This window comes from Stomoxys calcitrans, chromosome 1 (genome assembly GCF_963082655.1).
Source record: "Stomoxys calcitrans chromosome 1, idStoCalc2.1, whole genome shotgun sequence".
In the NCBI taxonomy this organism is placed as follows: Eukaryota; Metazoa; Arthropoda; class Insecta; order Diptera; family Muscidae; genus Stomoxys; species Stomoxys calcitrans.
Window position 1 is genome coordinate 237,375,342 of NC_081552.1, and position 144,179 is coordinate 237,519,520.

A 144,179-nucleotide genomic window follows, 5' to 3' on the forward strand; every position below is an offset into this window, starting at 1 on the left:
ACTGTCCTGCATGAGGTTGAGCATAAAAAAGAAGAATCCTTCGATGCCAAAACGTAAACACTGGCGGTATGCATTGATACCGAGGGGGCTTCTAAGAATGTGCGGACCGATATACTGATCCAATTCTTAGACCAGTATCCAGTGGACCGGGTCCCTAGAGACTGGATAAACCAGATGGTATGGAACAATTGGATAAATTATGTGTCCCTTGACATAAATATAAGGAAGAAAGTGGCACAAGGCACGCCACAAAGGGGCATTTTATCGCCACTCCTTTGAGTGACAACCATAAATAACCTATTACGGATGGTGACTGAGGAGCGATTTGAACCCGTCTACTACGCAGACGCGGTTAGCATATCCGCCTATGACTCTGAACGCCTGGGTTCGAATCCTGGCGAGACCATCTGAAAAAAATTTTCAGCGGTGGTTTTCCCCTCCCAATGCTGGCAACATTTGTGAGGTACGATGCCATGTAAAACTTCTCTTCAAAGAGGTGTCGGACTCGCCGTTCGGACTCGGCTAAAAAAAAGGAGGCCCCTTCTCATTGAGCTTAAACTTGAATCGGACTGCACTCATTGATATGGGAGAAGTTGGCCCCTGTTCCTTAGTGGAATGCTCACGGGCAAAATTTGCATATGCTACGCAGACGATGGTATAATACTTCTGAGGGCTAAGGATCCGAACCACCTATGCAGAAGGGCCGAAAAAGTCTTGCATATGACTGGGCTAGACGCAAAGGTCTCAATGTTTACCCAGAGAAGGCTGAAGTATGCCTATTCACGAGGAAGACGAAGGTGGGCCAAGTTAACGTACCATGTTTCCTCAACGAAAAAATTTTGATATCTGACAAGGTCAAATACTTAGGTGTGATCTTGGACAGGAAACTTAATTGGAAATGTCATATTCAAGAGCGTACTGAGGGGCTCACAGATATTGGGCACTATGTAGACGGGCCATAGGGTCGAAATGGGGCCTGAATCCTAGGATAGTCCACTGGCCCTACAGAAGCGTGTTTAGACCAATACTTACATACGCCTCAGTAGTTTGGTGGAGAAAGGTGCAACACAAGAACCATACAACAGGTTCAGAGAACATTTTGTTTTGGCATAGGCGGAGCGATGAGGGCCACGCCCACTAGAGCACTGGAGACGTTCTCAGATATCCGACCCTTTGACATACAGATTAAGTGTGAGGCAGCCACTGCCGTTATGAGACTTAAGGCGGTGGGAGAATGGATTGAGGTTGGGAGCAGCTCACACCATCACGGTATAATCGAGGCGACGATAGGAAACCTTGAAGGAATCCTCTGATGAACCTCGGATATCTGAGATGAACCTTGAGGTCGTATGCGAGGCACTATTGCCAGCCGCACACTCTTGAATTGACGGAATTAGGCTTATAAAAGCCACATTTATTATCCGATTTTGCCAAAATTAGGGACAGTGAGTTGTCTTAGGCCCTTCAACATCCTTCTTCAATTTGGCACAGATCAGTCGGGATTTGGATATAGCTGCCATATAAACCGATCCGCCGATTTAGGGTCTTAGGCCAATATGAGCCAAATTTATTATCCGATTTTGTTGAAATTGTGGACAGTGAGTTACGCTAGGGCCTTCGACATCCTTCATCAAATTGGCTCAGATCGATTCAGATTTGGATATAGCTGCCATATAGACCGATCTCTCGGTTTTAGGTTTTGGGGCCATAAAAGATACATTTATTATCCGATTTTGCTGAAATTTTGGACAGTGCGTTATGTTAGGTCAGTCGATATCCCAGTTCAGTTTGGCTCAGATCGGTCCAGATTTGGATATAGCTGCCATATAGACCGATCTCTCGATTAAAGGTCTTGGGCCCATAAAATGCGCTCTTATGGTCCGATGTCGCCTAAATTTGGGACAGTGAGTTGTGTAAGGCCCTTCGATATCCTTCTTCAATTTGGCCCAGATCGGTCCAGATTAGGATATAGCTGCCATATAGACCGACCTCTCGATTTAAGGTTTTGCGCCCATAAAAGGCGCATTTATTGTCCGATTTTCCTGAAATTTGGGACAGTATGTTACGTTAGGCCCTCGGATTTCCTTCTTCAATTTGACCCAGATCGGTCCAGATTTGGATATAGCTGCCATATAGACCGATCTCTCGATTAAAGGTCTTGAGCCCATAAAATGCGCACTTATGGTCCGATGTCGCCTAAATTTGGAACAGTGAGTTGTGTAAGGCCCTTCGATATCCTTGATCAATTTGGCCCAGATCGGTTCAGATTTGGATATAGCTGCCATATAGACCGATCCTCCGATTTAGGGTCTTAGGCCCATAAAAGCAACATTTATTATCCGATTTTGCTGAAATTTGAGACAGTGTGTTACGTTAGGCCCTTCGATATCCTTGATCAATTTGGCCCAGATCGGTTCAGATTTGGATATAGCTGCCATATTGACCGATCCACCGATTTATGGTCTTATGCCAATAAAAGGCAAATTTATTATCCGCTTTCGCTGAAATTCGGGACAGTGAGTTGTCTTAGACCCTTCGACATCCATCATGAAATTGGCCCAGATCGGTTCTGATTTGCATATATCTGCCATACAGACCGATCCACCGATTTAGGGTCTTAGGCCCATAAAAGATACATTTATAATCCGATTTTGCTGAAATTTTGGACAGTGCGTTATGTTAGGTCAGTCGACGTCCCAGTTCAGTTTGGCTCAGATCGATCCAAATTTGGATATAGCTGCCATATAGACCAATCCACCGATTTAGGGTCTTAGGCCCATAAAAGCCACATTTATTATCCGATTTTACTGAAATTTTGGACAGTGCGTTATGTTAGGTCAGTCGACATCCCAGTTTAGTTTGGCTCAGATCGGTCCAGATTTGGATATAGCTGTCATTTAGACCGATCTCTCGATTTAAGGTCTTGCGCCCATAAAAGGCGCATTTATTGTCCGATGTCGCCGAAATTCGGGACAGTGAGTTGTGTTAGGCTCTTCGATATCCTTCTTCAATTTGGCCCAGATCGGTCCAGATTTGGATGTAGCTGCCGAAATTTGGCATAGTGAGTTATGGTAGGTCAGTCGGCATCCCAGTTCAGTTTGGCTTAGATGGGTTCAGATTTGGATATAGCTGCCATATAGACCGATATCTCGATTTAAGGTCTTGCGCCCATAAAAGGCGCATTTATTGTCCGATTTTGCCAAAATTTAGGACAGTGAGTTGTGTTAGGCCCTTCGATATCCTTCGTCAGTTTGGCCCAGATCGGCTCAGATTTGAATATAGCTGCCGTATAGACCAATCCTCCGATTTAGGGTCTTAGGCCCATAAAAGCCACATTTATTATCCGATTTTTTTGAAATTTGGGACAGTGCGTTATGTTAGGTCAGTCGACATCCCAGTTCAATTTGGCTCAGATAGGTCCAGATTTGTATATAGCTGCCATATAGACCGATCTCTCGATTTAAGGTCTTGCGCCCATAAAAGGCGCATTTAATGTCCTATGTCGCCGAAATTCGGGACAGTGAGTTGTGTTAGGCTCTTCGATATCCTTCTTCAATTTGGCCCAGATCGGTCCAGATTTGGATGTAGCTGCCATATAGACCGGTCTTTTGATTTAAGGTTTTGGGCCCATAAAAGGCGCATTTATTGGGTATCCATAGTATGGCCCGGCCGAACTGTTACTTGTCAATACATACCCGTCTAGTTCCGATTTGATGATGTGATTTGATGATTGAAACTCTTGGAATGTGTGTGGTTTTGTTTTAAACTTTTTAATTTTTATTGATCAGTTTAAGGATACAACTAATAATAATTTTATATATATATATATTTTTTTGTGGTTTGGATTTTTTTTTTGTTTTCTTGTTGTTGTTGTTGTTTGTTATCATCAATATACCTTAAAACTTATAAATTTATAAGAAAATGTTTATGTCCTTTTGGTTTTTTGTTAATTAATTTGATTTTTTTCGTGTTTTGGTTGGGAGTTTAATTCGGATCTTACATAAATCAATAATAATATTAATTTTTTTTTTTTTTAATTTAATTTTATTTGTTTTATATGTGGTTTGTATGTTCATTTATTTGTTTTTGTTTTATGTATTTTTAATGATGTTCATCTTCATTTATTAATTGTCATGTCTTTATTTTCATGTTGTTCTTGTTGTTGTTGGTTTTTGTTGTTCTGGGATAGGGTTTAAATTGATCATGTTATTTGTTCGTTCTTTTGTTTTTTTTTTTTGTAGTTTATTTTGCTCATACGCTTTTAATTTTGTGGTTTGTTCGTTTTAATTTTAATTTGTAATTAATAAATTACCATAATTTTGTTGTTATGTATATATTTTTTATTTTAATTTGTTTTTGGTTTTTGCTGTTGTTTTAATTCGTTTCTCTAGGCCACCTCGAGTGTGTGGTCTGCATGAAATATTGATGAGCTGTGTGGTCTGATTGGTTTTATGAAGTAATTTTTTATGATTTTTTTTTTTTTTTTTTGGTTAGTAAGAATGTAGTGGGGAAAATATGATTTGTATTATAATGGTATTTTGTTTTTATTGTTGTTGTTGTTGTGTATGGTATATCTTGGGAAATGTCCAGCTATTTTCACCTTAAACATTCCCATTTTAAGAATTTTTGTTTTGTATCATTTGAATATAGGTTAGGCTATTTCCGTTTCCGGTTTGAAGTTGTTGACCAGCAAATGCTTGCATTTCAGTGTATGTATGTCAAACTGTATAACTATGGCTGAGTGTGTATGTATGTGTGACATGTATTTTTTTTTATGGTATTAGTATGTTTGTTGTTGTTGTTGTTTTGTTGTTGTTTATTTATTTTAGTAATCAGTTGAGCTTGTTAAAAAGTTTTTGTTTGCTTTATTTTATGATTGGATTTTTGTTTTTTTTTTTTTTCTCATTTCTCATTTCTTTCTTCTGTTTTGATTTTAAGGACATAGGAGGATTTACGAGGGGAGATTTTCATTATGATTTGGTTAAAATTAGTTTACCATTTAAAATTCTGTAATTTTGGGGGCACCATTGGGTTTGGCTTTTGTATTTGGAAAATGTTTTGCAATGTTTTGCCATATCAAGTTTCTCGCATGTTTTTTTGTTTTTTTTTTTTTTGTGGGCTGGGGTATGAAATATTTTTTGTTTTTTTTTTTTTTTAGTTTTCATATTTTCGATTATATTATCAATAATACAAATAAAATATTAAAACTATACTTCATTTTGTGGGGAGGAAGGGGTTTCATGTTTCTTTCCATTTTGAAGTTTTCTTAGGGTATCCTTCTCTTTTGTGTTTGAGTAATTATTACATCAACTATTTTTGTTTTGGTTTATTTGTGTGTTTTTTTTTTTTTTTTGAAATTGTTTTAATTCTGGCTGTGGCTTCTGTCTGTGTTTAGAAGGAGCAAGAAGGAGTGGACTTTTGGTTTATTTCTCTTTTTGGATAGTGGTAGGGAGGGATTGATTTTTGAATCTCCTTAGCTTTTCCTCATCTCTTCTTATGTTTATTATTAATAAATTTTCTTCTGGGGAAGGGGGGGGGGGATGTTTGGTTTTCTGCGAATTCTTTGTTTGTTTATTTCATAATTATAATTGTTTTTTTTTTCTTAGATTATTTAAGGTTGTGTGTTTTTTGTTTTTGTTTTTGCTCTTCTTTGCTGTCTTCTCATATTTTTAAAACAAAAATATGTCGCTGGGAGTCTTGTTGTGAGTTAAGACTTGGAAAGAAAATTAAGCACGTCCTTTGCGGGCACCTGAAAATGCAAAAAAAAAGAGGATTTAGGTTTATAAAAATAATAACGCTTTTAATAGCCAGTAAAGAATGTCAAAAGACGGGCAGTGCCGTATGTATAAAACCCTACATCTACCCTATAAGCACAATAAGAGAGCTATATCGTATTCTGAACCGATATTGATGGATCTCGCCGGATGTTTTCAGATGGGTTATTAAACAATCCATATCAAAATACAAGCAAATATGTTCAAACTGTAAAAACTATGAGTGACATATGACAACATTATGGCAAATTACCCAAAATCTGACGACCACATATATGGGAGCCATATATAATTCTGAACCGATTTCGAGCAAACTTCTCAGATAATGTGGTAGTCGTCGAGGAAAGCGTTGTACAAAATTTTGGTAAGATTGGTCAAACAATGCACTTGCAGTGGCTCTTAAAGTGAAAATCGGGCGATATACATATATGACAGCTATATCTAAATCTGAACCGATTCTTATGAAATTCAACAGTAAAATTGAGAGTCATAAGAAAATCCTTCCTGCCAAATTTCGAGAGAATCGAATAATAAATGATCACTCTTTTGCAATATTTCTCAAAATCGGACGAACAAATATATGAGAGCTATATCTAAATCTGAAGCGATTTCCATGAAATTCATCAGTAATATTGACAGTCAAGAGAAAATCCCTCTTGCCGAATTTCAATAAAATTGGTCAACAAAAGACCATTTTATTGCATTATTACTGCAAATCGGACGAACATATATAGGGGAGCTATATCTAAATCTGAACCGATTTCGAGCAAACTTCTCAGATAATGTGGTAGTCGTCGAGGAAAGCGTTGTGCAAAATTTTGGCAAAATTGATCAATAAATAGGCTTGAAATGGCTCTATAAATGAAAATCGGGCGATATATATGTATGAGAGCTATATCTAAATCTGAACCGATTTACATGAAATTCACCAGTAATATTGAGAGTCATAAGAAAATACTTGCTATCGAATTTCGACAGAAACGGTTTACAAATGACCACATTATTGCAAAATTAGTCCAAATCGGACGAACATATATAGGGGAGCTATATCTAAATCTGAACCGATTTCGAGCAAACTTCTCAGATAATGTGGTAGTCGTCGAGGAAAGCGTTGTGCAAAATTTTGGCAAGATTGATCAATAAATAGGCTTGCAATGGCTCTATAAGTGAAAATCGGCCGATATATATGTATGAGAGCTATATCTAAATCTGAACCGATTTACATGAAATTCACCAGTAATATTGAGAGTCATAAGAAAATACTTCCTATCGAATTTCGACAGAAACGGTTTACGAATGACCACATTATTGCAAAATTAGTCCAAATCGGACGAATATATATGGGGGAGCTATATCTAAATCTGAACCGATTTAGACCAAACTCTACGTGTATTATGGTAGTCGTCGCGAAAAGCGTTGTAAACAGTTTTAGCTAGATTGGTCAATAAATGCGCTTGCAATGGCTCTAGAAGTTAAAATCGGGCTATATATATGTATGAGAGCTATATCTAAATCTGAACCGATTTCCATGAAATTCACCAGTAATATTGAGAGTCATAAGAAAATCCTTCCTGCAAAATTTCGACAGAATCGGATAATAAATGATCACTTTTTTGCAGTATTTCTCAAAATCGGACGAACATATATATGAGAGCTATATCTAAATCTGACCCGATTGCTATGAAATTCACCAGTAATATTGACAGTCAAAAGAAAATCCCTCTTGCCGAATTTCAATAAAATCGGTCAACAAAAGACCATTTTATTGCAATATTACTGCAAATCGGCCGAACATATATATGGGAGCTATATCTAAATCTGAACCGATTTTAACCAAACTCTACGTTTATTGTGGTTGTTGTCGAGGAAAGCGTTGTGCAAAGTTTTGGCAAGATTGGTCAATAAATGGGCTTGCAATGGCTCTAGAAGTGAAAATCGGGCGATATACATATATGGCAGCTATATCTAAATCTGAACCGATTTCGATGAAATTCGCCAGTACTGTCGAGAGTTATAAGAAAATCTTTCCAGCCAAATTTCAGGAGAATCGGTTAACAAATGACCATTTTATTGCAATATTTCTCAAAATCGGGCGAACATATATATGGAAGCTATATCTAAATCTGAACCGATTTCCAACAAAGCAAACAAAGTTTTGGGCAGATTGGTCAACAAATGCGCTTGCAGTGGCATATATATATATATATATATATATGCCATATATATATATATATATATGTATATATATATATATATATATATATATATATATATATATATATACATATATATATATATATATATATATATATATATATATACATATATATATATATATATATAAATCTGAACCGATTTCGAAAGAAAGTCAAAAGAAAGTCTTTCCTGCCAAATTTTGGTAGAATCGCTTAATATATGACCACATTATTGCAATATTGGTCCAAATCGGACGAAGATATATATGGAAGCTACTACTTGAACCGGGCCCGCTTCGCTGCGCCTTCTTTAACTCTCTAATAGCTTTTTAGGATGGGGACACTTCGCCCCGAATGCGGATATCGAATTCCTACCATTGTAGCTTATGATGCTGAACGCATTTGAATCCTGGCGAGAACATCGCACAGAGCGGTGTTTATCATGCATGCATGGTCATTTAAAAAATGTTTCCCAAAGAGGTGTCGCACTGCGGGACGACGTTCGGACTCGACTATGAAAAAAGGTCCCTTATCATTGAGTTTAAACTTGAATCGGAAAGCACTCATTGATGTGTGCGAAGTTAGCCCCTGCTCGGGTCCTGGTGGTAATGTTCTTCGTTAGCTTTATGTATTACCTGATTTCGCTGAAATTTGAAACAGTTACTTTAAGCCTCCCGACATCTGACCGAAATATAGTTCAGATCGGAATATATTTAGATATAGCTGCCATATAGACCGATCTCCCGATAAGGGTCTGAAGGCCACAATAGCTTTAATTCTTATCCGATTTCGCTGAAATTTGGAATGGTGCGCAGTTCTAAGCCTAATAACATCCACCGTAAATATGGTTCAGATCGGACTGTATTTAGACATAGCTGTCGTATAAACCGATCTCCAGATAAAGGGTCTGAAGCCCATAAAAACTGTAATAATTACCCGATTTTGCTGAAATTAAAAACAGTGGGTTACTTTAAGCCTCCCGACATCTGAACTAAATATGGTTCAGATTCGAATTTATTTAGATATAGCTGCCATATAGACCGAACTCCCGATAAAGGGTCTGAGGGCCATAAAAGCTTTAATTTTTATCCGATTTCGCTGAAATTTTCGGATATAGACCGATCACCCGATAAAGGGTCTGAAGCCCATAAAAACTCTATTTATTACCAGATTTCGGTGAAATTCGCAACAGTGGGTTATTTTAAGCCTGCCGACATCTGACCTAAATTTGGTTCAGATCGGATTTTTGTTATATATAGCTGCCATGTAGACCGATCTCCCGATAAAGGGTCCGAAGCCCATAAAAACTTTATTTATTACCCGATTTCTTTGAAATTCGCAATAGTGGGTTATTTTAAGCCTGCGGACATCTGACTTTAATATGGTGCAGATCGGACTTTAGTTGTATATAGCTGACATATGTACCGATCTGCCGATAAAGGGTCTGAAGCCCATAAAAACTTTATTTATTACCCGATTTCGGTGAAATTTTAAACAGTGGGTTATTTTACGCCTACCTACATCTGACCTAAATATAGTTTAGATCGGACTTTAGTTATATATAGCTGCCATATAGACCGTTCTCCCGATAATGGATCTGAGGGCCATAAAAGCTTTAATTTTTATCCGATATCGCTGAAATTTGGAATAGTGCGCAGTTTTAAGCCTCCCAATATCCGACTTTAATATGGTGCAGATCGGACTATATTTAGATATAGCTGTCATATAGACCTATATATGGTTTCGATCGGACTATATGTAGATAAAGCTGCCATTTAGACCGATCTGCCGATAAGGGGACTGAAGCCCATAAAAGCTTTATTTATTACCCGATGTCGCTGAAATTTGAATCAGTGAATTTTTCTGAGCCTCCCGATATCCGACCTTAATATGGTTCACATTGGTGTATATTTGGATATAGCTGCCAAAAAGTCCAATATTTTGTTCCACAAAATTGAATAGTGTTTTATAGATATTAGACCACTCAATGTCCGTGCCGAATTTGGGTGCTTAAGTTATCCAATTTTCACCGGATTGTAACGAAAGGGGGTTTACCCATATACCCAAAGTTCGGCTTGGCCGAACTTAACTCCTTTCTGCTTGATTTTCTGTTGGTCTCTTCAGGATTAGAACTCAAGGGTTTAGCGTCATAGTCCGTCATAGTCCACAAGCTAACATAAGCGCTAGGGAGGCCTCTGCTCATTTTTACCAAACCATTTAATTTCAACTGTCTCCGTTCGCTGTAAAAGTGGATATTCGTACTATTTAATACTTTTTGGTACCAACATGAACGATTTGTGAACAAATCATTTAGTCACCTAGCAATATTTCTTAGTTGAACCTACATGGAAAGATATCTGAACTATAGCTCAATCGGTAAAGAAAGTACGAAATGGCACCAAATGCGGTACTAAACGTAAGTTTTCTGCCGTGTTGCATTTCTTATGCCTGCTTAGCATGCAATGGTGAGTTAAGTACGTCCTACACACCCTTCTCCAAGATCCACATGTTATTTGCATAATTCTCGGAGAGGTTCCTTAAACTATTCAAAAAATTTATTTTTCTACCTTATTAAATAAAAACCCCCTTACAAATCATCCATTATTTTGTTCTTTGAATGAAGTTCTTTCTCTCTCTCTCCCTAATATCTGTCATTCTTTGGCAGTTTCAAGCATTCGCTTTCAATGGAAAACAATGGAGAATGAATCATTGGAGTTGAAGTCATTAGCTCGTGCTGTCGTTAATCAATTATGATGTCCTTTATATCGAGCAAGTTCTGCTTCATTAGCCACTTTATTTGCAGACAACAAAGGACTTTGCATTGAATGACTCTGGACCTTTCTTCCCTCCCACTCGCACACACACACACAACGAGAGTGCGCATATCTTGCAATGGAAACTCATTCATTATCGAATAACTTAAGGTTGTCGTTGTTGCTGTCATTCCCATTCACTTCCATTGATTTGGTAGCAAATGCAGCTGCCAATGCAATCGTAATTTACTCTTTGTTCACTCAGGTGTGTGTGTGTGTGTGTGGGAGATTTTTATGCGAATTCTCCGAAGTTGTATAAAAACAGCGAACGAGCATTCAATAATTGAGTTTTTATAAATGAGGTCAAGAAGAGTTTTAATTATAAGGAAAAAAAAAAATAGAGTTGTTGATTTAAAGATGGTAATGACAGCTGTCCGTGGGAAATGTAAAAATAACTTTAGAAATTATTGGAAAATTTAATTAAAATTTTAAAATTAGTCTGAAAAAATTGGGAAATAAAACAAATCGCTGGATTCATTTAGACTGTGTTTGATATGGCCAGCCTTGCCGTAGGGAAATTTTAAAAGGCGTTAATAAAAAAAATAAACAAGTAACAAGTAAAAGCGTGCTAAGTTCGGCCGGGCCGAATCTTATACACCCTCCACCATTGATCGCATTTGTCGAGTTCTATGCGCGGTATCTCTTTTTATACAAACATAGAATATTGAATAATAACTGTTATGCTATTGGAGATATATCATGTTATAGTCCGATTCGGACCATACATGAATGCTGAACATTGTAGAAGTCATTGTGTAATATTTCGGTTCATTCGGATAAGAATTGCGCCTAGTAGGGGCTCAAGAAGCAAAATCGGGAGATAGGTTTATATGGGTGCTGTAGCAAGCTATTGATCGATTCAGACTATATTAGACACGTATATTGAAGGTCATGAAAGAAGCTGTTGTACAAAATTTCATTCCAATCGGATAAGAATTGCGCCCTCTAGAGGCTCAAGAAGTCAAGACCCAAGGTTGGTTTATATAGCAGCTATATCAGGTTATGGACCGATTTGAACCATACTTGGTACAGTTGTTGGATATCATAACAAAACACGTCGTGCAAAATTTCATTCCAATCGGATAAGAATTGCGCCCTCTAGAGGCTCAAGAAGTCAAGACCCAAGATCGGTTTATATAGCATCTATATCAAAACATGGACCGATTTCAACCATACTTAGCGTAGTTGTTGGAAGTGATACCAATACACTATGTGCAAAATTTCAATAAAGTCGGATAAGAATTGCGCCTTCTAGAGGCTCAAGAAGTCAAGATCCCAGATCGGTTTATATGGCAGCTATATCAAGTTATGTATCGATTTGAACCTTAATCAGCACAGTTGTTAGACATTGTAGCAAAACACGTTACGTAAAATTTCAATCCAATCGGATAAGAATTGCGCCCTTTAGAGGCTCAAGAAGTCTAGACCCAAGGTTGGTTTATATAGCAGCTATATCAGGTTAAGGACCGATTTGAACCATACTTGGCACAGTCGTTGGATATCATAACAAAACACGTTGTGCAAAATTTCAGCCTAATCGGATTAGAATTGCGCTCTCTAGAGGCTCAAGAAGTCAAGACCCAAGATTGGTTTATATAGCAGCTATATCAAAACATAGACCGATATGGCCCATTTACAATCCGAACCGACCTACACTAATAAGAAGTATTTGTGCAAAATTTCAAGCGGCTAGCTTTACTCCTTCGAAAGTTAGCGTGCTTTCGACAGACAGACGGACGGACGGACAGGCGGACGGACGGACAGACGGACGGACATGGCTAGATCGACATAAAATGTCAAGACGATCAAGATTATATAAGCTTTATGGGGTCTCAGATGAATATTTCGAGTAGTTACAAACAGAATGACGAAATTAGTATACCCCCATCCTATAGCGGAGGTTATAAAAAGGCATGAAGTTCGGCCGGGCCATAGCCCACTGTAGCAAATTTCAGCGAAATCGGGTAACAAATAAAGCTATTATGGGCTTCAGACCCTTTATCGGCAGATCGGTCTGTATGGCAGCTATATCTACATATAGTCCGATCTAAACCATATTTAGGTCTTGTAGTGGTAGGCCTAAAACTACTCACTGTCGTAAATTTCAGCGAAAGCGGGCAATAAATAAAGCTTTTATGGGATTCAGACCCTTTATCGGGAGATCGGTCTATATGGCAGCTATATCTAAATATAGTCCGATATGTCACGAGGATTGAAATCACCCACTATTTTAAATTTCAGCGAAATCGGTTAATAAATAAAGCTTTTATGGGCTTCAGACCCTTTATCGCCAAATCGGTCTATATGACAGCTATATCCAAATATAGTCCGATCTAAACCATATTTGGGTCGGATGTCGAGAGGCCTAAAACTACTCACTGTTTCAAATTTCGGCGAAGTCGGGTAATAAATAAAGCTTTTATGGGCTTCAGACCCTTTATCGGGAGATCGGTCTATATGGCAGCTATATCTAAATATAGTCCGATATGAACCATATTTAGACCAGATGTTTTAAATTTCAGCAGAATCGGGTAATAAACAAAGCCTTTATCGGAAGATCAGTCTATATGACAGCTATATCAAAATATAGTCCGATCTGAACCTTATTTGGTTCCTATAATGGGAGGAATAAAGCTACTCACTGTCGTAAATTTCAGCGAAAGCAGGCAATAAATGAAGCTTTTATGGGCTTCAGACCCTTTATCGGGAAGTCGGTCTATATGGCAGCTATATCTAAATATAGTCCGATCTGAACTATATACGACACGCATGTCGAAGGGCCTATCTCAACTCAATGTCCCAAATTTCGGTGAAATCGGACAATAATTGAGCTTTTATGGGCCCAAAACCTTAAATCGAGATATCGGTCTATATGGCAGCTATATCCAAATCTGGACCGATCTGAGCCAAATTACAGAAAGATGTCGAAGGGCCTAACACAACTCACTGTCCCAAATTTTGGCGACAATAAATTCGCCTTTTATGGGGCAAAACTTTAAATTGAGAGATCGGTCTATATGGCAGCTATATCCAAATCTGGACCGATCTGGGCAAAATTGCAGGAAGATTTCAAAGAGCCTAAGCTTACTCACAGTCCTAAATTTCGGCTAAATCGGGCAATAAATGCGCCTTTTAATGGGCCCAGACTTTAAATCGAGAGATCGGACTATATGGCAGCTATATCCAAATCTGGACCCTTCTGAGCCAACTTGCAGAAATATTTCGAAGAGGTTAAAAAATCTCACTGTCCCAATTGTTGGCGACATCGGACAATAAATGGGCCTTTTATGGGCCCAAAACCTTAAATCGAGAGATCGCTCTGTATGGCAGCTACATCCAAATCTGGACCGATCTGGGCCGAATTGATGAAAGATGTCGAAGAGCCTTGAGCAACTCACTGTCCCTAATTTTGGAAAAATCGGACAATAAATGTGCCTTTAATAGGCCCAAAACCCAAATTTCAGCAAAATCGGATAATAAATGTGGCTTTTATGGGCCTAAGACCCTAGATCGGCGGATCGGTCTATATGGGGGCTATATCAAGATATAGTCCGATGTAGCCCATCTTCGAATTTAACCTGCTTATGGACAAAAGAAAGAATCAGTGCAAAGTTTCAGCTCAATATCTCTATTTTAAATAACTGTAGCGTGATTTCAATGGACAGGCGGACGGACGGACGGACAGACGGACAGACGGACAGACGGACGGACGGATGGACGGATGGACGGACAGACGGACAGACGGACGGACGGACAGACAGACGGACGGATGGACAGACGGACGGACAGATGGACGTAAGGACGGACGGACGGACATACGGACGGACATGACTAGATCGTCAAAGATTTTTATGCTGATCAAGAATATGTACACTTTATAGGGTCGGTAATGGATATTTCGATGTGTTGCAAACGAAATGACAAAATGAATATACCCCCATCCTTCGGTGGTGGGTGTAAAAAAATTGGAATTCAAATTAAATTGAATCTCATCAACATTTGAAACGACCACGACACATTTAGATTTCCCACTAGGATTATTGAATTACTTTTCGGCTTTGGACATCCAATCCAATTTCCCCCTTTTGAGTTTACATTCTAATTGACATGAAATAAACCGATTATGGCAGGAGAGTCAAATTAAAATGAAATTGAAATTAATATTGTCATTTTGTCTCTCTCTGCAAGGCCGAGGGAGAGTGAAGTTGCAAAAACATAAATGGCCTTCATTCGGTCGGCTTGTATTGATTTCGCTTCAACGAGAACTTGGTATGCCAAAAAGAAAAGGCAAATGTTCAGCATATAACCTGGCCTTGCCACATCATAATTTCCTTAATTTCACAAACATCCTTTTTGCAAAGCAAGGACATCTTCATTGTCCTCTGGCATAACCATTACGTTCTTAACATAATTAACTGTTACTGGCGAATATGGCCAAGCAAGCAAGCAACCAGCCAGCCAGCCAGCCAGCAAGTATAATGTCAAAGATGGCTGGCGTCAATGTCATTTAGTTTTAGTAGTCGCATTAGCATTAGCATTAGCCATGGCCATCAGCTTACCTTTATCTTTATTTTTGCGCTGTTCCTTGGCAGTCTTATCCTTGGATTTGCCAGGTTTGCAATTCTTCTTAATGACACGTGTTGCTTCGCAGGATGGATCGCTTGTTGCTTTCAATTTGTCGGCGCGTGTCATTTGACCGGTGGCACATTCGGACCAGGATCCTTTCTCATAGCGGCAAGCTGTAAAAACACACAGAGAAAAAACAAACACCAGCAAGGACGAGTTTTAATACAAAGAAAATACAAAAAAACAAATCCAGAGTAAATTAAATGTGTCCATTAATATTAGAGCAGAGTATTAGATTATTAAGCAGGGTATTAGTTGTTAATGCCTGCGTCTCTGACTCGTCGAATGGCAGGAGAGCCCTAAGAGTTTAATGTCCTAACATGGAGGCAGCATGAGAGCCAACAAAAAGAAAATATAAACAAGGGGCCACCAATAGTATAAGGATTTAAATGCGATTGGGGACAACAATATTGCTACATACACACGCAGACACTCACCTACACACACACAAAGTTGATTAAAAACGAAAGGATTAGTGCGCATTAAATGTCTCGCTAGAAAGCATGCAAAGGTTGTCACTTTTGTATTCAATTATTATGGCATTAATGTGAAGCATGAGCACAATTCTAATAAAGTCTAGAGGACTTTTTTTTCGCAACGTTGACATTGTGGCAAGGGAAATGTTTAATTGATTTTTGCATTTACAATTACTGAAGAACTTAGTGAGAAAACGCATAAACTTTAATGTGACACTGAAACACATGGTGACCATTTCTCGTAAAAGCCATAAAAGCAAAACAGCTATAGGAAGAAAATTTAGTGTATTAAAAGACCAAGGACCAACAGGTCTTAAAAAGACAACCAGTGGTTTTTATAAGTGGATTTGTAAGGCCACCAGTAGTCTTTATAAGACCATTCATGGTCTTTATAAGACCACTCATGGTCTTTATAAGACCACTCATGGTCTTTATAAGGCCAACAGTGGTCTATAAGACCACATGTAATCTTTATAAGATCACCAGTGCTCTTTTTAAGACCACCAGTGGCCTTTTTAAGGCCACCAGTGGTCTATTTAATACCACCAGTGGTCTTTTTAATACCACCAGCGGTGTTTAAAAACCACCAGTGGAATTTTTAAGACCACCAGCGGTCTTTAAAAACCAACAGTTGTCTATAAGACCACAAGTAATCTTTATGAGACCACCAGCGGTCTTCATAATACAGCCGTAGATCTTTATAAGACCACCAGTGGTCTTTATAAGACCACTGTTGGTCTTTATAAAACAACCTGTGGCCTTTATAAGACCACAAGTAATCTTTATAAGATCACCAGCGGTCTTTAAAAAACCAACAGTGATCTTTATAAGACTGCCAGCGGTCTGTATAAGACCACCAGTGATCTCTATAGGACCACCAGTGATCTTTATAAGATCACCTGTGGATTTTATAAGACCAACAGTGGTTTTTATAAGACCAACAGTGGTCTTTATAAGACCAACAGTGGCCATTATAAGACCACAAGTATCGTCTATGCCACACCCAGTGGTCTTTATAAAACCAACAGTGGTTGTTATGAGACCAACAGTGGTCTTTATAAGACCAACAGTGGTCTTTATAAGATCAACAGTGGTCTTTATAAGACCACCAGGTCTTTATAAGACCACCATGCCTTTATAAGACCACCATGCCTTTATAAGAGCACCAAGTTTTTATAAGACCACCAGGTTTTTATAAGATTACCAGGTCTTTATAAGACCACCAGGTCTTTATAAAACCACCAGGTCTTAATGAGACTACCAGGTCTTAATGAGACCACCAGGTCTTTATAAGACCACCAGGTCTTTATAAAACAACTATATCTTTATAAGACCACCAAGTCTTTATAAGACCACTAGGTCTTTATAAGATCACCTGGTATTTATAAGACCACCAGGTCTGTATAAGACTCGGTGATCTTTATAAGACCACCGAGTCTTTACAAGTCCTCCGGGTGTATATAGGTGGTCTTATAAACACCCGGAGGACTTATAAAGACACCCGGAGGTCTTTATAAGGCCACCAGGTCTTTATAAGACCACCAGGTCTTTATAGGGCCACCAGGTCTTTATAGGGCCGCCAGTTGTCTATAGGGGCACCAAGTCTTTATAGGACCACCAATTCTTTACAAGATTACCAAGTCGGTATAATTGCAAGACCACCAGGTGTTTATAACACCACCTGGTCTTGTAAGACCATCAAGTCTTTATAAGACCACCAGGTCTTTATAAGACCATCTGGTCTTTAGAAGATCACCAGGTTTTTATAGGACCACCAGGTCTTTGTATAAGACCTCCAGGTCTTTATAAGACCTCCAGGTCTTTATAAGACCTCCAGGTCTTTATAAGACCTCCAGGTCTTTATAAGACCTCCAGGTCTTTATAAGACCTCCAGGTCTTTATAAGACCTCCAGGTCTTTATAAGACCTCCAGGTCCTTATAAGACCTCCAGGTCCTTATAAGACCTCCAGGTCTTTATAAGACCTCCAGGTCTTTATAAGACCTCCAGGTCTTTATAAGACCTCCAGGTCTTTATAAGACCTCCAGGTCTTTATAAGACCACCAGGTCTTTATAAGACCACCAGGTCTTTATAAGACCACCAGGTCTTTATAAGACCACCAGGTCTTTATAAGACCATCTGGTCTTTAGAAGACCACCAGGTCTTTGTATTAGACCTCCAGGTCTTTATAAGACCTCCAGGTCTTTATAAGACCTCCAGGTCTTTATAAGACCCCCAGGTCTTTATAAGACCACCAGGTCTTTATAAGACCACCAAGTCTTTATAAGACCACCAGGTCATTATAAGACCACCAGGTATTTATAAGACCACCAGGTCTTTATAAGACCACCAGGTCTTTATAAGACCACCAGGTCTTTATAAGACCACCTAGTATTTATAAGACCACCAGTTTACCATCAGGCTCCAAGTCTTTAGAAGATCAGCGGGACTTTAGAAGACCACCAGGTCTTTATAAGACATTTAGGTCTTTATAAAACCTCCAGGTCTTTATAAGACCTCCAGGTCTTTATAAGACCTCCAGGTCTTTATAAGACCTCCATGTCTTTATAAGACCTCCAGGTCTTTATAAGACCGCCAGGTTTTTATAAGACCTCCAGGTCTTTATAAGACCACCACTTCTTTATTAGATCGTTATAATACCTCCATGTCGTTATAGACCACTTCAGACCTTTATAGGGCCATGAGAGGTGTTTATGAGATTACGAGAGATTTTTTCAAAACTTTCTAAGACATTTACAAGGCCGCCTGAAGTCTTTGTATTTAAGACCACTTAAAACTGTAGAAAATCACCAGAGGTCTCGATGGTACCTATTTGAGCAAATTTGCCAAAAATGTTTATGGTTTAAAAATGTCATACAAATTTGTATGAATTTTAACTGCATTCTATTTGCTGCTGGTATTTGTCTAACCTTAGACAAGGTATAATCCAAAGGATTTGGCACTCAACGACAATCGTGACCTCCCTTTCTAGCTCAATGAAATCCCGGCACATAGAGTTTAAACATTTTATTCATCAACACACACACACACGCACACTCAAAGACTAAACCTATATTCAATTTGGGCTCTGCTTCCGATTCATAAAACTTAACAAATGCGATTTATTTAAACTGACATCATGACTTTGCAGATAATCGAAGCGCGCTATTTTGCCAATCCCTATTTGGTTGAGGCAAATGTAACAAATTTTGGATATGTGTACAAAATGGAAATTTTCAACTATTTATTCAGCACTGCAGGAAATCGTAATCAGCATAAGGCTTTGTCACCACATTGGCCCACTTTCCCACTGTAAGGCACTAAAAGCTATCATTGAAAAATGTTGTCTCCACTGAACAATGGCGTTTTTAAGCCAATTTGCATTTAACAACATTTTTTGGCTTATCGCAATTTCAATGCGAATGATTGCAAACAATGCAAGGGATATCACCATGTATCCGGTGTGCATGTGTGTGTGTGTGTGTGTTTATGGATTATGTTATAGGGATACCGAACTAACGATTGCTGTTGAGATGGGGAGAATAATTGTTGCAGAATAATTTTATGCAGTCCTCAGAGACAAATACATGTGCCTTAGTGGCATGTAATTGTAAAATCAGTAACAGACATTGTGGGAAATAACAAAAATGCTGGTTCACAATTTTTTGGTTTTTGATCATTAAATCCAGAAATATTTACCACGGGAAAATTTTATTCTTAAATTAAGACATATTTGAATGGAGGTGGGAATACTTCATTTGAGAACAGCTCTCCCATATCAAAGGGCTAAAGTGTTTACTTTTTATAACTGCCGGATGTTTTGGCATAGTTTTGGGGATTAGAGTAAGAATTGGTTGCCTTAATCTATCTCGGACTAGCCGTCTAATTCGACTATGTATGGTACTATCCGAACCGGGCCCGCTACGCTGAGCCTTCTTTAACTCTTTTATATCTTTTTAGGATGGGGACACTTCGCCCTGAGTGCGGATATCGAATTCATGCCATTGTAGCCTATGACGCTGAACGCGTTCGAATCCTGGCGAGAACATCGGACAAAGCGGTGTTTATCCCCTCTTAATGTTGGCGACATTTGCGAGGTACAATGCCATGCATGGTCATTTAAGAAGTTTTCCCCAAAGAGGTGTCGCACTGCGGGATGCCGTTCGGACTCGGCTATAAAAAAGGTCCCATATCATTGAGTTTAAACTTCGGAATCGAAAAACACTCATTAATGTGTCAGAATTTGTCCCCTCTCGGTTCCCGGTTCCGGTGGTAATGTTCTTCTTTAGGGGAGGGATGGCATCTCAGACATTTCGACTCAAATATGGATATTCGTGGTGCACTTCGAAATCCCTTTAACTAAAACCCCATATTGCAATGGCCGGTAAATATGAACCGTTTGGAGGGTGTTTTGGGAATGGGGCGGCCACCGGCACTTTTTACTGAAATAGATATCAAATTCGTTCTTTATTCCCAACGGAAATGAAGTTCAGTTTACGGGGGTGCTTAAGGGCGTACCCCAAAACACTTGGCTCCAAAATTATATATCAAATTCGTTTTCTACTCTCAAATACCTTTCATTTGAGTCCCATATTGCCATAACGGGTCGAATAATCCATTTGACGTATCTTTAGGAGGAAAAGCGCCACCTAGACTTAAACGGAAATTTTAATGTCATATTCGCAATCTACTCCCTAATAGCTTTCATTTGAGTCCCATATAACCATGGTCGGCTAATATTCCCACTTGAGGGTATTTGGGGGTGGGCGACCTCGCATTACATGGACCTAATGTTTAATGCCATGTATGTAATCTACTGTCTAATACTTTTCATTTGAGTCCCATATTGACATGAACTTCGCATATATCTCTTTAGAGGAGCTTTGGGGTTTGGGGATGGTCCGCTGGGTACGTGGACCTAAATTTTGGGGCCCGATGGGTACTTTGACTCAAATTTTAATACCATATTCGCATTCTACTCTCCAATACCTTTCATTTGATATTAGTATTGTCCCAATCGCTCCACTTTTGATTTTGGATGATGTTTTTGGCATAAGGGGGAGGGTCCGTCCCCCTTCTGATACTGAAAAATTATAAAGCCTTTGTGTCCTTCCAGACCAACCTATACAATATGCGAAATTTTCGAGAATGTTTTTGGGGAGAGGCGGCCCCCAAACACTTGGTCCCATATTTAAATATCAGATTCGAATACTACACTCAAAAACTTTTTATTTAAGCCTCATATTCCCAAGGTCAGTAAATAAGTCCTGTGTGGGGGGTGTTTTGGGGAAGGGGTGGACCCCCAGAAACGTGGTCCCACATTTGGATATCACATTCGTATTCTACTCACAAATACCTTTCATTTAAATCCCATATTGCCGTGGTCGGTAAATGTGTCCGATTTAGGGGCGTTTTGGGGGTTGGGGTGGTCCCCCTAACACTCGGTCCGACAGTTGGATATCAGATATGTTTTCTTATCCTAAATACCTTTCATTTGAGTTCCATATCGTCGTGGTTGGCCTAAATATATGTTTGGTAGGTTTTATGGTGGGGCAGCCCCCCTAGGTACCCCATCCGAAATTTGGATACCAAATTTTTATTTTTAGGGTACTATATGACAGCACACAAAATTACGCTTAAATCGCACCACCCATCTCCGAGATCTGGCGTTTCCAAACATTAGGGTAAGGGGGAGGGTCCGCCCTCCCTTCAGATATCAAAAAACGTAGTAACCTTTTTTCACCACAGGATCATTATGCTCAATCTGTGAAAATGTCAAGAAAATCGGTTCAGCTGTTATTGAGTCTATAAGGAATACACAAACAAACACAAATTGATTTTAATACCCTCCACCGTAGGATGGCGGTATATTCATTTTGTCATTCCGCTTGCAACACATCGAAATATCTATTTCTGACCCTATAAAGTATAAACATTCTTGATCAGCGTAAAAATCTAAGACGATCTAGAAATGTCCGTCCGTCTGTCCTCTCTGTCTGTTGAAATTACACTACAGTCCTAAAAAATAGAGATATTGAGCTGAAATTTTGCACAAATTCTGTTGTTGTCCATAAGCAGGATAAGTTCGAAGATGGGCTATATCGAACTATATCTTGATATGGCCCCCATATAGACCTATGGGCCGATTTTGGGTCTTAGGCCTATAAAAGGCACATTTATTATCCGATTTTGCTGAAATTTGGGACAGTGAGTTGTATTAGACCTTTCGACATTCTTCGTCAATTTGGCTCAGATCGGTTCAGATTTGAATATAGTTGGCATATAGACCGACCCTCCGATTTAGGGTCATAGGCCCATAAAAGCCATATTTATTATCTTATTTTGCTGAAATTTAGGACAATGAGTTGTGTCGGGCTCTTCGACATCCTTCTTTAATTTGGCTCAAATCGGTGCAGATTTGGATATAGCTGCCATATAGACCGATCCCATGATTTAGGGTTATTGGCCCATAAAAACCACATTTATTTACCGATTTTGCTGAAATTTGGGACAGTGAGTTGTCTTAAGCCTTTCGACATCCTTTGTCAATTTGGTTCAGATCGGTCAAGATTTGGATATAGCTGCCATATAGACCGATTTCTCGATTTAAGGTCTTAGGCCCATAAAAGCCATATTTATTATCCGATTTTGCTGAAATTTGGCTGAGTGAGTTTTCTTAGGCCCTTCGACATCCTTTGTCAATTTGGCCCAGATCGGTACAGATTTAGATATAGCTGTTATATATACCGATCTCTCGATTTTGGGTCTTAGGCCTATAAAAGCCACATTTATTATCCGATTTTGCTGAAATTTGGGACAGTAAGTTGTGTTAGGCCCTTCGCCATCCATCGTCAATTTGGCCCAGATCGGTCCAGATTTGGATATAGCTGCCATATGGACCGATCCGCCGATTTAGGGTCTTAGGCCCATAACAGCCACATTTATTATCCGATTTTGCTGAAATTTGAGGCAGTGAGTTGTCTTAGGCCTTTCGACATCCTTTGTGAATTTGGCCCAGATCGGTCAAGATTTGGATATAGCTGCCATATGGACCTATCTTCCGATTTAGGGTCATAGGCCCATAAAAGCCAAATTTGTTATCCGATTTTGCTAAAATTTGGGATAGTGAGTTGTGTTAGGCCCTTCGACATTCTTCGTCAATTTGGCTCAGATCGGTTTAGATTTGGATATAGCTGGCATATAGACCGATTTCTCGATTTAAGGTCTTAGGCCCATAACAGCCACATTTATTATCCGATTTTGCTGAAATTTGAGGCAGTGAGTTGTCTTAGGCCTTTCGACATCCTTTGTCAATTTGGCCCAGATCGGTCAAGATTTGGATATAGCTGTCATATAGACCGATTTCTCGATTTAAGGTCTTAGGCCCATAACAGCCACATTTATTATCCGATTTTGCTAAAATTTGGGATAGTGGGTTGCGATAGGACCTTCGGCATCCTTTGTAAATTTGACTCAAATCGGTTCAGATTTGGATATAGCTGCCATATATACCGATCCGCCGATTTAGGGTCTTAGGCCCATAACAGCCACATTTATTATCCGATTTTGCTGAAATTTGAGACAGTGAGTTGTGTTAGGCTTTTCGACATCCCTTGTCAATTTGGCCCAGATCGGTCAAGATTTGGATATAGCTGCCATATAGACCGATATCTCGTTTTAAGGTTTTGGGCCCATAAAAGCCACATTTATTATCCGATTTTGCTGAAATTTATGACAGTGAGTTGTCTTAGGCCTTTCGACATCCTTTGTCAATTTGGCCCAGATCGGTCCAGATTTGGTTATAGCTGCCATATATACCGATCCGCTGATTTAGGGTCTTAGGCACATAACAGCCACATTTATTATCCGATTTTGCTGAAATTTGGTACAATGAGTTGCGTTAGGTCTTTCGACATCCTTCTTCAATTTGGCAGTGATCGGTTTAGATTTGGATATAGCTGCCATATATACCGATTTCTTGTTTTAAGGTTTTGGGCCCATAAAAGGCGCATTTATTTTTCGATGTCGCCGAAATTTGGTACAGTGAGTTAAGTTAAGCCCCTCGACGTACTTCTGCAATATCGCTCAGACCGGTCCACACTTGGATCTAGCCATATTTTTTTTGCGACTCCTCTTAATGACCTTAGTTTGAAGTCTAGAACAACAAAAGTTTTCCTTTAAGGAATGCATTCCCTGCCATGCTTGAAGAACTTTATGTTAATTTATTATATTTTCCACCCTCTTACCTAGCCAACTGGGCTGACGCATAATTTTGTGTTCTATTCGACGATATAGAAATGTCCTATCATTTTAGTATTTTTCTTTTCGTATATGCGTTCTCATGTGGAAAATTTTATGTTAATGTATGCGGCTTCGATAAGCCATTCCGCTCCTTTGGGGACTTGCCAATAGACGCAAATGGGGAGAGAGACAGAGAGAGAGAGAGAGGGAGAGAAATTCTTTGGATATTTGTTGTCATCATGGAAAACATGAATAATATATACATTAGTCCTTGCTTTAATGGTTATCCTTTTCAGTTTCAAAATCATTGAAATGTAATTTTTGGAAAAGTTTTTCGGGGATGTTACCACAATTCGTTCATTCGTTTCCTTTTTTTGTTCGGTTTTGGTTTGGTTGGGTTTGTTTTAAGGGCCAATGCAAATTACAATATGATTTTTTTTTCGTCGTGTTCTTTACTCTTTTGTTTTGTATTTTGTGGAGTGCTAATGGGGTTTTAGTTTCATATTTTTTTTGCTTTTGTGTTTTTCTTCGATGTCCATAAAGGATTCACATGTAACTCGGTTATCCTCGAATGCTCTGCCATGTGCATGTGTCCATGACTTGGTATGCCTCCATATGTTGGCATTGTGGTTTTTGGTCATTTGGTTATGTGTTTTAGGGCTTGTAGCGTAGCAATGGCTGGTTTGGTTTTTGTTTTTGGCATGAAATATGAATGTTTGTAGTTTTTTTTCGATTTTTCTTCTCTATAACTTTTAGCATAAATTACAAACAAACAAAAAATGGTTGTTGTGGTTGGGGCAGGGCTTTTGTCCTCCCTGGGGGCTTTTGACCCCATAACATGGCATGGCAATGCTGCTATTTGTCAAATGTCTTTAAAAGTTTTGGTTGAAAGAATTTCAAAACTAGAATTGAATTTAACCGAACTGATTTGAAGTTTTCTTTTAATGTTGTTAAGCATTGCTTTGGCATTCTTTTCTGCGTTGGTTTTTCGTTTTGGGATATTTGATTAACAAGTAATTTTAATGAGTTCAGCAATGTCTATCAAAAATCCTTTTTTTATTAGAGTCTCCAAATTTCCTGCTATGTGAATAGAATGGAAAGTTTAAGAAGTAAACGACACGGATGTGGAAAATCCTAACATGTGTTGTTGTTGTTGTAGCAGTTTATTGTGTTCTATCTTTCGCCTTCTTGATTCTGTTGAGTGTCAAGACCCAGGAACTCTGCGACTAAGATTGGGTGCGTCCACAGGGATCTGGGTCTGAGTCGAGTGGGTCTAGCCGGGCAATTAAACAGGTGACGTGTATCGTGCGCTCCCTGGTTACAATCGGGACATACATCTTGCCCGTCGGCATCAATCCTTGCTCTGTAGGAGTTGAGGTGGCTGCATCTGCCGGAACGAATTGAGTCAGAACTACTCTGGTTTGCGGGGGAGGTCGATTTCTTCAGGTGCAATGGGAGGCGGTCGTTCTCCAAGGACTACATTCGCCCGGTAGCCAATCACCGCATCTGCTACAGTATTCCACTGCGTGTCACAAATTTGAAGAGACCACACTGGCGCCGCATAACACAGAGCACAGACCGGCCAATTGCTTTGTACGTGGTCAACAAGGTTTCTTTGTCTGCACCCCAAAGTGCTGCCAGCAAGTGACTTGAGGACCTTATTTCTACTTTTGACGCAGATTGCTGTGGCATGCGGGGAGAATGTGTTAGAGTTGTCAAATGTGACGCCAAGTATTTTGGGAAACTTGATGGTCGAAATCATTTCTCCATTGACCATCACAGTCAGCTCAGTATTCACCTCATGCGTATTTGTAGTGAACAATGTGGCTGAAGATTTGGTGGCGAATATCTTCAGATTTCTTGCAGCGAAATATGAGGCAAGTTTGTCAGATGTCAACAATGGGTGGGGGGGCTGATGCCGTGATCGTACAACCGCCCGCATATGATACGATCTCTATGCCATCTGGAGGGGGTGGAATGGAGGATAGTTAGAGGTTGAACAGTGCCGGAGATATCACCCCACCTTGGGGAACTCCCTGTTTCCCTCTACGGTGCTTCGACTTCTTATCCCTTAATTCCACAAATGGCTGGCAATCACACAAGTAATTCTCGACCCATCGTTTCAGGCCTGGCTGGAGGGACGCCTGGCGATGTCCTCAAATAATTTGGCATGGCTGACCGTGTCGAATGCCTTCGATAGGTCCAATGCCACGAGGACCATCCTATCACATGGGCTGGGCTGATTAAAGCCACGGCAAAAGTGTGCGGTGATGGCATGCAAAGCTGTTGTTGTGCTATGCAGTCTTCGAAATCCATGTTGAAGCTCGGCGAATGGAAATTCTCCTATGTGACTCTGGAGGAGTAATGCCTCAACCGTCTTTGCTATGGGTGAGAAAAGGAAGATTGGTCTGTACGACTCCCTCAAACTCGGGTCCTTTCCAGGCTTCAGAAGCGGGATCACTCTGTCCATTTTCCAGACATCGGGAACTATAAGAGTGTTCAAAGACTGGTTGAGGACAGTTTTAAGGTACTCAACTCCAGGTGAATCCAGATTCTTCAACATCAATGCAGAGATTCCATCGGGGCCCAACGCCTTGGATCATTTGGCGCCACAGATGACATTCGTAACTTCGCCCACGGTAAATTATGATGGCTGTTCATCGGCTCGGAGACCACGAATACGGCGAATGGCTCTCCTCCTTGCCCTGTCTCTCTCGGGATGCACAATAAATTGACGGTTGAACAACCTGGCGCATCTCTTCGGATCAGTCACGGTTATTTCGCCAAAAAAGTGACTGAGGTCCTGTCATCCCGTCTACCGGGGTTCGAGAGTGACTTTACAGTAGACCACCATGTGCCTACACCGGTGCCTAAATTACATTGCTCCAGCCACAAATTCCGCTTATGTTCGTTGACTACCCAGTTTATTTCAAGATTCAGCTCGCTGATTCTGGGGTTAGCGGGGTCAATAGTACGAATCCCATGACGCTCGTCTGCGAGTACCACTGCTTGTGCCGGGAAATTGGGCCGAACTTGGGGTATTCGAGCGGCTGCTGCGTTAATGATGTCTCGGAATTTCTTCTCGGCCACAAGCACATCAGAGTGTGGTGGCAATTCACTGAAGCGGCGATTGGTATACTCTCTGAAGCCAGTTCAATCGGCCTTCTTGTAGTTGATAGACGTCCGGCGCTCAGAGGTTATGAAGTCGGGTGGTCGATGGTCGATGGTGAGAATTATGGGGAGGTTGTCTGACCCCAAAGAGATGACGGCTTGCCAGAATACGTCACTCAGAGATCCGGGGATGCAATGAAAATGTCGGACGAGCTGCTGCACCTCCTCGTAATCCTAGTAATCCTAGGGCATCCTCATTCACCTTGCAAAACGTGGAGCTTTCAATCTGCTCTGCCAAAGCTATGCCACGCTGGTCGTTACCTAGGGAAGAATGCCATGACGTGTGATGCGCATTAAAGTCCCCTAGAACCAGACGATTATGGCCAGATAGGAACCCACTTATGTCGGGGTTGTAAGCCTGGCCATTAATCGGGACACTGCTACCAACCTGACTGCTATCCCCATGCGTTTCCATTTTGCACTGAATGGTGTATCACGAAGGCCAGTCCCCCACCTCCATTCCTTGAGCGATCCTTACATAGCACATTGTAACCGTGACAACTGTGCAAGCTGCAGGTGTTGGTCAGCTTTGTCTCCAGGAGCGCTGCGACCAATATGCTCTTCCGACTCATAAAGTCCACAATCTCATCGATCTTGCCACGAAGTCCGTTGCAGTTTAACTGTTCCAAATTTCAGCACAATCAGATAATACATGGGGTTTTTATGAGCTTAAGACCTTAAATCGGCAGATAGGTGTATATGGCAGCTTTATATCTAACTCTGGAACGATTTGGGTAAAATTAAAGAAGGATGTCTAACACTTCTCGGTGTCGCAAATTTCGGCGAAATTGGTCAATAAATGCCCCTTTGGGTCAAATTTCAACCAGATCAGATGAAAATTTAGGCTTCCAGGGGCTCAAGAAGGCAAAATCGGGGATCGGTTTATATGGGGGCTATATCTGCTTATAGACCGACTAGGATCATACTTTGCTTGGATGTTGGAAGTCATAACTCCAGTCGTTATTTCCAATTTCAGCCAAATCGGATGAAATTTGAGACTTTTAGGGGCTTGAGAAGTCAAATCCGCGAAATGGTTTACATGGGGGCTATGCCTGTTTGAGGACATACTAGAATCGTACTTGGCATGGATGTTGGAAGTCATAACTCCAGTCGTTGTTTCCAATTTCAGACAAATCGTTTTCACCCTTCAGGGGGCTTAAGAAATCAAATCCGGGGATCGGTTTATATGGGGGCTATATCTGCTTTTAGATCGATTTGGATCATATTTGGCATGGATGTTGGAAATCAAGTCTTTGTTCTAAATTTCAGCGGAATGAAAGATGAGGCTTCTAGGGGCTTAAAAAACAAATCAGGGGTTCGGTTTATATCTGCTTATAGACCGATTCGGATTATAACTGACATGGAGGTTGCAAGTGAGTCTTTGTTCCAAATCGGATGCACATTGATTCTTCTAGGGCCTTAAGAAATCAAAATGGGGGGATTGATTTATATGGGGGCTATATCTATATTTGATATGACCCATTTGCAATCTTTAACGACCTACATCAATAAGAAGTATCTGTGCACAATTTCAAGCGGCTAGCTATACGTGATTCGATAGCCAGACGGACGGACATGTCTAGACCGATATATAGACCGATGGGGGCCAAATTGAATGCGAATGTCGTATGGCCTAACACAGCTCACTGTGTCACATTTGAGCGAAATCAGGTAATAAACGCTGCCATAAAATGGTGCCAAAGACAATTAAAGACGTGAGATCGGCACATATATGGCAGATATATTCAACTATAGACCATAAACATAGGTTCTTGTGCCAAATTTCAGCGAAATCGGGTAACAACTGCGCTTTTAAGGGGCCCAAGACCCTAAATCGGGAGATCACTGTATATAGCAGCTAAAGGGTGATTTTTTAGTTTAGTTTTTTGTTTTGTTTCACTGTCAAACATCTTCAGTTTGGTCTATAATTTAATCATGAATCGTCTTGAAAACGTACAGAGCTTGCAAATTATTGAATTTCATTATCAAAATGCCTGCTCTGTTAAGAAAGTCCATGACGCGCTTCTTTCATTCCATCGACGAAGCTCATGTTTGGCTCAATGGGTATGTTAGTAAGCAAAATTGTCGATGTTGGAGTGAAAATCAATCAATGCATCAATCACAGTTTGGTGCGGCGGTTTATGGGCTGGTGGCATCATTGGACCGTACTTCTTCAAAGATGATGTGAATCGTAACGTAACTGTGAATGGTGAGCGCTACCGTGAGATGAAATCCAACGTTTTTTTTTTTGCCCAAAATGCAAGAACTTGACTTGCATGGCATGTGGTTTCAACCAGACCGTGCCACATGCCACACAGCACGCGTAACAATAGGCTTTTTGGGAGGCGAGTTCGGTGAACATTTTATTTCACATTGGCCACCTTTGTCGTGCGGTTTAACACCTCTGCGCCACTGTAGCACTGAGGTTAGCATGCCCGTCTATGAACCCGAGGTGATCACTCCAGTTATAACTGATTAAAATTTTTTAATTTTATTAAGACTGGCAATACATGTTCAAATCTAGATTGGATAGATGCCTGTTTCAAAGACATTCGCCAGAGCCTCGTCGCACAATAGAAAAAGTGTAGAACATCAAAAAGGTTGCCCCTTTACAAAGTTTTCGGTAACATTTTATGTTATCCTTTTTTGTTTGTTTCCATTTGGAAGATCCTTTAACTTTTTGATGTTTTCTCACCTCGAATATCATTTCATTTTTGTTTCTGTTGACGTGTTAAATTTTGATAGCACTCCTGGCTGGCATGGCAAAATGTTCGACAAGCCATTTTCTAGTTTTGTGGAATATTTAACATAGTCAGCAAATACAGGTGCAAGGCAAACAAAAACTTTTTGTAAAACGTATTCACGTTTAAATAAAAGTTATAACAACCACACCAGGCAACAAAATTGTAGGAAACAAAACACACACACACACACAATTGGGCAACGTGAGAAGAAATCTTAGCAAAAATAATGCAACAATATGAGCTACAATATTCTAGAGTGTTCATGCTTGTAAAAACTGTTGTAGTGTGGCGCTTGCAACATTGTGGTCCATGGAATCACATGCCAGTGTAGTAAGTTTAGCTGCACCACACCACACTACACAACACCACTACCTCTGTTTAAGTAATCCTGCAAATTGCTCATGTTGTGGTCTAACCACACCTATTCAGGAAGTCCGTGTACAAGGAATGAGAACGAGAAAGACATGACCATACATATTTCCACTGCTTTGTCGCACTTCCGCTACCTCATCCGCTCTGGCTTTTCACGGTACATTTGCTGTGAAATTGCTTAGCGCTTAGTGAAATTTGAAATTTGTATTTATTACGGGGTACAGCAAAAGTAAATTCGATTTCAAACGTGCTTTGGTTGTGGAACTTTCAACTGCCGTAAGGCTACATTTTTGGCTTCCTTTGATAAGCTACAATACACAAAGTTTTACAATAGTTTAAAATTGAATGCTAAAAATGCCTTTGAATAAAGGCAGGAAGCGGATAAGCGAAATTAATGCGAAAACTTTCACACAAAAGCCATTTGAGTCAATAGGCTGCAAAAACAGCCAGTTCTTTTGTATGAAGCTGGAGAGGTGTGTTTGAGGAAATTATTTCAACAAGTTAGGCGATATAAAGGGTGATTGTTTTAAGAGCTATAGGAAAGTTTAAAACAAAAACAAGAAGCAAAATCGGGAGATCGGTTTATATAGGAGCTGTATCAGGTTACGTACCGATTTGGACCATACTTCGCACAAAACGCACTAAATACCACGTGCAAAATTACAGCCAAATCGTATAAGAATTGCGCCCTTTAGAGGCTCAAAAAGTCAAGACCCAAGATCGGTTTATATGGCAGCCTTATCAGGTCATTAACCGGTTAACACCATTCTTAGCACAGTTCTTGGAAATTAAAACAAAACACGTCGTGCAAAATTTCAGTCAAATCGGACGAGAAATGCGCATTCTAGAGGTAGATATATAAGATTATGAACCGATTTGGACCATACTTAGCACAAATGTTGCAAGTGATACCAAAACACCACGTGCAAAATTACAGCCAAATCGGATAAGAATGGCGCCTTCTAAAAGCTCAAGAAGTCAAGACCCAAGATCGGTTTATGTGGCAGCTATATAAGGCTATAACCCGATTTGAGCCATACTTCGCGTAGTTGTTGTAAGTGATACCAAAACACCACGTGCAAAATTTCAGTCAAATCGGACGAGAATTGCGCCCTCTAGAGGCTCAAGAAGTCAAGACCCCAGATCGGTTTATGTGGCAGCTATATCAAGACATGGACCGACTTAAACCATACTTAGCATAGTTGTTGGAAGTGATACCAAAACACCACGTGCAAAATTACAGCCAAATCGGATAAAAATTGCGCCTTCTAAAAGCTCAAGAAATCAAGACCCAAGATCGGTTTATATGGCAGCTATATCAGGCTAAAAGCCGATTTGAGCCATACTTAACTCAGCTGTTGGAAGTGATATCAAAACACTACGTGCAAAATTTCAATGACATTGGGCGAGAATTGCGCCCTCTAGAGGCTCAAGAAGTCAAGACCCAAGATCGGTTTATATGTCAGCTATATCAAAACATGGACCGACTTAAACCATACTCAGCATAGTTGTTGGAAAAGCTACCAAAACACTACGTGCAAAATTTCAACGAAATCGGACGAGAATTGCGCCCTCTAGAGGCTCAAGAAGTCAAGACCCAAGATCGGTTTATATGGCAGCTATACCAGATTATGAGCCGATTTGAGCCATACTTAGCGTAGTTGTTGTAAGTACTACCAAAACACCACGTGCAAAAGTTCAGTCAAATTGGACGAGAATTGCCCCCTCTAGAGGCGCTAGAAGTCAAGACCCAAGATCAGTTTATATGGCAGCTATATCAAAACATGGACCGGTTTAAACCATTTTGAGCGCAGTTGTTGGAAGTGAGAACTGCGCCATCTAGATCGCTAGATCGACTTAAAACGTCACGACGATCAAGAATTTGTATACCTAATGAGGTCTCAGACGCACATTTCGAGGTGTTACAAGCAGAATGACGAAATTAGTATACCCCCATCCTATGGTGGAGAGTTTATAAATCGATCTAGCCTTGTCCGTCCGTCTGTCTGTTGAAATCACGCTACAGTCTTTAAAAATAGAGACATTGAGCTGAAACTTTGCACAGATTCGTTTTTTGTCCATAAGCAGGTTAAGTTCGAATTTGGGCTATATCGGACTATATCTTGATGTAGCCCCCATATAGACCGATCGGCCGATTTAAGGTCTTAGGCCCATAAAAGCCACATTTATTATCCGATTTTGCTGAAATTTGGGACAGTGAGTTGTGTTAGGGCTCTCCTCAATTTAGCCGTGATCAGCCAAGATTTGGATACAGCTGCCATATAGACCGATCTGCCGATTTAGGGTCTTAGGCCTATTTAAGCCACATTTATTATCCGATTTTGCTGAAATTTGGGACAATGATTTGTCTTAGGCCCTTCAATATCCTTCTTTAATTTGGCTCAGATCGGTTTAGATTTGGATATAGCTGTCATATAGACTGATCCACCGATTAAGGGTCTTAGGTCCATTTAAGCCACATTTATTATCCGATTTTGCTGAAAGTTGGGACCGTGAGATGTGTTAGGCCCTTCGACATCTTTTTTTAAGTTTGGTCCAGATCGGTCGAGATTTGGATATAGCTGTAATATAGACCGATCCGCCGATTTAGGGTCTAGGCCCATGAAAGCCACATTTATTATCCGATTTTGCTGAAATTGGGAACTGTGATCCCTTCAACATCCCTCTTCAATTTGGCGCAGATCGGTTCAGATAAATGCCCCCATAAAAGGCGCATTTATTGTCCGATGTGTTATGTTAAGCCCCTCGCCATACTTCTGCAATATAGCACAGATCGATCCAGATTTGGATATAGCTGCCATATAGACCGATATCTAGATTTAAGGTTTTGGTCCCATAAAAGGCGCATTTATTGTCCAATTTCGCCGAAATTTGGGACGGCGAGTTGTGTTAGGCTCTTCGAAATTTTCCTGCATCTTGGCCTAAAATGGTCCAGATTTGGATATAGCTGTCATATAGACCGATATCGCGATTTAAAGTCTTGGCCACATAGAAGGCGCCTTTTTACTTGTTACTCCTGCAGGAGGATGTTGGGTAGGAAGCGGGGTGGGGCTTCCCAAGATGATTTATTGGATGTATACGGCCATTGTTAAACCCGTACTGCCCTATGGAGCACTGGTATGGTGGGACACCGTAGGAATTCGCGTGCGAAGGAGTTCAAGAAAGTCCATAGACTGGCCTTCGTCGGGATCACAGGGGCGCTGAGATCGCACATCAGGCAGGCCTGGAGGCGATGCTGGATATGCAGCCCTTTGGGGCCTATATTTGGAACTTCGCCTCCATTGTCGCGCTTAGGCTGAGAGCGCTTGGCATGCTGAAGGAGGATGGTTGCGGCCACAGTTCGATTCTGGGTGTTATGGATACGGAGGGTAGACTGAAGACGATCTCCGACTACCTGGCACCAGTGGCGACTGGAGTGAGGGCATTCGGATATGCAGACCATTGGGGCCTATATTGCGGAACTGCGGCGCCATTGTCGCGCTTAGGCTGAGAGAGCTCGGCATGCTGAAGGAGGTTGGTTGCGGCCACAGTTCGATTCTGGGTGTTATGGATACCGAGGGTAGACTGAGGAGAATCTCCGACTATCAGGCACCAGTGCCGACTGGAGTGAGGGCATTCGCGATTCGTTTTCCTGAGAGGGACGAATGGAGGGCGGATGGTGCACTTGAGGAGGATGAGACCACGATCTACACAGATGGCTCCAAGATGGAGCCAGGGACTGGATTGGGGGTCTACACTGATGCACTCAATATTAGTATTGAGTCTCTGAGACTGTCGGACGGTCTTTCAGGCAGAGGTCTATGCCATTGCAGTAGCCGCAAGAGAAATTCTGGCAAGGGGTTTACCGCCCTCGAAACTCAGAATTTATGTGGACAGTATGACGGCTCTCAGGGCCTTGGGGTCGAGATGCGTGGTGGACTGTTTGAAATCCCTGGATAGGTTACGGGCCCACGATATGACGCTGACATGGGTTCCTGGGGATGAGGAGATTCCAGGAAATGAGAGGGCGGACGAGTGCGCCAGAAGGGGTTCGTCTGCACCAGGCGGATCAGTCATCGGTCTTGTCTGCGTGGCATTTGTCGAGCTACTGAACACAGTATAGGGAGATGTCCAGCGCGGCGTCGGTGGCAAGGTGGGACACTATAGATGGTTGCCGAACTGCGAAGGCCTTCATCGACCGTAGTAAGACGAGGGAATTGCTGGCGTTCGATAAGAGGTCGATGAGTACTTTGACAGGGGTCATAACCGGAAAATGGAAATAGGCCGCATTTCAGCGTGCATAGGGATACGGCACAGTGACTTCTGTAGGAGTTGCCTCGATGAGGATAAGGAGGAGACTATTGAGCACTTGCTTTGTGCCTGTCCGGGTCTGCAGAGACGTAGGCTCTCCTTTCTGGGGAGCCGTTTCTTCTGTGATCTGAGTGAACTTGTGAACGTACCTCTGGTATCTCTCCTAGGGTTTGATGAGGCAACAGGATAGTTCCGACGGGGGGTGACACAGGCTCCAGCGTAGGTAGGTCCGTGCTTGCGTAGGGAAGGCCGGTTCTTCACTTCCCGCTCGGGTTTCTCCCACCTCCTGTCTTTTTCTTTTCATTCGTGTATAACCTCAAATACGAGGTCTCACATTTTCCATGTTCTTCCCCTTTCACTCTCTAGGGTATCACAATGGGCCTAACTGGCCTCCGAATGAACTCACCTTTGGTGGGCGACCCATTCAACCTAACCTATGCCACGTTAGAACTTCTGCCCAAAGAGGTGTAGCACTTTCCCACGCCGTTCGGACTCGACTCTAGAAAGGTGGTCCCTTATTATTGAGCTTAAATGTTAATCGGACAGTTTTCATTGATATGTGAGAGGTTGGCCCATGGTCCCTTATGGTTAATTTTTGACCGGACTAAATGTGGTTAAGATAAAAACCCGTATTACCATTACCACCATAGGCTTTATTGCTATGAGAATGGGTGTTGCTCAGAGTCCATTATGAAAGGGAAGTTTCATATCATTAAACATTAACTTAAACCGGACAGTTCTCCTTTTGATGTGAAAGAAAGTCTCCTAGCTATTCCTTCAATTTTGAACTAACCTAGCATGGGGTTATAAAAATAATATCTCTTCCTCTCCCACTTTTAAGTACAGCAACTACCATTTAACATAACAACGGAGTAGGCTATAAAAATAAATAATTTCACAAGGCAAGCGGAAGTGAAAGAAAAATAAAAAAAAAAAATCTGGCAAATGAGCGGACCATAATACAAGTGATGCGTTTTAATGGCCAAATTATGTTGAAGTTCTTTTCTGAAGGAGAAATGTTAACAGGAAAATGGCATCAAAAAGAGAAGAATACAAATACTCAGACAAAGATTTATGTCTGTGTGTGTGTGTGTGTGTGGTTTTCTACTGACAAATGAAATTGCATTGCTTCCTTGTACTGACCATGGGTTTGCCGTTGAAATTGAAGTGTCTGTGTGTGAATAAGAATGAAAAGGCAAAATATGCCGGAAGTACCTCATAATAGACTTAAATGTTATTACATATAATTATGGCTCTTTTTCTTCAGAGAATGCCGCTTTTAATAAAAAAAAGCTGCTGCAACAGCATTGTCGGCGGATGCTTTCAAAGAAGCAACGAAAAAAAAGCGAGTGTTAAAAATGATTTTAATGGCTTTTGCCTTCACGTTTATTATGCCCGCGGAAACGGAAGTGCAAATGATTGCAATGACATAAAGTTAAATGGGATGTATGTTGCGGACGGGCATATCCTTTCTTATTTATTCTTCGATACCAGAGATTTCAATCAATTGAATAGGAGTACTGAGGGAAACATTTAAAATCACACTGGGGAGTTTTTGTTGACAAAGATAAATTGATAAATGAAATGATTCAGGGAAAAAAGAGTATTTTAAAAGAATCAAAGAACATTGGAAGACTTCTCTCATATCAGTTAGTGTTGTGCTATTCAATATTTAACTAAGTGATAAGGTAACTCCTTTTCATAGTCAAACAGTGTGCCGTGGTCCAACACTTTCACGTAGAGATGTTTAAATGTGGCTAGACACCTTACAAATGTGGCAGGTGTGTTAGGTTAGATTAGGCTGAAAAGAGGGTGCAGATATTAGTCCGCCCCATGCCACTATGGACATACACCCAAGCCAGTAATCGGATTGTTGTATGCTCTAAAAACTAAAAGTAACCTCTAACAAAGTAAAAAGGCGTTAAGTTCGGCCAGGCCGAACTTTGGATACCCCAAAACCCGGTGAAAAATGCATACCTTATGCCCCCATAGCAGCTATATCGAAAATCTTTTTAGTAGCTCTATCTAAAAATATACTAATCTGAACCATATTCGACACGGATGTCGAAAAGCCTAACAATAGTCACTGTATCAAATTTCAGTGAAATCGGATTATAAATGGGCCTTTTATGGGAACAAAGCCTCAAATCGAGAGATCGGTCTATATGGCAGCTATATCCAAGTGTGGACCGATCTGCGCCATATTGCAGAAATATGTCGAGGGGCTTTACTTAACTCAGTGTCCCAAATTTCGACGACATCGGACAATAAATGTGCCTTTTATGGGACCAAAACTTTAAGCCGAGAGATCGGTCCATATGGCAGCTATATCCAAATCTGAACCGATCTGTGCCATATTGCAGAATTATGTCGAGGTGCCTAATACAACTCAGTGTCCCAAATTTCGGCGAAATCGGACAATAGGCGCCTTTTATGGGACCAAAACCTTAAATCGTCGGATCGGTCTATATGGCAGGTATATCTAAATCTAGGCCGATCTGGGCCAAATTGAAGAACGATATCGAGGGACCTAACATAACTCACTGTCCAAAATTTCAGCAAAATCGGTTAAAAAATTTGGCTTTGACCAAAGACCGCAAATCGGAGGATCGGTATATATGGCAGCTAAATCCAAATCTGGACCGATCTTGGCCAAATTGAAGAGGGATGTCGAAGGCCCTAACACAAATCACTGTCAAAAATGTCAGCAAAATCGTATAATAAATGTGGCTTTTATTCGTCTAAGACCCTAAATCGGCTGATCGGTCTATATGGCGGCTATATCCAAATCTGGACCTACCAGGGCCAAATTACTGTCCTAAATTTCAGCAAAATTGGATAATAAGTGTTATGGGCCTAAGACCCCAAATCGGCCGAACGGTCCGTATGGGGGCTGTAGGAAGGTTTAGTCCGATATAGCTCATCTTCGAACTTAATCTGCTTAGGGACAAAAAAAAAAAAAAAAAAGAATCTGTGCAAAATTTCAGCTGAATATCTCTATTTTTAAAGACTGTGTCTCCACCTATGTACCGGTATCTGTTGGATGCGAAAGCCGCGCAATATCAATGGAAATGCTCCAACGTCTCATCATCTTCCCGCATCCCCTACACATGCTATCACTTGCCGCACCGATTTCAGGATCCCCCCCATAGGATTTTCGCCGTCCTACCCCGACCGTTTCGCTGTTCCTCAATGTGTCATGCGCATTTGTCGCCCACTCCCTTAACTTGACTGCGTTGACCCGAAAGGCTTCGGGTTAACCATGTTTTGTGACGGCAGTCCGCACCGATTTTAAGAGAGCTCGTAGTCCTATGTGTCTCGTTATGATACCAATAGCTGACAAATACTGACCTCCTTCTTGCTTGCTTTCAGTAATAGCCTTGTCTTTTCACGATCTGGATCTTGATCCCCCCATAGGATTTTCGCCGTCCTACCGACCGTTTCTCTGTTCCACAATATTGCATGCGTATTGGTTGCCCACTCCCTTAACTTGGACTGCATCGACCCGAAAGGCTTCGGGTTAACCAAGTTTTGTGACGGCAGTCCGCACCGATTTTAAGTGAGCTCGTAGTCCTATGTGTCCCGTTATGATACCAGTAGCTATACTGACTTCCTTTTTGCTTCCTTTCAGTAATAGCCTCGTCTTCTCACAATCGGGATCCCCCCATAGGATTTTCGCCGTCCTACCCCGACCGTTACGGCGTTCCACAATGTTGCATGTGCATTTGTCGCCCACTCCCTTAACTTAGACTGCGTCAACCCGAAAGGCTTCGGGTTAACCAAGTTTTATAACGGCAGTCCTCTGGCCTTCACCGCCAAATCGTCTGCCCTTTCATTTCCCTCCGTTATGGCCCGGCGACCAGACGATGCGGATTTTGCTATCCTCAGAGAAGGCGTTAATCGCCTTCTTAGACTGCAAGACTGTACCGTCCTGGTTGTTATTGCCTTTATGGCCATATTACTGCCCGTAAAGATGTTCACATTTGACGGCCTCGCTTTAGCACCACACCACTTCACGCATTCCGTGATCGCTCGGATCTCCGCCTGCAGGACCGTATTATGGTCAGGCAGTTTAAAACAGATCTCAGTCACTGGGTTCTCAATGTAAGCCCCCAGGCCCACTCTGTCTAACCTTGGCTCCATTAGGCCTCCCATAACTAAAATACCACAATATGATATCGAACACATGAATCACGGCCTTATTCACCAAACTTTATGCAGCCTTAAAATTGGTTTATTTGACAGTTCTATAAAGGGAATTTGTCAAATATTTCATATCTCCATTAAGTTTTCTTTAGCCTTTTATGTTTGGTATTAGTTTACCTTCACTAACCTTACAAATAGCCACCATTGCGTATACGTAACATGTGATGCTGGCCACATTACACATACGCACCATGTACCTTAGAAATAGTTGCACAAGTTAAAAGTTGTTTATTTTCACTTACCTTTCTTGCATTTCTTCTGAATAGTTCGTGTTTGATCGCAGGCTGGATCTCCCTTCTTCAATGTCAACGTTCTTGAGCGTGTATTGGTCTTTGTATCACATTCAGTCCATGGATTTTTGCCATAACGACAGGATAATCCTAATTTAGCAGCCAATGCAATCAAAATGGATGAAAATAAAAAAACAAAAACAAACAACATGAAAAAGTAGCATTAGTATAAAAAGACCTTTCATAAGTAAGAAGAATTAATGCTAGGGAAAAATTATTGTACAATTTTTATATAGCTATCGTAAATTTTATGACCGTTTCGAAAGCACATTTAATGACCTAAAATTAAGCAGGGGTGTATCAATTTATGACCAGCTCTTATGAATAAGGCAAGCATTTTTATGTCTTAGACATTTTGGCAAATTTTTTTTATAGAATTTTTAACATGTAGCTGTGCAATTTATTAGCTCCAATAACTTTAAATGTCGTTTTTTTTTTGTTTTATTTTTTTAAGTATTTTTATAGAGTGTTTTTTTCAGGAGTTCGTTATAAAACCATGTTTGCCCGTTTCCTCTTCCACACAATTGCCAGTAATTAAGATGGCTGTGAGTATGATTGGGTGGGTAAGAATCATACTTTGTTGATAGCATAGGCTACTTAAATGACAGGCTTTGGATAATTTTTGAGGTTTTCTTTTTAAAAATTTTTTAGAGCCCCTTTTGTAATGATTCTCTTTTATCGTTTTTTTTATTGAATGATAATAAATGTGTACAAATTTAAGACAGCCCACTGAATGTAAAAGAATTTTCGCAAATAATCAATTGAGATTAAATTTGTAATAACATTGCTTTTTATTCCATTATATCAGTGCTGGGCAAACTAACACCATTCCCAAGGCCAAATATAGTGCTATCAAAATCACACTTCGCATAGATGGCTAGAGGTTTGAGCGAAAAAATCTGGTGATTTTTATACATAGCAGCTTTATTCAAATATATTCGAATCTTCACCATGTTTGTTACTGATATGGGCGGGACAAACACAACTCACTGCTTAAAATTTTAGCAAAATTAGGTAACAAATGTCACTTTATTGAGCCCAAAGCCTTAAATCGGTAGATCGTTGTATACGGCAACCACATCGACCACATCGGCCACCGTAGCGCAGAGGTTAGCATGTCCGCCTATGACGCTGAACGCCTGGTTTCGAATCCTGGCGAGACCATCAGAAAATATTTTCAGCGGTGGTTTTCGCCTCCTAATGCTGGCAACATTTGTGAGGTACTTTGCCATGTAAAACTTCTCTCCAAAGAGATGTCGCACTGCGGCACGCCGTTCGGACTCGGCTATAAAAAGGAGGCCCCTTATCATTGAGCTTAAACTTGAATCGGACTGCACTCATTGACATGTGAAAAGTTTTCCCCTGTTCCTTAGTGGAATGTGCATGAGCAAAATTTGCTAATTTTATATCGATATATATTTCTATCTGGAACATATTCGATACGGCGGTGGAAGTTCCTAACACAACTCACTATGCCAAATTTCATCGAAATTGATTAATAAATGGGGTGTTTATGGGCCCAAGACCCCAAATCGGGAGATCGGGCAATATGGCAGCCATATATAAATATGCAAAGACTTCTTCCTCGCGACTTCCATCCCAGAAAATGTGTGGAGCTATAAACTACCTTTTCCGGGAAAATTCGCAGAAGGCCACATTTCCCTATTATACCCACCACCTTAGGACAGGGAGTATATTCATGTAGTCATTCCGTTTGCAACACATCGAAATATCAATTTCCGACCCTACAAAGTATATATATTTCGGATGGTCGTAAAATTCTAAGACGATTTAACGATGTCCGTGTGTCTATCCCTCTGTCCGTCCATCCGTCTGTCCGTCCGTCGGTTGTAATCATTCTAGAGCCTTCAAAAATTGAGAAATTAAAATGAAATTCGGCACAGATACGTCTTTTTGATCCACGCTGGTCAAGTTCTTGAACGGGCCAAAGCGGACCATATTTAGATATAGCTGCTATATAGACCGATCTGCCGACAAAGGGTCTAATGCCCATAAAAACTTTATTTTTAATCCGATTTTGCTGAAATTTGAGACAGTGAGTGGTTTAAGGCTTCCCGATAACTGACCCAGACGTGGTTCAGATCGGATTATGTTTAGATATAGCTACCATATAGACCGATCTGCCGATAAAGGGTCTGAAGGCCATAAAAGCTTTATTTTTTAACCGATTTCGCTAAAAATAGCAACAGTGGGTTATTTAAAGCCTCTTGATATCTAACCTAAATATGGTTCAGATCAGACTATATTTACATATAGCTGCCATATAGACCAATCTCCCAATAGAGGGGTCTGAAGACCATAAAAGCTTTATTTATTACCAGATTTTGCTGAAATTTGCAACATAGGATTATTTTAAACCTCCCGACAACTGACCCAAATATGGTACAAATCGGACTATATATGGATATAGCTGCCATATAGACCGATCTCCCGGTAAAGGGTCTGAAGACCATAAAATCTTCATTTATTACCCGATTTCGCTGAAATTTAAAACGGAGGGTTATTTTAAGCCTCCCAATATAAGACGCAAATATGGTTTAAATCGGACTATATATGGTTATAGCTGCCATATAGACCGATCTCTCGGTAAAGGGTCTGAAGACCATAAAATCTTCATTTATTACCCGATTTTGCTGAAATTTAAAACAGTGGGTTATTTTAAGCCTCCCAACATAGGACCCAAATATGGACTATATTTAGATATAGCTGCCATACAGACCGATCTCCCGGTAAAGGGTCTGAAGACCATAAAATCTTCATTTATAACCCGATTTTGCTGAAATTTAAAACAGTGAGTTATTTTAAACCTCCCGACAACTGACTCAAATATAGTACAGGTCGGACTATATTTAGATATAACTGTCATATAGACCCATCTCCCGATAAAAGGTCTGAAGCCCATCAAATCTTTATTTTTTAACCGAATTCCCTGAAATTTGGAACAGTTATTAGATTAAGGCCTCCAAACATCCGACCTTAATATGGTTCTGATCGGACTATGTTTAGATATAGCTACCATAAAGACCGATCTGCCGATAAGGAGGCTAAAGCCCATAAAATCTTTATTTATTCCTTAATATGGTTCAGAACGGCCTATAATTGGATACATCTGCCAAAGAGACCAATATTTTGTTGTACAAAATTGAATAGTGTCATTTATATTAGACTCCTCAATGTCAGTGCGGAATTTAGGTGCTTAAGTTGTCCAATTTTCACCGGATTGTGACGAAAAGGGATATGTAAACCCCTTTTCGTACTCGAGATGGTAGGTATCCAAATTTCGGCCCGCCCGCACTTGATACCTTTTTATTTGTTTTTTATTACTTTACTAGCTGAACAGGGCTGCACCTTCTTTCATTCTCTTATATTATCTGCGCTCTACTCTCAAATTCCTTTTCTATGAGGCCCAATTGCGATTGGTTAAGTGTGGGTGTATGGGGTGAGACCATTTCCAAACACTTGGCCTCAAAATTTGATATCAAATTCGTTTTCTACTACAAAATACCTATTATTTGAGCCTTTTATTATAAAACCTTCATCGTTTGGATGCCGGTCATAATGGAGTAAGGGGAAATGAAATGGCAATGGCAGACGATTTGGCAGTGAAGGCCAGAGAACCGCCTTCAATAAACTTGGTTAAACCGAAGCCTTTCGGCTCGACGCAGTCCGAGTTAAGGGAACATCGAAGTGGGGCGATCCAGGTCGTGAAAAGACGAGGCTATTACTGAAAGGAAATAAGATGGAGGTCAGTATAGCTATTGGTATCATGACGGTACACAAGGGACAAGTGATAGCATGTGCAGGGCATGGGGGGAAGATGATGAGACGTTGGAGCATTTCCTTTGTTATTGTTCGGCTTTCGGCTCTAACAGATACCGGCACTTAGTTGGGGACACAATACCAGACATGAACCAACTTAGGGGAGTGGCATTAAAAACAATTAAAGATTTTGTAAGTAGCACGGAATTCCTAACCTAGATTTTCTCCCAACCCGAAAAACTTGTATTAAGACCTTTCTAGACCTCATTTGGTGTAAGAATTGGAGATCAGAAGTGTACTTCACAAATATGTATGAGGTTACATATTTGCCATTAATGTTTCAAATCATAATGGAGCTTTTAAAGTCAAATTTTAACAAAATCGGATTAGGTCTCTATGCGAGTAAGGTGTCATATCAGAAGATTGTTTTTTTGGCGGCCATATTATGATAAAAGTCTTAAAGAACTAAGCAAATGCGATCCATGGTGGAGGGTATATAAGATTTGTCCCGCCGAAATTATCGCGCTTTTACTTGTCATTACTACAGAGACATTTGGGGTCAATCATTTGAAGAATAGTCGTATTTCCAATGCACTCCATTTAAAATTATGAAGAAAGACTTCTTTCATTAAAAAGTGGTGCCCTTTAATATTAATGTCCTATTTGCATTTTACTTCAAAATCACTTCCTCATAGCATCATGTTGAACATTCCTCGCTTTTTTCTGTCTAAAATCTGCGACAATTTTAATCTATTTTAAGGCAACTACACAAATGTAGGCTTTGCTGGAAACCCCAAGAGGTTTATCCACCTTTTATCAAGTGCCAATTACAATATTTATACGCTTTATAATCTATTCGCTTTTCTCCACTTGGCTATGTGTACCAAGTGTTGGTTTATTGTGATACTTTAACGATGAGATAGGTAGGATGGTATCCTTTTCCTACGATTTTAACCTTTGCTTTGTAAATATTTAAATTTTTATTTTCTCGTTTCGTTTTCTTTCCTTCTTTCGTTCATATGTTTTGCTATTGGCTGTGGTGTTGTTTTTTTTTTGCTCGCTTTTGAATAATCCTCGAAAATGTACTTGTCAAACGCAAACATTGACTATATCGTCGTAATCAAGAACAGCAGCTAGTCACTCAAAGAGATGGGAGGGACTATCTATTGTGGTTGTCAACTTAAAGTTGCACAGTGTTTCAGTTTTAAATAACGATTCACAAATCTAAGGGAACTAGTACTAAGGGGGACGGCCTCACAAAAATTCTGCCAAATGGGCATGCATGCAGGCCGCCGTATCGCAGAGGTTAGCATGTCCGCTTTGACGCTAAACGCCTGGTTTCAAATCCTGGCGAGACCATCAGAAAAAATTTTCAGCGGTGGTTTTCCCCTTCTAATGCTGGCAACATTTGTGAGGTACTATGCCATGTAGATCTTCTCTCCAAAGAGGTGTCGCACTGCGGCACCTCCTTCGGACTTGGCTATAAAAAGGAGGTCGCTTATCATTAAGCTTAAAACTTAAATCGGACTGCACTCATTGATGGGTGAGAAGTTTGCCCCTATTCCTTAGTGGAATGTTCATGGGCGGAATTTGCATTTTGATGGGCATGCACCTTTCGTTGCTGTTGTCGCCACATTGGAGGAGGCGATACTCGTCAAGCTTTTGTAGGTGGGCAAGCTCGTTCTGGTCCAAAGGACCGTTCGCCGCGGGAACAAGGTGTCCATTGTCTATTTTATGGGGCCAATAACTCGCATTGCCATATCAATCATTCATAGGCACTCAGTATTTGTGCAAGAACCGGTGACGCTTGGACTTTCACTGAGACTCTCCGCTAGATACCGCTGATTGTCTGCTGCTGCTTTTATTTTATTTTATTTTATTATACCCTCCACCATAAGATGGGGGGTATACTAATTTCGTCATTCTATTTGTAACTACTCGAAATATTCGTCTGAGACCCCATAAAGTATATATAGTCCTGATCGTCGTGACATTTTATGTCGATCTAGCCATGTCCGTACGTTAGTCCGTCCGTCCGTCCGTGCGTCTGTCTGTCGAAAGAGTAAAGCTAGCCGCTTGAAATTTTGCACAAATACTTCTTATTAGTGTAGGTCGGTTGGTATTGTAAATGGGCCATATCGGTCCATGCTTTGATATAGCTGTCATATAAACCGATCTTGGGTCTTGACTTCTTGAGCCTCTAGAGGGCGCAATTCTTATCCGATTTGAATGAGTTTTGGCACGACGTATTTTGTTATAATATCCAACGTTTGCGCCAAGTATGGTTCAAATCGGTCCATAACCTGATATAGCTGCCATATAAACCGATCTTGGGTCTTGATTTCTTGAGCCTCTGGAGTGTGCAATTCTTGTCCGATTGGAATGAAATTTCGCACGACGTGTTTTGTTATAATATCCAACGTTTGTGCCAAGTATGGTTCAAATCGGTTCATAACCTAATATAGTTGCCATATAAACCGATCTTGGGTCTTGACTTCTTGAGCCTCTAGAGGGCGCAATTCTTATCCGATTGGAATGAATTTTGGCACGACGTGTTTTGTTATAATATCCAACAACTGTGCCAAGTATGGTTCAAATCGGTTCGTAACCTGATAAAGCTGTCATATAAACCGATCTGGGATCTTGACTTCTTGAGCCTGTAGAGGTCACAATTATTATCCGATTTGCCTGAAATTTTGTACGACAGATTCTCTCATGACCATCAACACACGTGTTTTTTTATGGTCTGAATCGGTCTATAGCCCGATACAGCTCCCATATAAATCGATGTCTCTATTTTACTTCTTGAGCCCGCAAAGGTCGCAATTCTTATTCGAATTGGCTGACATTTTACACAGGTCTCCAACATATAATTTAATTGTGGTCCAAACCGGACCATATCTAGATATCGCTCTAATAGCAGAGCAAATCTTTTCTTATATCCTGTTTTGCCTAAGAAGAGATGCCGGGAAAAGAACTCGACAAATGCGATCCATGGTGGAGGGTATGTAAGATTCGGCCCGGCCGAACTTAGCACACTTTTACTTTTTTTATATTATTTTTTTTTTATTTTATTTTATTTTATTCTATTTTTATTTTATTTTTATTTTATTTTATTTTATTTTATTTTATTTTATTTTATTTTATTTTATTTTATTTTATTTTATTTTATTTTATTTTATTTTATTTTATTTTATTTTATTTTATTTTATTTTATTTTATTTTATTTTATTTTATTTTATTTTATTTTATTTTATTTTATTTTATTTTATTTTATTTTATTTTATTTTATTTTATTTTATTTTATTTTATTTTATTTTATTTTATTTTATTTTATTTTATTTTATTTTATTTTATTTTATTTTATTTTATTTTATTTTAAATTATTTTATTTATATAATCTTTGGTTTTGTTTAATTTGATTTTAACATTTAAAGTTTTCATTTATTTTTATTAATTATTTATTATTTCATTTCCATATTTTGAACACAGTGCCCCATCAAGCATTGCTTATTTACGGGCGGCTTACGATTATTTATTTATTCACTCGTTCGCAATAGCAACGAAGCTTGGTGGTCGTTCGCTTTGCATGCATTGGGCCTGTGGGGCCTAGAGCAAGTGGATTTAAGAACTCGAATGTGAGGTTTCGCTTGGCTGCACTTCAATTTTCACATCTTACCAAGGGTTGGAGGGTGGGGGGGAGTTGCATGTATATGCTTCCAAGATAGCATGCCACCAGGGCTTAGGGGAGCTGTAGGGAAAAGTTGGTGTGTGTGTGTGTGGTACTTACCATCGTTCTTTGTGCCTCGCTCGTTGCGTATTAAAATCTCGTGATCATCTTCCTCCCAGATTTCACCCTGTGATGCTGTTGTCGGCTGTGTCTGTTCACCAACTGGCAAAGCCAATGGTGTCTCTTGTACTTCTGTTGTGCCATATGCCAGATGTGGCAGCATTGACAATGAGGCCAATGCCACCACCACTATTGTGCATACCGATGATGAGACAACTTGATTATGGTGGCGGTAATGTTTCATTTTGTTCTCTGTTTTCTTTCGCTGTATATGTGGGCGTTTGTGTGGGTGCGAAGAATCTCTTTCAGTGCTCTATGCTCTGTAAATGTATGAGGCGACAACAGCAATGATGACTTTCACGCTGAGGACAACGATGCTAATGGTGAAAATGTCGTTTGATGATTATGAGCCGATGTGGTGGTTTGCGAAGCAATGGCAATGGTGCGGTGTATGTGTGAGAACTGGCAGTTGTGTGAGCTTCTGTCTGGCTGCGAGCGCCTTTCAATGAACCCAAATGTTGTGCACTCTGTTGAAGAAGTGTTGCTGTCTGCCAGACGCTGTTGTGCCCTTTGTAGGTGCGCGATTTGCCTTGGTGTATGAGCGCGCGTGAGTGTGTGTGTGTGAGTGTGCGTATTGTGTTGGTGGGTGGGTATTTGCTGCAGCCGGTTTTAATTTGGCTTGTGCTGCTTGATGATGGCGGTGGTTGGGGTTTGGCTTATTTTTCTTGTGCCAAAATATTAATTGAATCTTGTGAGAGAGTATGCCTGCAAGCAAAAGAACAAACAAATAAACATACAAATGGTGAATCCTTGAGGTTTTGGATATGGAAACGAAATAATTATTGAAATTAAATTGAAATTCCTGCCAAACCGAAAGCAAACAGAAAACTTGAATTCAAATTAGAAATGTGGGGGAACAGTTGCCAAAGGTCTCAAAAGCATTTGCATTTGTAAGGCCTTGCTTTGTTGTGAAAGGGATGTAAGTTTGTGTGTGTGTGCGTGTGTAGGAGTGTGTTCGTTTAAAGTTTATACAACAATTAATTAATTATGAATTTTTAAGTGATGCCATCCAAGTTTTAGTGATTTCTTGTTAAAATCCTAAAATGCTCGGGGTCTTTGCAATTATTTCTAACTGTAGGCGGAAATGGAAAGCCATTAAACTTTTAATTGTTAGCATCTGGAAATAGTGACTGTGGAGATATGCCATCCATTAGCCTTAAGCTAAGGTATTTATTTTAGGCTCCTATCCATTACTTGAAACAATTCTAATGATAAATGTTTCCATTCAAAAGTTCTGTTGAAAACTTTCACGTGTGTTGAAGTTCTAGAAAGAGAAGCTTAAGGCTTTAACTAAAATATCATAAAATTTTTCTAGAGCGACCATGACTACACCTTGTGGTTACTCTGGGCTTCAAGAGTAAGAGATAAGATTGCAGTTTGAAAAATTTGTATTTCAACCAAACTCTTGGATACAGGGGGGGATGAGGTACACAAAGTAATGGTCTTGAGTGTCAATCGTTCCTCTTATCAAGTGTGACCTCTGACCTCCCCTTGGTGTCACCTGAGGTAGATGGCTTTAACACCCGTTTAAGGAAGTGAGGAAACAATATGGGAGCTACTTCAAGTTAAAGACCGATTTGGACCGTACTTGGCTCCGCTGTTGGGAGTCATAACAGAGTACTATGTGCAAAATTTAATCGGATGAAAATTGAGGTTTCAAGAGACTCCAGAAGTCAAATCGAAGTTAACTTCTTGCGGCCCTGGAAGCCGTAGTTTTCATCCGATTTGGCTGAAATTTCACATGCAGTATTTTGTTATGACTTCCAACAACTGTACTAAGTACAGTCTAAATAGGTCTATAACCTGATATAGCCTCCATATAAACCGATCGTCCGACTTGACTTCTTAAACCGTAACAAGCCGCAATTTTTGTTCGATTTGGCTGATATTTTGCATATAGTGTTCTGTTATGACTGCCACCAACTGTGTTAAGTACAGTCCGAATCGGTCGATAACCTGATATAGCCCCCATATGAACCGATCGCCCAATTTGACTTCTTGAGCCCTTACACCCCGCAATTTTTGTCCGATTTGGCTGAAATTTTGGATGCAGTGTTCTGTTATGAATTCCAACATCTGCGTCAAATACGGTCTAAATCGGTATATAACTTGGTGTAGCCCCCATATAAACTGATGGCCCGATTTGAATTCTTGAGCCCTTACAAGCCACAATTTTTCTCCGATTTGGCTGAAATTTTGCATGCGGCGTTCTGCTATGACCTCCAACAGCTGTGCCAAACATGGTCTAAATTGGTCTATAACCTGATATAGCCCCCATATAAACCGATTTCCCGATTTGACTTCTTGAGCCCTTACAAGCTTCAATTTTTGTCCGATTTGACTGCAATTTTGCATGTAATGTTATGCTATCACTTTCAATAACTGTGCCAAGTACGATCTAAATCGGTCTATAATCTGATATAGCTCCCATATAAACCGATCTCCCGATTTGGCTTCTTGAGCCGTAACAAGCCGCAATTTGCGTCCTATTTGGCTGAAATTTTGCACGCTGCAGTCTATAACCAGATATAGCTCCCATGCAAATCGGTCTCTCGATCATCCTTGTTCGGTACCTAGAAGATTTATTTTTTGCTGGTTTGACAGAAGTTTGTTAATTGTTTCCAATATTCGGCCCGGCCGAACTTACCACGCTTTTACTTATTTTGCTATATATTAATCCCTCATAAATATTTATTAATATTTTCTACGTTTGTTAATTTTATTGTTTTTGTCTTTAAAAATTTAGCTGTGGCCCCAAAGGCAGTCTAGAATAATTCCTATATTGTATTGTAACTAAACAACAATTCAATATTCTATGATCCATAAAAATGCTTGACAATATTTTGAAAATTTTTCGCCAGTCTGTGCTTCAAACACCATCGTTATTGAGTGCTTGAACCTTAACCGCAGCAACATATAATGAATTTAACATTACACACACACACACACACATATGAAATTTCAAAGGAAATTTTCTAAAACCAAAATTATTGTTTACCACTTTTTTTTGAGGTGTGAAATTTAAGGGTAAACCACAGGAAAAACAAACGACACACCAAATCATGCTGCAATTAAATTATGCAGCCTATCAAGGACTAATATAATTAAGACCATAATTATTTTACGCAAAACCAACCAACAACACAGAATAACAAATCTGTGGAAAAAAAAAGCCATACAAATTTCTTGATTTATATTCGAAGTTCACCGTGGCGTATGAGTGTGTTTTTCTAATGACTTGGTTAGCATAACTCATACGCAGTGGTGTACGGCGTTTATAGCCTTCTGAAGGCTTTGAACGTTTGAAAAAAGAATTTTAATAGGCAATGTCGATGATGTTATTTAATTTCTACATTAAAGAGTTTTTTAATACCAACTTTTGTGTGCTTAATTACAATTTTTTAAAACTCTTTTCATGACTTTTCTAGTCATTTGAAGGGTTTTTTTATGACACCGAAGAATTTTTAAATGAAAAAAAGGGAAATTAAATAGAAAAAAAACAAAACTCAGCAACGAAGGGCCGTAAAGCTGATGCATAAAATATGAGGTAAATATTTCACTACATGCCTTTTGAATTGCGTTATAAAAGGATGTCTTTTATTGTCACTGAAATGAGAGACATTCTGGCTTTATTCGTTTATGGGAAATTCTTGTGAAAGAATTTTAGGGTTTCACCCGCCTTAGGACGAGCATGTAGAAGTCGGTGCAACATTTGAATATAAAGTCAAACTAAAAAAAGTTAAAAACCAGTAAGGAAAGGCAAAAGTCGGGCGGTGCCGACTATATAATACCCTACACCTATCGAGATATCGGTCTATATAGCAACTTTTTGAAAATCTTGATCAATCTAGACCAAATTGCTTAACTTAACTCTCTGTCCCAAATTTAGGCAACATCGGACCATAAATGAGCCTTTTATGGGCCTAAGACCCTCAATCCGAGGATAGGTCTATATAGCAGCTATATCTAAATCTAGACCGATCTGAGCCAAATTGACGAAGAATGTCGAAGGGCCTAACACAACTCACTGCCCCAAATTTCAGCAAAATCGGATAATAAATGTGACTTTTATGGGCCTAAGACCCTAAATCGGAGGATCAGTCTATATGGCAGCTATATTCAAACCTGGACCGATCTAGACCAAATCGAAGAAGGATACCGAAGGGCCTAACATATCTCACTGTCCCCAAATTTCAGCAAAATCGGATAATAAATGTGACTTTTATGGGCCTAAGACCCTAAATCGGAGGATCGGTGGCAGCTATATCTAAGTCTGGACCGATCTGGGCCAAATTAACGAAGGATGTCGAGTGGCCTAACACAACCCGGTGTCCCAAATTTCAGCAAAATCGGACAATAAATAAGGCTTTTATTGGGCCTAAGAGCCTAAATCGGCGGATCGGTCTATATGGGGGCTTTATCAAGATATAGTCCGATATAGCCCATCTTCGAACTCAACCTGCTTATGGACAAAAAAAGAATCTGTGCAAAGTTGCAGCTCCATATTTCTATTTTTGAAGACTGTAGTGTGATTTCAACAGACAGACGGACGGACATTGTCTTAGATTTTTACGCTGATCATGAATGTATATACTATATAGGGTCGCAAATGGATAATTCAATGTGTTGCAAACGGAATGACAAAATGAATATACCCCCATCCTTCGGAGGTGGGTATAAAAAGTGGGCTATATAAAATTCTGAACCAATTTTGATGGACCTCGGCGGATGTATTCAGATAGGTTATTAGGTTATGTAATAACTACGGTTGACAAATGACAAAAAAATTACTCAATATCTGACGAACGTATATATGGAACTATATGTAATTCTGAACCGATTTCGAGCAAACTTCTAAGATAATGTGGTAGTCGTCGAGGAAAGCGTTGTACAAAATTTTGAGAAGATTGGTCAATAAGAGCGCTTGCAGTGGCTCTAGTAGTGAGAATCGGGCGATATATATATATATATATATATATATATATATATATATATATATATATATATATATATATATATGTGGGAGCTATATCCAAATCTGAACCGATTTCTATGAAATTCGCCAGTAACATCGAGAGTCATAAAAAAATCCTTTCTGCCGAACTTCGAGAGAATCGGTTAACAAGAATCGGTTATTGCTGAATTACTGCAAATCGGAGGAACATATACATGGGAGCTATATCCAAATCTGAACCGATTTTTATGAAATTCACCAGTATCATCGAGAGTCATAAGAAAACCCTTCTTGCCGAAGTTAGAGAGAATCGGTCAACAAATGACCATTTTATTGCTGTATTACTGCAAATCGAACAAACATATATATGGGAGCTATATCCAAATCTGAACCGACTTTTATGAAATTAACCAGTAATGTTGAGATGCATAAGAAAACCATTTTTGCCGAAGTTTGGGAGAATCGGTTAACAAATGACCATTTTATTGCTGTATTACTCCAAATCGGACGAACATATATATGGGAGCTATATCCAAATCTAAACCGATTTCTATGAAATTAACCAGTAACATCGAGAGTCATAAGAAAACCCTTCTTGCCGAAGTTAGAGAGAATCGGTCAACAAATGACCATTTTATTGCTGTTTTAATGCAAATCGAACAAACATATATATGGGAGCTATATTCAAATCTGAACCGACTTTTATTAAATTAACCAGTAATGTTGAGATGCATAAGAAAACCATTTTTGCCGAAGTTCGAGAGAATCGGTTAGCAAATGACCATTTTATTGCTGTATCACTGCAAATCGGACGAACATATATATGGGAGCTATATCCAAATCTGAACCGATTTCTATGAAATTCATCAGTATCATCGAGAGTCATAAGAAAATCCTTCTTGCTGAAGTTTGAGAGAATCGGTTAACAAATGACCATTTTATTGCTGTATAACTGCAAATCGGACGAACATATATATTGGAGCTATATCCAAATCTAAACCGATTTATATGAAATTAACCAGTAAAATCGAGAGTCATAAGAAAACCCTTCTTGCCGAAGTTAAAGAGAATCGGTCAACAAATGACCATTTTATTGCTGTCTTACTCAAAATCGGATGAATATATATATGGGAGCTATATCCAAATCTGAACCGATTTTTATGAAATTAACCAGTAACATCGAGAGTCATAAGAAACTCCTTTCTGCAAAGTTAGAGAGAATCGGTTAACAAATGACCATTTTATTGCTGTCTTACTCAAAATCGGATGAATATATATATGGGAGCTATATCCAAATCTGAACCGATTTTTATGAAATTAACCAGTAATATTGGGAGTCATAAGAAAACCCTTCCCGCCGAAGTTGGAGAGAATCGTTTAACAAATGACCATTTTATTGCTGTCTTACTCAAAATCGGATGAATATATATATGGGAGCTATATCCAAATCTGAACCGATTTTTATGAAATTAACCAGTAACATCGAGAGTCATAAGAAACTCCTTTCTGCAAAGTTAGAGAGAATCGGTTAACAAATGACCATTTTATTGCTGTCTTACTCAAAATCGGATGAATATATATATGGGAGCTATATCCAAATCTGAACCGATTTTTTCCAATTTCAATAGGCTGCGTCTCTAGGCCGAAAAACATTCCTGTATCAAGTTTGAAGACGATCGGATGAAAATTGCGACCTGTAGTTTTTATACAAATTAACATGGACAGACAGGCGGACGGACAGACGGACGGACAGACGGACGGACAGACAGACAGACGGACATAGCTAAATCGAATCAGAAAGTGATTCTGAGTTGATCGGTATACTTATCAGTGGGTCTATCTCTCTTCCTTCTGGGTGTTACAAACAAATGCACTAACGTATAATACCCTGTACCACAGTAGTGGTGTAGGGTATAAACAAAAATAACCTGTTCCTTAATAGTGGTGTACGTTGTAAACTACAAGCCATTTAGGCGTCGGGCATAATTCTAACTTTGTTTTTCCAAATACTTTTCTAATTCACACGAAACTCTGACTGTTGTATTCGAAAGGCCTGCCTTCATTTAAGATTTTAATTTGTAAACCATTAACCATTAAAACCATTATCATTGCTAACTTCTTTTGCGCAACCATCTCCTCTACTTTGCTTTAGAAATAAGTAAATATGTTAAATAACACATTTACTTTGTTTATCCTTTAAAAACTCTTAACTGAAGCATAAGAAGTTTCCTCGCACAGTGCACACCAACGATATTCGTTCATAAGCTTTAGTTACAATAATTTGCAAAGTGGAAAAGTGAATAGCAAACAAGAGTGCCACACACTCACACTCGTCGATTCACATACACTCACCCTCACTTACTGGTATGGTGAATTGTTGCGATTATCTGGTGCTATTGCTGTTGTGTGAGTGTATGTGTTTGATGATCCTCAACACCATTTCCGGTGTGTTGGAGATTTTAGATTTTCTTATATTTCCATTACCATTTCCCCCTCAGATTGCTAGGATGGCAAAGACTAAACTACTTTATCCTCGTTGCATAACAATAACGCCATCAACAACATGACACAAATATAAAACAACAAAAATGGGGGGGAAACATAAAAAAGTTTTCTGCAGAATCACTTTTTTCCTCCATATGCATGTCTGAAAATAAACACATTCATGGGGGAGAAAAATAACTTGAACGTCAAAGCGAAGGTATTTCAGTACAAACGAATTGGAGGGACCCTACAAAGCCTGGGTAAATAGAAGGAAAATGTCATACCACTTTTTGAAGGCATTTGTGGTGTATATTCGAGGCAAGGGAAATGGAGTTCACAATGGGGACGTTCTGTCCAGAACGAGCACCGCCTAGTAAAGATAACCAAGTATCATGGACACCGAATCTTAAAGAACTCTAACAAAAAAAGGGTTTTACACATTTCAATATGTAGCAGAAAAAGGAGAAGGCAACAGAAAACTGCAAAGAATACCGAGGGATATTGAACGAAATTGGTAGACGTAGAGTTCTCAGGTAAGCAATCCTTAGACCCCCAACGGCAACTCACAAACAGTACAGTCATCTGTATACAACCTCAATATCTGCCTTTGCTTATGATCTTGTAAGGGACATTGACTGGCTGAACCGAAGGAGTCCTTCAATACCAAGGACATGGCTATACAAAATTTTAAGAGAAAGTTTTTCATGGTCTTATTTTCTAAAGAAATGATTGCGTTGAGAAATTGGTAGGTGTCAGTTGCTCTTGTTGTTGTTGTAGCCAAATTTTAATGTGGAGGTGGCAGTCCTCTTCAAGCTCCTGCAGGTGAGCAAATTCGTTCCGGTACAAAGGACCGATCGCTGCGGGAACAGGATGGCCATTGATTATTTTAAGGCGCCAATAACTCGGTTATAGTGAAGCAAATAGGCTTCGACAATACAGCTAAGAGATAGTGAAGCCCCCATTGCACAACCGCAGTAGCTGCCTTTGCATTTCTTCTCAAGAGGGGCATTTCCAACGGTCCTTTAAAACGCCCGCACAGGGGGAGTCCTTAAAAACTACTATGTCAGTAAGGAAGACCAGTAAGGAAGACCAGTAAGGAAGAGCAAAAGTCGGTCGGTGCCGACTGTGTAATACCCTACACCTACCCCACAAGTACAATGTGCGAGCTATATTCAGTTATGAACCAATTTTGATGGACCTTGGCGAGCAAATATGTTCAAACTATAATAACTACTGTTGACAAAAGACAACATTATTGGAAATATGGGAGCTATATCGAAATCTGAATCGATTTCGAGCAAACTCTCAAATAACGTGGTAGTCGACGAAGAAAGCGTTTTACTAAATTTTGGCAAGATGGATAAAAAGATAAAAATTGGGCGATATATATATAAATGAGATCTAAATCTGAACCGATTTCCATGAAATTCACCAGTTATATTGAAACTCAAAAGAAAATCCCTCCTGCCGAATTTCGCGACAATCGGTTAAAAAATGGTCATTTTATTGCAATATTACTGCAAATCGGACGAACATATATATGGGAGCTATATCTAAATCTGAACCGATTTTGACCAAACTCTATGTATATTGCGGTAGTCGTCAAGGAAAGCATTGTACGAAGTTTTGGGAAGATTGGTCAATAAATGTGCTTGCAGTTGCTCTGAGAGTGAAAATCGGGCGATATATGTATATGAAAGCTATATCTAAATCTGAACCGATTTCGAGCAAACTCCTCAAATACTGTGGCAGTCATCGAGGAAAGCGTTGTGCAATATTTTGGCAAGATTGGTGAATAAATGTGTTTGCAGTCGCTCTGAGAGTGAAAATCGGGCGATATATGTATATGAAAGCTATATCTAAATCTGAACCGATTTCCATGAAATTCACCAGTAATGTCGAGAGTCATAAGAAAATCCCTCCTGCTGAATTTCGAGAAAATTGGTTAACAAAAGACCATATTATTGCATTATTACTGAAAATCGGATTAACATATATATGGGAGCTATATCTAAATCTGAACCGATTTCGAGCAAACTCCTCAGATACTGTGGCAGTCGTCGAGGAAAGCGTTTTGCAAAATTTTGGCAAGATTGGTCGATAAATGCGCTTGCAGTGGCTCTAGGAGTGAAAATCGGCGATATATATATATGAGAGCTATATCTAAATCTGAACCGATTTCCATGAAATTCACCAGCAATGCTGAAAGTCATAAGAAAATCCTTCCTGCCAAATTTCGAGAAAATCGGTTTACAAAAGACTATTTTATTGCATTATTACTGAAAATCGGACGAACATATATATGGGAGCTATATCTAAATCTGAACCGATTTCGAGCAAACTCCTCAGATACTGTTGCAGTCGTCGAGGAAAGCCTTGTGCAATATTTTGGCAAGATTGGTCAATAAATGAACTTTCAGTGGCTCTAGGAGTGAAAATCGGGCGATATATATATATGAGAGCTATATCTAAATCTGAACCGTTTTCTATGAAATTCAGCAGTAACATTGAGAGTCATAAGAAAATCCTTCCTGCCAAAATTTCGAGAGAATCGGTTAACAAAAGACTATTTTATTGCATTATACTGAAAATCGGACGAACATATATATGGGAGCTATATCCAGATCTGAACCGATTTTTTTCCAATTTCAATAGGCTTCGTCTCTAGGCCGAAGAACATGCCTGTACCAAATTTGAAGACGATGGGATGAAAACTGCGACCTGTACTTTGTACTCAAATTAGCACGGACAGACGGACGGACAGACAGACAGACGGACAGACAGACGGACAGACAGACGGACAGACAGACGGACAGACAGACGGACAGACAGACGGACAGACAGACAGACGGACAGACAGACGGACAGACAGACGGACAGACAGACGGACAGACAGACGAACAGACAGACGGACAGACAGACGGACAGACAGACGGACAGACAGACGGACAGACAGACGGACAGACAGACGGATGGACAGACGGAAAGACGGACAGACAGACGGACAGACGGACGGACAGACAGACGGACAGACAAACGGACAGACAGACGGACAGACAGATGGACAGACAGACGGACAAATCCGGACAAATCGAATCAGAAAGTGATTCTGGGTCGATCGGTATACTTATCAATGGGTCTATCTCTCTTCCTTTTGGGTGTTACAAACTAATTCACTAAGTTTAATACCCTGTACCACAGTAGTGGTGTAGGGTATAATAAACTAAGATGTAGGACATAATTTTATTCTACATTCCAAACTTCTGTCAAACCAGCAAAAATTAAAGCTTCTAGGAACCGAACAATGACGATCGAGAGACCGGTTTACTTGGCACAGTTTTTGAAAGTCATAACAGAATACTTTAAGCAAAATTTCAGCCAAATCGGATGAAAATTGAGGCTTGCAGGTGCTAAAGTTGTCAAATCAGGAGATCGGTTTATATGAAAGCTATATCACCTTGCTCGGCATAGTTGTTGGATTCTGTAACAGAACACTACGTGCAAAATTTTAGCTAAACTGGAGAAAAACTGCGGCTTCCAGAGACTCAAGAAGTCAAATCGGGAGATCGGCTTATATGGGAGCTATATCAGGTTATAAACCGATTTCGACCGTACTTGACGAAGTTGTTGAAAATCATAGCAGAATACATTGTGCAAAATTTCAGCCAAATCAGACAAAAATTGCGGCTTCCAGGGGCTTAAGAAGTCAAATCGGGAGATCGGTTTATATGAGAGAAATTCAAATTGGGAGATCGGCTTATATGGGAGATGAACCGATATGGCCAATTTGAAATCCCCATTGATCCACATCAATATTGGGTATCTGTGCAAAATTTCCTTTGCTATCTGAAGGATCATACTACAGAAATGGATGTGTGGGTCCACCTTGAGAACCCATGAACCGAGATCTGTTATCGACTGCCTGAGCATAATATGATCTTGCAGGTGGAGAGCCGGGGGATCGAGTAATGAGCGAGTTTGCGTGCTGTTGACGCGAAGACGTCGACTTTGAAAATCTTTACGGACAGTAAACTGGCCATCAGTTCAATAACAACAAGGACGGTAAGGTTACGCAAAGTCTTGGAGAGTAAGAAGGAGATAAACTCCTTCTCTGAGGATGACACGATACGCATAGTTCGGGTACCGGGCCATAGCGCAGTAAGGGTTAATGAAAGGGCAGACAATTTGGCAGAGGACTGCCGTCAATAGACTTTGTTAACCCGAACCCTTTCGTGTCGACGCAGTACGTGTTAAGGGCGTGGGCTGCGAACGCCCATACAACACTGTCCAACAGCTAAACAGTTGGTAGCACAACGAAAATCCTAGTAGGAAATCCACTTTGTGAGAAGAAGAGTCTATAGCCGATAGGAAATAAGTAGGAAGTTAGCATAGCTTTCCGTATCATAGCAGGACATATAGGACTTCGAGCAAAATCGGTGCGGTAAGCGATGGCACGAAAATCGTATGGGGAAATCTGGATCGTGAGAAGACGAGGCTATTAACGAAAGGAAGTAAAAAGTGGGTCCCCTACAGTAAATTGCGACGGGTCCCAAATCTGTCACGGGATAGGGCCTCTGGTGATAGGGACCGGTCCCAGTTCTCGTCCCCTTTAATGAAGAAACCCTACCAGTTTTATAAGGGTTTGTCACTTGATGGCAAGTAAAAGCATGTGTAGGGCAAAAGATGATGAGACTTTACACAGGGGGAGAAAATCGAAAAAAACCTATAATATGCCGTGTGAGAACTGGTAGAGATATCTCTTTGAAATTTGAAATGGTAGGAGCAGAGGTTTTAGCGAGATGGTGTGCAAAATTTCAAGACCCCTAGTTGTCTGGGCGTCTTTTATCCGGCCACTTAAGTTTTTCACCTTGGTATTTCAAAAATTTTTCGGGTTGACAGCCCCAATTTCCAATTTTCTGAAAGAAAAAACGAATAGGGCGCATAGTTTAGAAGATACAGCCACTTTAAGTATATCAATCGAAATTTCGATTTTTAAAGGATTTTTGGTGAGATTTTAAACTTTTTGATGGAGTCACAATGGAGCCCATTTTCCTCTGGGACGCATAGTTTAGGAGATACAGCCATTTCAAGTTTTCCAAGAGATATATCGATTTTTAATGGATTTTCCAAGAAATTCATTCCGCCCGGACAGACGGGCGGACAGATGGACCGACGGACAGAGGGACGGAAGGACAAACGGACAAACGGACGGACGTTTAGGCGGACGGACGGACAGTCGGGCGGACAGATGGACAGACGGACAGAGGGACGGACGGATGGTTGGACGGATGGATGGTTGGACGGACGGACAGACGGACAGACAGACGGACAGACGGACAGACGGACGGACAGACGGACGGACGGACAGACGGACGGACAGACGGACGGACAGACGGACGGACAGACGGACGGACAGACGGACGGACAGACGGACGGACAGACGGACAGACGGACGGACAGACGGACGGACAGACGGACGGACAGACGGACGGGCGGACGGACGAACAGACGGACGGACAGGCGGACGGACGAACAGACGGACGGACAGATGAACGGTCAGACGGACGGACAGATGGACGGACAGACAGACAGATAGATGGACGGACGGACAGACAGACGGACAAACCCATCCTTCGGTGGTGGTTATAAAATTCAAGGTATTTATGCAAGTTTTTTCCAAAACGGACTTATGAATAAAAAATACTTTTTTTTACCAAAATATGCGAAAAATACACTTTTTCACATTTTTCGATTTCCAAGCTGTATAACTTTTAACTAAATTATCAGATGTGAAAACATTTTCATTTCTATTCCGAATCGAATATTGCCGAAATCAGTGGAGCTAATGCAGAATCCAAGCGGATTTTTTTAGTAGGGACTTTTGAGCACTGTCCAGCAACAACAAAAAAAAATATTGGAAATCGGACCACAAATGAAGATTTGGCAGCCCCAACAAATTTCGGAAAGGAGGCCACCGTAGCGCAGAGGTTATCATGTCCGCCTATGACGCTGAACGCCTGGGTTCGAACCCTAGCGAGACCATCAGAAAAGATTTTCAGCGGTGATTTTCCCCTCATTATGCTGGCAACATTTGTGAGGTACTATGCCATGTAAAACTTCTCTCCAAAGAGGTGTTGCACTGCGGCACGCCGTTCGGACTCGGCTTGAAAAAGGAGGCCCCTTATCGTTGAGTTTAAAACTTGAATTGGACTGCACCCATTGATATGTGAGAAGTTTGCCCCTGTTACTTAGTGGAGTGTTAATGGGCAAAATTTTTAATTTGCAACAAATTTTCGAAAAACCTAGGTGAGCAACCTTAGGGGACTGCCAAATAATTTTGTCAAAATTTAAACATATTTAATTTGTATTGAAAATTTCGTGGAACTTTTACTTTGATAGAAAATTCCATTAAAAATCAATTTTCATAGCAAATAAATTTCCTTGAAAACTTCGTTTATGTCTAATATTTTCAAGATGTCTAAGCACAAGTTAAGTGTATTTCGACCTACATTTCTAAGTAACACACCACCTAATATTTTGCCCAATACCACAAATTTGGCTAAAAAAACTTCAGAATATGATGTTAAAGCCATAGAAGTAAATGGTAAAAACATTTTGCCGTATGCAAGCTAAACCAACATTATGACCCACCTTATCAAGCTTTAAGGACTTTATGACCCACCTTCGATATACCCAATATACCAAGAGTGATAGTAAAACCAAATAAGCCCCCAGAAGAAGTGATATTCCAATAACGTATGCTTCATATTGGCTATAGCAAAAGTTTGCTTTTTTTTTGTGGTGGGGGAGAGAGGCGTTCCCAAATGTTATGACTCACTAAATTTGCCCCCTGCAGTGCTAAGCGACATAAAAAAGTGAATGATGAAAAATTGTGCTACAAACAGCATATCTAACTTTAGGCACCCAGTAGAGCATCTCATTCGAATCAGGCCACCAAACACTCTTGATAGGAAGCTGGCAAGCAGGCAGGCAGGCAGGCAGACTAAGACAAACAGACCCAGGGGGAAGAGCGGAGCAAACAAAAATTACATAAACAATGTTGCAAAAATAGTAGCAGAGCAACAGCGAAGCAAAGGAAATGGGAATAAAAATATTTTTTTTACTGGTATGTAAGCACATACGCCCACACGCGCGCACACACACACACACACACACACTGACTTACACCTCCATCCATCCACACAGGATGGTAATAATGAATAAAAAAAGCTTAAAGGTTTAGCAGAATCCTTAGCCAACTTCCTTTTCCGCAGCCAGCGGGGTGTATTCAGTTAAACACAAACACCGACATACAAAGACACAGTGATATGTGTGTGCATACATACCAGAGTTTCTACATTTGTGTTTTTCTTGTAGCTTGTGTGGGAGTTTATGAATGTGGTGCTTGCTGTTTCAACTGACGTTCAGTTTACATAAATTTTTGCAATATTTTGCTAGCATTTCATTTGTTTGCTTATTTTGTGCATAATTTGTTAAGCTTTGAGACCACAGGCAGAGATAGGGAATTACTTTGCAACACCGTGAATGAGAGCAGCTTGAATGTGAAATATTTTTTTTTTTTTTTTCGTTAAAAACCCCAATTTTTTAAGTACAATAATTTTGATTGCTATAGATATGTCATAGGAGGACAAGACATGGGCTGTAAAAAGTTTGGAAAGTTAAAGGTTGGATGGAAACGACTAAGTAATACCCTACACCTACCCTCTAAGCAAAAATAAATGGACGCCATATCAAAAAACTAGTTTCGGCAGAGCTTTCAGCAGGCAAATCACGTAACCAATTATCATGATTATGGGTCTATAAATCAAAATCGGGAGCTATATAATTTGGAAGTATTTCGAAATATAGACCAATTTTGATGAAATTACAGATGAGGAAACAATCAATTCACTCCAAAATTCGCTAAGCTTAGCGAAAATAGTGGCTGATATTCCCTTTTTAGTGTAAATCGTTCGACTACATATATACGGCAGCTACATGTAAATCTCAACCGAGATCTTTGAAATTCACTGGAAGTACTAAAAGTCCTAGGAAAATGTTGTGTGCGAAATTTCACATTGGTTTTTAACTAAGGTGGTGGATACTGGAGACTATTCTAGATATCCGACCCATTGACATACAGATGAAGAGTGAGATAGCCACTGTGGCTTTGAGATGGGAGAATGGATAGAGAACAGGTCATATCAACCCTAACGTGGCGGCGTTAGGGAACCTGGAAGGAATGAAAGAGGTTTCCGATCCTATACCTGGAAGCCACCGTAGCCCAGATGTTATCATGTCCGCATATGATGTAGAACGCCTGGGTTCGAATCCTGGCGAGACCTTCAGAAAAAAATTTCGCCCCTCCTAATGCTGGCGACATGTGTGAGGTACTTTGCCATGAAAAAACTTCTCCCCAAAGAGGTGTCGCTCTGCGCCACGCCGTTTGGACTCGGCTCTAAAAAGGTGGTCCCTTATTATTGAGCCTAAATTTAAATCGGAGAGCACTCATTGATTTCTGAGATGTTTGCCCCAGTTCCTTAATGGAACGTTCATGGCCAAATTTCCATTTGCATACCTGAGACGACACTCGTGGTCGAGTGCGATGCACTGCTGCCAGCGGCACAGTCTTGGATTGGCTAAACTCTGGTATTTCCATTGGAAGTTCATAATGCATTTTTCTCCGGTTTATGACGAAAGTTGGTTAACATTTATACCCAAGGTGGTGGGTATCCAATGTTCGGTCCGGCCGAACTTAATGCCTTTTTACTTGTTATACCCTCCACCATAGGATGGGGGTATACTAATTTCGTCATTCTGTTTGTAACTCCTCGAAATATTCCTCTGAGACTCCATGAAGTATATATATTCTTGATCGTCGCGACATTTTATGTCGATCTAACCATGTCCGTCTGTCTGTCCGTCCGTTTTTCTGCCGAAAGCACGCTAACTCTCAAAGGACTAAATCTAGCCGCTTGAAATTGAAATAGTTCTTATTAGTGCAGGTCGGTTGGGATTGTAAATGGGCCATTTGGGTCCATGTTTTGATATAGCTGCCATATAAAACGATCTTGACTTCTTGAGTCACTAGAGAACGCAATTCTTATCCGATTTGCCTGAAATTTTGCAGGTTAAAATTGGTCCATAACCTGATATAGCAGTCATAGAAACCGATCTGGGATGTTGATTTCTTGAGCCTATAGAGGTCGCAATTATTACCCAATTTGGCTGAAATTTTGTACAACTTCCCACATGACCTTCAATATACCTGTCAATTATGGTCTGAATCGATCCATAGCCTGACACAGCTCCCATATAAACCGAATTCTCCATTTTACTTCTTGGGCCATCCATGGTGGAGGGTATATAAGATTCGGCCCGGCCGAATTTGGAACGCTTTTTATACCCACCACCATAGGATAGGGGGTATATTCATTTAGTCATTCCGTTTGCAACACATCGAAATATCAATTTTCGACCCTACAAAGTGCATCAATTTCGGATCGTCGTAAAATTCTAAGACGATTTAACGGTGTCCGTGTGTCTGTCCGCCCGTCTGTTGTAATCACACTACAAGCTTCAAAAATTGAGATATTGAGCTGAAATTTGGCACAGATACGTCTTTTTGATGCACGTTGGTTAAGTTTTTGAAAGGGCTAAATCGGACCATGTTGGGATATAGCTGGATATAGCTATATAGTCCGATTTTCCGATAAAGGGTCTAATGCCCATAAAAACTTTATTTTTCATCCAATTTTGCTGAAATTGAAAATAGTGGGTAGTTCGAGGCTTCCCAACCACTGGTTGGTTCTGATCGGACTATATTTAGATATAGCTGCCATATAAACCGATCTGCCGATAAAGGGTCTGAAGCCCATAAAAGCTTTATTTATTGCCCAATTTCGCTGAAATTTGAAACAATGGTTTATGTAAAGCTTCCCAACATTTGACTCAAATATGGTTCAGATCGGACTATATTTAGATATAGCTGTCATATAGACCGATCTCCCGATAAAGTGTCTGAAGACCATAAAAGATTTGTTGTTTATCCGATTTCGTTGAAATTAGGAATAATGCGCAGTTTGTAGCCTACCAACATTTGACTTAAATATGGTTCAGATCGGACTATATTTAGATATAGCTGCCATATAGACCGATCTCCTAATAAAAGGTTTGAAGCCCATAAAAGCTTTACTTTTTAACCGATTTCGCTGAAATTTGAAACAGTGGGTTATTTTGAGCCTCCCGACATCTGACCTAAATATGGTTTAGATCGGACTATATTTAGATATAGCTGCCATATAGACCGATCTCCCAATAAAGGGTCTGAAGCCCATAAAAGCTTTATTTATTACCCGATTACGCTGAAATTTGAAACAGTGAGTAGTTTCCAGCCTCTCAACTTTAAACCCAAATATGGTTCAGATCGGACTATATTTACATATAGCTGTCATATAGACCGATCTCCCGATAAAGGGTCTAATGCCCATAAAAGCTTTATTTTTTATCCGTTTTCGCTGAAAATTGAAACACTGGGTTATTTTAAACCTCCCGACATTCGACCTTAATATAAATTAGATCGGTCCATAACCAGATATAGCTACCATATAAACCGATCTCGGGTCTTGACTTCTTGAGCCACTAGAGGGCACAATTCTTAACCGATTTGGCTGAAATTTTGCATAATGCGTTTTATAACGACTTTCAATAACTGTGCCAAATATGTTTCAAATCGGTCCATAATCTGATATAGCTGCCATATAAACCGATCTTGGGTCTTGACTTCTTGAGCCTCAAGAGGGCATGCTTATTATCCGATTTGGCTGAAATTTTGTACAACGGCCTCTCCTTCAACATTCGTGTCAAATATGGTCTGAATCGGTCTTTAGCTTGATACAGCTCCCATATGAACCCATCTCCCTATTTTACTTCTTGAGCCCCTAAAAGGCAAAATTCTTATTCGATTTGACTGAAATTTTACACATAGACTTCTACAGTGGTCTCCAGCATTCAATTCAATTAGCACAATTCTTTTCTTTTATCCTATGTTTGTCTAAAAAGAGATACCGGGAAAGAACTCGACAAATTCGATCCATGGTGGAGGGTATATAAGAATCGGCCCGGCCGAACTTAACACGCTTTTGCTTGTTTTATTTTACAAAATATCCACCTTTTTTATAGGGCTACATACAGGGCTATAGGGCTACTACATTCCTAAAAATACACTCCTATTTGCGTGCAGGGTTAGCACTCTTCAAGCCCTGGCATTTCACTCCTCAATGCAGCACCAACAGTAGTTAGTTAGACTAATCCCACACATTCATGCAACTGTCTGCGTAAGGATATGCACTTAAAACTATTTTCATGTTGTTGCTGGTGTTGTTAGTGCCATTGCGCCTTTGCCCCTTTGCCTTTGTCTTGTGGCAGACATTTGAAGAAATTGCTTAAAAGTTTTATCTTAAGTTAATGGTTTTGTTTGTTGGCTTCGTTGTATAGCGCAAAGTACTAAGGATGGTATGTTGGTCTTTCACTTCTTTGATCTTTGTGCGAGGGTAGTAACAAAAAAAAAAACAGGAAAGACAATGACTGGTAGTTTGCCAAGACTAGTCCTTGCAAAACCTCCCTCTCACCTACAGGCATGCATACAACATGCACTCTAGCACATATCCTTGTCAGAGTGTGTATTTATGGTTAGCCCCCATTTAGGCTGTTGACTTTTCAACAATTTTTGCACAGTTTTAAAAGTAAATATTTTTCCCCATTAACGTTTGGCTTTTGCAAAGATTTGCCATTTTTCATGTCATGCCACTGTCGTTGTGGTTGTTGTAGCTGTTCATATTTGGTTGCTGTTTTGTTTGCATGCAAATTTTTGCATTCTTTTCTCGGGGGTATTGTTGTAGTAGCATACTTTTAGGGTGGTTTGGTTGTTGTTTTTTTCTCTTGGTAGGGCATTGCACAGTTAGTAACAATTTGTTGTGCTTTTTGTTGTTGTCGTTGTTGTAGTTATAATTTACTTTGGTAATTTTCTGCAAAGTTGTTTACTTTTGAAACCCCTTTTGGAGGCGCCTCTTGCACAACTACAAGTATTTCTGTTGATGTTTTCGAAAAAAGGAAGAAAAAGTTTCTTTTGCTCAACTATGCAAACAAGCATCCGGTAACAGTTAAAGATAATTTTTTCTAAATGTTATTACGGCAAACCTATTTTTCAATTTGAAGTTTTCCTCCCAAAGAAGGAGAGCTTAGAAAAAGAAAAAACCAAGAATATTTAAATCAATTTTGAGAAATTTTTAGCAAAACACAAAATTTTTTGGCAACATTAGTTAAAGAAAAGAAAATTTAAGGAATTTGACGGAAATTTTATTTCAAGTGAAAATTTCATAGAAATTTTGTATTTAGATTGAAATTTTAATTTCAAAGAAAGTTTTTTGTTATAGCCACCACCGAAGGATGGGGGTGTATTGAGTTTGTCATTCCCTTTGCAATACAGCGAAATATCCATTATATAAAGTATAAATATTCTTGATTAGCATAAAAATCTTAGACGATCTAGACATGTCCGTCCGTCCGTCTGTCCGTTCGTCTGTCCGTCCGTCCGTCTGTACGTCCGTCTGTCCGTCCGTCTATCCGTCCGTCTGTCTGTTGAAATCACGCTACAGTCTTTAAAAATTGAGATATTGAGCTGACACTCTGCACAGTTTCTATTTTTGTCCATAAGCAGGTTAAGTTCGAAGATGGCCTATATAGGACTATATCTTGATATAGCCCCCGTTTAGACCGATCCGCCGTTTTAGGGTCTTAGTCCCATAAAAACTAAATTTTTCATACGATTTTGCTGAAATTAGAGACAGTGAGTTGTGTTAGGCCCTTCAATATCCCTCTTCACTTTGGCCCAGATAGGTCCAGATTTGGATATAGCTGCCATATAGACCGATCCGCTGATTTAGGGTCTTAGGCCCATAAAAGTCACATTTATTATCCGATTTCGCTGAAATTTGGGACGGTGGTTTAAGTTAAGCCCCTCGACATAGTTCTGCAATATGGCACAGATCAGTCCAGATTTGGATATAGCTGCCATGTAGACCGATCTCTCGGTTTTAGTTTTGGGGCCGTAAAATGCTCATTTATTGTCCGATGTCGCCGAAATTTGGGACAGTGAGTAGTAATAGGCCCTTCGATATCCTTCTGCAATATGGCACAGATCGGTCCAGATTTGGATATAGCTGCCATATAGATCGATTCGCTGATTTAGGGTCTTAGGCCCATTAAAGCCACATTTATTATCCGATTTTGCTGAAATTTCGAACAGTGAGTTGTGATGAGCTCTTCGAAGTCCTTCGTCAATTTGGCCCAGATAGGTATAGATTTGGATATAGCTGCCATATAGACCGATCTATCGATTTAGGGTTCTGAGCGCATAAAAGGCACATTTATTGTCTGATTTCGCCGAAATTCGGGACAGTCAGTTGTGCTAGAACCTTCGACATTTTTCTTCAATTTGGCACGGATCGGTTCAGATTTAGATACAGCTGCCATATAGACCGATCTCTCGATTTAAGGTCTTGGGCCCATAAAAGGCGCATTTATTATCCAATTTCGCTGAAATTTGGGACAGTGAGTTAGGTTAAGATCCTTGACATACTTCTGCAATATGGCACAGATCGGTCCAGATTTGGATATGGCTGCCATATAGACCGATCTCTCGATTTAAGGTTTTGAGCCCATAAAAGGCATATTCATTGACCGATGTCACCAAAATTTGGGACAGTGAGTTATGCTTAGACCTTCGACATCCCTCTTCAATTTGGCACAGATCGATCCAGATTTTCATATAGCTGCCATATAGACCGTTCTCTCGATTAAGGGTTCTGAGCCCATAAAAGGCTCATTTATTGTCCCATGTCGCCGAAATTTGGGACAGTGAGTTGTGTTAGAACTTTCGATATCCTTCTTCAATTGGCTCCAGATCGGTCCAGATTTGGATATAGCTGCCATATAGACTGATCTCTCGATTTAAGGCTTTGGGCCCATAAAAGGCGCATTTATTGTCCGATGTCGCCGAAATTTGGGACAGTGAGTTAGGTTAAGGTCATTGACATATTTCTACAATATGGCACAGATCGGTCTAGATTTGGATAAAGCTGCCATATAGACCGATCTCTTGACTTAAGGTTTTAAGCCCATAAAAGGCACATTTATAATCCAATTTCATTGAAATTCGACACAGTGACTTATGTTAGGCTTTTCAACACCTGCGTCGTATATGGTTCAGTTCGGTTTATTTTTAGATATAGCTACTAAAAAGGGCAATATTTTGTTATACACCATTGAACAACGACTTGTTCTTATTAGTATTTGGTCCAAATTGAAAATTATTTCGATATAGCTGCTGTGGGGGCATAAGGTATGCATTTTTTACCGGATTTTGCCGAAAGGTGTTTTACGTATATATACCCGAGGTGTCCAAAGTTCGGCCCGGCTGAACTAAACGTTTTTTTACATGTTAATTTTTGCGTTTGGAGCAAATTCTGTTTTACAAAATTTGGTTGTAGGAAATTATTAGAAGATATAGGCTAATATTTTCAACCTACTCTGAACTGCTGATTACATTTCCTAAGCTCATAAAAACTGCATCTATAAGTTAATTATTTTAATCTCCCATTTTTTTATGGGTTTAAGTTTTTCATTACGCCTCTTTTATCTCAGAAAATGCGACTATGTCAATCATCCGTGTCAACGTCATTAAAACATAGCCAATCAACTTTTATTGTGTTTGTTTTGTAAATTAATAATTGTTTGGTTTTTGTAAGCTAATTTTTTAATGAACATAATATATTCATTGAGCCTCTTCTCTTTTGTCAAACAAACAAAAAAATTAATCACAATTTTCTATGGGAATTTTAAATTTTTCAAGACCGTTTATCTTTGGTTTCACGGGACCTCTCTTTAATATCAGAAAATAGGAAACACATTTTTTTTTCTATTTGCATAAGTTTTAATTAATTAAATACCTTCAATTATTTAGCACAGAGCATATTGAGGCAAAAAAAAAAAACAATCCAAAATGCAATCATACCATGATGCTTTAATGGGCTATGGGTTTTTTGTTTCATATCACGACATTAATAATTCATGATGTCAATAAGCGAGATTAAAAAAAAAAAAAACAAGTAAAAAGGCGTTAAATTCGGCCGGGCTGAACTTTGGATACCCACCACCTTGGGTCTATATGTAAACCGTCTTTCATCAAAATCCGGTGAAAATTGCATACGTTATATCCCATAGCAGTTATATCGAAATATGTTCCGATTTGGACCAAATACTAATAAGTACAAGTTACTGTTCAATTGTGTATAACAAAGTATTGGTCTTTTTAGTAGCTATATGTAAAAATAAACCGATATGAACCATATACGACACAGATGGCGAAAAGCCTAATATAGATCACTGTGTCAAATTTCAGTGACATCGGATTAAAAATGCGCCTTTTGTGGGGAGAAGATTTTAAATCGAGATATCCGTCTACATGGCAGCTATATCCCAATCTGGACCGATTTTTGTCAAGCTGCAGAATAATGTCGAAGAGCCTAACACAACGCACTGTCCCAAATTTCGGCGAAATCGGACAATAAATGCGCATTTTATGGGCCCAAAACCTTAAATCGACAGATCGGTCTATATGGCAGCTATATTCAAATCTGGACTGATCTGGGCTAAATTGAGGAAGGACGTCGAAAAGCCTAAAACAACTCGCTGTCCCAAATTTCAGCGATTTCGGTCAATAAATGCGACTTTTATGGCCCCAAAACCTAAAACAGAGAGATCGGTCCATATGGAAGCCATATCCAAATCTGAACCGATCAGGGCCGAATTGAAGAAAGACGTCGAAGTGTCTTAGACAACTCACTATCTCAAATTTTAGCAATATCGGACAACAAATGCGCCTTTTATGGCCCCAAAACCTAAAACCAAGAGATCGGTGCATATGGCAGCCATATCCAAATCTGGACCGATCTAGGCTAAATTGAAGAAGGATGTCGAGGGGCCAAACACAACTCACTATCCCAAATTTCGGCAAAATCGGATCATAAATGTGGCTTTTATGGGCCTAAGACCCTAAATCGGCCGATCGGTCTATATGGCAGCTATATCAAAATCTGGAGCGATTTGAGCCAAACTAACGAAGGATGTCGAGGGGCCTAACACAACTCATTGTTTCAAATTTCAGCAAAATCAGATAATGAATGTGGCTTTTATGGGCCTAAGACCCTAAATCGACGGATCGGTCTATATGGGGGCTTTATCAAGATATAGTCCGATATAGCCCATCGTCGAACTTAACCTGTTTATGGACAAAAAAAGAATCTGTGCAAAGTTTCAGCTCAATATCTCTATTTTTAAAGACTGTAGCGTGACTTCAATAGACAGACGGACAGACGAATGGACATGTCTAGATCGTCTTCGATTATTACGCTGATCGGAATTTCGGATATTTCGAGGTGTTACAAACAGAATAACGAAATTAGTATATCCCCATCCTATGGTGGAGGCCACCGTAGCGCAAAGGTTAGCATGTCCGCCTATGACGCTAAACGCCTGGGTTCGAATCCTGGCGAGACCATCAGAAAAAATTTTCAGCTGTACTTTTCCCCTCCTAATGCTGGCAACAGTTGTGAGGTACAATGCCTTGTAAAACTTCTCACCAAAGAGGTGTCGCACTGCGGCACGCCGTTCGGACTCGGCTTTAAAAAGGAGGCCCCTTATTATTGAGCTTAAAAACTTGAATCGGACTGCACTCATTGATATGTGAGAAGTTTGCCCCTGTTCCTTAGTGGAATGTTCATGGGCAAAATTTGCATTGCATCCTATGGTGGAGGGTATAAAAACAAATGTGCCAAAGATGGTATGATGCGGTTCATAACCAGACATAGCTCCCATATAAACCAATTTCCCGATTTTACTTCTTGAATCCTTATGGGGGGTAATTCTTTAGCGATTTGTCTGAAATGACTTCCCAAATGACCTTCAACCTGCGTGCCAAATATGGTGTGAATCGGTTCATAACCTGGATATAGGTCCCATATAAACCGATTTCCCAATTTTACTTCTTGAGCCCCTATAGGTCGCAACTTGTCCGATTTGGCTGATGTTTTGCAAAATCAATTTTCGTATGACCTTCACCATATGTGTCAAATAAGGTCTGAATAGGGTTATAACCTGAAATAGCTTCCATATAAACCAATTTTCCGATGTTACTTCTTCGGGCCCCTGTAAGTCGCAATTCTTATCCGATTTGGCTGAAATTTTGGTCTCTATCATCTAAAACAAGTGTGGCTCGAAACGTTCCATGACAAGGTATTTCTCCAATAGCTTAACAATTCTTATCCATCATCCTTTGTTTGTCCAAATCGGGCGAAAATCTTGACAAGTGCGATGCATAGTGGAGGATTATTAGATTCGGCCCGGGCAAACTTATCACACCTTTACTTCTTTTCTCTCTTAACAAAGGACCTTCAATCTTAGTTGGAATTTCCCATTTAGTTGGAGAAAATCAATTGACAATTGACGTAAATATTGCAAATCTGGGGATCATCAACCGCCTATGGCATTAGGAAACTCGAATTTTCCAAAATTCTTTTGTATGGAATCGCCCATATGTTTGCATGTTTAACCTGCATGGGCGTACTGTGTTTCATCCACTGTTGTTTGCCGCCTCTTTTGTGTTTGGTTTAGCGAAACATGCCACAATCCACCATCGTAAAATTTATTCTGTGGCAGCACCGTGGGTATGTTGAAATGCCGTTTTACCCACGTCCTTAGTCGTTGTTGTTGCCTTTTTTTTTGTTTTCTAGAAATAAAGGCTCACAACAAACGAGCATAAATTTATTACAAACAACATAAACATGCGGTAGCGGAATAACACAAGTATCCAGCGTATCCAACATTCCTGCTACTTCACAAGCTCCCTCCCCCCGTTCTTGGGCCGCCAGGCCCCCCTCCTTCTAGCACACCCATTTGCTTCACTCGTGCATTCCCTTAGGAAAGAAACGTCGAACGGACCACCCAGCTAAGCTTAGCTGGAAAAGAAGAAGGATTTGTGGCACGTAATTCCCAGGCTATGCTTTGGCAGACATCGACTGTTAGGTTTTGCAGGTCGCTGGCGCTTTGCCGTTTTGGGGAGTGGAAAATGGATGGCAAAATAAAAATAAATACAGCGAAAAAAAAAAACGAAAATCTTCAGAGGGGGCGTAAAACACAAAAACCGTTTTGCAAGTTCATCAGAAAATATGGCCAAATAAGGGAGTCCGACATACTATGGAGAAACCACGTTTCACTTTGAACTTGGTATGAAATGAAATAAAAGAGCCATTTATTTAGGCATGATATATGCAGCGTCTGACAGAAAAGCCAATACTACCACACAAACACACACGCACACACACACACCAAAGAGGAGGATGTATACACATAAACGTAGGTATGTTGGTTCATAAAGAGTGAATTCCGTTGAATTACGTTGGCTGGCTTGTTTGGTGAGTGATGCATTAGCCTAATCACATTCATAATCCCTTATTAATGAGAAAATGCAAAAAGGGGTTTTAATGGCTTTGCATGGCTTAATACCCACCACATTAAAATTTCATATTTAGCAAATGATTCGAGTGGAAGTCAATGCCTCTCGGTACAATGGTATCCCCATTGGCGTTAGCCGAATGAATGGAGGCGCTCCCATTAATGAGCATAATCCGCTTAGTGTTGTTGAAGAAAATCGAAAAGTACTTTAATTAAAAGAAACCAAAAACAGAATTAATTGGAAATTGCTAGAGATGAGATTTAGCGCATTTTCAAGATCCTTTTTATACCCTCCACCATAGGATGGGGTGTAATAATTTCGTCATTCTGTTTGTAACTCCACGAAATATTCGTCTAAGACCCCATAAAATATATATTGGGTTGCCCAAAAAGTAATTGCGGATTTTTTAAAGAAAGTAAATGCATTTTTAATAAAGCTTAGAATGAACTTTAATCAAATATACTTTTTTTACACTTTTTTCTAAAGCAAGCTAAAAGTAACAGCTGATAACTGACAGAAGAAAGAATGCAATTACCGAGTCACAAGCTGTGAAAAAATTTGTCAACGCCGACTATATGAAAAACTTTTTGGGCAACCCAATATATATATTCTTGATCGTCATGATAGTTGAAGTCGATCTAGCCATGTCCGTCCGTCAGTCCGTCCGTCAGTCCGTCCGTCAGTCAGTCCGTCCATCAGTCCGTCCGTCAGTCCGTCCGTCCGTCAGTCCGTCCGTCAGTCCGTCCGTCAGTCCGTCCGTCAGTCCGTCCGTCAGTCCGTCCGTCAGTCCGTCCGTCAGTCCGTCCGTCAGTCCGTCCGTCCGTCCGTCAGTCCGTCCGTCAGTCCGTCCGTCAGTCCATCCGTCCGTCCATCCGTCCGTCCATCCGTCCGTCCATCCGTCCGTCCATCCGTCCGTCCATCCGTCCGTCCATCCGTCCGTCCATCCGTCCGTCCATCCGTCCGTCCATCCGTCCGTCCATCCGTCCGTCCATCCGTCCGTCCATCCGTCCGTCCATCCGTCCGTCCATCCGTCCGTCCATCCGTCCGTCCATCCGTCCGTCCATCCGTCCGTCCATCCGTCCGTCCATCCGTCCGTCCATCCGTCCGTCCATCCGTCCGTCCATCCGTCCGTCCATCCGTCCGTCCATCCGTCCGTCCGTCCATCCGTCCGTCCATCCGTCCGTCTGTCTGTCAAAAGCACGCTATCTTTCGAAGGAGTAAAGCCAGCCGCTTGAAATTTTGCACAAATACTTCTTGTAGGTCGGTTGGGATTGTAAATGGGCTATATCGGTTCATGTTTTGATATAGTTGCCATATAAACCGATCTGGGACTTGACTTCTGGAGCCGCTAGAGGCCGCAATTCTTATCCGATTGGAATGAAATTTTGCACTTGGTGTTTTGGTATTACTTCCAACAATTGTGTCAGGTATGGTTTTAGTCGGTTGATAATCTGACATAGCTGCCATATTAACCGATCGTTGGTCTCGACTTCCTGAGCCTTTAGAGGGCGCAATTCTCATCCGATTGGAATGAAATTTTGCACCACGTGTTTCGCTATGACTTCCAACAACTGTTCTAAGTTATGTTCACATCGGTCCATAACCTGATATAGCTGCCATATAAACCGATCTGGGGTCTTGACTTCTTGCGCCTCTAGAGGGCGCAATTCCCATCAATTTGGTTGAACTGTTCTAAGTTAGGTTCAAATCGGTCAATAACCTGATATAGCTGCCATATTAATCGATCTTGGGTCTGGACTTCTTGAGCTTCTAGAGGGCGCAATTCTTATCCAATATGGTTGAAATTTTACATATGTCGTTTTGGTATGACTTTCAACAACTGTCCCAAGTATGGTCTAAATCGGTATATAATCTGACATAGCTGCCATATAATTCGATCTCCCAGTTTGACTTTTTGAGCCTATAGAGGGCGCATTTATTACTCGATTTGGCTTAAATTTTATAGGTGTTTTTTTTTTTCTATGGCTGGAGTTTTTATACCCACCGCCGGACCCTATAAAGTATATATATTCTTGATCAGCGTAAAAATCTAAGACGATCCATCCATGTCCCTCCGTCTGTCTGTTGAATTCAACACGCTACAGTCTTCAAAAACAGAGATATTGAGCTGAAACTTTGCACAGATTCTTTTTTTGTCCATGAGCAGGTTAAGTTCGAAGATGGGCTATATCGGACTATATCTTGATATAGCCCCCATATAGACCGATCCTCCGATTTAGGGTCTTTGGCCCATAAAAGCCACATTTATTATCCGATTTTGCTGAAATTTGGGACAGTAAGTTGTGTTAGGCCCCTCGACATCCTTCGTCAATTTGGCCCATATAGGTTCAGATTTGGATATAGCTGCCATATAGACCGATCTCTCGATAAAAGGTTCTGGGCCCATGAAAGACGCATTTATTGTATTTCCGATTTCGCCGAAATTTGGAACTGTGAGTTGTGCTATGCCCTATATGGGGGCTATATCAAGATATAGTCCGATATAGCCCATCTTCGAACTTAACCTGCTTATAGATAAGAAAAGAATTTGTGCAAAATTTCAGCTCAATATCTCTATTTTTATAGTCTGTATGGTACTACAACCTTAAAGGCCATATCGGATGAAAAATATATATGGGAGCTATATCTAAATGTGGACCGATTTTTATAGAACTTTGCATACATATGAGGACGTTGAATGAAACGCCCCTTGCAAAATTTTGTGAAAATCGGCAACAAATGCGACCTGTACCGTAATTACAAAAATACATGGACAGATAGACGGACAGACAGACGGACAAACCGACGGACGGACAGACAAACGGACATACAGACAGACAGACGGACAGACAGACGGACAGTCAGACGGACAGACAGACGGACAGACAGACGGACAGACAGACAGACAGACAGACGGACAGACAGACGGACAGACAGACAGACAGACAGACGGACAGACAGACAGACAGACGGACGGACAGACAGACGGACAGACAGTCAGACAGACGGACAGACAGACGGACAGACAGACGGACAGACAAACGGACAGACAGACGGACAGACAGACGGACAGACAGACGGACAGACAGACGGACAGACAGACAGACAGACAGACAGACGGACAGACAGACGGAAGGACGGACAGACGGAAGGACAAACGGACAGACAGGCCGACAGACAGATGGACAGACAGACGGACAGACAGACGGGCATACGGGCAGACGGACACACTGGCGGACAGACAGGCGGACAGAGAGATGGACAGACAGACAGGCATACGGACAGACAGACGGGCATACGGACAGACAGACAGACAGACGGGCAGACAGACAGACAGACAGACAGACAGACAGACAGATGGACGGACAGACAGACAGACGGACAAACAGACGGACAAACAGACGGACAGACAGACGAACAGACAGACGGACAGACAAACAGATAGACAGACAGACAGACGGACAGACAGACAGACAGACAGACAGACAGACAGACAGACAGACAGACAGACGGACAGACAGACAGTCAGACGGACAGATGGACAGACAGACAGACAGACAGACAGACAGACGGACAGACATACGGAAAGACATACAGACGGACAGACAGACGAACAGACAGACGGACAGACATATGGACAGACAGACGGACAGACAGACGGACAGACAGACGGACAGACAGACGGACAGACAGACGGACAGACAGACGGACAGACAGACGGACAGACAGATAGACAGACAGACGGGATGACAGACAGACAGACAGACGGACAGACAGACAGACGGACAGACAGACGGACAGACATACGGACAGACATACGGACAGACATACGGAAAGACAGACAGACAGACAGACGAACAGACAGACAGACAGACAGACAGACGGACAGACAGACGGACATACGGACATAGTATGTCCGTCCGTCATATACTTATCCTTCTTGGCGTTGCTAACAAATGCACAAATCTATAATGCCTTGTACCGCAGTGCTGGTGTAGAGTATAATCATTTTTCTCGAAGGGCCAAATACAAGGGGGTCTCATTGCCTGAAATTTCAAGAAAAAGGGCGTAAGTTCTGATTTTGACTACAACTAATACGAGTGTTATGAGATATCTTCCAAATTTCGTAAATTTTGGGTCATTTGATGAGATCTGGCCCATACTCAAATGTTGAGGGGACCATGCAACTTACTCTAATGGCAATAATGGGTAGTAAAAGCACCTTTGTGGGCTCAAACCCTTAAATCGAGAGATCACTTTATCTTTTTTATGTCGTATTTAAGTTCTTTACATTGTTAAGGCTTTCAATAAGACCCCCTAACTATTATAAGCTCCTCAAGACCATTTTGGAACAACTTTAGCTTTTGCTTGAAAAAAATCCTCCCTTCAAGGAGTCAAATTGCTTAAATTAGTTATTTATATATAAACTGTGACATTCATTTCCCTCTCTCACTCTCTCACACACACACACACACACTCCCTTTCCCTCTAAATTCAAATACATCATCTAATATCATGTTGTTCACAAAATTAGGCCTGTCTAACTAAGTTAATAGGAAAAGTATATTTAAAGACGTCATATTTACCAAATCAACATAGAAAATAAGGATGCTTCGAAATGGGGACACGTTTCGAAGTCAAAGCAAAATAACTATGGCGCCCTACATAAAAACGCTATTGGCAAGAATCGCTTGTGCCATCAAGACAGACCGTTGAAGAAAAACAACATTTACATAATAATTTTTTTCTTTTTTTTTTGGAAATTTCCCAACATTTTAGGAGGTGTGTGTAAATATTTATGAAAGAACATGTTTATCAATGCTTATATAAATATTAATTCATTCATACAGGGACACAGATGTGTGAGTATACAGACATAGACACATACACACAGACATACAGTGAGTGCTCCTGTCAACACATTAAGGCGTATACTTTCTTCGTTTAATGTAAACAACAAACAAGTCATGCATTAACATCAACATAAACAGGAGACTCCCATCAAAATGTTTATTATTTATGGCCTTATTTTCGTGCAATGAAATACCGAGAGATACCAAAATAGGGGCATTTTGTTGGAGGTTTTGTTCAAACAGCAGCGGGAATAGGATATTTTAAAGGCCTTTTAGAAAATAGTAAAAGGCCAGCACACTTCAATCGATAAAATACTAACTTTTGTGCAAAATACCATTGCTGGTCGAGGCAATGGTATTTAGATTTTACCAAAAATTCATTCTAATTCACACATTTACCCATGAACATTCCATTATGGAACAGGGCCAAACATCTCTCTTATCAATGAGTTATGTCCGATTCAAGATTTTAGCTCAAAGATAAGGGGCCTCTTTCTATAGCCGAGTCCCAACGGCGTGCCGCAGTGTGACACCTCTTGGGGGAAAAGTTTCAACATGGCTTCTATGCATGGCATTACCACACAAATGTAACCAGCAGTGGGAGGGGCAAACCCTTGTTGAAAATTTGTCTCTGATGTTTCGTCAGGATTCGAACCCGGGCGTTTAGCGCCATAGGCCTCCTCCAAAAATGCATTGCTTTGATGCGAGTAAGAAATCTTTAGTAATGTTCAACAGAAGTATTGACAAGTAAATGGGCATTAAGCTGAGCCGGGCCAAATTTTGGATACCCACTACCAGGGATGTAAGTTGCCCAAAAAGTAATTGCGGATTTTTTAAAAGAAAGTAAATGCATTTTTTATAAAACTTAGAATGAACTTTAATCAAATATACTTTTTACACTTTTTTTCTAAAGCAAGCTAAAAGTAACAGCTGATAACTGACAGAAGAAAGAATGCAATTACAGAGTCACAAGCTGTGAAAAAATTTGTCATCGCCGACTATATGAAAAATCCGCAATTACTTTTTGAGCAACCCAATATATCTCAACCACATTTCAAGTCATGGCTGTTATATGGACGATTGGTCCGATCTGGGCCGATCTCGGCCGGGAGGTCAAGGAAACGGCCCGAAATCAGGTAACAAATATGGCTGTTATAGTCCCAAAAACTTCAATCGGGAGAAGGGTATATATGACAGCTATAACCCATTTCGATTTGGAACCCTTGATATCTATATCGAAATATGGTCCAAATATATTTAGAACGATCGTATTCGTCACTGATGTAGAAAAGTCCAACATCACTTGCTGTGCCAATGGAAAGGAGCAGGAAAGAAAAGTGGATTGAATTAAGAGAAGAAATCAACAGCAAACTTTGGGGCCTCGGATATAAAATTGTGATGGAAAAACTCGGCACACGGAGCCCAACAGCTGCGATGGATGGAAGAACAATAGAAAATATTGTCCCCGCACTCTTCCCCTGTCACTAAGAAATGTAGCTCACAGCCTTCAAACCAGAGAAGCCCTCGGCCCCGATAGTATACCGGCGGAGGTCATCGAACAGATAGCTAACAAGTAAAAGTGTGCTAAGTTCGGCCGGGCCGAATCTATATACCCTCCACCATGGATCGAATTTGTCGAGTTCTTTCCCGGTATCTCTTTTTAGACAAACAAAGGATAAAAGAAAAGAAATGTGCTAATTGAATTGAATGTTAGAGACCACAGTAGAAGTCTATGTGTAAAATTTCAGACAAATCGAATAAGAATTTTGCCTTTTAGGGGCTCAAGTAGTAAAATAGGTCGTGGGAGGAGCCGTTTTACAAAATTTCAGCCAAATCGGATAGCAATTGTGCCACCTAGTGGCTCAAGAAGTCAAGACCCGAGATCCGTTTATATGGCAGCTATATCAGGTTATGGATCGATTTCAACCATACTCAGCACAGTTGTTGGAAGTTGTAATAAAACGCCTCATGCTAAATTTCAGCCAAATCGGATAAGAATTGTGCCCTCTAGTGTCTCAAGAAGTCAAGACCCGGGATCGGTTTATATGGCAGCTATATCAGGTTATAAACCGATTTCAACCATACTCAGCACAGTGGTTGGAAGTTGTAATAAAACGCCTCGTGCTAAATTTCAGCCAAATCGGGTAAGAATTGTGCCCTCTAGTGGTTGAAGAAGTCAAGACCCGAGATCGGTTTATATGGCCGCTATATCAGGTTATGGACCGATTTCAACCATACTCAGCACAGTTGTTGGAAGTCGTATTAAAATGCTTCATCCAACATTTAGGCGAAATCGAATAAGAATTGTGCCCTCAAGTGGCTCAAGAAGTCAAGACCCAAGATCGGTTTATATGGCAGCTATATCAGGTTATGGACCGATTTCAACCATACTCAGCACAGTTGTTGGAAATCGTAATAAAACACCCCATGCAAAATTTTAGCCAAATCGGATAAGAATTGTGCCCTCTAGTGGCTCAAGAAGTCAAGACCCGAGATCGGTTTATATGGCAGCTATATCAGTTTATGGACTGATTTCAACCATACTCAGCACAGTTGTTGGAAGTCGTAATAAAACGCATCATGCTAAATTTCAGCCAAAACGGATAAGAATTGTGCCCTCTAGTGGCTCAAGAAGTCAAGACCCGAGATCGGTTTATATGACAGTTATACCAAAACATGGACCGGTATAGGCCTTTTACAATCAAAACCGGCCTACACAAATAAGAAGTATTTTGGAAAATTTCAATCGGTTTGCTTTACTCCTTCGAAAGTTAGCGTGCTTTCTACAGACAGACAGACGGACGGACAGACGGACTGACAGACAGACGGACGGACAGACGGACTGACGGACAGACGGACGGACGGACAGACGGACTGACGCACGGACATGGCTAAATCGAAAATGTCACGACGAACAAGAATATGGGGTCTTAGTCGAATATTTCAAGGAGTTACAAACGAAAGACGAAATTAGTATGCCCCATTCTATGGTGGAGGGTATAGAAACAGACCTGAATTTCTTCTAATAAGGTGTAACAAATGCCTATCTGAGGGTGTTTTTCCGGAGGTATGGAAGAGACGAAAACTGGTGCTCATAAGCGAGCGCAAAAATGAAATCACATCCCCATCCTCGTACATGCCACTCAGTATACTGGTTACGGTCGACAAGCTTTTGGAGCGACTATCATTGAGGGAGGTGGACTCTCTCTGAGACCACATCCACGATCAGAGCTCTCAGAGGTGTGATTGAGATAGCATAGGGGGCTAGACAAAAGAACCACTAATCTAATCTGATTATCCTTTTGGCCACTCTGGATGTAAAAAACTCATTTAATAGCCTCAGACGGTCTGACGTCTTCCGAGAGCAATCAGGGAGGACTTCAATATCCCAGCGTATCTGATGAGAATAATGAGAAGTCACTTACATAACACGCCAATTATCTATAACTCTCAGGATGGAACGAGTGAATATGAGGACCCATTAGGAGCGGCCCAAGGCTCTTTACTTGGTCCGAATTCCAGTTATGATGGAATACTGGCATTTCATGCTGATGACATCACTGCAGTCATCACGGCAAGAGACTCGGAAGGTGCTGTGCTCAAACTACAACAGGTGATGCTAAGGGCAAAGAACTGGCTGGTGATGCTAAGGGCAAAGAACTGGCAAGAACGACTTGCGATGCAGAAGACGGAGTTGCTGCTCCTAGTGAGAATATGCGCACAAACGAAATACTGGTGAAAACCAAGAAATCGTTTAAATGTCTAGGGATTCGACTGGATCCAAATGCTGCGAAAATAACGGCGCGGCTGGCAAACATGGGTGAGACTCTCCCGAACAGGCGCAGGCTCTTAATGGAGACGTGCAATAGCATCTTCCTCTATGGGAGCGAAATATGGAGTCAGACACTGAAGACTGTATACTAAGCGAAATCCGTGCCCTCGGTATAAAGGATGGCGGCTCTTAGGGTCATTCATCCTACCGAACAGTGGCGGAGCGCGCAGCCCTAGTAATAGGCAGAATGATTGCGGTAGACCTACAGGTCATAAAGCTCGTCAGGCTCTACACCGTGAAGTGCAACACCCAGAGAAGAAAGGAATGGAACCATAAACCATACGAGGTAAGACTATCGAGAGATGGCAACTAAGGTGGACGAATGAGAATCGGGCCAGGTGGACGCGACGACTTGCAACCGAGATACGAGTAAGGAGAGATAGGAAGTACTGTGACAGCAACTATTACGAAACGTAGATATTGACAGGCCATTAGTACTTTCGCAAATACCTGCTTAGAATGGGCAAATTTTCTTCTAGCAAGAATATTTACCAGGAGCTGAAGGTAGCAGACAATGTGGAATACACATTCTTTCACTGCTAGCGCTGGATCGTACGAATGACGCAACGGTTAGCGACGTTTTGCCTGAGGCAATAGTCCAGAGGACATGCTAACCACCGTAGCGCAGAGGTTAGCATGTCCGCCTATGACGCTGAACGCCTGGGTTCGAATTCTGGCGAGACCATCAGAAAAAATGTTCAGCGGTGATTCTCCCCTCCTAATGCTAGCAACATTTGTGAGGTACTATGCCATGTAAAACTTCTCTCCAGAGAGGTGTCGCACTCCGGCACGCCGTTCGGACTCGGTTATATAAAGGCGGCCCCTTATCATTGAGCTTAAACTTGAATCGGATTGCACTCATTGATATGTGAGAAGTTTGCCCCTGTTTCTTAGGGGAATGTTCATGGGCAAAATTTGCATTTATTAGCCATGTCCGTCCGTCCGTCTGTCTGTCGAAAGCACGCTAACTTTCGAAGGAGTAAAGCTAGCCGCTTGAAATTTTGCACAAATACTTCTAATTAGGGTAGGTCGGTTGGGATTGTAAATGGGCCATATCGGTCCATGTTTTGATATGGCTGCCATATAAACTAATTTTGGGTATTGACTTTTTGAGCCTCTAGAGGGCGCAATTCTTATCCGATTGGAATGGAATTTTTGTTTGTTATGATATTCAACAACTGTGTCGAGTATGGTTCAAATCGGTCAATAACCTGATATAGCTGTCATATAAACCGATCTTGGGTCTTGACTTCTTGAGCCTCTAGAGGGCGCCATTCTTATCCGATTTGAATGAAATTTTGCACGACGTGTTTTGCTATGATATCCTACAACTGTGTCGAGTATGGTTCAAATCGGTCAATAACCTGATATAGCTGTCTTTTAAATCGATCTTGGGTCTTGATTTCTTGAGCCTCTAGAGAGCGCAATTCTTATCCGATTGGAATGAAATTTTGCACCACGTGTTTTGTTGTGATATCCAACAATTGCGCCAAGTATGGTTTAAATCGGTTCATAACCTGATATAGCTGTCATATAAACCGATTTTGGGTCTTGACTTCTTGAGCCTCTAGAGAGCGCAATTCTTATCCGATTGGAATGAAATTTTGCACGTGGTGTTTTGTTATGATATCCAACAACTATGTCGAGTATGGTTTAAATCGGTCAATAACCTGATATAGCTGTCACATAAACCGATCTTGGGTCTTGACTTCGTGAGTCTCTAGAGGGCGCAATTCTCATCCGAATAGAATGAGATTTTGCACGACGTGTTTTGTTATGATATTCAACAACTGTGCCAAGTATGGTTCAAATCGGTTCATAACCTGATATAGCTGTCATTTAAACCGATCTTGGGTCTTGACTTCTTGAGCCTCTAGAGAGCGCAATTCTTATCCGATTGGAATGAAATTTTACACGTGGTGTTTTGTTATGATATCCAAAAACAGTGACAAGTATGGTTCAAATCGGTCCATCACCTGATATAGCTGCCATATAAACCGATCTTGGGTCTTGACTTCTTGAGCCTCTAGAGGGCGCAATTCTTATCCGATCGAAAAGAAATTTTGCACGACGTGTTTTGTTATGATATCCAACAATTGTGCCAAGTATGGTTCAAATCGGTCAATGAACTGATATAGCTGCCATATAAACCGATCTTGGGTCTTGACTTCTTGAGCCACTAGAGGGCGCAATTCCTATCCGATCGAAAAGAAATTTTGCACGACGTGTTTTGTTATGATATCCAACAACTGTGCCAAGTATGGTTCAAATCGGTTCATAACCTGATATAGCTGTCATTTAAACCGATCTTGGGTCTTGACTTCTTGAGCCGCTAGAGGGCGCAATTCTTATTGGAATTGGCTGACATTTTACACTGGTCCCCAACATTTAATTTAATTGTGGTCCGAACCGGGCCATATTTTGATATCGCTCTAATAGCAGAGCAAATCTTATCTTTTATCCTTTTTTGCCTAAGAAGAGATGCCGGGAAAAGAACTCGACAAATGCGATTTATGGTGGAGGGTATATAAGATTCGGCCCGGCCGAACTAGGCACGCTTTTACTTGTTTGTCATTTAGTATGTTACTACTGATAATAAAATCGTATTCCAAGGCCTTTTAAATTAAAAGCTTGCCAAATTACATGCCTGCTAGCCTGCTTTTATCTACTTTTGTCATATACATATATGTAGAAAAATTTAAGTATATTTGTTCCCAATTGTAAAGTGTCCTTCACCGTTCGATGCCATAGGAATGAGTCTGCACGAAGATGTTTGATTCTTTCATTCTCTTCAATGGTATGTATAGATGGAAATGAGATCTTAAAGGAAATAAACCATTCCGGCGCCATAAGAAAATGTGTTTATGATATCATGCATCGTTTTTTTTTTTTTTTTTTGGGAGGAGGAGAAAACATCAAAAAAGGAGAGTTAAAGGACACAGATAATATTATGGTTCATATAGGGGAGCTTTTATGACTAAAACAGAAAATGGAAATTTTGAAAACTTTGTGATACACGTAGATTAGATTGATGTGGGAATAATATATTGCGGGAATGGAAATCCATATACATAACTAACGGTGGGTTAATATATTTGATAAAGTGGAAAAATTATTGAAAAATAGTAAAAACAAATGTAATTCCAAGAAAAGAATTTTATTATGAACATGCCAAACAATGCTTTTGGGACCTTTGAGATCGAAAATTATACCGGTAGCAGCTCTTTTTTTTTGGACCACCACCATGGTGTTTGTAAAGACTACCAATATCACTCTAAAGATTTATGGTGCGATACACAAACACTTTGTTCACTTTAAGGTTTTTGAGTTCGCCAACTAGAACCGGTTGCTATTTTCCAGCCACAGAGTTTGAACGACACATCAGCATGAGCTTGGTAACACTTCGTGGCAACTACCCTGTATATATAAAAGTAAAAGCGTTAAAAATTCGTCTTTAATGGCCCAAGTCTTACAAAAAGGTCTGTATATATGGGGCCTATATCTAGATATTGTCCGACATAGTCCATACTTGAATTTAACTTGCCTATAGCAAAACACGTAAAAGAATATAAAGTTCGACCGCGCCAAACCTTACATACCCTCCACCATGGATCGCAAGTGACTTGTTCTTTGAATGACTTTTCAAATAAAAAATAGATGCTATATCAAGTTATCGACTGATGTGGAGCTTCCTTGTCATGGCTATTAGAAGTCATACAAAATTCGTCGTTTATAATTTCAGCTAAATCGGATAGTAACTGCGCCCTCCACGGGCCCAAGACAAACAACAAACAAAACAAAATTTTCCCATGAACATTCCACTAAGCAACAGGAGCAAACTTCTCATATATCAATGAGTGCAGTCCGATTCAAGTTTAAGCTCAATGATAAGGGGCCCCCTTTTTATAGCCGAGTCCGAACGGCGTGCCGGAGTGCGACACCTCTTTGGAGAGAAGTTCTACATGGCATGGTGCCTCACAAATGTTGCCAGCATTAGAAGGGGAGAATAACCGCTGAACATTTTTTCTGATGGTCTCGCCAGAATTCGAACCCAGGCGATCAGGGCCATAGACGGATATGCTAACCACTGAGCTACGGGCCCAAGAAGTAAAATTGCTACTAAATTTCCCATGAACTTTCCACTAAGGAACAGGGTATACTTCTCTCATATCTATGTGTGCAGTCCGATTTGCTCAGCTATAAGAGATATGGTCCGGTTCGGACCACAATTAAATTAAATGTTGGGGACCAGTGTAAAATGTCAGCCAATTCTCCAGAAGTAAATGGAGAGATGGATTTATATGGGAGCTGTATCAGGCTATACATTCAGATTCAGACCATAATAAACACGTATGATGATGGTCATGAGAGGATCCGTCGTACAAAATTTCAGGCAAATCAGATAATAATTGCGACCTCTAGAGGCTCAAGAAATCTAGATACCAGATCGGTTTATAAGATACCAGATCGGTTTATCGGTTTGCACGTTGTGCAAAATTTCATTCCAATGGTATAAGAATTGCGCCCTCTAGAGGCTCAAGAATTCAAGACCCAAGATCGGTTTATATGGTAGCTATATCAGGTTATTGACCGATTTGAACCATACATGGCACAAATGTTGGATATCATAACAAAACACGTCGTGCAAAATTTCTTTCCAATTGGATAAGAATCGCGCCCTCTAGAGGCTGAAGAAATCAAGACCCAAGATCGGTTTATATGGCAGCTATATCACGTTATTGACCGATTTGAACCATACTTGGCACAATTGTTGGATATCATAACAAAACACGACGTGCTAAGTTTCATTCCAATTGGATAAGAATTGCTCCCTCTAGAGGCTCAAGAAGTCAAGACCCAAGACCGGTTTATATGGCAGCTATATCAGGTTATTGACCGATTTGAACCATACTTGGCGCAATTGTTGAATATCATAACGAAACACGACGTGCAAAGTTTCATTCCAATTGGATAATAATTGCGCCCTCCAGAGGCTCAAGAAGTCAAGACCCAAGATCGGTTTATACGGAAGCTATATCACGTTATTGACCGATTTGAACCATACTTGGCACAATTGTTGGATATCGTAACAAAACACATCGTGCAAAATTTCATTCCAATCGGTTAAGAATTGCGCCCTCTAGAGGCTCAAGAATTCAAGACCCAAGATCGGTTTTTATGGCAGCTATATCAGGTTACTGACCGGGCCCCGGGCCCGGGCCATCCGGGCCCGGGGATTTATTTACTTCTATTTTTTCAAGAACACTTTTAACTCCACGAGTTCGAAAAAATATTTGGGGCATGATGCCAGCTATTGGGTTCTTTTAAAAAATCCGCAATTACTTTTTGGGCAACCCAATACATTTTCGATTGAGGGGAGAGGTTGATCACACCACAGTATTGGTATAGGGTATAAAAACCATTCCAGTTTGGCATCTGAATCCCAAAGTCACCATCATTCCATACCATTTCAATTTCATTTTCAATTCGTTAGAACCATTATACAGATGTTGGCCACAATGAGGCAAATTCTATTAAAATTAAGAGATTAATAAAGCAAAGCTAAATCCATGTATATTAGATAAACTTCAGTTTTCCAATTAAAATTGTGGTCGAGATTTTTCTATTTCAAATGAAAGAGACAAAACGAAAGTTTACCACAACTTTTCAATAGCTTTAATGAAAATGTAAATTTGTTCAGTTTATTTGGATTTTTGCCTAAGTCATGAAGAGCCCATAATTTAATTACAAAATAAATTGGACAATCTCTCTCTCTCACACACATTCACGCACACACACAAACACATACAAACGGATATAGCAAAATATTTTTAAAAGTTTAATTTCTCATTAGCTGTCATTTATTATTAGTAAATAGGAATGGAAATGGAAATGTTTGTAATTGTTTAATAATGCTGTAATTTTGGGGAGGAAGTAATGATGATGGATTTTCAAATGCAAATTTGCAAATTTTGCCTCCAAACATTTCATTAAGGAACAGGGGCAAACTTCTCACGCATCAATGAATGCTCTCCGATTTAAGTTTAGGCTCAATGATAAGGTACCTCCTTTTTCTAACCGAGTCCGAACGGCGTGCGACACCTCTTTGGAGAGAAGTTTTAAATGGCATAGTACCTCACCAATGTTGCTAGCATTAGGAGGGCATAACCACCGTTGAAAATTTTTTTCTGATGTTCACGACAGAATTCGAACCCAGGCGTTCAGCGTCATAGGTGGACATGCTAACCTCGGCGCTACGGTGACCTGATGGATTTAGGTTGGCAATATTCCTTTTTTTGTTATACCCTCCACCACAGGAAGGGGGTATACTAATCTGGTCATTCTGTTTGTAACTACTCGAAATATTGATCTGGAACCCCATAAAGTATATATATTCTTGATCGTTATGTCATTTTAAGTTGATCTAGCCAAGTCGGTTCGTTCGTCCTGCCGTCCGTCTATTCGGCCGTCCGTCTATTTGGCCAAGATCTGGTATTTTTGAAATGAGGGTAATGAGAACTGCATTTTAGGGGTGACATTTCGACTCAATTATGGATATCAAATTCGTGTCCACTCCCAAATCCCTTTACTTTGAACCCCATATTGTCTGGTGGGTAAGTATGAACCGTTTATAGGGTGTTTTGAAGGCTGGGGAGGCCACCGGCACCTGAAAATAGATATCAAATTCCTTCCTTACTCCCAAATACTGTTGATTTGAGATCCATCTTGGTATAGTCGGAAATGAAATTCAGTTTAAGTGGTGATTTAGGGCGTACACTCAAAATTGGATACCAACTTCGTTTTTTACTCTCAAATAGCTTTTATTTAAGTCCCATATAGCCATATGGGTCAATTAATCTATTCGATGTATTTTTGGGAGGAAAAGAGTCACCTTGACTTGAACGCAAGTTTTAATGTCATATTTTTAAACTACTCCCAAATATCTTTCATTTGAATCCTATATAGCCATGGTCGGATGATATGCCCATTTGGGGGTGAGGCGACCTCCCATTACTTGGACTTAATTTTTTATGCCATATTTGTATTTAATATGATATTCATTTTCTAGTCTCCAATACCTTTCATTTGAAACCCATATTGTGCCCATCAGTTCTCTTTTGGTTTTAGGTGGCGTTTTTGGTGTAAGGAGGAGGGTCAGCCACCATTCGATATCTAAAAATTTTATAACCTATGTTTCTTTTTTTTTTTGATTCTACGGAACAAACAAACAAACCGAGTCCCATATAATCATGATGGCTCATATGTCCATTTGGGGAGTTTTTTGGGGCACCCCCCTATACATCGATCTTATTTTGTATGCCAGATTCGTAATCTACTCCCGAATACCATTCATTTAAGCCCCATATTGATATGGAGGACCAATTTTTCTGTTTTGTAGACATTTTGGGGTTAGGGTGACTTCCTGGATACTTGGACACAATTTTTAATACTATTGGGTTGCCCAAAAAGTAATTGCGGATTTTTCATATAGTCGGCGTTGACAAATTTTTTCACAGCTTGTGACTCTGTAATTGCATTCTTTCTTCTGTCAGTTATCAGCTGTTACTTTTAGCTTGCTTTAGAAAAAAAGTGTAAAAAAATTATATTTGATTAAAGTTCATTCTAAGTTTTATTAATAATGTATTTACTTTCTTTTAAAAAATCCGCAATTACTTTTTGGGCAACCCAATATATTCGTATTCTACTCCTGAATACCTTTCATTTGAATCCCATATTGTCCTGATTGGTACACTTTTATTTTTGGCTGGTACTTTTGGGGTAAGGGGGAGGGTCCGCTCCCCTTCCGACATCAACAAATTATAAAGCATATTTCTTCTTCCTGACCATATTCGTAATCTAGTCCCGAATACCTTTCATTTAAGTCCCATATTGTCATGATCGTAAAATAAACCTATTTTAAGGGTTTTTGAGGCTGGGGCGGACCCCTAGGTACTTGGACCCAACTTTTATTACGAAATGCGTACTCTACTCTTGAATACCTTTCATTTGAATCCCATATTGTACTGATCGGTACAGTTTTATTTTTGGCTGGTACTTTTGGGGTAAGGAGGAGGGTCGGCCCCCCTTCCGACATCAACAAATTATAATGCATATTTCTTCTTCCTGACCATATTCGTAATCTACTCCCGAATACCTTTCATTTGAGTCCCATATTGTCATGATCATTAAATAAACCTATTTTAAGGGGTTTTGGGGCTGGGGCGGACCCCTAGGTTCTTGGACCCTACTTTTATTATGAAATTCGTATTCTACTATTGAATATCTTTCATTTGAATCCCATATTGTCCTGATTGGTACACTTTTATTTTTGGCTGGTACTTTTGGGGTAAGGGGGAGGGTCCGCTCCCCTTCCGACATCAACAAATTATAATGCATATTTCTTCTTCCTGACCATATTCGTAATCTACTCCCGAATACCTTTCATTTGAGTCCCATATTGTCATGATCGTTAAATAAACCTATTTTAAGGGGTTTTGGGGCTGGGGCGGACCCCTAGGTACTTTGACCCAACTTTTATTATGAAATTCGTACTCTGCTCTTGAATACTTTTCATTTGAATCTCATATTGTCCGGATTGGTACACTTTTATTTTTGGCTGGTACTTTTGGGGTAAGGGGGAGGGTCCGCTCCCCTTCCGACATCAACAAATTATAAAGCATATTTCTTCTTCCAGACCATATTCGTAATCTACTCCCCAATACCTTTCATTTGAGTCCCATATTGTCATGATCGTCAAATAAACCTATTTTAAGGGGTTTTGGGGCTGGGGCGGACCCCTAGGTACTTGGACCCAATTTTTATTATGAAATTCGTACTCTGCTCTTGAATACTTTTCATTTGAATCTCATATTGTTCGGATTGGTACACTTTTATTTTTGGCTGGTACTTTTTGGGGTAAGGAGGAGGGTCCGCCCCCCTTCCGACATAAACAAATTATAAAGCATATTTCTTCTTCCTGACCATATTCGTAATCTACTCCCGAATACCTTTCATTTGAGTCCCATATTGTCATGATCGTCAAATAAACCTATTTTAAGGGGTTTTGGGGCTAGGGCGGACCCCTAGGTACTTGGACCCAACTTTTATTATGAAATTCGTACTCTGCTCTTGAATACTTTTCATTTGAATTCCATATTGTCCTGATTGGTACACTTTTATTTTTGGCTGGTACTTTTGGGGTAAGGGGGAGGGTCCGTCCCCCTCCCGATATCAAAAAATTATAAAGCCTATGTTTCCTTCCAGACCAACCTACACAATCTGTGAAAATTTCAAGGTAATCGGTTCAGCCATTTTTGAGTCTATACGGAACAAACAAACAAACACATGTGAAATTTTATATATAAAGATTGTGTACGTGTTCAAAAATATAAGCCCAAGGGCTGGGAAATAGGGTGAACTTGAGTTGGTGTATTTTGCCCATTTGCAATCCCAACTTAGATCAACAAATAAAATTTTTGGTTAAAATGTCTAACATCTACCATTTCATTAACTCAAATGCTTAGTTCTGCTTAGTAAACCCTTAATCACTACCATCCCCAATACCATCCTATTCTGCTTAGTTAATCCTTTAACAATACCATACTGCTCCGCCCCCCCGTTGGCATTCTTATATCATCTTCCAAAATCCAACCAATTACCATTGTCCTAGCAACATGATCACTTGTTTGCTTATCCATCCATGTATGTACATTCCAATCGCTGTCATACCACAAATGGTTCTGGAATTTGACATTATTTTGATTTGAGGTTAATTATGTTTTATGGCATTTTGTTGGATCCCAGATCCTTTGAGTGTGTGGTTAATTGACAAACATCAAAACAACAAAGGTAGGCTATGGTGGGCAATTATCTGGGTATTTGGGATTGTCCTCGCCAAAATCTCATGGACACACTGCATGATGCATACAATGCCATTCCATGGAACTGACACATCGAACAGAGAATTGACTGACAAGGACATGCTACCACGCACACACACACTGACACCCCAGCCAGGATAATATTTATATAGATGGGCTTGTGTATTACACACGATTTGCACAGTGCCATGGCATGGACACTGTGTGTAATGTGTGCGAATTACATTTCAGGGTCTCGAATGCCAATACATTCAACAATGTCCTTCATTTGGGATTATGTTAATGAATGCCACATCACATCACAATTACCATGAAAATTACGCAAATCAATGTGCGTTTAGAGAAAAATTGTGAATATTGTATCACCAGCACCAACATCGATAAAATTCAAAGCAAAAGATAACAGTTCAACGCTATTCAACGAAATGATTTGTTTGCAAGTTTTGTTGAGATTCTTGGAAAGTGACAAGACTAGATGGATGATAACGGAGCGATTATAGAAATAAACGATAATGATCCGATTATACATGCTTTATGTGGTATATTGTGGTAATCCCACTAAACACAATAATGACGCACAGTGGGGGAAAATTGGAGAAAAAACTAGAAAAAACCAGTAAGGAAGGGCAAAAGTCGGGCAGTGCCGACTGTATAATACCCTACACCTTCCCTATAAGTACAATGTGGGAGCTATATTCAATTCTGAACCAATTTCGATGGAGCTTGGCGAGCAAAGATGTTCAACCTATAATGGCTACAGTTGACAAATGACAACTTTATTGCAAATTACCCAAAATCTGACGAAGATATATATAGGAGCTATATCTAATTCTGGACCGATTTCGAGCAAACTTCTCAGATAATGTGGAAGTCGTCGAGCAAGGCGTTGTACAAAGTTTTGGGAAGATTGGTTAATAAATGCGCTTGCAATGGTTATAGGAGTGAAAATCGAGCTATATATATATATATATATAAGAGCTATATCCAAATCTGAACCGATTTCTATGATATTCACCAGAAACATCGATAGTTATAAGAAAATCCTTCCTGCCGAAGTTGGAGAGAATCTGTTAACAAATGACCATTTTATTGCTGCATTACTACAAATCGGACGAACATATACATGGGAGCTATATCCAAATCTGAACCGATTTCTTTGAAATTCACCAGTAATTTTGAGTCATAAGAAAATCGTTTCTAAAGAATTTCAAGAAAATCGGTCGACAAATAACCATTTTATTGCTCTATTACTGCAAATCGAACGAATATATATATATGGGAGCTATATCCAAATCTGAACCGATTTCTATGATATTGACCAGTAACATCGAGAGTCATAAGAAAATCCTTTTTGCCGAAGTTGGAGAGAATCGGTTAACAAATGACCATTTTATTGCTGTATTACTGCAAATCGGACGAACATATATATGGGAGCTATATCCAAATCTGAACCGATTTTCATGAAATTACCCAGTAATGTCGAGATGCATAAGAAAACCCTTCCTGCCAAATTTCCAGAGAATCGGTTAATAAATGACCATTTTATTGCTGTATTACTGCAAATCGGACGAGCATATATATAGGAGCTATATCCAAATCTGAACCGATTTTCATGAAATTACCCAGTAATGTCGAGATGTATAAGAAAACCCTTCCTGCCGAAGTTGAAGAGAATCTGTTAACAAATGACCATTTTATTGCTGTATTACTGCAAATCGAACGAGCATATAAATAGGAGCTATATCCAAATCTGAACCGATTTTTATGAAATTAATCAGTAATGTGGAGAATCATAAGAAAATCTTTCCTGCCAAATTTCCAGAGAATCGGTTAATAAATGACCATTTTATTGCTGTATTACTGCAAATCGGACGAACATATATATAAGAGCTATATCTAAATCTTAGCCGATTTCTATCAAATTCACCAGTAATGTCGAGAGTCATAAAAAAATCCTTCCTACCAAATTTCGGGATAATCGGTTAACAAATGACCTTTTTATTGCATTATTTCTGAAAATCGGACGAACATATACATGGGAGCTATATCCTAATCTGAACCGATTTTTTGCAATTTCAATAGGAGTCGTCTCTAGGCCGAAAAACGTGCCCACACTAAATTTGAAGACGATCGGATGAAAATTGCGACCTGTAGTTTGTACACAAATTAATATGGACAGACAGACGTACAGGCGGACATAGCCAAATCGAATCAGAAAGTGATTCTGGATCGATCGGTATATATACCAAAGGGGCTATCTCTTCTCCTTTTGGGTGTCACAAACTAATTCACTAAGTTATAATACCCTGTATCACAGTAGTGGTGCAGGGTATAAATATGCAGTATAAGAACGGGTAGAGATATCTGTTTGAAAATTGATTTGGTTATAGCTGAGGTGTGAACGAGATCGTGTTACCTTATGTTGTCCGGGCGCTTTTTACAGGCCCCTAAAGTTGGTCACCTAGGTATTTTAAACAAGTAAAAGCGTGCTAAGTTCGGCCGGGCCGAATCTTATATACCCTCCACCATGGATCGCATTTGTCGAGTTCTTCTTCCGGCATCTCTTCTTAGGCAAAAAAAGGATATAAGAAAAGATTTGCTCTGCTATTAGAGCGATATCAAGATATGGTCCGGTTTGGACCACAATTATATTATATGTTGGAGACCTGTGTAAAATGTCAGCCAATTCGAATAAGAATTGCGCCCTTTGGGGGCTCAAGAAGTAAAATAGAGAGATCGATTTATATGGGATCTGTATCGGGCTATAGACCGATTCAGACCATAATAAATACGTATGTTGGCGGTCATACGTCGTACAAAATTTCAGCCAAATCGGATAATAATTGCGACCTCTACAGGCTCAAGAAGTCAAGACCCAAGATCGGTTTATATGGCAGCTATATCAGGTTATGAACCGATTTGAACCATACTTGGCACAATTGTTGGATATCATAACAAAATACTACGTGCCAAAATTCATTCAAATTGGATAAGAATTGCGCCCTCTAGAGGCTCAAGAAGTCAAGACCCAAGATCGGTTTATATGACAGCTATATAAGGTTATAGACCGATTTGAACCATACTTGGCGCAGTTGTTGGAAGTGATACCAAAACACTAAGTGCAAAATTTCATTCCAATCGGATAAGAATTGCGCACCCTAGAGGCTCAAGAAGTCAAGACCCAAGATCGGTTTATATGGCAGCTATATAAGGTTATGAACCGATTTGATCCATACTTGGCACAATTGTTGGAAGTGATACCAAAACACTAAGTGCAAAATTTCATTCCAATCGGATAAGAATTGCGCCGTCTGGAGGCTCAAGAAGTCAAGACCCAAGATCGGTTTATATGACAGCTATATCAGGTTATGAACCGATTTGAACCATACTTGACAAAGTTGTTGGAAGTGATACCAAAACACTAAGTGCAAAATTTCATTTCAATCGGATAAGAATTGCGCCGTCTGGAGGCTCAAGAAGTCAAGACCTAAGACCGGTTTATATGGCAGCTATATCATGTTATGAACCGATTTGAACCATACTTAGCACAGTTGTTGGATATCGTAACGAAACACGTCGTGCAAAATGTCATTCCAATCGGATACGAATTGCGCACCCTAGAGGCTCAAGAAGTCAAGACCCAAGACCCCATCCTATGGTGGAGGGTATAAAAATGTTCGGGCTGCCAAATCTTCATTTGTGGTTTGATTCTCATTTTTGTACCCTCCACCATAGTATGAGGGGTAAACTAATTTCGTCATTCCGTTTGCAACACTTCGAAATATGCATCCAAGACCCCATAAAGTGTATATATTCTTGATCGTCATGTCACTTTAAGTCGATCTAGACATGACGGACGGACCGTTGAAAGCATGCAAACTTTCGAAATTTTGCACAAATACGTTGTATTAGTGTAAATCGGTTGGGATTGTAAATGGGCCAAAGCGGTCCATGTTTTGATATAGCTGCCATATTAACCGATCTTGGGACTTGAATTCTTGAGGCTGAAATTTTGCACGTCGTATTTTGGCATCACTTCCGACAACTCTGCCAAGCATGGTCATAATTGTTTGTTAACCTGATATAGCTGCCATATAAACCGACCTTGGGTCTAGACGTCCTCAGTTTTTAGAGGGCACAATTCTTTTTCCGATTTGGCTGAAATTTTGCATGAAGTGTTATAGTATGACTCCCAACAACTGTGCCAAGTATAGTCTAAATTAGTCCATAACCTGATGTAGCCACCATATAAACCGATCTCCCGATTAGACTTCTTGAGCCTCTAGAAGGCGTAATTCCTATTGGATTTGACTGAAATTTTGCGTGACGTGTTTCGTTATGACTTCCAACAACTGTGCTAAGTATGGTTGAATTCGATTGATAACCTGCTATAGCTGCCGTATAAACCGATCTTAGATCTGGACTTCTTGAGCTTCCAGAGGGCGCCATTCTTATCCGATTTGGGCAAAATTTTGCACAAAGTGTTTTATTTCGTTTTCCAACATTTGTGTCAAGTATGGTCTTAATCAGTCCATATCCTGATATAGCCGCCATATAAACCGATCTCCCGATTAGACATTTTGGGCTTCTAGAGGGCGCAATACGGTTGAAATTTTACATTTGTCCTTTTGGTATGACTTCCAATAGCTGTTCCAAGTGTGGTCCAATTCGGTATATAACCTGATATAGCTGCCATATAAACCGACTTCCCAGTTTGACTTTTTGAGCCTCTGGAGGGCGCAATTAATACTCGATTTGCCTGAAATTTTTGAGGTATAATGACTGGTGTTTTTCTATTCGTAAAATTTATTCAAAGAACTTGACATATGCTATTCATGATGGAGGACGAACTTAGCTGCTTTTTTAATGGATAGTGCCTAAAAATTCCTACAGAAAGTCCACTTGGGGTTTACAATATCTCCAATGGTTTCTGAGATGTACGACTATTTTTTTGTGCAATCTTGACCGAGATCTGCTTTGTATTTTGCAATTTGCGAAAGCATTTGTTGTTCGATTTTCATTTTTATGCATGATTTGGATTCATGACAAAATTTACAACAACCCTTCAGTTTGTATCTTCTTGCCCAAGACATTAAGAGGTACTGATTGCTCAACATATATACCGTTGATAGACAAAGATGCTCGTTATGGGTCAGCGAACATTCGATCATTCTTAACAAGCAAGTCCTACCAGAACACTACGGGCTCAATTTCAGCCAAATCGGACAAAAATTGTGGCTTCCAGAAGTCATGTAGATCGGTTTGTATGGAAGCTATATCTAAATCTGACCCGATATGGCCTGTTTGCAATCCCCAATGACCTACATCAATGCCAAGTATCTTTGCAAAATTTCAAGCGGCAAGCTTAACGCGTTTGACCGCTATCGTGATTTCCACAGACGGACGGACGAACGGACATGCCTAGATTGACTCAGAACGTCGAGACGATCAACAATATGTAGAAATAATCTTTATGGGATCTTAGACGAATATTTCGAGATGTTACAAACGGAATGACTAGATTAGTATATCCCCATCCTATGATAAATGCAAATGTTGCCCATGAACATTCCACTAAGGAACAGGGGCAAACTTCTCACATATCAATGAGTGCAGTCCGATTCAAGTTTAAGCTCAATAATAAGGGGCCCCCTTTTTATAGCCGGGTCCCAACGTCGTGACTCAGTGCGACACCTCTTTGGGTAGAAGCTTCACATGGCATAGTACCTCACAAATGTTGCCAGCATTAGGAGGGGAAAACCACCGCAGAAATTTTTTCTGATGGTCTCGCCAAGATTCGAACCCAAGTGTTCAGCGTAATAGGCGGACATACGAACCTCTGCGCTACGGTGGCCCCCCATTCTATGGTGGTGGGTATAAAAAGATGATCAAACAGTGCAGTGATCGGAGTTACCAAGAGGTGCAAGAATATTAACCTCAAACTTTTCAGGGTGTAAAGTCAAGAAAAGATCCGGAGTATTGTTTTGTGTCGGTTCGCTTACAAATTGTGCCACGCTATTGTTCGCAGCGAAAAGCTCGGCTAATTGGCCCTCAGGAGTCGTATGGCACCTGAGGGCCAATGTGGACATTGAAATCCCCAGGGACAACGATTTCACAGCCCGGAAAATTCTTCAAAATATTTGTAATGGTTAGGCCCTTCGACCTCCTTCTTCAATTTGGCCCAGATCCGTTCCGATTTGGATATAGTTGCCATATAGACAGATGCCCCGATTTAAGGTTTTGAGCCCATAAAAGGCGCATTTATTGTCCGATGTCGCCGAAATTTGGGGCCGTAAGTTGTGCTAGGCCCTTCGACATCCCTCTTCGAATTGGCCCAGATCGGTCCAGATTTGGATATAATTGCAACATAGACCGACCTCTCGATAAAAGGTCTTGGACCCATAAAAGGAGCATTTATTAATCGATTTTGCTAAAATTTACAACAGTTTGTTGAGTTAGGCCCCTCGGTATCCTTCTTCAATTTAACCCAGATCGGTCCAGATTTCGATATAGCTGCCATATAGGCCGATCGTCCGATTTAAGGTTTTGAGCACATAAATGGCGCATTTATTGTCCGATGTAGCCAAAATTTGGGACGGTGAGTTGGTTTAGGGACTTCGACATCCCTCTTTAATTTGGTTCAAATCGGTTCAGATTTGGATATAGTTGCCATATAGACCGATCTCATGATTTAAGGTCTTGGGCCCATAAAAGGCGCATTTATTGGCCGATGTCGCTTAAATTCGGGACATTTAGTTGTATTGGGCCATTCGGCATTCTTCTTCAATTTGGCTCAGATCGGTCCAGATTTGAATATAGCTGCCATATAGACCGATCTCTCGATTTAAGGTCTTGGACTCATAAAAAGCTCATTTAATGTTCGATTCCGCCAAAATTTGGGACAGTGAGTTAAGTTAAGCCCCTCGATATACTTCTGCAATATGGAACAGATCGGTGCAGATTTGGATATAGCTGCCATATAGACCCATCTCTCAATTTAAGATCTTGGGCCCATAAAAGGCGCATTTATTGTCCGATGTCGCCGAAATTTGGGACAGTAAGTTAAGTTAAGCCCCTCGACATGCTTCTGCAATATGGAACAGATCGGTCCAGTTTTGGATATAGCTGTCATATAGACCGATCTGTCGATTTAGGGTCTTGGACTCATAAAAGGCTCATTTATTGTTCGATTCCGCCGAAATTTGAGACAGTGAGTTAAGTTAAGCCCCTCGCCATACTTCTGCATTATGGAATAGATCGGTCCTGATTTGGATATAGCTGCCATATAGACCGATCTCTCGATTTAAGGTCTTGGACTCATAAAAGGCTCATTTATTGTTCGATTCCGCCGAAATTTGAGACAGTGAGTTAAGTTAAGCCCCTCGCCATACTTCTGCATTATGGAATAGATCGGTCCTGATTTGGATATAGCTGCCATATAGACCGATCTCTCGATTTAAGGTCTTGGACTCATAAAAGGCTCATTTATTGTTCGATTCCGCCGAAATTTGAGACAGTAAGTTAAGTTAAGCCCCTCGACATGCTTCTTCAATATGGAACAGATAGGTCCAGTTTTGGATATAGCTGCCATATAGACCGATCTCTCAATTTAAAATCTTGGGCCCATAAAAGGCGCATTTATTGGCCGATGTCGCCAAAATTTGGGACAGTAAGTTAAGTTAAGCCCCTCGACATGCTTCTTCAATATGGAACAGATAGGTCCAGTTTTGGATATAGCTGCCATATAGACCGATCTCTCAATTTAAAATCTTGGGCCCATAAAAGGCTCATTTATTGTTCGATTCCGCCGAAATTTGGGACACTGAGATGTGTTAGCCCCTTCGACATCCCTCTTCGATTTGGCCTAGATCGGTTCAAATTAGGATATATTGGGTTGCCCAAAAAGTAATTGCGGATTTTTCATTTAGTCGGCGTTGACAAATTTTTTCACACCTTGTGACTCTGTGATTGCATTTTTTCTTCTGTCAGTTATCAGCTGTTACTTTTAGCTTGCTTTACAAAAAAAAAGTGTAAAAAAAGTATATTTGATTAAAGTTCATTCTAAGTTTTATTAAGAATGCATTCACTTTCTTTTAAAAAATCCGCAATTACTTTTTGGGCAACCCATTAGCTGTCATGTAGACCTCGATTTAAAGTCTTGGCCCCATAGAGGGTGCGCTTATAATCCGATTTAGCTGAAATTTGAAACAGTGACTTATGTCAGGCTTTTCGTCATCCATGTCGTTTATGGTTCAGATTGGTCTGTATTTGGATATGGCTATCAAAAAGACCAATAATTTGTTCTACAAAAGTGAACAATGATTTGTATTTATTACACCACTCAATGTCCGCGCTGAATCTGGTCCAAATCGGATCATGCTTCGATCCAGCTGCTATGGGGGCGTAAAATATAAATTTTTCACTGGACTATGACGAAAAGTGGTTTACACCCAGGTGGTGAGTATCCAAAATTCGCCGCGGCCGAACTTAACGCCTTTTTACTTATTTCAACATGTCTTCGCCTTCTTGGTAAAACGGTTGTGTATGGACAACCTTCATGGAATTCGAGTTTGAACGAGCTTCGACCATCATTGTGTTGATAATCCACATCGAAAGTTGATGCATGAAAATATTCCTGAGATAATTCCATTTTTTTTTTTTCAAATTAATTTTTTCAAATCATAAGTAAGTGGCCCAACTGATGGTCGTATGTCGAAACGTTTTGAGTACGATTATGCTAGAATATATCAAACTATCCAATGGAAATGCCAGATTCGGCCTGGCAACACTCAGTGTTGCCTATAAACTTATAAAGCAGCCCTCGTCATAAAAAAATATTTGTCTTGTGGAAGCAAATTGTGGCAACATTTGAAAAATATTCTGAAAATTAATATTTTTTTAATATATGTATGTATGCAAATAAAATAGTTTTGTTTGTGTTTGCAAGCTAAAATTAAAAATTCCATCAAACATTTGTAACCATAAAATTCAAAAACATAACATAACTACAAACACATGTGTGTGACGTAAACTATACTAAAAATTCTTATGTGGTTTGCCAGAAACCGAACCTACCTTTTTATGTGGTTACTGCTGTTGCGGTTGTCTTTGAACGAGCAATTTACCGAATGGAATCCTTCAATATCCTTCTAGAGTTACAAGTCTTATAATGAGATGTTGGTGTTGTTCTTAAATTTGTGTTTTCTTCTTCTTTATATTTTTTTATGCGTTTCTACGTTTTTTATGCAGCTGGGACACTGCGTAAATATGAATTTATCGACGTTGTAAGGGAGCAAGTGTAATATTTTTGTTTTCTGTTGCTATACCTAGAGATGGTAATGGTTGTTGGTGCTGAAGATGGGAGAGGGGGGATGTTGAAGGAAAAAGGAAGATGGGGGGTTGCTGGATGCTGGCTGATTTAAGAAACTAACGCGACAAAAACGCCACTTCACTCTGTCACAGACAAGACACCCCCGTTGTTTTTAAGTTAGGCAACGAACGGTGTGGTCGTCACGGTACATTCACTCACTCTCACTCAGACTCATTCAAACACACACACACACGCTTGAACTCCTTATACACTGTGTGTTTATACACTACAGCCGTACTACAGCGGAAAGTTATTACCATTCACACACGGATATACACCTACACAAGCATACACTGCTGCGATATCTAAAAGGCGAACACAGTCACAAACACAGACACAGACACAGATTTAGAAGTGGTCTACACACTTGTGCTGGATGCTGACTCTATGTTGTCGATCTGTCGGTCGGTCGCTGGTTGTTGGTTGCTTGGTCGGTCTATCGTTTTGCTTCGTTTGGGTTGGGTAAGCGATTGCTATGAGCTAGCAAGCGAACGAGTCTGTGCTGGTGTATAACTCTGTGTGTTTGTCTCTAAGTGTGTGTGTGTGTGTGTATAATGAGAAAAATAAATTTAAAGCCTGAAACACTGCGAAGCACTCAATGACATGAATTTAAGCAATTCCTGTAAATCAATTTCAAGGATAACACTGATTTTTTTCGCTTATATGGATTTTTTTTTTGAAAAATAATTTTTGTTTTGCGTTTTTTTTTTTACTTTTCTGTATAAATTCCTTGCTTTTTCCGGCAATAGATTTTCTGTTTTGATTTTTTTTTTTCTTTTAATTTTATCTTCCTGTTGAGATTATTTTATTTTCATTAGAGCTTATCGCGTTACGCTGGCGTTTTAATTTAACAAACTTTACACGTCACACGTTCGAGATGAACTGAATCCAAAGTCTGGCATGACCATAGACGAAAGACCATGAATCACGAGAAAAGTTTGTATCTTCCGGTTATGCTACAGAGAAACTGAAAGCTTGGCCAAAGCTTTTTTCATCCCCCAAAGGACTTTGTGGTAAGGGTGGGCTGTCAGAATGCTCATTTGAAATGCCCACACAAAGTGTGGGGAATTGCTAGCATAAGTAGAAGTGGTAGAATGAGCAGAGAGACAAAATTGGAGAGAGAGAGAGAGAAAGGCAGTGAGAGCGATATAAACAAAGAGTATGGTAGAGGAAGTGAGTATGTTTAAAATGAATTCATACTGTGCATTTTTTATTTAGGGAAACCTAGCATAGTTATTTCTATGATTTAATTGGTATTGCAAAGCCGACATTTTGGTTGTATTGACCTGTAACCATAATGTGGATACATGATGTGGATTCCATAAATGGTCTATGTATTCCTAATGGTCTGGACACTTTAAATCGATATAGCCGTATCCGTATCCGAATATGTCATAAAGGAACAGAGCTAAACTTTCCACATATCAGTGCTGCCCGGTTCAAGTTTAAGCTCAACGATAAGGGGCCTCCTTTTTATAGCCGAGTCCGAAAGGCGCACGGTGTTGCCTCCCAGCTCCTAGATATAGCTCCCATATAAACCGATCTCCCGATTTGATTTCTTTAGCCCCTGGAAGCAGCAATTTTTATCCGATTTGTCTAAAATTTTGCACGTAGTGCTTTGTTACAACTTTCAGTATGGTCCAAATCGATCTATAACCTGATATAGCTCCCATGTAAACCGATCTCCCGATTTGACTTCTTGAGCCCTCACGAGCCGCAGTTTTTGTCCGATTTGGCGGAAATTTTGCATGTAGAGTTTTGCTTGGACTTCCAACAACTGTTCCAAGTACGATTGAAATCGGCCTATAACCTGATATAGCTCCCATATAAACCGATCTCCCGATTTGACTTCTTGAGCCCTAGGTTGATAAAGCTGCTGAGTATCTTAAAGTTGTGGTTGCCAACTTTCTTCATTTTCTTTACCTGCTCGGTTGTACGAGGCGTTTGGGAGTTAATAACATCCATTTCGTCTTATCTCCATGTACTGCCAGGCCCTTTTTTACCGATTCTCTTTCGATTCATTAAAAGGCTGCAGTTACTACTTCCAGCGACCAACCCATGATATCGTTGTCGTTGGCATAGGCGAGCATGTGTTGTCTTGTGAGTAGTGTGCCCTATCTATTCACATCTGCATCTCATATAATCTTCTCCAGCAGTATATTAAAGAGATCACACGACAGGCTATCTCCTTGTCTGAAACCTCGTTTGGTATTGAATGGTTCGGAGAGATGCTTTCCTATTCTTACTGAGGAACGCATATCGGCAAGTGGCATCCTGCAGAGTCTTATTAATTTAGCAGGTATACCAAATTCAGACATGGCTTAAAATACCTTTGAACGTAAAGAAGTATCGAAGGTGGCTTTGTAGTCAGAAAAGAGATAGTAGATGTTGATTTGTCCTTCTCGGGTCTTTTCCAGAATTTGGCGCAGGCGTAGTGTGAATATCTGGTATATGGTGGATTGTGAATATCTGGTATATGGTGGTGTAAATATCAGGTGTAGGATAGATTTATCAGATCTAAACCCGCATTAATAGGGCCCAATTATCTCATTGACTTTAGGTTTTAATCTTTCACACAGTATGCTCGAGAGTATCTTGTATGTGATGGGAAGGAGACTTATTCCCCTGTAGTTGGCACTTTCCGTCTTGTCTCTCTACTTATGTACAGCACATAGTGTGCTGAGGTTCCAATCATCGGGTATGCGTTCTTCCAGCCAGATTACGCAAACAAGCTGATGCGTTGTTGTTGTTGTAGCCACGTGTCTCTATATAGAGGTGGCGATCCTCCTCTAGCACCTATAGGTGAGCAGCCTCGTTCCGGTCCAAAGGACCGATCGCCACGGAAACATCATGGCCATTGGTTGTTTAAAGGCGCAAACAACTCGCCTTGTCATATCTCGCATAATAGGCACTCAATGTTTGTGTAAGAGCCGGTGCGACCCGGCCTCTCACTGAGACCGTCCACTCCATTCCGCTGATTGGCAGCGACTGCAATTGCAGATACTCCTTGTGGAGCATTCCACTATCCGCAAACTGTGTACGGTAGCTCGCAGCCCTACAGCTCGCAGCTAAAATTCTCGTGATAACAAAGATAGTTATCCCGTGCCGGGATTTAATGCGTACGCCTTATCACCGCATCGCCTCGGGTCTTAAATACTTCAGCGGGCAACCAATCGGCTCCTGCCGCCTTGTTGTTCTTCAGTCGGGTCACAGCTACTTGGACCTCATTCTGACTAGGAGGTAAACATTCTATACCATCATCAGGGATTGTTTCTGCAATATCCTCTCCGCCGCCATCGTCGGACACTAGCAGTTGGTTAAATTTTCATTACATATCCTTTTTTTTTTTGTCTCGATTTGATGTTTGATTCTTTGATAGAATTTCCGGACTTCATTTTGACTCCTGTAAATCTCAATTCGCTTGAACTCACGTCTTTCCATTTGCTTTTTATAACCAACCACCGAAGGGTTTATGATCTTGGTCCCATAAAAGGCCCATTTATTGGCCAATTTCACTGAAATTTAAGACAGTGAGTTGCGTTAAGCTCTTCAAAAACTTTCCTCAATTTGGCTCAGATCGGTCAAGATTTGGATATAGCTGCCATATAGACCGATCTCTCGATTTAAGGTTTTGGACACATAAAAGGCGCATTTATTTTTGGTAGGCAGAAGCCATCATTGCTAAAAATGTCCCACATCAGTCCATGAGTTGGCAGAGCCCCATTTAAAGGTACCACCTGATTCTAGGTATATTGAAGGTCTACGATATTTTGACTATACATTTGGAGTGTCATTTCCTCAGGAGGTAAAAAACATGGGGGCCAACCCAAAACTTGGTCAAATGTTGAAAATTTGATGCATGGCGTTTCCTATTCACAACATACCCGAAAAAACAAATTGCAACCAATTTGGTTATATATTACAATAGTAAGCCAGCCAAAACCAGTAAGGAAAGGCAAAAGTCGGGCGGTGCCGACTTTATAATACCCTCTACCTACCCTATATACACAAAAGGAGGACTTCATCTAATTCTGAACCAATTTCGATGGACCTAGGCTAACGTATCCAGATAGATTATGAAAATTCCTGTATCAAATTTCGAGCAAAGCAAATATGTTCAAAATTTAATATCCATGGTTGACAAATGACAACAAATTACCCAAAATCTGAGGAAAATATACATGGGAGCTATATCTAAATTTGAACCGATTTCGACCAAACTTTATGGATATTGTGGAATTCGTCGACATTTTGGGAAGATTGGTGTAGAAATGCGCTTGCAGTGGGTCTAGCAATGAAAATTGGGCGGTACATATATATATATATGAGAGCTATATCTAAATCTGAACCGATTTCTATGAAATTCATCAGTAATATTGGGAGTCATAAGAAAATTTTTCCTGTCAAATTTCAAAAGAATCGGTCAACAAATGAGCATTTTATTGTTGTATTACTCCAAATCGGACGAACATATATATGGGAGCTATATCTAAAACTGAACCGATTTCGATGAAATTTACCAGTCATATCGAGAGTCATAAGAAAATCATTTCTGCCAAATTTTAAGAGAATCAGTTTTCAAAAAATCATTTTATTGCATTATTACTGGAAATCGGACGAACATATTTATGGGAGCTATATCCAAATCTGATCCGATTTCTATGAAATTTACCAATAATATCGAGAGACATAAGAAAATCCTTTCCGCCTAATTTCTAGAGAATCAGTTGACAAATGACCATTTTATTGCTATATAACGCCAAATCGGACGAACATATATATGGAAGCTATATCCAAATCTGAACCGATTTCTATGAAATTCACCAGTAATATCGAGAGTCATAAGAAAATCCTTCCAGCCATATTTCAAGAGAATCGGTTAACAAATGACCATTTTATTGCATTATTACTGCAAATCGGACGAAAATATATATGGAAGCTATATCCAAATCTGAATCGATTTTTATGAAATTCACCAGTTACATCGAGATTCGTAAGAAAATCCTTTCTGCCAAATTTCGAGAGAATCTGTCAACAAATGTGCATTTTATTGCTGTATTACTCCAAATTGGACGAACATATATATGGGAGCTATATCCAAATCTGAACCGATTTCTATGAAATTTACCAGTAACATCGAGAGTCATAAGAAAATCATTTCTGTTGAATTTCAAGAGAATCTGTCAACAAATGAGCATTTTATTGCTGTATTACTGCAAATCGGACGAAAATATATATGGTAGCTATATCCAAATCTGAACCGATTTTTTTCCAATTTCAGTAGGCTTCGTCTCTAGGTCGAAAAACATGCTCATACCAAATTTGAAGACGATCGGATGAAAATTGCGACCTGTAGTTTGTACACAAATTAACATGGACGGACGGACAGACAGACGGACAGACAGACCGACGGACAGACAGACGGACATAGCTAAATCGAATCAGAAAGTGATTCTGAATCGATCGGTATACTTATCAATGGGTCTTTCTCCCTTCCTGTTACAAACAAATGCACTAAGTTATAATACCCTGTACCACAGTAGTGGTAATCCCACTGTTGGCAACATGCTCCCTGTATTCTTGCCATAAAAATTCCACCAAAATTTCTTATATTTCCAACTTATCCAACAAAGGCAAATGCATATAAGAGAATTATCTCAAAGGACACTCACAAATACACCTTGTGGTGTGGTTGTCTTGTCTCTTCAACTACCGACCGGCTTGTTTGTCCTTTAACTCTATGCCAGCATATTCGATACCACAAAACAAAAAAGCTTTAACTCAATGTCTGGCGTTGAAAGTCCCATGAGAAATTATCACTCGTATGCGATGCTTTTACTCTCAGTTGGTATAACATTATTTGGGAATTATTTCATGATTACACTTCCTCTCCTTAGATAATTGGTATGCCAGGCATGTTCCGGCCATGGAATGATGATGGCAGACAATATATTTGACAGTAAGAGTGTCTTCCCATGGCATGCCAACAGCTCGTAACCAACTTACTTACCATGGCTGCAAAGGATCATCTTGGCGAACACAAAGCATTGGCAAAAACGAATAATCATGGATGGGAGCCGCAAAGAACAAAAAAAAAACAAAAACCGACACATGTACTATGTATGGAAGTGTTCATGAGCCAACCAACCAACCAACAATCATCGATATGATGTCCTATGGTGGATTGAATATAAATCTATTTTATACTTTTCTATCCTCTCCGCTCGGTTGGTTTCTTTTTTTTTTTTTGTTTTGCATTTGATAGTCCACACAAAAGTTAGCTAAAGTTTTTATTGGCAAAACAAAAAAATTATCAGGATATGGAAAATTTCATTCAAATATTCCATGGGCTTGGATTACACGCGGGAATACCAAAAAAAAAACCATAAAGGCATTGAAGTCTGAGGTAGCCGCCGAACTTTATTTGCCTTTGATTTAGGTTCAGTCAAGTGGTGTTTGCAACAAAGTGAGATAGACATTCTGTATCCAAAGTTAAGTTGTTTCCTTATTGTGGAGGAGCTCACCATACTGAAATTGTCCTGCCTGCTTGTTGTTGTCATCCTACCAACCTCCCCCCCCCCTGGCACCCCCAACATCATATCATTTCCACAGCAGCAGATTGGCATCATAACACGTCCTGTGGCAATTATTGAAGTGTTGTACACTTGACAAGGGAGAGTAAAAGTAGAAAAAAAAAACTAAGGCATATGATTTCATTCACGACCCATTGTTAGGGCAGTCATAAATGATGGTCCTGCTTCTCAAGCTCTGATACGGCTACTGTTGTCACTTGCTTGTCTCCATGGTTGTTAAGAGGATATTTGTTTTTCGATGTCCTTGTTTATTTACATCAAGGATTATATCGGCACACGACAGTCTGCTAAATAAAAAATTCAAAAGATTGATGTTTTCGAATAGCTATGCGAAAAAATAGATGAAGGATAATTGTTGAATATGTTATGACAAATCAGACATTGATGACATTGCAATCAAATGTGCTTATTAGCGAATGGTATTTTTTTATTGATTCTATTTTTTGACATGTTGCCACAAATTTGGCAGAGATTTATAATAGATTTTTTTTGCATTTTTATACCCACCACCGAAGGGGTGGGGGGTATATTCATTATGTCATTCCGTTTGCACCACATCGAAATATTCATTTCCGGCACAATCCGGTGAAAATTGGAAAACTTATGCACCCAAATTCTATACGGATTTGGGACGGATGTCGGGAGAACTAAGACTTACCTCTATTTCAAATTTCAGCGAAATCGGATAAAAAATAAAGCTTTTATGGACTATCGACCCCTAATCGGGAGATCGGTCTATATGGCAGCTATGTCTAAATAAAGTCCAATCTGAACCATATTTGGGTCAGATATTAGGAGGCTAAAGATAACCCTCTGTTCCAAATTTCAGCGAAATCGGATAAAAAATAAAGCTTTTATGGGCTTTAGACTCCTAATCAGAAGATCGGTCTATATGGCAGCTATATCTAAAAATAGTCCGATCTGAACCATATTTGGATTCTATATTAGAAGGCGTAAAAATACTCAACGATTCAAATTTCATTGAAATCGGTAAAAAATAAAGCTTTTATGGGCTTTAGACCCTTTATCTGGAGATCGGTCTATATGGCAGCTATACCTTAATATAGTCCGATTTGAACCATATATGGGACGGATGTCGGGAGAACTAAGACTACCCTCTATTTCAAATTTCAACGAAATCGGTTAAAAAATAAAGCTTTTACGGGCTTCAGACCCTTTATCGGAAAATCGGTCAATATGGCAGCTATATCTAAATATAGTCCGATCTGGGCTATATTCGGGTCAGACATTAGGAGGCTAAAGATAAACCTCTGTTCCAAATTTCAGCGAAATCGGATAAAAAATAAAGCTTTTATGGGCTTTGGACCCCTAATCGGGAGATCGGTCTCTTTGGCAGCTATAGTCAAATATAGTCCGATCTGGACCATATTTGGGTCCGATGTTAGAAGGCGTAAAATTACTCAACGGTTCAAATTTTATTGAAATCGGTGAAAAAATAAAGCTTTTATGGACTTTGGACCCCTAATCGGGAGATCGGTCTATATGGCAGCTATAGTCAAATATAGTCCGATCTAAACCATATTAGGGTCCTATATTAGGAGGCGTGAAACTACTCAACGATTCAAATTTCATTGAAATAGATTCGGCCCGGCCGCTTTTACTTGTTATGTCGTATGTTTGCCTGTTATGGCTAATCAATGAATTCATATAACTTGAAATATTTCTCTCGAAGGGCGAGTGTGTCGAGAGTTTATGATCATGGGAATGAATGTCACCAAAAATTAGGGATGATTTTATTGATTGCTGAATATCAATGACCATAGAACAGATTTCTTGATTACAAACAACACGCCATCTTAGCACAGCTATGGAAATAATCAGTACCCTAGTGTTGTTCTCTAACCTACCGCCTGAAAGCAGCATGGCACAACTACAATAGAATATTATATTGAGTACACAAGTACGGTAGAGGCCACCGTAGCGCAGAGTTTAGCATGGCCGTCTATTGCGCTGAATGATTGGGTTCGAATCCTGGCGAGAATATCATACACATTTTCAGTTGTGGCGACGCTAAGGAGGTACTGTACCATTTGGTATGGCAGCCATGTAAAAACTTCTCGACTATGAGGTGTCGCACTGCAGCACGCCGTACGGACTCGGCTATAAAAAGCAGGCCCATTATCATTAAGCTTGAAATTTGAATAGGACAGCACTCACTGATATGTGAGAAATTTGCCCCTGTTCGTTAATGGAATGTTCATGGGCAAATTTGCATTACATAAGCATGACGCTGGATACATAACTATCCTGAGAATAACGTATGGCTCTATAAAGAAAAAAAAAAATTGCAATAAAAATTTCTCTAAAAACAAAATTTCTATAAAAACTTTACTCTAAATTAAAAATGTCAAATTTTCAGTTAAATCGGACCAGAATTGCGCCCTCTAGAGGCATTGAGTCAAGACCCAAGATCGGTTTATATGGCAGCTACATCAAAACATGGACCGATTAAAACCATACTTAGCGAAGTTGTTGGAAGTGCTATCGGAACACTACGTGCAAAATTTCAGATAAATGGGATGAGAATAGCGCCCTCTAGAGGCTCAAGAAGTCAAGACCCAAGATCGGTTTATATGGCAGCTATATCAAAACATGGACCGATTAAAACCATACTTAGCGTAGTTATTGGTAGTGCTACCGAAACACTACGTGCAAAATTTCTGTTTAATCGGATGAGAATAGCGCCCTCTAGAGGCTCAAGAAGTCAAGACCCAAGATCGGTTTATATGGCAGCTATATCAAAACATGGACCGATGTAAACCATACTAAGGGTAGTTGTTGGTAGTGCTACCAAAACACTACGTGCAAAATTTCAATAAAATCGGACAAGAATTGCGCCCTCTAGAGGCTCAAGAAGTCAAGACCCAAGATCGGTTTATATGGCAGCTATATCAACACATGGACCGATATGGCCCCTTTACAATACCAACCGACCTACACTAATAAAAAGTATTTGTGCAAAATTTCAAGCGGCTAGCTCTACCCCTTCGAAAGTTAGCGATTTTTCGACAGAGAGACGGACGGACGGTAAGACGGAACGGTAAGACGGACGGACATGGCTTGATCGACTTAAAATGACATGACGATCAAGAATATATATAATTAATGGGATCTTAGACGCATATTTCGAGGTGTTACAAACAGAATGACGAAATTAGTATACCCCCATCCTATGGTGGAGGGTATAAAAATTGTAGTGCTAATTTTTCTTCAGGCAATTATTGTAAAATTGTATGCTGTCACAATTGTATTGCAATTTTGTCCCAATTAAATGACTACACCACAACAACAGTGGCGTAGAGCATTCTCAAAGCATTTGTTTCACCTTTCATTTGGCTTCTGATAATTGATAAACTTCTCTATATCGTATATCACTTAGTTTAATGTAAAGCCATGCATGATAAACTATTTAACGTTAATAAATTAAGTAAATAGCCAATTCTCGTCAAAGTTTAATTTACATTGCAAATATCTCATCAGTTTTGCAATTGCAGATGGATAATAAATTAATGGCTTCATAAGCCATTACCTCACACATGGTCGATCGTCTGCATATGTATAGAGGCAGTAATCTTTTAAATAGCCTCCATCTGTGTGTTCGTATGATTTAATTTACATTTACATATAAATAAATGCACGCATTTGAGTCCTTTTGCTTTGGTAGTGTAAGGGCGTAAAGTAATGGACATAGAGATGATGCATATTTTATAACACAATCTGCATCGACAATTGCCCTTTGTTTTTGTTTCGTTTGTTGTAATGTAATCTATTATCTAAGGCCATTGCAATGCCACATAAAATTTGCAAGCTAAGATTAGTATTATCTAATGGCACATGTAACTCTCATACACTGACATAGGACAGCAGCAGGCAAAATTGAGAACATATAATTGAACATTTGTATATTCAATACTTATAGAAATCAATAGTAAGGTCGTATCCTCAAGAAGCATAGTCGGGAGATCGGTTTATATGGGAGCTGTATCAGGCCATAGATCGATTCAGACCATATTAGACACATATATGGGGAAGGTCAATGGAGAAGCCGTTGTACACCCAAATCCGATAAGAATTGCGCCCTCTAGTGGCTCAAGAGGTCAAGATCCAAGATCGGTTTATATGGCAGCTATATCCTGTTATGGACCAAATTGATATATAAATAGCATACTTGTTGGAAGTCATGACAAAATACTTCGTGCAAAATTTCAGAAAAATCAGATAAGAATTGCTCCCTCTAGAGGCTCAAGAAGTTAAGACCCCAGATCGGTTTATATAGCAGCTATATCAGTTTATGTACCGATTTCAACCATACTCAACACAGTTGTTGCACGTCATACCAAAATATTTCATGCTAAATGTCACCCAAATCGGATGAGAATGGCGCCCACTAGTGGCTCCAGAAGTCTAGATCCAAGATTGGTTATATGACAGCTAAACCAGATTATGAACCGATTTGAATCATACTCAACACAGTTGTTGGAAGTGATATCAACACACTACGGGCAAAATTTCAGTCAATTCGGATGAGAATTTCGCCCTTTCGTGGCTCAAGAAGTCAAGATACAAGATCTGTTTATATGGCAGCTAAATCAAAACATGGACCTGTATGGCCCATTTACAATCCCAGCCGACCTACACTGATAGGAAGTATCTGCGCAAAATTTCAAGCGCCTTGCCTTACTCCTTCGAAAGTTAGCGGTCTAGCCATGGACGGACGGACGGACAGACGGACGGACAGATGGACGGACGGACAGACGGACTGACGGACGGACAGACGGACGGACAAACGGACGGACAGATGGACGGACAGGCAGACGGACAGGCAGACCGACGGACAGACGGAAGAACAGATGTACGGACGGACGGACAGATGAACAGACAGACGGGCGAACCTACTGATGAACAGACAGATGGACGGACGGACGGACAGACGGACATGGCTACATCTACTGAAAATGTCATGAAGATCAAGAATATGTATACTTTATGGGGTCTCAGACGCCCAATCCTAAAACCCACTCGAACGGACATGTGCACTAATTGAGAGGTATCAAATGAAAAGTATTTAAGAGTAGAGTACGAATTTGGCATACAAATTTCACTCTTAAGTTTCGGGGGGTTCCCCACACCAGAAAAAGCCCCAGAAAGACACTTTCACCGCTTTGGGCTATCAAATATGAGGTATTTGAGAGTATAGTACGAACTTGGCATTAAAATGTTACCCTAAGCGTCGGGGGCCCCCACCCCCAATAACACCACTCCACAGGAAACCTTAACCGCTTTGAGTAAAATGGGTATCAAATAAAAGTTATTTTAAAGTAGAATACAAGTCTGAGACAAAAAATTATTTTTTGCTGTGTGAGGGCCCTTCCCACCACCTAAAACCCCCTAGCAGGACAAATTTACCGAATGGGAAAATATGGATATCAAATGAAAGCTATTTAAAGCGTGAGTCCAATGCTGATATAAAAATTTATTCCTTGGTGTCTAAGGCCGATTGGGACAATTTGGGTATCAAACGAAAGATATATGGAAGCTGAGTACACATCTATTATAAGAATTTGGTACAATGAAATGAAAGAAAGTGTCAGAGGGCAATAACTTTCGCCCTATCCTACCCAAAAAAAGGAATTAACAAGTAAAAGCGTGCTAAGTTCGGCCGGGCCGAATCTTATATACCCTCCACCATGGATCGCATTTTTCGAGTTCTTTTCCCGGCATCTCTTCTTAGGCAAAAAAAGGATATAAGAAAAGATTTGCTCTGCTATTAGAGCGATATCAAGATATGGTCCGATTTGGACCACAATTAAATTACATGTTGGAGACCTGTGTAAAATGTCAGCCAATTCGAATAAGAATTGCGCCCTTTGTGGGCTCAAGAAGTAAAATAGAGAGATCGATTTATATGGGAGCTTTATCGGGCTATAGACCGATTCAGACCATAATAAACACGGATGTGAATGGTCATGAGAGAATCCGTCGTACAAAATTTCAGGCAAATGGGATAATAATTCCGACCTCTAGAGGTTCAAGAAGTCAAGACCCAAGATCGGTTTATATGACAGCTATATAAGGTTATGGACCGATTTGAACTATACTTGGCACAGTTGTTGGATATCGTAACGAAACACGTCGTGCAAAATTTCATTCCAATCGGATAAGAATTGCGCACTCTAGAGGCTCAAGAAGTCAAGACCCCTGATCGGTTTATATGGCAGCTATATCAGGTTATGAACCGATTTGAACCATACTTGGCACAGTTGTTGGATATAATAACAAAACACGTCGTGCAAAATTTCATTCCAATCGGATAAGAATTGCGCACTCTAGAGGCTCAAGAAGTCAAGACCCAAGATCGGTTTATATGGCAGCTATATCAGGTTATGGACCGATTTGAACCATACTTGGCACAGTCGTTGGATATCATAACAAAACACGTCGTGCAAAATTTCATCCCAATCGGATAAGAATTGCGCACTCTAGAGGCTCAAGAAATCAAGACCCTAGATCGGTTTATATGGCAGCTATATCAGGTTATGAACCGATTTGAACCATACTTGGCACAGTTGTTTAATATCATAAAAAAACACGTCGTGCAAAATTTCATCCCAATAGGATAAGAATTGCGCACTCTAGAGGCTCAAGAAGTCAAGACCCAAGATCGGTTTATATGGCAGCTATATCAAAACATGGACCGATATGGCCCATTTACAATACCAACCGACCTACACTAATAAGAAGTATTTGTGCAAAATTTCAAGCGGCTAGCTTTACTCCTTCGGAAGTTAGCGTGCTTTCGACAGACAGACGGACGGACGGACAGACGGACGGACATGGCTAGATCGACATAAAATTTCACGACGATCAAGAATATATATACTTTATGGGGTCTCAGACGAATATTTCGAGTAGTTACAATCAGAATGACGAAATTAGTATACCCTCCATCTTATGGTGGAGGGTATAAAAATAATATATGAATAATATGATATGATATATATGAAGGGCGATCAGAATAGGACGGAAATAAAAGGTCTTTTGTAGAAGAATACACTTTTTACCCTCAAATTGGGATGGACTCAGGAGGACCTGCGGATCTTTAAGAATATGGTATCCCAAGTGGTCGCATTGAAATATGATTTTAAATGTAGATAGCCAATGCAAAAAAATTAATTATTGTATTATGAATCTGAGCGAGACCCTCTAGCTCTGCATATCTTGATAGCCTCCTTCAGAATGTTTGACATAATGGGTCTCAAACAAAATCGTGATCTGGCACGATGCTGATATTACTTCAGGTTCCGCCTCTAAACTCCCTGCAAACCGAGCGTGATTGCCTGCTATGGCGATAAATAATAGGTATTTGATAGTAGAAAACGAATTTGATATCCAACTTTGAGGCCAAATGTTTCAGGGTCGTATCACCCCATAAACTACCCCTCAACCAATGGCAATTGGGGCTCAAATTAAAGAAATTCGAGAGTAGAACACGACGATGATATTTTTTTTTAGGGCTCAGTGCGTGAGTGGCCGCCCCACCATACCCCTCATATTTGCAAATTATGGCAAAAGGGGTCTCAAATCTGATATCTGTTTTATGGCCAAGTGTTTCAGGGACGCCTCACGCAGCTCCAATGTGGTTTTTGGGAGTGGAGTATGAAATACGATTCGAGGCAAAGAGTTTGGCTACTCCAATCCACCACCAAATCCAAGAGAATGATGTAGCTCAACATCCAAACTTTAATGGGCGGACCCTCCCCATACCCAATTTTCAAAAATGCCAGATCTCGAAAATGGGTGGGGCGCCTTAAATGGTCCATCCGCTTAGTTCAATTTTGGCATACTCTTTTCAACATTTCGGCCGTTATCTCATGAATAAATGCTTCAATATTGTCCTCCAATATGTCAATTAAAGCGGACTTGTCAGTAGAGTTCACCGAACTCGCCTCTCAATAAATCCATTGTTACGCGTACTGTGTGGAATGTGGCATCGTCTTGTTGAAACTTTGAAGAAGTACTGTCCATTGATGCCACCAACCTTGGAACCGAAGATCGAGGGACCGGAATACGTAGAAGCTATATCAGATTATAGACCGATTTGCACCGTAATTGACACAGTCGTTGAAAACAGAAAACAGAAATTTCAGCTAAATCGGACTAAAATTGCGGCTTGTAAAGGCTCAAGAATTCAAATCGGGATATCGGTTTATATGGGAGCTATATCAGGTTATAGATCGACTTGGGCCGTACCAAGCACACTTGTTTGAAATCATACCAGAACACTACATGCAAAATTTCAGCCAAATTGGACAAAAATTGCGGCTTGCAGGGGCTCAAGACGTCAAATCGGGAGATCGGTTTATATGGGAGCTATATCAGGCTAAAGACCGATATGGACCGTACTTGGCACAGTTGTTGAAATTCTTAAAAGAACCCTACATTAAAAATTCCAGCTAATTCGGACAAAAATTGCGGCTTGTAAGGTCTCAGGAAGTCACATCGGGCGATCGGTTTATATGGGGGCTGTATCAGGTTATAGACCGCGCCATACATGGCACGGTTATTAGAAGTCACTACAGAACCCTACATCCAAATTTCAGCCAAAGTGGACAAAAAATGCGGCTTCCAGGGACTCAAGAAGTCTTATCGGGAGATCGGTTTATATGGAAGCTATATCTTTATCTCAACCGATATGGCCCATTTGCAATCTCCAATGACTTACGTCAATTCTAAGTATCTGTGCAAAATTTCAAGCGGCTAGCTTTATGCATTCGACCTCTATTGTGATTTCGACAGACGGGCGGACGGACATCGTCTAAATCGACTCAGAACGTCGAGAGGATCAAGAATATATTGGGTTGCCCAAAAAGTAATTGCGGATTTTTCATTGTATTGGGCAACCGAATACATTATGGGATCTCAGACGAATATTTCGAGGTGTTACAAACTGAATGACTAAATTAGTATACCCCCCTCCTATGGTGGTGGGTATAATATAATATCGAAAGTGCCTTCGATATTTTGCCAGCTGTAGTACACATGCACTAAGTTTAGCCATCTACTGTGGGTTGCAGAATATTTTAGAATGAAATTAGTTTGGTTATATTTTTGAATTCCCCTAGAAGAGATAATAAAATATCTGATGGTAGTCAAACAATGCAGATATATTATTTTTGAATTGTTTAAACTACATTCACTTCAATTGACAGCATAGATTTTCCAGACACACGAAACTTTAAACTATAAATTTTAATTCGTATATCATTCAACCACTAATGGTATTTGTCAAGTACATACAAAGACAAAAGGCTAAGAAACCAAAGGATAAGGTTTTATTTAAGGACCAAATGCAAAAGTTTTGTTTCTGTTACTTGAAGGTCTCATTACAAAGTTTACCAGAAAATTTTCACATTAAATTTTCTAATGACTTCCAAGTATGCGAAGCATGCCCAATTTTGCTATGAATCGCTCATCAATCTGAAAAAACTTCTTAAAACATTGAAGCACACAATTTAACGAGATTTGTTTGATTATATTAAGAACTTGGCCAGCGTGAGAGCATATGAGATTAGGCCTTAGGCCATAGCCAATCAACAATTCCACTATGAGGAACCTGTGCGGCAGCAAAATAACTTCACCTTTACTAAGGTGAAACCATAACTGATCATTTTAGAAGAATATTCGAAACTATCGACTACCATTCATTATACCATATTGATACCCTACACCATAGGATGGGGGTATACTAATTTCGTCATTCTGTTTGTAACTCGTCGCAATATTCGTCGAAGACCCCATAAAGAATATATTAGTTGCCCAAAAAGTAATTGCGGATTTTTCATATAGTCGGCGTTGACAAATTTTTTCACAGCTTGTGACTCTGAAATTGCATTCTTTCTTCTGTCCCTTATCAGCTGTTACTTTTAGCTAGCTTTAGAAAAAAAGTGTAAAAAAAGTATATTTGATTAAAGTTCATTCTAAGTTTTATTAAAAATGCATTTATTTTCTTTTAAAAAATCCACAATTACTTTTTGGGCAACCCAATATATTCTCGATCGTCATTACATTTGAAGTCAATCCAGCCATATCCTTCTGTCCGTCCGTCTGTCTGTCGAAAGCACGCTAACCTTGGAAGGAGTAAAGCTAGCAGCTTAAAATTTTGCACAAATCCTTCTTACTAGTGTAGGTCGGTTGGGATTGTAAATGGGCTATATCGGCCCACGTTTTGATATAGCTGCCGCATCAACCGATTTTGGGTCTTGACTTCTTAAGCCTCTAGAAGGCGCAATTCCGCTCCGATTAGACTGACGTGGTGATTTGGTATCACTTCCAACAACTGCGCTAAGTATGGTTCAAATCGGTCCATGTTTTGCTTTAGCTGCCATATAAACCGATCTGGGGTCTTGACTTCTTGAGCCACTAGAGGGCGCAATTATTATCCTATTTGGCTGAAATTTTGCATAAGGTGTTTTGTTATAACTTTCAACAACTATGCTAAGAATAGTTGAAATCGGTCTATAACCTGATATAGCTGCCATATAAACCGATCTGGGGTCTTGACTTCTTGAGCCTCTAGAGGGCGCAATTATTATCCTATTTGGCTGAAATTTAGCAAGAGGTGTTTTGCTATGACTTCCAACAACTGTGCTAAGAATAGTTGAAATCGGTCCATAACCTGATATAGCTGACATATAAACCGTTCTGGGGTCTTGACTTCTTCAGCCACTAGAGGGCGCAATTATTTTACGATTTGGCTGAAAATTAGCATGAGGTGTTTTGTTTTTATTTTCAACAACTGCGCTAATTATGGTTCAAATCGGTCCATAACCTGATATAGCTGCCATATAAACCGATCTGGGGTCTTGACTTCTTCTGCCTCTAGAGGGCAAATTTATTAACCGATTTAGCTGAAATTTTGCATGAGCTGTTTTGTTATGACTTTCAACAACTGTGCTAAGAATAGTTGAAATCGGGCCATAACCTGATATAGCTGCCATATAATCCGATCTGGGGTCTTGACTTCTCCAGCCACTAGAGGGCGCAATTATTATACGATTTGGCTGAAATTTTGCATGAGCTATTTCGTTATGACTTTCAACAACTGAGGTGTTTAGTTATGACTTCCAACAACTGTGTTAAGAATAATTCAAATCGGTCCATAACCTGATTTAGCTGCCATATAAACCGATCTGGGGTCTTGACTTCTTGGGCCACTAGAGGGCGCTATGATTATCCGATTTGGCTGAAATTTAGCAAGAGGTGTTTTGTTATAATATCCAACAACTGTGTTAAGTATAGTTCTAATCGGTCCATAACCTGATATTGCTGCCATATAAACCGATCTGGGGTCTAGACTTCTTGGGCCTCTAGAGGGCGCATTTATTATCCGATTTATCTGAAATTTTGCATGAGGTGTTTTGTTATGACTTCCAACAACTTTGTTAAGTATGGTTCAAATCGGTCCATAACCTGATATAGCTGCCATATAAACCGATCTGGGGTCTTGACTTCTACAGCCACTAGAGGGCGCAATTATTATACGATTTGGCTGAAATTTTGCATGAGCTATTTCGTTATGACTTTCAACAACTGAGGTGTTTAGTTATGACTTCCAACAACTGTGTTAAGAATAATTCAAATCGGTCCATAACCTAATTTAGCTGCCATATAAACCGATCTGGGGTCTTGATTTCTTCAGCCTCTAGAAGGCGCAATTATTATCCGATTTGGCTGAAATTTACCATGAGCGGTTTTGTTACGACTTTCAACAACTGTGCTAAGAATAGTTAAAATCGGTCCATAAACAGATATAGCTGCCATATAAACCGATCTGGGGTCTTGACTTCTTCAGCCACTAGAGGGCGCAATTATTTTACGATTTGGCTGAAAATTAGCATGAGGTGTTTTGTTTTTATTTTCAACAACTGCGCTAATTATGGTTCAAATCGGTTAATAACCTGATATAGCTGCCATATAAACCGATCTGGGGTCTTGACTTCTTCTGCCTCTAGAGGGCATAATTATTAACCGATTTAGCTGAAATTTTGCATGAGCTGTTTTGTTATGACTTTCAACAACTGTGTTAAGAATAGTTCAATTCGGGGCATAACCTGATATAGCTGCGATATAAACCGATCTGGGGTCTTGACTTCTTCAGCCACTAGAGGGCCAATTATTATACGATTTGGCTGAAAATTTGCATGAGGTGTTTTGTTTTTATTTTCAACAACTGCGCTAATTATTGTTCAAATCGGTCCATAACCAGATATAGCTGCCATATAAACCGATCTGAGGTCTTGACTTCTTGAGCCACTAGAGGGCGCAATTATTATCCGATTTGGCTGAAATTTAGCAAGAGGTGTTTTGTTATGATTTCCAACAACTGTGCTTAGAATAGTTGAAATCGGTTCATAACCTGATATAGCTGCCATATAAATCGATCTGGGGTCTTGACTTCTTGAGCCACTAGAGGGCGCAATTATTATCCGACTTAGCTGTAATTTTGCATGGGGTGTTTTGTTATGACTTCCAACAACTTTGTTAAGAATAATTCAAATTGGTCCATGTTTTGATATAGCTGCCATATAAACCGATCTGGGGTCTTGACTTCTTCAGCCACTAGAGGGCGCTATTACTATCCGATTTGGCTGAAATTTAGCAAGAGGTGTGGTGTTATGATATCCAACAACATTGTTAAGTATGGTTCAAATCGGTCCATAACCAGATATAGCTGCCATATAAACCGATCTGGGGTCTTGACTTCTTGGGCCACTAGATGGCGCAATTTTTATCCAAATTAGCTGAAATTTTGCATAAGGTGTTTTGTTATGACTTTCAGTTGATGTTTGTTATTAAATTTGCATTAAAGCTATAAATGGTATTCCATATGGTATATTCCATATAGAATTATCCCTCCCAATTATTATTTAATGGGTTTTTGCCATTTTAGCAACTTGTTAAATACCTTAAGATGATGATGATGATGGCCATGTTCATTATCACTATGGCTTTGCATCAGAAATGATTAAAAATTCACTGAGCTGTGAAAGAAAAACAAGTAGAATACGCTCTTTCTGCAAATATCTCAAAGGCTGTAAAGAAAATTAACTTTTGCTCTCAAGCATCATTCAATGTTGCCGCTCGATTTGATTTTTTAGCCAAAAGCAAGAAGAAAACAACAAAAATCACAACGACAGCATAAATTTCATCTCCATTTTTCGTTTTGCAACTGAACTATTACAGTGAAACGGTAAGCGCACACGTTAAATACACACGTGTGCGGAGAGTATCGCATTTCTGCAAAACGAAAACCACTTAAGCAAATAAGCAATAATAAGTTTATAAGGAAGAACCCTTAAGGATTATCAACAACAGTTCAAGAGAAACAAACGCTTACACTCATACACAAACACAAACACAAACACAGTGAAGTGCATGCCTACACAGGAAGTCGCAAATACTTATGAAAAACATTCACATTGCAAGTCTGTGAGACACTTTCATATACACTTGTATTTGTTTTGCAAAATTATCCTGATGGCATGTAACCAAGCAAAACTTTTATGAAATAAATAAAGTTGCGAATTATAGCCGAGTCCGAATGCCATGCCGCCGTACGAAACAAATTGTATAGTACCTCAAAAATATCGCCAGTATTAGGAGGGGATAACCAGCGTTAAAAATTGTAAAAATAAGAATGGTTGAAATCGGTCCATAACCGGATATAGCTGCCATATGAACTGATCTGGGGTTTTGTCTTCTTTACCCACTAAAGGGCGCAATTCTTATTCCATTTGGATGAAATTGTGTATGAGGTGTTTCGTTGTTACTTCCAACAACTTTGACAAGTATGGTTCAAATCGGTCCATAACCTGATATAGCTGCCATATAAACCGATCTTGAATCTTGACTTCTTTAGCCGCAAGAGGGCGCAATTACAAACCAATTTTGCTGAAATTTAGCACGTTGTGTTATGTTATGATTTCAAAGAACTGTGCTAAATACGATTCATATCGGTCCATAACCTGATAGAGCTGTCATATAAACCGATCTGGGTTTTGTCTTCTTTAGCCACTAGAGGGCGCAATTCTTATTCGATTTGGCTGATTTGTTTAGTGTTTAGGTGTTTAGTTACAACTTTCAACAATTGTGGAAGTTATAACTAAACACCTCATGGAAATAGGAACCTAAATTGGAACTCCTTCTGACTGCTAGTGCGGGTCACATCTACAGAAGGTACTATAGAACACTTTCCGTGTGTGTGTCCCGCACTAGCAGTCAGAAGGAGTTCCACCTAAGGTTCTCATTTCTTTGAGAAGCTGTCTGATAAAGCGGATGTGAACCTTCACAAGTAGTTGGGCTTTTTAAAGCGATCTGGATCAGTAGAAACTAGAAGGCATCTTTCTTCTTCTCTTCTTCTTCGATGTCCTCACAGCTTCTGCGAAAGTCTTTACTAGCAACATTCAGTCTTTTATGATTAGACAGTGCTCGGTCATGGCGGACACAATGACTGAGACATCTGTTTTAGCCAATGACAGCAAAGCGGTAGACCTCTTCAAGTCTATATTAGGTCACATGCTTTTGGAATGCTTATCACCCGCTCTTTTTTCACCATCTATCATTCGTTTACCTTCGGACCTAGTTCTGAAAACTTAGCTTACATGTCGCTAGAGGCATATCCGCAGATTCCAGTATACCTGGAATGTGTAGGGTAGTTCCTAGTCTCGCAATCTCGTCTGCTTTATAATTCCCTGAGATATCTCTGAGGTCTGGCACACAGAACAGGTGAATTTTGAACTGCTCAGCCAACTCGTTGAGAGATCTGCAACAGTCGAGAGCGGTTTTGTGTTCAGAAATAGGTTCTCTATGCCTGGTAGGCTGAGAAGATCTTAGCTATTACACCACATCCTGAATTGCAAGGATCACCGCTCTTCTCTCAAATACCATGTATTTAAACCCCATATTGCCATTGGCTTAAGAGGAGTTTACAGGATGAGGCTCAATCACATGGTTATTAAATTCTTTTTCTAATCCCAAATATTGGGTTGCCCAAAAAGTAATTGCGGATTTTTTAAAAGAAAGTAAATGCATTTTTAATAATACTTAGAATAAACTTCAATCAAATATACTTTTTTTACACTTTTTTCAAAAGCAAGCTAAAAGTAACAGCTGATAACTGACAGAAGAAAGAATGCAATTACAGAGTCACAAGCTGTGAAAAAATTTGTCAACGCCGACTATATGAAAAATCCGCATTTACTTTTTGGGCAACCCAATATCTTTCATTTGAGCCGCATATTGGCATGGTCGAAAAGTTTCTACCCTTTGGGGAGTGTTTTGGGAAAGGGGTGATGTCCTAAATATATGGTCCTACATTTGGATATCAAATTCGTATTCTACTCCCAAATACCTTTATTTGAGCCCCATATTGCGATGGTCCCTAAAAAATTGCTGTTTGTGGGGACCCAGAAAATTGGTCTCGAAAATGGGTATCAATTCTTGATCTACCTCCCAATACCTTTCATTTAAGCTCCACATTGACATGATCGGTAAATATGCCCGATTTAGGGGTGCTTTGGGGATTGGGGTGGTCCCCCAAATACTAAGCCCGGGAAATATAGCAGCAACGTGCTCTAACCTCATATATCTAGATATCATTTATTTGAACCCCATATTGCCATTGGCCTCAAAAATGGATATCAAACTCGTTTTCTAATCTCATTGAAACTCCTTATTGCAAAAGTCAGCAAATATGTCCGGTTTTGGGCATTGGCCCTTTCATTTGAACCCCAAATTGCTATGGTTTTAAATTTATCCCTTTTAGGGGATGTTTTTGGTGAGAGACGGCCCCCCAAATACATGGTCCCATACTTGGATATCAGATTCGTATTCTACATTAAAATATATTTTATTTAAGCCCCATATTCCCATGGTCAGAAAATAAGTCCTGTCTGGGGGGTGTTCTGGGGAAGGGGTGGACCCCCAGAAACGTGGTCCCACAATTTGATCAGATTCGTATTCGAATCGCAAATACCTTTCATTTGAATCCCATATTGCTAAGGTCGGTAAATATGTCCGATTTAGGGGTGTTTTGGGGGTTGGGGTGGTCCCCCTAACACTTGGTTCGGCATTTGGCTATCATGTACGTTTTCTTATCCTAAATACCTTTCATTTGAGTCCCATATTGTCGTGATTGGTCTAAATATATGTTTGGTTGGTTTTAGGGTGGGGCAGCCCCCTTAGGTACCCCATCCGAAATTTGGATACCAAATTTTTATTATACTATATGAGAGCACACAAAATGTCGCTTAAATCGCACCACCCATCTCCGAGATCTGTCGTTTCTGAAAATTAGGGTAAGGGAGAGGGTCCGCCCCCCCTTCAGATATCAAACAAGTAAAAAGGCGTTAAGTTCGGCCGGGCCGAACTTTGGATACCCACCACCTCGGGTATATATGTAAACCACCTTTCATCAAAATTCGGTGAAAATTTCATACCTTATACTCATATACCTCATACCGATCTGAACTATATACGACACGGATGTCGAAAAGCCGAACATAAGTCACTGTGTCAAGTTTCAGTGAAATCGGATTATAAATGCGCCTTTTATGGGGCCAAGACTTTAAATTGAGATATCGGTCTACATGGCAGCTATATCCAAATCTGGACCGATTTGGGCCAAGTTGCATAAACATGTCGAAGAGCCTAACACTAAGCACTGTCCCAAATTTCGGCGAAATCGGACATTAAATGCCTCTTTTATGGGCCCTAAACCTTAAATCCAGAGATCGGTCTATATGGCAGCTATATTCAAATCTGGACCGATCTGTACGATATTGCAGAAGTATGTCAAGGGGCTTGACTTAACTCACTGTTCCAAATTTCGGGGACATCGGGCAATAAATGAGCATTTTATGGGCCCAAAACCATAAATCAAGAAATCGGTCTATATGGCAGCTATATCCAAATTTGAACCGATCTGGACCAACCGATCACTGTCCCAAATTTCAACAAAATCAGATAATAAATGTGGCTTTTATGGGCCTAAGACCCTAAATCGGCGGATCGGTCTATATTGATCAGCGTAAAAATCTAAGACGATCTAGACATGTCCGTCCGCCTGTCCCTCTGTCTGTTGAAATCACGCTACAGTCTTTAAAAATAGAGATATTGAGCTGAAATTTTGCACAGATTCTTTTTTTCTCCATAAGCAGATTAAGTTCAAAGATGGGCTAAATCAGACTATATCTTGATATAGCCCCCATATAGACCGACCCGCCGATTAAGGGTCTTAGGCCAATAAAAGCCACATTTATTATCCGATTTTGCTGAAATTAGACACAGTGAGTTGTGTTAAGTCCCCCAACATCCTTCGTCAATTTGGCTCAGATCGGACCAGATTTGGATATAGCTGCCATATATACCGATCCTCCGATTTAGGGTCTTGGGCCCATAAAAGCCACATTTATTATCCGATTTTGCTGAAATTTTGGACAGTGAGTTGCGTTCGGTTCTTCGACATCCTTCGTCAATTTGGCCCCGATCGGTCCAGATTTGGATATAGCTGCCATATATACCGATCCTCCGATTTACGGTCTTGGGCCCATAAAACCCACATTTATTATCCGATTTTGCTGAAATTTGGGACAGTGAGTTGCGGTGAGTCCTTCGATATCCTTCGTCAAGTTGGCCCAGATCGGTTCAGATTTGGATATAGCTGCCATATAGACCGATCCTCCGATTTATTGTCTTAGGCCCATAAAAGCCACATATATTATCCGATTTTGCTGAAATTTTAGACAGTGAGTTGCGTTGAGCCCTTCGACATTTTTCGTCAATTTGGTTCAGATCGGTCCAGATTTGGATATAGCTGCCATATAGACCGATCCTCCGATTTTGGGTCTTAGGCCTATAAAAGCCACATTTATTATCCGATTTTGCTGAAATTTGGGACAGTGAGTTGCGGTGAGTTCTTCGACATCCTTCGTCAATTTGGTTCAGATCGGTCCAGATTTGAATATAGCTGCCATATATACCGATCCTCCGGTTTACGGTCTGGGCCCATAAAACCCACATTTATTATCCGATTTTGCTGAAATTTGGGACAGTGAGTTGCGGTGAGTCCTTCGACATCCTTCGTCAATTTGGCCCATATCGGTTCATATTTGGATATAGCTGCCATATAGACCGATCATCCGATTTTGGGTCTGAGGCCCATAAAAGCCACATTTATTATTCGAGTTTGCTGAAATTTTGGACAGTGAGTTGCGTTCGGCCCTTCGACATCTTTCAATTTGGCCCCGATTGGTCCAGATTTGGATATAGCTGCCATATAGACCGATCCTCCGTTTTTGGGTCTTGGGCCCATAAAAGCCACATTTATTATCCGATTTTGCTGAAATTTGGGACAGAGAGTTGCGGTGAGTCCTTCGACAGTTTTCTTTAATTTGGTTCAGATCGGTCCAGATTTGAATATAGCTGCCATATATACCGATCCTCCGATTTTGGGTCTTAGGCCCATAAAAGCCACATTTATTATCCGATTTTGCTGAAATTTGGGACAGTGAGTTGCCTTAGGCCCTTTGATATCGTTCTTCTATTTGGCCCTGATCGGTTCAGATTTGGATATAGCTGCCATATAGACGGATCTCTCGGTTGAACAATGACTTGTACTTATAAGCATTTGGTCTAAATCGGATGATAGGTCTATATAGCTGCTATGGGGCATAAGGTATGCATTTTTCACTGGATTTTGACGAAAGGTGGTTCACATATATACCCGGGGTGGTGGGTATCCAAAGTTCGGCGCGGCCGAACTTAACGCCTTTTTACTTGTTATATATAAGATGATACTCACACAAGCAAATATTGGTATTTTCAACAGCGCTAGTGTCAGCCCATCACTGATCTAGGGCATGTGAGTATTTCATATTTCAAATCTCGTAAGATATTTGGGGCGACAAGGAGATATGTTGCGTGTGAAGCGTTATACGAAGCTTCTCAATCGCCTTGACCAGTAAGAAATGTGGTCAAACATTGGGTTGGCGATTACTTTTCCGTGCTTTTATAATGCATGGAGGCCACCGTACCTCAGGGGTCAGTAAGTCGTTGACGTTGAACGCCTGGGTTTGAACATCAGAATAAATGTTCAGCCATGGTTATCCCCTCCTAATATTGGCAACATTTGTGAAGCACTGGACCATTTGGTATGGCAGCCATGTAAAAACTTCTATGAGGTATCGCACTGCAGCAAGCCGTTCGGACTCGGCTATAAAAAAGAGGGCTCCTTATCATTAAGCTAAAATTTGAAACGAACAGCTCTCATTGTTATGCGAGAAGTTTGCCCCTGATCCTGATTGGAATGTTCAAATTTTTGGTTTTCATAGTGATCTCTCTCTCCCAGATTGACCCAAGTTTCGGAACAGTATGTCAGCCAGCCCCTCTCCCCATTTGTCTTTGATAGGCATCCAGTGTTCAAAATATTCTTGGATCGACTCCATCTTTAGATTATTCGTATCGCTTATGATATATTTTGCTATTTGCGTTTTTGTCTTACCCCAAAAGCCATATCTAATCTAAGCTGATGGGAGAGGTAATTATTTAGATACACTTTCTTACCACATGTCGGTGTCAAATGTTATGTTGGTACAACTGCCATGGCAGTTGGGGTGACAGCAGTCGCCACCAGCCATAACAACGGCCACATTTAATACTGAAGTGAATGAGAGGAAAATACAATTAAATGTTAAGTGTTTAGTTTAGATTGCAGGTGATTAATCTTGTAAAACTGATAGATGGCCACAAAACATGGCAGTGGTCTGGGCAGCAGGCAAACTTCATTTTTCGCTTCAATAGCCTTAAAGATGGGCAGACAGGCTAGGCTGCAGTCTGCTGGGGTGAATAACCAATCATTTCATGTGGTTAAGTTGATTGACTCGCCCACATGATGAGCATAACGAATATAAATGAGGTGCTGGGTGAAGCCAGTTGTTGTTGTTGAAGCAAAAAGGGAGAAAATCACTTCCTTTGTCCTTTCCATAGTCATCCCTGCACCTTTGTGTAGTCGTTGCCTTTCGTAGGCCTGTGAAGTTTTTCAGTCGCCCTGTTGGGTGCTTTGGTTTGGGTTGAAGTTCAAGAAAATGCTTTTCAGATAACAACTGCCGCTTGGTTTTTCGGTTTCTTACTTTCTGATTACTTTCTATTTCTTATAAAGCCCTCAAGTGTTTTAGCCGCACACACTCACGCACACACACACGCACACACGCACACCCAAAGTTGCTCTTTTCGTAACTGAAATCAGTTAAGGATTTAAAGGTTACTTCGCCTAGATATGTTTGGAAGGAGAAAGCATATGCTTTGTGTTTTACTTTACTTCTGCATTTCATATCCCATTTCCTGTTTGTGATGTTTTTGCACACGAAACGCAAGGCATGTTTACACTGACAAGAAAAAATCAGCTAGGCTTAAAGGCCAGCACAGCATTTTAATGTTGTAATCATATGTGTGGTGTTCATTATCAAGAGGAGAAGTTCAGCTGAGAGCTCCAGGGTGAGTCCACAAGTTGTGGATAGTAGACTCCGCCTTATACGGAGTGGCTGTAACTGCAGATGCTGACAATCAGCGGTATCGAGTGGAGAGTCTCAGCGAGAGGCCGGGCGAGAGGCCGGGCGAGAGGCCGGGCGAGAGGCCGGGCGAGAGGCCGGGCGAGAGGCCGGGCGAGAGGCCGGGCGAGAGGCCGGGCGAGAGGCCGGGCGAGAGGCCGGGCGGCACCGGCTGTTGCTTAAATACTGAGTGCCTGTGATACTCAATATGACAAGGCGAGTTATTGGCGCATTTCATTAACCAATGGCTATAACGTTGCGCTGTGACAGGTCCTTTGGACCTTGGTCTTACCTATGGAACTCAATGGGGATCACCACCTCCGCACACATAAATGTGGCTACTACAGCAACAACTGTTGCAATCATGCTACCGTCTTCACTTGAGGCATATACAGGGTGCGCCTGAGAAACTGTGGTCGAAAGCTATAAGCCAGAGTTTTCAAATAACCCCATAATAAGAAAAAGCGCGTTAAGTTTGGACGGTCCGAATCTTATATACCCTCCATCATGAAACTCATCTGTCGGGTTCTTTGCGCAGTATCTCTTTTTAAGCAAACAAAGAATAATGAATAAGGACGGAGGACGGAGGATGGAGGAGAAGGAGCTATATCAAGTTATAGTCCGATTCGGGGCTCAAGAAGCAAAATTGGGAGATCGGTTTATATGGGAGCTGTATCAAGCTATAGATCGATTCAGACCATCTTGCATATGTATGTTAAAGACCATGGGAGAAGGCGTTGTACAAAATTTGTGCCAAATCGGATATAGAGGCTCAAGAAGTCAAGATCTCAGATCAGTTTATATGGCAGCAATATCAGGTTATGGACCGATTTGGACCATACTTCGCACAAATGTTGATACCAAAACACCACGTGCAAAATTACAGCCAAATCGGACAAGAATTGCGCCTTCTAAAAGCTCAAGAAGTCAAGTCAATACACTACGTGCAAAATTTCAGTCAAATCGGATAAGAATTGAGCCCTCTAGAGGCTCAAGAAGTCAAGATTTAAATGGCAGCTATATCAAAACATGGACCGATTTGGCCCATTTACAATCCCAACCGACCTACACTTATAAGAAATATTTGTGCAAAATTTCAAGCGCCTAGCTTTACTCCTTCAAAACTTAACGTGCTTTCGACAGACGGACGGACAGACGGGAGGACATGGCTAGTTCGACTTAAAATGTCACGACGATCAAGAATATATAATTTCGGGGGTTTTAGATCCACATTTCGATCTGTTACAAACAGAATGACGAAATTAGTATACCCCATCCTATGGTAGAGGGTATAAAAAGCTATCACACGCACTCAAATCTGGAGAGCGTTGTCAGACGGCATTTAACATGCATTTGATGGGCAACAAAGTCGCGTTCAGATAATTCGTGGACAACTGCCAATTAGTAGCGAAGAAATTTAAGGTCTTGGTGGAGAATTCGTCTAACAATGGTGTCAGAAATACCCATAGTAGCTGCGTGTTTGCGTGGAGAACACCAGAAAGAACGCCTTAGTGACTGCCTCACTCAATCCATATTTTTCGGAGTTCTGATGGCCCGTTGAAGTCCATTTTTGAGTTTAGCGACACTTCCACACTCCCGAAATGAATTTATCCACGACTGAATCGAATTACGGCCAATAGCGAGTCTGTGAGAGGGAATTCCAAAGCAGCACTCGCTTGGAAGGCACATAGCATAGCAACCGGTTAGCGCCCGTTATAAAAGAAGCTCATCATGGCAACTGACTGGAAAGAGAAACAAACTTGGGGACTTACCCCTTCAGATGCGTCCCATCTCGACCCTCTGCCTGCCCAAATCACCGCTGGGGAGCACCCTGTACATTTCGATTGATCTGAGACTCCATAAGCGTGTATTCTTGATAGTCTTGAGTCGATCTAGCCATTCCGAGTCAATCTAGACATGACCATCCGTCCATCTATCCGTGAGCTACAATAGGTTCAGATTTAGTTATAGCCCCACATAAACCGATCCCCAGTCTGAACTTCTTGAGCTTCTAAAGGCCTAAAGAATGATCTGAATCGGTATATTAACTGATACTGAACTGATATTGAGCCTCTAGAAGCCTCATTTGATCCGATTTGGCTGAACACAAGGTCTTCTGTATTTACTTCCAACATGAGTGCCGAATATGATCCGAATCGGTCGATATACCAACATAGCCCTCATATAAACCCATCCCCGAAATTAACTTCTTGAGCTCATAGAAGCCTCAATTTTTGCGTGATTTAGTTTAAATTTGGCACAAGGACATCTCTTATGACCATAAGCATCTGTGCTAGGTATGGTCCGAATCGATCTATTTACTGATATAGCTCCCATATAAACCAATCCACGGATTTTACTTCTTGAGCCTTAGGGGTCCCAATTTTCATTAGATTTGGCTGAAATTTGAAACCAAATTTTGTGTTCTGACTTCCAACATTCTTGATAGTCTTGAGCCAATCTAGCCACTTCGAGTCAATCTAGTCATGTCCATCCGTCCATCTGTCAAAGTCACGAAAGAGTTGAAACGAAACCAATCCACGGAGTTGACTTCTTGAGCCTTTAGGGGTCTCAATTTTCATCCGATTTGGCTGAAATTTGACACAAGGTCTTCTGTTCTGACTTCCAATATTCATTCCGAGTCAATCTAGTCATGTCCATCCGTCCATCCGTCAAAGTCACGAAAGCTTTGAAACGAATGAAGCTAACCGTGGGCCAAATAGGTTCAGATTTAGTTATAGCCCCACATAAACCGATCCCCAGTTTGAACTTCTTTGGCTGAAATTCGACACAACGTCTTCTGTTCTGACTTCCAATATCAGTGCTGAGTATGATCCGAATCGGTGTGTAAACTAATAAAGCCCCCATATAAAACGATTTGACTTTTTGAGCTCCTAAAATCCCCAATTTTCACCTGATTTGGCTGAAATTTGGTACAAAGACTTCTGTTAAGACTTCCAAAATCTGTGCTTAGTATGATCGGAATCGGTTTATACACTCATATATCCCCCATACAAATCGATCCCCGGGTTTGACTTCTTGAGTTCCAAAAAGCCCCAATTTTAAGCTAATTTGGCTTAAATTTGGCGCAAAGACTTTTTTCATGACTTCCAGCATCTATGCCAATTATGATCGGAATCTGTCTATATATGTGTGTGTGTGTGTACGTTTCTCCATGAACATTTCATTAAGGAACAAGGGATACTTCTCTCATATCGAACGGCGTGCCGCTTAGCGACACCACTGGGTAGAGACGTTTTAGAATGGCTGGATATCCTACAAATTTTGCCAGCCTTTTTAAAAAAAATTCTGAAAAATTTCTTCTGATGTTGATGCCAGGATTGGAATCCAGGCGGTCAGCGTCATAGGCGGACATGCTTACCTCTGCTCCACTGTGGCGTCCATATATTCATATGCAAATTTGCCCATGAACATTCCATTCAGGAACAAGGGCATACTTCTTCTATTAATGAGTGCAGTCCGATTCAAGCTTTTAAGCTCCATGTTAAAGCGCCTCCTTTTAATAATCCAGTCCGAACGGCGCGCCGCTGTGCTACACCTCTTTTGAGGAGAAGTTTTTACATGGGATATTACCTCACAAATGTTGCCAGCATTGGGAGGGGATAACCACCGCTGAAAATTTTATGATGGCCTCGCCAGGATTCGAACCCAGGCGTTTGGCGTCATAGGCGTATACTCATATAGGCCCCCATTAAATATAACAATACCCCATATGACTTCTTGGGTCCATAAAAACTGCAACAAAAGTGCAATTCTCAACTGTCCTGGAAGAAGAATAACGCGGAAAGAAGCCGTAAGGCACTGTGAGCTTTTTACTCCTGCAGGAGGGTGTACGGCAGGAAGAGGGTGTAACCCCCATTGGAGGCATACGGCCATTGTGAGACTTGTATTGACCTATGAACCACTGGTATGGTAGAGGGGCTTGGAATACAGGACTCGTACCAGGAAATTCGAGAAGATCCAGAGACTGACCTGAGTCAGGGTAACAGTGGCATTGAGATCCACATCGTAGGCAGGTCTGAAAGCGATGCTGGATATGCAGCCCATTAGGGCCTATATTCGAAACTGCACCCACCAAGGTCGCGCTTAGGCTGATTGAGTTCGGCATGCTACAGGAGGACAGGTGGGACCACAGTTGCGGAGGGTAGACTAAGAGGGAACTACGACTACCTTGCACCTGCACCGATTGGGAAAAGGGCATACAGGACTCGTTTACCCGGGAGGGATGAAGGGAGGGTGAATGCTGTGTTTGAGAAGAATAAGACATCGATCTTTACTTTATAGCTCCAAAATGCAGTCAGGGACTGGATTGGGGGTCTACACTCAAGATAGGTATGTCTCTGAGACTGCCGGAGGATTTTCGGCAGGAAGAGGGGGGTAACCCCTATTGGATGCATACGGCCATTGAGAGACCAGTACTGACTTATGCATCACTGGAATGGTGGAGGGCAGTGCAAAACAGGACTCGTGCGAGAAAATTCGAGAAAGTCCAGAGACTGCCCTGCATCGGGGTCACCGTGTTACTGAGATCCACATCGCAGGCAGGTCTGGAAGCGATGCTGGATATGCAGCCCATTTGGGCCTATATTCGAAACTGCCCCTGCCGAGGTAGCGCTTAGGCTGTGTCAGCGCGGAATGCTGAAGGAGGACAGGAGGGGCCACAGTTCTATTCTAGATGTTGTGGATGCGGAGGGTAGACTAAGTGGGAACTACGACTACCTTGCACCTATACCGATTGGGAAAGGGGCATACAGGACTCGACTGTGTTTCAGAAGAATGAGACCTCGATCTTTACCTTATGGCTCCAAGGTGCAGTTAGGGACTGGATTGGGGGTCTACACTCAATATAGGTATGTCTCTGAGACTGCCGGAGGATGTTCGGCAGGAAGAGGGGGTAACCCCCATTGGATGCATACGGCCATTGTGAGACCAGTACTGACCTATGCAGCACTGGAATGATGGAGGGCCGTGAAAAACAGGACTTGTACGAGTAAATTCGAGAAGGTCCAGCCAAGTACCACTGCCAAGGTCGCGCTTTGGGTGAATGAGGGCCGAATGCTGAAGGAGGACAGGTGGGGCCACAGTTATATTCTAGTTGTGGATGCGGAGTGTAAACTAAGATGGAGTCAGGGACTGGATTGGGGGTCTTCTCCGACTGCACTCAATATCGGTATGTCTCTGAAACTGCCGGACTAGTGTACGGTATTTCAGACAGATGTCAGTTCCATCACAGTAGTAGCAAGATAAATTCTGGTAAGGGATTTACCGCCCTCACAACTCAGTATTTATATGCCCAGGATGGTGGCGCATAAGGCCTTGGATTCGAGGACGGGATGTGTGTGGCAGATTATTTGGAGTCCCTGTATAGAAACCGATCCTATAATGTAACGCTGACATTAGATCCGGAGATGAAAGGATTCCAGGAAATGAGGAGACGGACGAATGTGCCCGGATGGGTTCGTCTGCGCCAGGTGAACCAGTCACCGGTCTTGCCTACGCGCCATTTGGCGAGCTACTGTACACAGTATAAGAGGTGGCCAGAGTGGCATCGACGACAAGATGGGACTCGTCGTCGATAGCTGCCGCACTGCTAGGGCGATTTAGCCTCTCATCGACCGGAGGACAGCGAAGGAGTTACTGGAGTTTTTTTTTTTTACTTGTTTTCACCTACCACATACACTGACAAATTTTTTGTCATAATTTTAAAGATTCGAGCCCAAGATTAGCAAACATTCCATTTGGTGAAAAATATTTTCCTCCATGTAAAGGATGGGGGTATACTAATTTCTTCATCCCGTTTGTAACACCTCGAAATATGCGTCGAAGACCCCCTAAGTATGTATATTCTTGATGGTCATGACATTTTAAGTCGATCTAGCCATGTCCTTCCGTCCGTCCATCCATCTGTCTGTCGAAACCACGGTAACTTTCGAAGGAGTAAAGCTAGGCGCTTAAAAACTTGCACACATATTTTTTATTAGTGTAGGTCGGTTGGGATTGTAAATGGGCGAAATCACTCCAGGTTTTCATATATCTGCTATATAAACCAATCTTGGGTCTTGAATTCTAGAGGGCGCAATTCTTATCGGATTTGGCACGTGGTATTTAAGTATCACTTCCAATAACTGTACCAAGTTTGGTCCAAATCGGTTGATAAACTGACATAGCTCATGGCTGCCGCTTATATGGCACCCTGGGTATTGACTTCTCGAGTTTTACCAAAAGTAGCGTCTTTAAATTTTTAATTTTTTTACCCACCACCGAAAGATGGGGGTATATTTTTTATGTCATTCCGTTTGGAACACATTGAAATATCCATTTTCGACCCTACAAAGTCTATTTATTCTTGATCACCGTAAAAATCTGAGGCGATCTAGCCATGTCCGTCTATCTATTGAAATCACGCTACAGTCTTTAAAAATGGAGATATTGAGCTGAAACTATGCACAGATTCTTGTCCAAAAGCAGGTTTAGTTCGAAGATGGGCTATACGGACTATATCTTGATATATAGACCGATTCGCCGATTTAGGGTCTTATGACGAAAGGTTGTTTACATATATACCCGAAGAGGTGGGTATCCTAATTTCGGCCCGGCCAAACTTAACGCCTTTTTACTGGTTTTAGGTTAAGATGCTAAGTTTAAAAAAATAATTTAAAAAAAAAAAATATATAATTATTCGATAATCTTTGAAGTAAAATAAGAATCAATCAGCAATCAAAGCTTGAAATAGATGGCCATGTCCGTTAGTAAATAGGAAAATTTAAGAACATCATCTTTTAAGTTTTGGTTCTTTAGCTCATTTTCATTGCTTAAATCCTACGAATAAGGAAAAATCTTAAACTTTGGGCCAACTTTTTTTTTTTTTTTGCAGTGTAGAAACCCCCATTTGTTCTGTGTTCTAGCACCCATCCAGTGATACATATTCAAGCAGTTCGTTTTTTTGCTACGCTTTTTGCGTCTTAAGTCCGGACTATGTCGTGTGTGGTTTTGTTATTAAATTGTATGTTTAGCACTATTTCCGTAATGCGTTTCAAGGTTGGGATGAATGGCAATAATCCGCTTTTCTCATTTGACACATCGTTGCCATTGTTGTGTTGCTTTTGCCACAAGTGGCCATCAATCAATCACTTTTTTCCCAAGTGTGAGAGTTGTCAGCAGGGGTGTTGTGTGCATCTCGCATATACCAATACCCTACAGCATGCCATTGATTGGCATGCAGTATGAGTTAATACAAAAGTATAAAAACATACCCCACAAAAATACTTAAATGTAAAATCATTATACTTGCAACAGATTTCGTGGAAAAAAAAGTACTTCAACATGAATACAGAATTCCTAAAACACATGTGCAAATATTGAAGGAAACTCAAAGTAGCGTAACAAACAATATTTCTAGAGAAATGTTGAAAAAATGCTACCTTATATGTATGTGTGTGAGTAAGGGTAGGGTCTCCATAGTCCTACTGGGATTTCGAAATTTGCCTTTGAAGCCTCATTATGATTCATCATACGAGTACTAAAATACCCAAAACATGTATGGGCATTTTAACAGAGGCTATATTTTGAGTGTTGAAAGCATAAGTTAACCTTAAGTTCCAATTTTTATCCAAAACTTTTCAGCTTCTAGAGACCCACATATTTAAATGGGGCTCTATATCTTAGCTATCGGGAAGAGATTCGGCCGGGCCGAACTTCGGATTCCCACCACCTCGGGTATATATGTAGACCACCTTTTGTCATAATCCGGTGAAAAATTAATAATTTATGTCCCCATAGCAGCTATGTTGAAATATGGTCCGATTTGGATCAATGGTAGCCATATCCGAATATAGACCGATCTGAACAATAAACTATACGGATGGCGAAAAGCCTGACATAAATCACTGAGTCAAATTTCAGCGAAATCTGATTATAAATGTCATTTTTATGGGCCCAAAACTTCTAATCGAGAGATCGGTCTATATGGCGGCTTTATTCAAATCTGCACCGACTTGGGCCAAATTGGCGAAGGATGTCGAAGGGCCTAACACAACTCACTGTCCCAAATTTGGGCGAAAACGGAAAATAAATGCGCCTTTTATGGGCCCAAAACCTTAAATCGAGAGATGGGTCTATATGGCAGCTATATTCAAATCTGGACCGACTTGGGCCAAATTGGCGAAAAATGTCGAAGGGCCTAACGCAACTCACTGTCGCGAATTTCAGCGACAACGGACAATAAATGCGCCCTTTTTGGCCCCAAAACCTTAAAACCAGAGATCGGTCTATATGGCAGCTATATTCAAATCTGGACCGATCTGGGCCAAATTGAAGAATGTTGTCAGAGATCCTAACACAACTCCCTGTCTAAAATTTCGGCAAAATCCGACAATAAATGCGCTTTTTATGGGCCAAAACCTTAAACCCAGAGATCATTCTATATGGCAGCTATATCCAAATTTGGACCGATCTGTGTCATATATCTCAAGTATATCGAGGGGCTTAACTTAAAACACTGCTTCAAATGTCGGCGACATCGGACAATAAATGCACCTTCTATGGGCCCAAAACCTTGAATCGAGAGATCGGTCTATATGGCAGCTATATCCAAATCTGAACCGGTCTACGCCAAATTGCACACATATGTCAAGGGGCCTTACACAATTCACAGTCTTAAATTTCAGCTAAATTTAATAAAAACTGTGGCTTTTATGGGCCTAAGACCTCAAATCGCCGAATTGGTCTGAAAAAAGATGTCGAGTGGCTGAACACAACTCACTGTCCCAAATTTCAGCAAAATTGGATAAAAAATTTATCTTTTATGGGCCTAAGACCCTAAGTCGCCTGATCGGTCTGTATGGCAGCTATATTCAAATCTGAACCGATCCGGGCAAAATTGAAGAAGGATGTCGAGTGGCTGAACACAACTCACTGTCCCAAATTTCAGCAAATATAGGATAATAAATGTGGCTTTTATGGGCCTAAGACCCTAAATCGGCGGATCGGTCTATATGGGGACTATATCAAGATATAGTCCGATATAGCCTATCTTCGAACTTCACCCGCTTATGGACAAAAAAAGCAACTATGCAAAGTTTTAGCTCAAAATCTCTATTTTTATACCCTCCACCATAGGATTTCGTCATTCTGTTTGTAACTACTCGAAATATTCGTCTGAGACCCCATAAAGTATATATATTCTTGATCGTCGCGACATTTTATGTCGATCTACTCATATCCGTCCGCCCGTCTGTCTGTCTGACGAAAGCACGCTAACTTCTGAAGGAGTAAAGCTAGCCGCTTGAAATTTTGCACGAATACTTTTTATTAGTGTAGGTTAGTTGGTATTGTAAATGAGCCAAATTGGTTCATGTTTTGCTATAGCTGCCATATAAACCGATCTTGGGTCTTGACTTCTTGAGCCTCTATAGGGCACAATTCTTATCCGATTTGGCTGAAATTTTGCACGTAGTATTTTGGTATCACTTTCAACAACTACGCTAAGTATGGTTTACATCGGTGCATGTTTTGATAGAGCTGCCATATAAACCGATCTTGGATCTTGACTTCTTGAGCCTCTAGAGGGCGCAATCCTCGTCCGACTTTATTGAAATTTTGCACGTAGTGTCTTGGTAGCACTTCCAACAACTACGCTAAGTATGGTTTACATCGGTGCATGTTTTGATATAACTGCCATATAAACCGATCCTGGGTCTTGACTCCTTGAGCCTCTAGAGGGCGCAATTTTCGTTCGATTTAACTGAAATTTTGCATGAGGTGTTTTAGTATCACTTTCAACAACTGTGTCAAGTATGATTCAAATCGGTTCATAACCTGATATAGCTGCAATATAAACCGATCTGGGATCTTGACTTCTTGAACCTGTAGAGGGCGCTATTCTCATCTGATTTGGCTGAAATTTTGTACAACGGCTTTTTTCATGACCTTCAACATTCGTGTCTAATATCGTCTGAATCGATCAATAGCTTTATACAGCTCCCATATAAACTGATCTCCCGATTTTGCTTCTTGAGCCCCTACAATTCTTATTCGAATGAACTGAAATACTACACAATGACTTGTACAATGTTCAGCATTCATTTAAGGTCCGAATCGGACTATAATTTGATGTAGCTCCAACAGCATAACAGTTATTATTCAATATTCTATGTTTGTCTAAAAAGAGATACTGCGCATAGAACTCGACAAATGCGATCAATGGTGGAGGGTATATAAGATTCGGCCTGGCCGCACTTAGCACGCTCTTACCTGTTTTATGTTTAGAATCTCTCATTTTGTTAAGCGATTTATTTTCCTATATTTTCTTTTATACCGGATATTGTTATCTATTTATCTTATAACGATTATTTATGGTAAAATATCTTCCAACAATTAAATTGTATCAAATGTGTGTGTTGTTCCTTTCATTGAGGTTGAAGTGTTTGAAATTGCCATCATTATACTTCCCTTTCCATACAGTTCAACACTTGCTCGCAACATTCCATATGTCATAGTGCAGAAATGACTGAAATACATGTTTAAACATTGGAAGTGAACTTTTTAATTTGTCATGCAACGTCATGCATCATGAGATATAGTAAATTTAATCTATGGCCTCATACTCTTACTCGTATTAATAAGATTTGGGAATACCGCAGAATATCCAAAAAAAAAATTCCTTATTATAGGATATCTGTTGCACTGACAAAAGACTGTTATTGGTTGCAATGGCAAACATTTAATAGTAAAGGGTGATTTTTTTGAGGTTAGGATTTTCATGCATTAGTATTTGACAGATCACGTGGGATTTCAGACATGGTGTCAATGAGAAAGATGCTCAGTATGCTTTGACATTTCATCATGAATAGACTTACTAACGAGCAACGCTTGCAAATCATTGAATTTTATAACCAAAATCAGTGTTCGGTTCGAAATGTGTTCAAATTTTGACAAATTTTGTTCAGCGATGAGGCTCATTTCTGGTTGAATGGCTACGTAAATAAGCAAAATTGCCGCATTTGGAGTGAAGAGCAACCAGAAGCCGTTCAAGAACTGCCCATGCATCCCGAAAAATGCACTGTTTGGTGTGGTTTGTACGCTGGTGGAATCATTGGACCGTATTTTTCAAAGATGCTGTTGGACGCAACGTTACGGTGAATGAACACATTTCGAACCGAACACTGATTTTGGTAATAAAATTCAATGATTTGCAAGCGTTGCTCGTTAGTGAGTCTATTCATGATGAAATGTCAAAGCATACTGAGCATCTTTCTCTTTGACACCATGTCTGAAATCCCACGTGATCTGTCAAATACTAATGCATGAAAATCCTAACCTCAAAAAATCACTCTTTATATGGATGACTTCCAGATATTCAAATGTAAATGTCAAACAGACAAAAACGTGAAATTAAACAAAATTTCAAAATTACTTATTTGCCCATTTCCATCACCTTTCACATTGGGGAAGTCCAAATAGGGGTGGGTAATACAAAAATCAGTTAGAGCGTGCTAAGTTCGGCCGGGCTGAATCTTATATACCCACCACCATGGATCGCATTTGTCGAGTTCTATGAGCGGTATCTCTATTTAAGCAAACATAGAATATTGAATAAGAACTGTTATGCTATTGGAGCTATATAAAGTTATGGTCCGATTCAGACGATAAGCAATGCTGAACATTGTAGAAGTCAAGGATAAGAATTGCGACTTGTAGGGGCTCAAGAAGCAAAATCGGTTTATATGGGATCTGTATCAAGCTATTGATCGATTCAGACCATATTAGACACGTATGTTAAAGGTCATGAGAGAAGCCTTTGTACAAAATTTCTGCCAAATCGGATGAGAATTGCGCCCTCTAGAGGCTGAAGAAGTCAAGATTCCAGGTCGGTTTATATGACAGCTATACCGGATTATGAACCGAATCGGCCAAATCGGATGAGGATTGCGCGTTCTATTGAACCATACTTAGCGCAGTCATTGGAAGACATAACAAACCACATCATGCAAAATTTCAGCCAAATCGGATGAGAATTGCGCCCCCTACAGGCTCAAGAGGTCAAGATCCCAGATCGGTTTAAATGACAGCTATATCAGTTTATAGACCGATATGAATTATTCTTAACACAGTTGTTGTAAGTGATACCAAAACACTAAGCGCAAAATTTCAGCCAAATCGGATGAGAATTGCGCCCTCTATTGGCTCAAGAAGTCAAGATCCCAGATCGGTTTATATGGCAGCTATATCAGGTTATGTTCCGATATACGCCATACTTAGCACGGTTATCGGAAGACATAACAAAACACCTCATGCAAAATTTCAGCCAAATCGGATGAGAATTGCGCCCTCTAGCGGCTCAAGAAGTCAAGACCCAAGATCGGTTTATATGGCAGCTATATCAGGTTATGTTTCGATTTACGCCATACTTAGCACGGTTATTGGAAGGCATAACAAAAAACCTCATGCAAAATTTCGGCCAACTCAGACCAGAATTGCGCCCTCTAGAGGCTCAAGAAGTCAAGCTCCAAAATCAGTTTATATGACAGCTATACCAGATTATGGACCGATTTGAATCATACTTAACACTGTTGTTGGAAGTGATACCAAAACACTACGTGCGACATTTCAGTCAAATCGGATGAGAATTGCGCCCTCTAGAGGCTCAAGAATTCAAGACCCAAGATCGGTTTATATCGCAGCTATATCAAAACATAGACCGATTTAAATCATACTTAGCGCAGTCATTGGAAGACATAACAAAACACCTCGTGCAAAATGTCAGTCAAATCGGATGAAAATTGTGCCCTCTAGAAGCTCAAGAAGTCAAGACCCAAGATCGGTTTACATAGCAGCTATATCAAAACATAGACCGATTTAAATCATACTTAGCGCAGTTATTGGAAAACATAACAAAACATCTCATGCTAAATTTCAGCTAAATCGGATGAGAATTGCGCCCTCTAGCGGCTCAAGAAATCAAGACCCAAGATCGGTTTATATGGCACCTATATCAGGTTATGGACCGATTTCAACCATACTCAACACAGTAGTTGGAAGTCACAATAAAACACCTCACGCAAAATTTCTGCCAAATCGGATGAGAATTGCGCCCTCTTGGGCTCAAGAAGTCAAGACCCAAGATCGGTTTATATGACAGCTATATCAGGTTATGTTCCGATTTACGCCATACTTAGCACGGTTATTGGAAGACATAACAGAACACCTCATGCAAAATTTCAGTTAAATCGGATGAGAATTGCGCCCTCTTGAGCTCAAGACGTCAAGATCCCAGATCGGTTTATATGGCAGCTATATCAAAACGTGGACCGATATAGACCATTTACAATCCCAACCGACCTACACTAATAAGAATTTGTGCAAAATTTCAAACGGCTAGTTTTACTCCTTCGGAAGTAAGTGTGCTTTCGACGGACAGACGGACGGACGGACATGGCTAGATCGACTTAAAAGTCATGTCCGTCCGTCTGTCCGTCCGTCCGTCTATCTGTCCGTCCGTCTATCTGTCTGTGGAAAGCACGCTAACTTTCGAAGGAGTAAAGCTAGCCGCTCGAAATTTTGCACAAATACTTTTTATTAGTGTAGGTCCGTTGGGCTTGTAAATGGGCCAAATCGGTCCATGTTTTGATAAAGCTGCCATATAAACCGATCTTGGATCTTGACTTCTTGAGCTTCTAGAGGGCGCAATTATTATCCGATTTGGCTGAAATTTTGCACGTTGTGTTTTGGTATCACCTCCACCTACTGTGTTAAGTATGATTTAAACCGGTTCATAATCTGGTATAGCTGTGTTTTGGTATCACCTCCACCTACTGTGTTAAGTATGATTTAAACCGGTTCATAATCTGGTATAGCTGGGTCTTGACTTCTTGAGCCTCTGGATGGCGCAAGTCTCATCCGATTTGGCTGAAAATTTGCATGAGCTGTTTTGTTATGACTTCCAATAACTGTGCTAGGTATAGTGAAAATCGGTATATAACCTGATATAGCTGCCATACAAACCGATCTTGGGTCTTGACTTCTTGGGTCCCTAGAGGGTGCAATTCTTAACCGATTGGAATGAAATTTTGCACGACGGGTTTTGTTATGATATCCAACAACTTTGCCCAGTATGGTTCAAATCGGTTTATAACCTGTTATAGCTGCCATATAAACTGATCCGGAGTCTTGACTTCTTGAGCCACTAGAGGGCGCAATTATTATCCGATGTGGCTGAAATTGTGTACAACGGCTTCTCCAATGACCTTCAACATACGTTTCGAATATGGTTTGAATCGGTTTATAGCCTAATACAGCTCCCCTATAAACCGATCTCTCTATTTTCCTCCTTCAGCCCGTAAAGTGCTCAATTCTTACTAGATTTGGCTAAAATTTTACACAATGACTTCTACTATGGTCTCCAATATTCAGTTCAATTATTCAATCAATCCGAAATGAACCATAACTTGATAACATACATGGCAATTCTTTGTTTTATTCTTTGTTTGCTAAAAAAAAGAGATACCGTGGCAAGATCTCGACAAATGCGATCCATGGTGGAGGGTATATAAGATTCGGCCCGGCCGAACTTTGCACGTTTTTGTTATTGTTTTTATTTGATTTCCTGTACACAAGTCCATGAAGGCCTTCTTTTATTCTTTCGTCCCTCTAAAGTTTTTTGTGAGAGACTGGTCCAAATCATCAACCTTGATTTTGTAGTCTCCCGGCAAATTTTACCTCACTATCTTTGATTAAGAATATGACTACTTCATGGGGCCACAGACCCACATTTCAAGGGATGAAATACCGAATTACGAGTTCCGTATACCCCTCCACCCTATGATGTTATAAACTATAAAATGGCATAGCTTGAAGTTTTCAATCCACTGTAATATCCATGTGCTCAGGTTATTAGGCTATGATGAATACCTCAAACAGAAAATGTCATTAATTTGCAAAATGAAATGAAACTGCTCACAGCGGAAATATAGACCAAATGAAGGAAAAAGGAAACCTCACTGCTCAAACCAACAACAGGAGCACATGCAATTCAAACAAGAAGGCAACCAAGCTGCCGAAAATAGTATTCAGTTACAACGCAACGGTAGTTCATTCATGGTAATCATGGCACTGCTACAGTGTCACTAATGAAGTATTGCTGTCGCCAGCAAGGTTTGAGCAACAGTTAAACTCTGGAACAATCCAGTCCAGCCCCCAACCGACATAGAGGCCATGAATGGCTAGCCAATCATGCAACACTAATGCATATCCCTGCATGGATGAGTGGACACATCCAAGGGTCGCAGGTAGTCAATGTCGACGATATCATCATTCGTCGTTCACCGCCCTTAGCAATGCGACATTTGAGCTCAATCGCAATTGTATGTGGAAATGTGGCATTGCCAATGTAACGGAAGCAAATGTATTATTGCGTTAGCTAAATGCGGCAGGTAAACTGCATATTTCATGTGTGGCATGTTCATGCTGACATCCATGTGGCATGGTATGTATTTTGTTGGTATCGGCATAACTGCGATTCGTTTTCGGTATCAATTTAAACGATACATCCGAGCCCCCCTCCCCCATTTCTCTTTTACCCTTTCGTTTGCTGCATCGAATGCACATAAAAAGGACGTTTATCACATGTCGAAAATGTGTCACCATCTGCGACAAAGATGAGTACACACGCAAATAGACGCTTCATGACATTGGACATTGACGATGGCATAGCCAGGCAGTATTCCTGTATTTCCGAAAGGATCATCAGACTAAATGCCGGATGAATTGCATGTCATGACTAAAGGGGCCACTGAATCATTTCTCTTCGTTTTGCCGGTTGGTGAGCTCGAAATGACAATCCCATGAGATGTTAGTGGAGAAGTTGATGTTTAGAAAATGTTTTATAACTTCTGGGAATATCCACAGTTGCAATTTAAACTCGACTAAATCAATGAGGTTGAATTTTAAAAAACTTTACATTTTCAATCAACTCTGTTCCCGATTTCAGCCGCATCGAATGGAAATTGAGGCTGTCAGGGCCTCAAGAAGTCACATCCATGGATGGGTTTATATGGGGACTATGTCTGTTTATAGACCGACTCGGATCATACTTCGCTTGGATCTTGGAAGTTATAACACAAGTCTTTATTCCAAATTTCAGCCAAATCAGA

General features: G+C 40.3%; 1 protein-coding gene across 3 annotated transcripts; it reads right to left on the reverse strand.

Annotated features, from left to right (window-relative positions):
- Nucleotides 1–4,623: 4,623 nt before the first annotated feature.
- Nucleotides 4,624–101,685, reverse strand: LOC106094116 (uncharacterized). Of its 3 annotated transcripts, none has more exons than XM_059360447.1 (6): nucleotides 101,507–101,685; nucleotides 100,499–100,680; nucleotides 46,789–47,553; nucleotides 39,171–39,308; nucleotides 15,342–15,521; nucleotides 4,624–5,749 (listed from the first exon to the last, which is right to left on the reverse strand). In XM_059360447.1, exons 3-6 carry the CDS (start codon nucleotides 47,030–47,032, stop codon nucleotides 5,727–5,729), a joined length of 585 nt encoding a protein of 194 aa, XP_059216430.1. In that variant the 5' UTR covers nucleotides 47,033–47,553; nucleotides 100,499–100,680; nucleotides 101,507–101,685; the 3' UTR covers nucleotides 4,624–5,726. The 3 variants fall into 3 exon arrangements, with proteins under 3 accessions (XP_059216430.1, XP_059216431.1, XP_059216432.1); XM_059360448.1 differs by having other exon boundaries at nucleotides 100,499–100,749; XM_059360449.1 differs by having other exon boundaries at nucleotides 100,499–100,774.
- Nucleotides 101,686–144,179: the final 42,494 nt, after the last annotated feature.

Excerpts from the sequence above, each read along its gene's own strand:
- LOC106094116 (XM_059360447.1), bottom strand. The coding sequence starts at position 47,032 with ATGAAACATTACCGCCACCATAATCAAGTTGTCTCATCATCGGTATGC. Across the intron at positions 15,522-39,170 it reads TCAGAAGAAATGCAAGAAAG|CTTGCCGCTATGAGAAAGGA; the intron begins GTAAGTGAAAAT and ends GTGTTTTTACAG. Across the intron at positions 5,750-15,341 it reads GCGCAAAAATAAAGATAAAG|GTGCCCGCAAAGGACGTGCT; the intron begins GTAAGCTGATGG and ends TTGCATTTTCAG.